The sequence below is a fragment of the Desmodus rotundus genome, chromosome 3, assembly GCF_022682495.2.
Source record: "Desmodus rotundus isolate HL8 chromosome 3, HLdesRot8A.1, whole genome shotgun sequence".
Taxonomy (NCBI): Eukaryota; Metazoa; Chordata; class Mammalia; order Chiroptera; family Phyllostomidae; genus Desmodus; species Desmodus rotundus.
Window position 1 is genome coordinate 154,545,632 of NC_071389.1, and position 121,710 is coordinate 154,667,341.

A 121,710-nucleotide genomic window follows, 5' to 3' on the forward strand; every position below is an offset into this window, starting at 1 on the left:
AGAAAAAATTGCTCCTCTGTTTTAAAGATTCTTCTTCAATAAGAAGAAATCCCTTAGCCTCTCTCTGGCCCAACTCTAGTATCTCATGATACTAATATTTAGGAACTTCTGCTGGCTCACATTGACCAGACGAATGTGTGCCATGAGACAGGTGTGACTCAGCTGCCAGAAGAGGCTGATGTCACCTTAGACATTCCTTCTATACGACAGTGTGCAAAGCTAGGTAGGTAGGTATTCCCACCATCCTCTTCACTGATCACCCTACAATGCAAACTATTGTCCACTTCTGTGCACTTTAAGAAGGATATGGAACAGGCAAGACAGTTTCCTCCAAGGGGTGAGTGAGTGGGTAAGTAAGGGGTCCTGGGTACAGCTACTCAGAAAACTGAGGTTTTTTAGATTAGAAAAGAGAAGTCCAAGGAAGAGCCCCTATCCAGAAATGGCGGCAAACTCATTCCTCAAAACCCCAAAGGTCAGGGCAAAGGATGGGAAGAACATTACAGCTCACTTTCTAATAATTAGCTAGGACCCACAATGGACCACTATGGCATCCATGTTGTGAAAAGCAAAAGAGGTAGAACTGCAGACTTCTAAGATTCCTCCTCATTTCCAGAGTCTAGGATTTCCAAATTTTCCAGCTATCTCAAGCTAATCTTTCATTATGACTATTCTCTCAAATAGGTAAAGATAGGTAGAGGCAAAGGAACAGAGTCTCTCAAAACATGTTTCTTAAACCCTTCCCCCTAATCCTGCCAATAGCAATAACAACAAAAAGTTCTGCTAGGAAAGCCTTTACTAAGGGGATTCTGGTTTCCCTAGAATCCTAGACAACAGGGAAATTTCAAAATCGTTGGCTTATTTCTAGAAATTGGTCCAGTTTCCATCAGAGAGAAGGGAAAAGATTTACAGCCTGACTTAATTTGGGCTGCTATAACAAAACATCATAGACTAGAAGACTTAAAGAAAAAACGTTTGTGCCTCACACTTCTGGTAGCTGGGAAATCTAAGATCAAAGTGCTGGCAGATTTGGCCTGGTAAGAGCCCTCTTCCTAGCTTTCACATGGCCCACTGCCTTCATGCTGTGTCCTCATATGGCTGAGAGAGCAAAATTCCTAGTCTCTTTCTCATCTTATATGACATTAATCCCACAATGGGGGCTATACTTTATGACATCATCTAAACCTAAGTACCTCCCAAAGGCCCCACCATCACATTTGGGGTTGGGTGTTAACATGTGAATTTAGGTTTGGGGGGACACAAACGCTTTGTGCACAGCACAGCACTTAGTATTTTCACCTTAGAACTGGATGGGTTATTTCAGAAGATCCAGAAAGTCCTGGGAATAAAACCATCCTAAAGCTACTGGTCTTAAAGTGAGCAGGAATTTTTCTGTACTCTTTTTATGTTTTCTGTGGGAAAATTGGGACATGTAAATAAGAATAGAAAAAAATTAAAATAACCCATAATGTGAATGCTGAAAATTTTGTTTTTTTGAAAAAGGGTAACTTTTGAGTGCCTTCCAGTTAAGATTGGTGGCATAGGTAAACACGGCTTGCCTCCTTGAATAACCACATCAAAATTACAACTAAACCACAGAATATCCATCAGAAATCAAGTAGAATGGAAGTCTTACAGCTATGGAATTAAAGAAACCACATCTATCCAAACTGGTAGGAGAGGCAGGGATGGGAAATGGGCTGGTTTCACACCCACATGTGGTGGATAAAAATCCAGGAGGGAAAGCTCAGGAGTGAGGAGTCCTAGCCCCACACCAGGCCCCCCCAGCCCAGGATTCCAATGCCAGGAAGAGAAGACCCCGTAACTCCTGCCTGGAAAAACCAGTGGGGATCGAGTCAGTGGAAGAAATTTCTAGAGTCCCAAGCAGATCCCTTTGAAGAACCCACACACGGACTTACTCAGACTCACTTCCTCTGAGCTCCAGCACCAGAGTAGCAGCTTGAAAGGCACCAGTGGCATATGGGGAAAAACTAAAGTGTCTGGCATCAAGGTGAGAGCTGAGGGACAGAAAGGTGAGCAGAGGCCATTGTTTCTTTTCTGAGCCCTACACACACAGAGCCACAAAGCCACAGAGTAGGCAGGCTTGTGCAATATCTGAGACTCTACCACCTGGCTAACACTGTTTGCCCCATCCTGGAGAACCCTAAGACTCCATATCACCTGACTTACAGGCCCACCAAAACTGTTAAACCTTGACTTTTTCATATTAATGGCTGGTCTTGGCTCATGCTTCACAACTTCCTAAATCCTATCAAACAAGCAACAGCCAGCCTCAGTAAGCCCCCAGCCCTGTACCTCTTGCTAAGTGGCCCCAGGCCCAGTACTAGCAGCAACCAGCCTAGATTCACAACTTGGCTTTGCTCAAGAATCTCCAAGCCCAGCACAAGAAGCAGCCATCTCAGATTGCTTTATACCTCAGGCAGGGTGGCCCCAGAAGAATACAGATTGGACTGACTTTGGCCTGAGCCATCTAGGAAACCCCAGAGCCTACACATCCAGTGGACAGCAACAGACCATGTTGAAGAACCACCATGGATAGCAGAGGTTGGTGGTTAAGTGGTCACAGCCAGTCCTTGCAAATGACTGGCCTGGGTAAATTCCTCCCATTAACTTGCCAACAGCAATCGAGGCTCTACTACCAGAGGAGGGTATACTTAGCCCACAACAAGGGTGCACCTTGAGTACCCAGCTTGGGTGATAGGGAAGGCTGTGCCACTGGATAATATAGGACACCTACTACATTAGGCCACGCTGCTAAAACAGGGAGCCATAGCAGCTCTACCCAATACATAGAAACACAGGGATGCTGCCAAAATGAGGAAACAAAGAAATATGGCTCAAATGAAAGAACAGATGAAAACTCCAGAAAAAGAACTAAACAAAATGGAGATAAGCAGTCTATTGGATGCAGAGTTCAAAGTACTGATTATAAGGATGCTCAAGGAACTTAGTGAGGACCTCAACAGCATAAAAAAGATCCGTCAGAAATGAAGGATACACTAGTTAAAATAAAGAACCACTTATAGGGAAACAACAGTAGAGTGGATGAAGCTGAGAATCAAATCAACGATTTGGAAAATAAGGAAGAAGAAAAAACATTCAATCAGAACAACGAGAATACAAATGAATCCAAACAAAACAAGGACAGTGTAAGCAGCCTCTATGACACCTTTAAGAAGTCCAACATTTGCATCATAGAGGGTACCAGGAGAAGAGAAAGAGCAGGATATTAGAAGTCTGTTTGAAAAAAACAGTGAAAGATGGGGATGGCTGGGGTGGGGGGGAGTGGTGGGGGAGAAATGCAGACAACTGTAGTTGAACAAAAATAAAATAATTTTTAAAAGATTTTATTTATCTTTAGAGGGGATGGGAAGGAGAGAGAAAGAGAAACATCAATATATGGTTGCATCTTATGCGCCCCCTGCTGGAAAATGGCCTGCAACCCAGACACGTGCCCTGACTGGGAATCGAACCTCGACCCTTTAGTTCACAGGCCCGCACTCAATCCACTGAGCCACACCAGCCAGGGCAATAATTTTTTTAAAAAGAAATAATAGTGAAAGAAAACTTCCCTAATTTGGTGAAGGAAATAGACATGCAAGTCCAGGAAGCACAGGGAGTCCCAAACCAGATGGATGCAAAGAGGCCCACTCCAAAACACATTGTAGTTAAAATGACAAAGGTTAAAGATAAAGAGAGAACCTTAAAAGCAGCAAGAGAAAAGCAGATCACTACCTACAGGGGAGTTCCTATAAGACTGTCAGCTGATTTCTCAAAAGAAACTTTGCAGGCTAGAAGGCATCGGCAAGAAATATTCAAAGTCACGAAAAGCAGGGACCGACAGCCAAGATTGCTCTACCCAGCAATCATTTAGAATTGAAAGGCAGATAAAGAGCTTCCCAGATAAGAAAAAAACTAAAGGAGTTCATCATCACTAAGCCATTATTATATGAAATGTTTTTTTAATTTTTAAAAAGATTTTATTTATTTATTTTTAGATAGAGGGAAAGGGAGGGAGAAAAAGAGGAAGACAAACATCAATGTGTAGTTGCCTCTCATGCACCCCCACTGGGAACCTGGCCCACAACCCAGGCATGTGCCCTGACTGGAAATTGAACCAGCGACCCTTTGGTTCCCAGGCAGGAATTCAGTCCACTGAGCCACACCAGCCAGGGCAAGCTTTTGAAATAAATGGCTTATCTTTGCTTTAGGCAACCCCCGTCAATTGTTTTTGTGCATCTAGGTTAAGCACAAAAGGTTCTAGGTTCTTTATTTTTTAGTTTTTTAGTTTTGAAAGTAAGTTTATTAAAGCTGGGAACAGTGAAACATGGAAGGGCTTAGGATAGAAGAAGCAATAGGAGAGAGAGCCTAGGTGGGGCTGCTTTGGCTCTGTGGAAAGTGAGAAAAAAGGAGGTCCTTGGGCTAGGTTGAGGGGGTTAGTGCGGGATGGCCTGCCACTGTCCATTACTCCCCTGGTTTCACGTCCCTGGGGTCCCTTAGAGTTTATGAGATGCACAGCTGTGGAGGAAGAAGAGTGGGAAGGGAAAGGCAAGGGTGTGCGCCTGGGAGGGAGAGTCCCCTTGGTTAACATGCCTTTGAAATAAACTGAATCATCCTCAAGAAACCACATAATGCTATTAACTACCTGTAAACCAATCCCACCTTGCTTTCTTTCACCCTCATGCAATCTTCCTTATGTTCCCTTGTTAATTTCAAATGCATAAAAGAAACTGCAGAACTGTCATCAGTTTGGGCTCCAATAAACTCATAAAAATTCTCTACAGGTTTGGATGCTCCTATGCTGACAATGCAGTTCTCTTTATTTATTTTTTTTTTTTTGAGGGAGACATCAATTTGTTCTTCCACTTATTTATGTAGTTATTGGTTGATTCTTTTTTTTAAGAAAAAAGATTTATTTATTTATTTATTTATTTATTTATTTATTTATAGAGTGAGGAAGAGTAAAAGAGGAAGACAAACACCAAGGTGAGAAACACCATTTGGTTGCCTCCCATATGCACTCCTACCAGGGACCAAACCTGAAACCCAGGCATGTACCCTACCTGGGAATCAAACCAGCAACATTTTGCTTTGTGGGATAATGCCCAATCAATTGAGCCACACGGGTCAGGCGGTGGTTGCTTCTTCGTCTTTTTTTTTTTTTTTTTAAGATTTTATTCATTTATCCTTTAAGAGAGGGGAAGGGAGGGAGAAAGAAAGGGAGAGCAACATCCATATGGGAGAGATACATCAATCTGTTGCCTCTCACATGCCCCCACCTGGGGACCTGGCCCGCAACCCAGGAACGTGCCCTGACTGGGAATTGAACTGGTGACCCTTTGGTTTCTAGGCCAGCACTCAATCCACTGAGCCACACCAGCCAGGGCAGGACATTGGTTGATTCTTATATGTGCCCTGACCAGGGATCAAATCCACAACCTTGGGGTATCAGAACAATTCTCTAACCAATTGAACTACCCATCCAGGGCATAATTCTTTGACTTTAGGAGCCAAGATGGAGGAGACATAAAAACGCAAACTAAGTTAAGGCAACTTATAATAAATGTGACAAAAATAGATTGCTTTAGATAAGATAGTGGGGGTGGGGGAGACTCCTCTGAGCAAACATTTAAGTTCAAACCTAAAGAAAACAGGAGCCAGCCAAAAGTGAATTGGGAAGGAGGAGGGGAAGGTAAGAGCTCTTGTAGGCAAAGGAAACAGCAAGTGCAGAGTCCTGAGAAAGGAAAGAGCTTGGCAGGGTCCTCCAGGGACTGACCAAAGGCCAGAGTGAAGAGGATGCCAAGTCGAAGCAGTAGAGAGGGGACAGCTCACAGGCCACAAACTCAAATGCACAAGTAGGCTGACAATGTAAATGGAAACTGGTGAGGTATAAGTGCTTACCCAAGTAACAGGAGCTGTGGAAGTCTAGTACATCCTCCTCCATCTACAGAGCCACATGTCCTTGTTGCCCATGTCTGCCAGATCTTCTATTTAAGAGACAGAAATCTGAGTTCTTAAGGTGTCATCCCCTGATTTTTAAATCTTTGTTCAAATTTGTTAAAAACACTGTGAAACAAACAAAATACAGCATGTCTAATGTAGTCCAAAGGTGATTTTTTAAAGATTTTATTTATTTATTTTTAGAGAAAGGGGAAGGGAAGGAGAAAGAGAGGGAGAGAAACATAAATGTGCAAGAGATATAGTGATCCCCTAACTGGGGACCCAGCCCACAATCCAGGCATGCGCCCTGACTGGGAATTGAACCGGCTTTCAGTTCATTGGCAGGCACTCAATCCACTGAGCCACACCAGCCAGGGCAAAGTGAATTTTTAAGTGCAAGTGGATCACTTTTGAGTGACTTTGAACTCTGACAAGATCTGATTTGTGTTATAATAAGATCATTAAAGCACATAGGCTTGAAATTAAGATCTGAGAAGTGTTAAGCTCAAGACTACCTCTCCCTGACAAGCTGTAAGTTCCTCCAAGCCAGGTTCTTGACCCATTCATGTTTGTTCCTACAACACACTCAAGACCCCAGCCACCTCCTTTTCCTTGCAGCAGAGCCGAGCACCCAGCCAGCTATCTTCTCTTTGAAACTATTTTCTCCTTTCCTGTTGGAGTTCTGTTTACTTCAAGCTTGGCTGCTAAGAGGGAAATCCGTTCTTCAGGTTCTCTCATTATTGTGTTATCACTGAAGACACATATATATGTATGTATGTATGTATGTATGTACGCACGTACAAATACATGCTTTTTATTTCCCAGGTTCTATTGCAAATCACTGGGGAAACAGAAAACAGACCAAAATAATTTGCCCCAAGAAGTTACAAAGGTACAGAATTCAGTTGTTAATTCTCACCCCTGACTCTTGTTCAGACAGTAACTGGGTGCAGCCTAAGGCCTTTAAAATTGGGCTCTTACTCCTTAATAGGAGGCTTTGCAAAACTCAGCCCTTCTTTTCAGTTTTTCTGAACTGCTCCCTACACTTTAGAGGATTTAACTTCACCATGGTGAGACTTTTCAAACAGTAGTTATACCAACATCTCAGGAAGGTAACTTGCATTCCTAAATTATGTGGCCTTGGGCACATGACAACCTCTCATGTTTTCCTAATCTCTAAAATGCTAGTCACAACACGTTCTTCTTAACGGTTATGACATTAAAATAAGACAAAGTGTGTAAACTGAGTGGCACATACATCGGAAAATGTTTGATTCAGCTCCACTCAGCAATGTTCCCCTGTGGGCATTTCCTCACAAAGTTTCGGAAGAATATTTCTGTAGCTCTCTATTCAGTTTTTGGGGGTTTTATTTGTTTTTTTAGTATTTGCTCTAGCACACACTCGGCCAACCACAAAAGCGCCTCGAGTGAAAACTGGCCGCGAAGGAGCGCCCCACCCCATCATCAACACATTTTCAGAAAATGGTGCTATGGGCCTTGGGTTCCTGGGCAGTCATACCTTTCAGAACCCCCACGGAACTCTCACATCCTGCCTGCTCCAAATGGTTCATCTAACTACGGCCAAACTAAAATTTTGGTCGCTATACTATAACGCAGTAATCCTCCCTTCTCAACAGCAGGAGGTAAAGGAGTCGGTTAATTTTAGAAAGAGCATGAAAAATCCCGCCTCCTTTCTCAGGGAAAGCCTATCAGCGTCCCTCTCGCTATGAGCGGCAGCTCTCTAGGAGCCAATGAGTTCTGCCCTCTGAAAGGAACCCGCCCTTCCCTTGTGTTGTCTCTCGGTCTCCAGAAGAAGAGAATGAGGAACGGCGCTTCCTTACAGCCAGTATAGAGGCGGGTGTTTGCGTGGAAACGTGACCTAGGCCCGACCTTAAAGGGGAGGGAGAAGAGGGGGCGGGCAGGGGCCCTTACAGCGAGGCTTGCTGGTGCCTGCCCCTTTAAGGGCGGGGCGTCCGGACGGACAACTGAATCTGAACCTCAGATTACCCCGAGTTTCCGTCGCAGGCTGCGAGGAAAGCCTCTTCGGCTGGGTCCGGGTGTCTGGCGGCGGCGGCTTTATCCCCGCTCGTCCTCCCCGGACCCAGAGACACCCCCGCCTCAGTCATGCTGAGCAGAGTATGGAAGCAGCTGACTACGAAGTGCTATCTGTGCGAGAGCAGCTATTCCACGAGAGGGTCCGCGAATGCATTGTGAGTGCGGGACCGGGGCAGGAACGTTAGGATCAAAGGGAGGAGAAGGACGAGTGTCGTGGGAAAGGTTCAGGTCAGAGTACGACGGCTGGGCTCAGCGCCTTCAGACTCTGCCTGGATCAGGGGCGAGCAACGAAGGGCCCCGGGCCGACGGAAGGACTGGTGCCCCAGCTGGTGAACCACTAGGTCGGATCAGCTGGGTAGCCGCGGTAAACAAAGCCGGTCGGTTTCCGTTCCTCCCCTCTACACGCCCCTCCCCCTCCCCTCCCCCCTCTTCTGTCCCCCACCGTTGTTCTGGGTCCTTCGGTATCTGAGAGTCTGGTGAGTCTGCCCATCTTAGTTCCAGAGGGATGGGTTTGATTAAGAGAGGGCTTATTTGCATTTACTCCCCTCCCCCAACCCCAACCCCAACCGATGTTTGTTGAAGGGGGACTTTGGTGGATCTCCCACTGTGGAAGAAGAAACTCTTGCTGGGATGGATTCTACTAAGTAGAGATGGAGAACAACTAAAGTCCCCCCCACCCCATCACCACCCCTTTATTGGTGTTTGTTAGGAGCCCTGCGAGGCTAGGTTTTTAGCTGGCTATCCAGCCATTTAGGGATTTCCCCTGTACAGTGGTTCCTCTCAGTGCTCTAGAGGGCACCTGGCGTCCTTCCTTATTCCCTCACTGCCACCTAGAGAATTAACTGAACCTGCCACAGCAATGGGATTCCTCAGTTCTGGGCAGTGGGCCCCCAGAGGCGCTTAGGAAGTAGAATCTTCCTCAGGCCTGCTGCGAACTCTTATCTCTCTCCTTTCTCCTCAGTCTTCTGCCTCTGGAGCTCCCCAGGGTAGCCCTCTCTTCCATATACTTAGTGGAAAGGAAAAGAGAAAGGTTTGGAAAAGTAGAAGTGTTACTGAGTGGGCTCATCCTTGGTATTTCTCAGGCTGGGCTCTAGTCTGCCCTGGGCAGCCTCAGATTGGAGGAGGGATAAAGTGAGCCAGACTTAACTGCATCTGTCCTTATCTGTGAGGACTGAAAAGTAGGAAGTATATCAGTCCATGTGTAGAATGCCTTATCTGCTTTCAGGAAGCCTTTCTCGAGTGTCCCTTAGTGAGTAGTCCCACATGGTGAGGTTGGGCATATCATTGAGGCTCGCGCAGGCCTTAAGACAATGTGTGGCCAGAGGCCCACATTCCTAGAGAACAAGGAGAGATGAGACCTTGGACAGAGAAGCAGTCTCCTGGGTGTCTCCCCCATCCTTTAGTCCCTTTAGCTGAGGACATCAGTGCTGGCCAAGGGCAGCCTGAATGCTTCTGGTAGCTCCTCCACCTGGCTCCCATCCCCTACTCTAGAGAATGACCTAACCTCTGCTGGAACTGGGTGGAACTCCAGCCTGACCTTTTGAGCCCTCCTACCTTCCTGGCTATTACGCAAGCCAAGGGCAGAGCACTAGGCTGTAAAAATTCTGCAGTTACTATCTGAGTGGCTCATTCTACTCTGCTTCCCTAATATCAAAAGCTACAGCTTTGTCCTAGACCCATGGCTCTCCTGGGGTCTCTCTGACGTCTTCCCTCTCTGGTTAGCTGTATGCAGATTTTCTGTGGGGACTTTAGGACCCACGAGACTGATCCTGTCCTTGACTACTTCAGATGCAATACTGTCTGTTCTCAAGACTCCCATGGAGCTAAACTGAGCAGTGGCTTCTCCTCTTAGCAATAGCAGCTTACCTGGGGTAGGGTAGGGAGGTGTGCATGTGCAGAGCATCCTGTCCAAGTCCTGCCTTAACTGTCAGTTGGAGGTCCAGTCATCCAGAGGCACAGGACAGGCCTTGAGAAGCCCAGCCCTAGAGTTGGGAAGTTACTTGAGGTAGGAACCAGGGATTGACAGCCTTTAAAGGGCTGATGCTGACTCTAGAGACTTTGTAGATGTTGGGCCCAACTCCTCCTAGTCCTCCTCTTAGGGGCAGAGTGTTAAATGAGGCTCTGGTTTGGCCCAGAGCAGACCTGATCTTTCAGGGCCCCTGAATAAACCTTGTAGAAGTTCTGACTTGATCTAGTGACAGACATGATTCCTACTTATTCTCTCCTGGAGCTTGGGTCAAGGTGGCAGTGGGGGAGGAGGTGAAATGGGGGAGGAGTGAAGTGTCATGACGATGCAGATACCCCTTCTTCCCCTCAAATTTACTCCCATGTCCAGTAATATGCTAGAAGTAATTCCCTCTGGTTCTGTGGCCCGTTTCAGATATGTGTTCTTGTGTATCTTTAGTTTTTTCTGCCCATTTACCAACCAGTGTTTGACCATTGCTATTTTATCCCAGGAATACCCTTGTAGGGGCTGTCCCTTGCTGTTTCCCCAGGAGCATGGGACAGCCCCTGTCTGTGGCTTCTTAGGGGCTCCTGATGCCCTGACTAGAGGAAGTGCCAGGGAGAAAGATGGAACCCCTGGAAATATGGAGACTTTGTGGGGGGAATTGATCCCGTGGAGTTAACAGATAGGCCACTGGGGCTGTGGATGTGCCAGGGGTTAGAAGTTCTCATCCCAGCTCACGCTCTGCCACAGATCTCAACACTTCTGTTTGCGACACTCTACATCCTCTGCCACATTGCCCTGACTCGCTTCAAGAAGCCTGCCGAGTTCACCACAGGTACCCGTGATTTCCCTCCCTTCTGCCTACCCTCTGCCAGTGTTCCTGTTGCCATGGGGCCAGCCTCAGGAGAATGGGCCTGTAGTGCCTGCTGGGAAGGGAAAGGTGGCTGTTCTGGAGCCTGTGCCTCTTCTGTCTCTGTACCTCCACAGGGAGGCACAAAGTGGTATAGTGGAAAGTCTAGATAGAAGTGTCCACAACTGAAAAAGCCACTTGGCAAGTCCTGTGACTTTTCTGACGCTACAAAGGTTCACCCTCTACAAATTGGGCCTAATAATCCCTACACAGTCCATTGTCATTGTGTGGGCCAAGCAAGATAGTTAATATAAAAGCCCTCTGTAAACCTAGAGTGGGCAACTCCAAGGTGAATGTTATCATGGGCACAAGCTCTGTCACCACCTCTCCTAGTGCTCCCAAACCCAGGACTAGAGACCTCTTTGACCACTGGGACCCCAGGACCTGGTGGTGGCAGCCTTTCTCTAGAGCCTAAGTGTGCTCACATTGGAGCTTTCCTTTCTGTAGGCATTGTGTGACTTGTGGGGGGTGGCACACTTGTCCCAGTTCCTAGCCCCAGCCTGTCCAGATTATCCTGTCCTGGCCCTAGCCTTTCCTCCCCTCCAGATAGCTTCATGAGCCCCCACCCAAAAAGGCAACTGCTCAGTGTAATTCTCCTGGGGACTTTTTCTGTGAATCTCCCCTCCTCCCACTCACTGCATTTCTCTTTGCTGCACCCAGCCACTGATGTAACCAACCTCACAGACCAGTTGTTTATGATATGTTGAGCTTACAAAGAGGAACCTGTGATGGGAGACGTCATGGGGAGGGAGGGAGGGAAGTGAGGGAGTTTCTAGCCTGTACTGTCTCCACCTGGGACCGCTGCCACCTTGGCCAGAGAACATGTGGGGTTCATAGCATGAGCTCTCCCAGAGCCTCCTGTCCAGCCCTGCTCCTGTGGGTGAAGGCCCTTCTTTTGGGGGCAGGAAGGCCCACAGCAACACAAATGGTTCCCAGAGCTGCCCATTGATATCCTGCTTCTTCCTCATGCTTTTCTCTCTTATAGTGGACGATGAAGATGCTACAGTCAACAAAATTGCGTAAGTGTTGCTGCCTGAGCACCTGGCACCAGTAGCCTTTAGAAGCTGAGATCTAGTGAGGTTCTGGAGCTGGCGGAGAGAGTGGGGTGTCACAAAGTAAAAAGAGTTTCTGCTTCCACCCCATTTCTGGCTTCTTCCGGCTTTACCCCACCCTGGGGACGCTTGGAAAAGCTGTTCTTCCTGTCTTCCTGGTTAGTCCAGGAGCTTCTGGGATCCACATGGCCAGGAACTGTCAGCTGGGGCCTGAGTCACTGGAAATGGCTTCAGGTTGGCTTCACCTCCCAGCCATTGGGAAGGGAGTAGAGTAGGATGAAGGCTAATGAAAACAGCAGGAGATGGGGAAGGTGGAACCCCCCAAAGGGGAGGCATACTTGATTCTAAGAGGATGGCCCTTATTCCAGGCTGCTATCATTCACTAGCAAATATAAAGAAGAAGTAGAGATGTCCCCTCTGGGTCAACAGATTACAAGAAGGCAACCTTCCCACCTTGATGGACCAAATCAATAAAAGTGTCCCTTCTTTTCAACGGATGAGGCCCAGGACACAGACCTTGGCTATGAAGCTGGGGTTTTGTGTGTGTTTGTTTGTTTTAATATTTTATTTATTTATTTTTAGACAGAGGGGAAGGGGGGGAGAAAGAGAGGGAGAGAAACATCAATGTTTGGTTGCCGCTCGCATGCCCCACATGGGGGAAGCTGGCCCGCAACCCAGACATGTGCCCCAACTGGTAATTGAACCAGCGTCCCTTTGGTTCACAGGTCAGCACTCAATCCATTGAGCCACACCAGCCAGGGCCAGAGCTGGGTTTTAGCTCCCTTTTCCCTCTTTGTCCTATTGCCTTGTGCAGGGCATAGCCATACGGGGTGGCCCTGCTATTATGTGGGCTGAAGAAGGCAAGCTCAGAAATCCATATCTCTGAGCAGAGAAGCCAGGCCCCAAAGGTTGGCATCATGCCTGGTGCACCCTACGGGCATGTGTGGGAGGATCACATTCCTGGGGACAAGTGACCTGGCACGTGACCAGGTTCCCATGAATGCCTGAGATACGCCCATCCCATATGTCAAGGCTTCCCTTAAGGTAAGGGCTGGGATGGAAAGGTAGTGGGTAGAGCCCCAGCTGATGGCTCCTTCCCTTGGTCTGTCACTACTACGGTCAGTTCCAGGAGAAACCACAGGTGCTCACAGGGATGAACAGGGTTTTTGGGCCCAGGGAAGCGAGTGTCTGAGCTAATCAAGGGTACTACCTCTTCTCTGCCCAGGCTCGAGCTCTGCACCTTTACCCTGGCAGTTGCCCTGGGTGCTGTCCTTCTCCTGCCCTTCTCCATCATCAGCAATGAGGTGTTGCTCTCACTGCCTCGGAACTACTACATCCAGTGGCTCAATGGCTCCCTCATCCATGGTATGTGGCTCCTGGTTGCAGCTTGGGGTGATGACAGGGAGCAGAAAGCATCAGGCAGATACATACAGCCTTGGACTCATCAGTCAGAATCACCTTATCCCTGGATCCCTGATCATATGGTCAGTCCCCAGTGGGTTGGGCCCCCTTTCCTGACCACCCTTGCCTTTCTTTTTTTTCTCTAGGCCTCTGGAACCTTGTTTTTCTCTTCTCCAACCTGTCCCTCATCTTCCTCATGCCCTTTGCATACTTTTTCACTGAGTCTGAGGGCTTTGCTGGCTCCAGAAAGGTGAGTGAAGCATACATCAATCAATCCGGGAGGGAAACAGAATTCCACTCAGATGTTTCAAGTAAAGAGATTTTAATGAAGAGACTATTTGCAGAGGTATTTGCAGAGTTGAGGAGACCAAAAACTAGTTTGAGATGCTAATGGCAGCAGGAGGTCAGTACCACTCTAGGCTTGTGGGAACAGAGGGAAGAAATAGCTTCTGGAAGCCACTGATAGTTGATGATGGGGAGGTGCTACCATCCAGCAGAGGAGCGGCTGGTCCTTTCCATTGGGCAAGCTGAACAGGAAGCCCAAGGACAAAGGGCTTGTGTGATGCAGACCTCAGGGGTCAGCCTCCCAGGGCAAGACAAGGATGGGGAAAGGACCCAGGGAGGGGGGTTACAAAAGAAGAATATCCAGGATAAGGAGTGGCCCCAGATTATGGGGTAGGAGGACAGAATGATCTAGCAGAATAAGAGGGAGATGCTTTTTCCTGTCTCCCAAATCCAGTTCTCTGGTTCCCCGAACCAGGCTGCTTTCCCCAGTGTTTCCTTTCTTCCCTGCACTGCCCAGATGTTGGGATTTCTCTCCACTCCACACCTATTGCCTTCTTCCATAGGGTGTCCTGGGCCGAGTCTACGAGACAGTGGTAATGTTGGTGCTCCTCACCCTGCTGGTGTTGGGCATGGTGTGGGTGGCATCAGCCATCGTGGACAACAAGGCCAGCAGGGAGTCCCTCTATGGTGAGAGGGTCTGCTTCCTTCCCCTCCTCCAGGCTGGGTGGCTCTTCATTTGGCTGATGTTCCCCTGCCTGAAACAACTGTATCCCTCTAAGATGGAGAAAGTTGGGATCATGTCAATCGTTAGACTGAAGTTTTGAAATGATGGGCTTCAGGCCAAATCTAACCTGCAGAAATGTTTCATTGGGCCCATGTGACGATATAAAAATATATACGAGTCAGTTGCTGACATGTTACAGTTGGGAGGTTTTACATTGTTGTCCAGATCTCTGGATTTGCTTGACAAGGCAGAGGCTCTGGCTACCCTAGTCCCTGGTAACTGTGGCTGAATAGCCATTGTGCCCTTTAAACATGGCTTAGGCTCTCCGGTTTGCAGTAGTGCCTGCCACTCCCTCTTCTGCTGACACAGGCCAGATTTTCTGATTTGTATTATAAGCCTAACCCCTGTAGGTTTTATGTTGTCCCTGACGCCTGTCAGTCCCAGTAAGCAGGAAAGAGATGGGTTGACAGTACTTCTTTTTTCACCCTCAGACTTCTGGGAGTACTACCTCCCCTACCTCTACTCCTGCATTTCCTTCCTTGGGGTCCTGCTGCTCCTGGGTGAGTGCTCATGGTCTGGGAGAGAATGGGAGAGGTCCTTGGGCCAGAGCCACCAGGGTGGAAAGAAAGGGAATGGAGGGATGGTGGGGGGAATGATGGAGAGAAGGGTCTGGCAGGTGACTGCCTTCTGTCCCCACAGTGTGTACTCCGTTAGGTCTCGCCCGCATGTTCTCGGTTACTGGGAAGCTGCTGGTCAAGCCCCGGGTATGTCGTGCTCCTTGCCCTTTGATCCTTCGAGGTGAGCTTCCTGCAGAGCTGAAGCCAGACGGCCTTGCAGAGGGCCACAGCCTTTGTTGCTCCTGTATCTTTCACCCCCATCATGTGGAGGGGGTTCCCAGACATACAAAGCAGAACACAAGGCAGTCAGGAGGGACGGATAAAGTTGCTGACAGTAGGGTGGTGAATGAGGGGTAGGGGAAGGAATGGGACTCTAGAGCCTCTTACTATGAGTCCCTCCCTTTCCGCTACCCCAGCTGCTAGAAGACCTGGAGGAGCAGCTGTACTGCTCAGCCTTTGAGGAAGCAGCTTTGACTCGCAGGATTTGCAGTGAGTTGCAATTCTTCCTATGTGGGATGGTGGGTATGGCTCGGGTGGAGGCAGCACCATCTACTCTGCCCTCAGATCCCACCTCCTGCTGGCTGCCTTTGGACATGGAGCTACTGCACAGACAGGTCCTGGCTCTACAGACACAGAGGGTCCTGCTGGGTATGTGGATTGGTAGGGATGGGGATACCTGGGTTTTTCCAAGGAGAGTAGCCCTCAGTTCCAGGCCCTTGCCAACCACTTCCCATTCCTTCACAGAGAAGCGGCGGAAGGCTTCAGCCTGGCAGCGGAACTTGGGCTATCCCCTGGCCATGCTGTGCTTGCTGGTATTGACGGTGGGTACACCAGCCTTGGAGGGGAGGGAGTAGTAGGCCTTCTCAAGGAAGAGGGAGGAGATGCAGGGACCTGGTTATCCTCAGTAATAATAGTTGCCTCTCACTGAGTGTCTACTTTGTGTCTTGCCCTGTGTTGAGTTCATCAATCCCCATTTTGTAAATGAAGAAACAGAGAAGTTAAGAAGTTTGCCTAAGGCCACACAGGGCCACTGAGTAGTTACCCAGGTTTGCTCTGGGGTGAAAATAAGGGTTGAAATCCAGTCTGTCCCCCCACTTGTTACAACCTGGACTTGGAAATAAATCTTACCAATCTGGAAGAAGAGATCCATTTTTCTATTTGGCTTTTTTTGCAATCCTTCTACCTGGAGAGGGTGCATTTTATAATACCCTCAAAGGTTCTCTGTTCTAGCACTAGCCATGAGGAGGTCCCATATAGCTACTTGGAAACTGAAAATGTTGGACCAGAGTGTCTTCTTTTAACATTCAACTCTGGATACAGCTGTGGGTTGGGGCAGGGATGGGAATGTGTGACCTTGTCTCACACAGGGCCTGTCTGTGCTCATTGTGGCCATCCACATCCTGGAGCTGCTCATTGATGAGGCTGCCATGCCCCGGGGCATGCAGGTACTGGGCATGCAGGTACTGGGCATCCCTCCCACCATATCTTTTGGGGAGGGCCTGAGAAAGGCTGGGGTGAGGGGCCAGAAACTAAGGCCAGAGGGAAGGCTGGGCGCTGGGTGCTGCTGATCGTGGAGTGCTCCACAGTGACACTGCTTCATCTCTCAGGATGCCTCCCTGGGCCAGGTCTCCTTCTCCAAGCTGGGTTCCTTTGGTGCCGTCATTCAGGTCGTACTCATCTTGTATCCTTCTGGAAACCCACCATTGCTTCTGTGCACTGATTCTATCCCCTTTGGGACTCTGGACAGGGGTGTGGTAGGAATGGGGGGCGGGGCAAGTCTTCACCAACTTGAGGTTCACAAAGAAGGAAAAGACTTGCTTTTGAAAGGAGGGCTGGGGGGAAGGGGTCCTTCCCTTTGAGATGAGGCATTAATCCTTGGGAGCCAGCCAGTTCTTCCCTAACCCCGTGGCAGTTACCTGATGATATCCTCGGTCGTGGGATTCTACAGTTCTCCGCTCTTCTGGAGGCTGCGGCCCAGATGGCATGACACAGCCATGACACAGGTAGCTGGGTGGGAGTAGAGGAAGTATTCTGGGGGCATGCATGGGGCTAGGTACCAGCAGCTCTGCTATCTCACCTCCCCTTTCCTTACTCCTACCCAGATAATCGGGAACTGTGTCTGTCTGCTGGTCCTAAGCTCAGCACTTCCTGTCTTCTCTCGCACCCTGGGTAAGTAGCAAAAGAAGAAAAGGGGAATTGACTTTTTTTGAGTACTTACTGGTGCTAACCAGGCACTTAATACACGTGTTCTCCCTAATCCCCACAGCAGCAACCTTATGAGAAGGTATTGTCCCCATGATACAGATCAAGAAACTGAGTCTCTGAAATGCTTAGGCTGATTTAAGAGTAGGGTTGCTTCAAAGCTCATAATTTTCCATTTGCTACTCTCATAGCCTTCCCCATTTTTTAAAATTTTGTTTAAATTTTAAAGGGAGGAAGAAGAGAGGGAGAGAAACATCAGTGTGTTACCTCTTGTACATGCCCCAGCCAAGAACTGAGCCCGCAACCTAGTTATGTGCCCCGAACAGGAATCAAACCCACAGCCTTTTGCTTTGTGAGATGACGCCCAAACAACTGATCCATACCTGTCAGGGCTCCCCATTTACTGCTGTTTGTTTTAGTGAAAAGGTACCACTTTTCCCGAAATCTTCTTTTGTGCTGGATCACCTAATAAACTTCTCATTGTAAGGATGAGGCACAGAGAAGCTAATTGATTTACCCACTTACACAGCTAGCTTGAGGGAGGGCCAAGTCAGTCTATAATATACCCTTGTCTCCTAAATCCCGATCTGGTGCTTTTTGCACCACCAGAGCATTAAATAACACACTCACTTCTCCCATCTTTATTTATTTATTTATTTATTTATTTAAAAATTGATTTTTAGAGAGAGGGAGAGAGACACAGAAGAAAAACATCAATTTGTAGTCCCACTTATTTATGCATTCATTGGTTGATTTTTTTAAAAAGATTTTATTCATTTATTTTTAGAGGGTAAGGGAGGGAGAAAGAGAGAGACAGAAATATCAATGTGTGGTTGCCTCTCGCGCACCTTCTACTGGGGACCTGGCCCACAACCCAGGTACACACCCTGAGTGGGAATTGAACCAGCAACCTTTTGTCTCGCAGGCCACCACTCAGTCCACTGAGCCACACCAGCCAGGCCTCATTGGTTGATTCTTGTATGGCATAGGTGTTGAACACAAGGCCCATGGGCCAAATCCAGCCCTCCACCTTGTTTTATCTGGCCTGGTACCATGTTTCTACCTGGCAGAAGTGCCAAGCTCCTTGTCCCTAGTTAGGGAGTGGTTACATTTATACAGTCCTAAAATTACATTTGGCCCTTTGAAGGCAATCATGAGGCTGTGGCCTCCGATGAAAATGAGTTGGACACCCCTGTTGTGTGGTATATTGGAGCAGTGCTCTAACCAACTGAACTGTCCAACCAGGGCAACTTCTCCCATCTTTAAAGATATGATCTGGAATTACCTAATAAAAATGTTCTTTAAAAATGTTTTAAAATGTAACTACTTCACTCCAGGGTAGTGTGAGAGTTGCATGCATAGGTAATCCCCCCCACCAACTACATCATCATCCATATATCATACATGATTCAGTATTTCAGTTAGTTCTACTTGGGTATGCTCCCTCTCTTGCACACACCCATGCCCCCTTTCCTCAGGTGTGTACTTTTGCTTGCTTTCTCCTAAGTTCCAAGAGTTCCCATGAACTTTGTAAGCAGGGGAGTGGTGGGCAGCAGCAATTTTTCCCAGCCTAAACCCCTGAACTTGTCTCCAAGGACTCTCCTTTTGCCTTCGTAACTTCCTTTCCTGAGTCCATGCAGTCCAGTGTGGCTCACTTCTGTTACTGTGACTTCCTGTCCTGAGTCTAGATAGCCCAGTCTAGGCTCACTCCTGTTACCCTTCTATCTTAAGCCTTTCCTTTGTGTCACTGTCCCCAGCTTTTTTTTAGATTATATGATGATGTTCTGTATTTTATTTATTGGATTTATTGGGGTGTCACTGGTTAATAAGATTATATAGGTTTCAAGTGTTTAACACATCATCTGTATGCTGTATTGTGTGTTCACCACCCCGTCAAGTCTCCTTCTGTCACTCTTTACCCCCCCACACCCTCTCCTATCTCCCCACATTCCCCATTGTCCTGCCTTAATAGATATACTCTCAAAATAAAAAAAATAGTTCTATTTGGTTTTAAAATCCATACTCTTTCTCCTGTACCATTTATACTTAAACCACGAGGAAATAGTAGTAAACTAGGCTTGTAGGTCCACCAGTTAGATCCTGTAAGTTGGATCCATGTAGGAATTATTTTTAAAGTGGAGGACGGCCCCCAAAATCTTACTTGTGATGATACTATATTATTGTGAAGGGCTCAGTCCCATTATTTTCTCTATATAATTTCATAGTTGAGGAAATTGAGGCACAGATGTTAAAGGAATTGCCCCAGATCACACAGGTTAGTTGGGGTGGAGTTTGGATATGAACCAAAGCAAGCCCATCAGAGTCAGAACTACCAGCCTCCAGACTACTTTACCTACTAAAAAAATACTTGGTGACTCGCTTAAAGGTTCTTAACCCAGGAACAACTGGTGGGCCCAGGGAGCTCCTCAGGACACCTGGAGCCAGAGGGATCCCCATTGGAAAACATGCCAGACTCTTGAAGGGAGGTTGGAGCAAGTCTGGCTGCTAACACTTTTTTCAGCAGCCCTGAACTGCCCTAGACAGCTTAGGGAGGTAGGAATAATTTGATGGAGAGGCCAACCTATCAGTTGCAGTTTTGAGATGTAGCCACCAGGAGGCAGCACAAGCTGGGCTCTGAGCCAGGGAGGGGCTGGAGTGCCCACCTCTCATCCTGGTCTTTGTGCTTCAGGACTCACTCGCTTTGACCTGCTGGGTGATTTTGGACGCTTCAACTGGCTGGGCAATTTCTACATCGTGTTCCTCTACAATGCAACCTTTGCGGGCCTCACCACTCTCTGTCTGGTGAAGACCTTCACCGCAGCTGTGCGGGCAGAGCTGATCCGGGCTTTTGGTGAGAGGGAGTGGGGAGCACAGGTTGGTGGGGTGATTGTGAAGTGGAGCCCTCTAGAACAGTGGTAATTCCAGCAGGGCAAATGGCATGCTCTTTGCTTTGTAACCTCCCTTATCCGTGCATTTCCCAGCCTGGTTGTCATCCCAGAGTCTGGGCGTATGCCCTACTTTTGACTGCCTTCCCCCCCACCTCTTTTCCAGGGCTGGACAGACTGCCATTGCCTGTCTCTGGTTTCCCGAGGGCATCTAGGAAGACCCAGCACCAGTGACCTCCAGTTGGGAGTGGGAGGGAGAAAACTGGACACTGCCATCTGCTGCCCAGGCCTGGAGTGACACCAGGAGTGGGTGGACCTTAGGACCTGGAATCTGAGAGGGGTGGGTGGCAGAGAGGAGCTGAGCACTGTGCACTGTTGCATAATCTGAGCCAGAGTTTGGGACCAGGCACCCCTGCTTTTTCAGATTTAACTATGGGCCTCAGCATGGGGTGGGGCTGGCTAACTGGGTCTGGCTCCTGGTCCCAAATCCGTTTACACATCAATCTGCCTCACAGCTATTCCGGGCCATGCCCGTAGCCATGTTTACATGATTTGATGTGCAATAGGGTGGGGTGGGGACAGGGGAGGGACTGAGCAGGGGCAGACTTGGGAGGTAGATTTCCTCCCTTTGCCTCTGGCCCAGAAGAACCTAAGCACTGTGCTATCCTGGAGGGGCTTTGGACCACCAGAGATATGAGGGAATGGAGAAGAAGAGGCCATAACCATCAGCAATAAAGTTAATCCCAAGGTTTGCTTTGTTGTTGTTTTTTTAAGGGCTTGTCTGTGTCTGTGTGAACATTGTTACTCTCCTCAGTCCGGAGTCTTGTCAGCTGAAAGAAACAGGAGTCCTGTCCACCATCCTTCCCCTCCCCCTCTATCTGCATTCTTAATGTCCTTTGGGGCCTTAAGTCTACTAGCGTTAGGACACGCAATTAGGCAGCCTAGAGCAGGCTGGTCCCCTCCCTGCCTCTTCCTTATGCCCATGGCCTTGTTTCTGTGCCTCGGTTATTGGGGGTAGGTAGGCATCGAATGTAGGGGTAGGATAACCTCCCCTGTACACACATACACCCTCAGCCCTGTCCTCCCTGACTTGACTATTGGGTGTGGAGTAAAAGAAGAAGCTGACTAACAAGGGTTTGTGATCTACCTCAGAGAAAAAACTAACTCCGTCTTTCCAGAGGCTGTCAGTTCCTTAATACTACTCAAGCCCTCTGCTACGTTGGGGCTAGGGACAAAGTTTCTGCTCAGGGTTATACAAATTGTACAACTTTTAGGCCGCCATTCACCTTGTAATCTTATGTATAGTTACTATGACTATTTTCTTGCAAATGGCATGTGTCTTGAGGAAGGGGTGCTTTTTTCCTAATATACACAAACTTGCTATGGAGCTGCATGAGGCGAATATGAAATACCAAAAAAAAAAAAAAAGCGTAGGTGCCATGGATATACGCTGAGCATTTTATTATAGATAGGCCGGGCAATGAACCATGGGTTACATGATAAATAAGTTTGTGCTTAATTGCTTTGTCTAGTAAGGGTGACATAATTCTAACACCAAACCACAATGGATGGCAGTTAATTACTGGTTCTCAAGGAAACGGGTGGGCAGTGTCAGGGCATGAGAGAAGGCTACTTAGAGAAAGTGATTTCTCAAGGGTAGTGATTGATGGGTGAAGTGTCCCAGGCTCAAAGCCTCTGAGATAAAACCTGAGTGTCTGGAAGCAGAGCCCCAGGTGGTCCAGAGAGGTAGAAAGCTAGAAAAGTGGCTAGATGGAAGTTAAAAAGTGATCATTAACAAGTTAGAGACTTAGTACCCACTGCCCTTCAGCAACTTCCAATTGACAAGTTATTCATTTGAAAAAAGAAGTTGGGTGTCTGGCAATGACAAAAGAGCAAATCTTGAAGTCCTAAACCACAGTATAACCGAGCTTCTGGGGGAAGCCCCCAGCAGAAGGCTGCAACGCTACTAAAGAAAATAACCACTGGTACTCACCCCTTCCAGTCCTGGTTACTGCTGAAGAAGAAAGATGGAAAGAACAGAGGTTTGGGGAGGACCACAGACAAGGCAGGCTCTGGTTGTATGTATGCCCGAAGAGCCTGGCTGGCCTTGACAGAAACTGGAACCAATACTTCGTGGGCGGTAGCAGAGAACATGGCCTGCCAGGATAGGCTTTGGGAGAGCAAAGATCAATTCAAGTATCAGAGGAGGGTGGTTTGGTGCCAAGCTTAGAACAGGCAATGGACTGTAAAGCTACTAGAATTTCGTAGGCAGGTAACTGCCTCGTTTCCAAGATGGGACACACTTTAGTCTCAAACTGGACCAGTGGCGACCAGCTAGAGCCCCCGCCCTGGTGGGAGGGGGCGGGCCGGTCCTGAGCAGAGGGCGGGGCCAGGGGCCACTTAAGGCGGAGCCCCAGCGTTGTGGCAGCGCCGGAGCCTGGCGGCAGAGCCAGGCTGAGCTGGCACTCACCCACGACCCCCCTTCCCTGCTATGATGGCCAGTCAGTAGCAGGTTCCAGACCCCCGGGGGGCATGTAGACAGAGTTAGCGGCAGCCAGGTGCGCAGAGCCACAAGAGCTCTAGGGCACTCTGGGGGCAGTTCTGCCTGCTGCGCTCTCCGGTGCTGGGGGAATGTCCAACTGCAGGGCGAGCTGGTGAGGACAAGGACGTTCTCTTTTGGCCAGAGTCCGCTGCATCCATGGCGCTGCTGTCCAGTCTGGTGCCCCTGTGCTGCTTGGCACTTCTGGCACTGCCAACCCAGAGCTGCGGGCCGGGCCGGGGGCCGGTTGGCCGGCGCCGCTACGTGCGCAAGCAGCTTGTGCCGCTGCTCTACAAGCAATTCGTGCCCAGCGTGCCAGAAAGGACCCTGGGCGCCAGTGGGCCGGCGGAGGGGATGATTGCAAGGGGCTCAGAGCGCTTCCGGGACCTGGTGCCCAACTACAATCCCGACATCATCTTCAAGGATGAGGAGAACAGTGGCGCAGACCGCCTGATGACCGAGGTAAGGTGTGTCTCTCCTCACCTGCGCCAAGTTCTCTACTTCCCTATAGCAGCCCAGGAGGGTGAGCTGGCCTTCATCTATAAAGACATTAATCTCAAAGACCTTCCCTCACCCCACCCAAATCAAAACCTCTGCTGGCTGCCTGCACTGAGTGATCGGGAGAGATCCGAACCGGGGGAGAGGGAGGAGGGACTAGTGAGAGTGAGGCTGGGAGAGACTTAGAGGGTGAGGGCGGGGAAAGGGGGATGGCGGCAGGCGAGACGGGAAATGGCTGAGGCGTGGACCGGGGGTCAGCTACCAAGCCAGGCAGGAAGGGCTGGGGTGAGCTGGGGGCCAGGAGCTGGCTAGGCAGCAGACAGAAAGCTATGCCCTTACCCTGGCTTCTGACCTGATTGTGGAAAAGCTCTGTGAGCCAGAGACTGAAGGGGGCTGGGAAAGGGTGGCCAAGAGTCAGGTCACCGGGCCTTACCTGAGCAGGGGCTGGCATGGGGGAGGCATCCTAGAACCAGGGCCAGATTATTCAAGAGTCTAAACAACTGTCTTGGGGTTGGGGGGAGGAGGGGAGCAGTTCTCAATGGGAAGGACAGATGGGCCCACCTAAGAATCAAAGGGTTCTTGTGGCCCTCAAGCTCAGTTTAGCTCAAGGCTTTCCTTGGAATCAAATAACTAAAATAATTAAACTGCCACATATTGAGCACCTGCTGCAGACCAGAACCTAACCAACCTAGGGAGAGGCAAGCAATGCCGTGGGAGAGAAGGGTCACCTCCAGCCAGGAATCTCCACTGTCAGAACTGGAAGGAAATTTGGAGATCACATTCTTTCACCATCACCCCACCCCTCATTTTACAGTGAAAGCTGAGCTCCAGGAGGAAAAGCGATTTAATCAAAGTCGTAAAACTAATTAGTGGCATGGCTGGGACTAGAATTCAGGACTCCTGATTCTAAGTCCTATACACTTTCCATTACACCACCTAATTGTGTATGGAGTGAGGAGGTGGGGGGAGAGGGAGGGGTACGGATTTCCTCTGATTAATTGCCATAGTTTTTCAGGTTACTTTGTTAGGAAAACCTGTCCAGGAGAGAAAGAATCCCTTCTTGTTCCTGCCTTGAAGCCTTCCTCCTACCAGGGATTGGGAAGGGGACACCCCTTCCCTCCTTGGCCATGGAATGTTATGGCCCTTTCCTCTGGCTGCCACCTGCAGCAGAGGGGGCCGAACAAGGGACAGGCCCAGGATGGGCTCTGACAGGCTTGGGAGCCCTTTCCGTCCTGCTTATCTCCCACACCCTGGCTGCAAAAGGCCTGCATTGAGTTGGTTCTGCAAAGGGCTGCTGCCCCCGCAGGTCAAGGCCTCAAGGCCTCCGTAGGGGCCACAACGACAAAAAGTTGGAAGGAGTTACCACTGTTTCTGTCTTTCCCCTCCCCTCCTCTCCAACCCTGCGGAGGTGTAGAAGACCCTGCAAGAAGGGCAGGGGAAAGTGTCCCTCTGGCTGTCAGGAGAAAACCAAGTCGGAGGTGAGAGGTCGGAGGGGGAGAAGAAAAGGAAGCTGTCCTCTTTGCACCTCCTCCCGCGGTGTCCGTGCTATGGTGCGTGCCAAGGTCTCCGGCTCCCAAATTGGAGCGGCCAAGATAACCGTGGTCTCACTCCCCCGGGTGCAGCCTTCCAGCCGAGGCTGCTTTTCCTCCTCTCCACTCCCACCCTGCAGGGGGCCCCCCAGATCCACACAAGGGCAGCTCCGGCTGTTCTCAGGTGCTACTCCCACGCCCCTCTGGGCTGCATCTGGACCAGGGATGGGGAGATGGCGGCTCTCAGGGCTGGCAGAGACCGAGCTGGAACCCGGAGGGCTGGCCGAGCTGGGGGAGGGGACTGGCGGGGCCGGAGCAGAGATGAGGGGCGCGGCTTTCTGCCCTTTCCTCTCCCTGAGCCGGGGTGGCTGAAAAGCGCCTTTGTGGATGGAGCTGCTGAGTCCGCTTCTCCCAGCGCGTCCCCGGCCTCGGCCCGGGATTCTCGCTTGGTTAAGTCATCCCGGAGAATGGCCATTGTACTTCGTGCGGCCCCCGCCACCCCAACCCTTTTCCTAGCAGCAGCCTTGATCCCCGCACAGCTCCGCTAGGTCACCTCTGTGGGGGGCACTCGCACTGTGAAGGGGTTAATGCTAGGGGCCGAAAGGAGGAGGAGGAAGGAAGGAAGGAAGCGATGCCCGGTGCCAGGGAAGGCAACGAAACAAAAGATGAATCAGGCAGAGGGAGGGCAGCCAGGGCTTGCAGCGGGGGGCCAGGCTTGAACAGGGGCTCCTTTTGGGGAGCCAGGCTGCTCAACCACTCCCTGACCAAGCTTCCACCCGCCCTCTCATCTATTGCCCTCTCCCAGGTTGAGCCGATTCCCCAGGACGAGCAGGGGTTAGGGGCGGGCATTAAAAATGGGGAAAGAGCTAGGTATAGGCGCCCCCTCTCAACCTCAGACGTGACCCCACAGTTCTGCCGCGATGCTTTGGGAAGGGAGTGCAGATTGGCGACTACACCTATGCAGACTCTCACTTCCCCAGGGCATTCAAAAGCTAGGAACAAGAGGAGTGGGGATGGGAAAACAGGAGAATCGACCCTCCCATCCAGGTCCCGTTTGCCCCCATAGTGGCGGTGGTGATAGTGAGAAGACTGACCCCTTTATTCCCTGACAGCGTTGCAAAGAGCGGGTGAACGCTCTGGCCATTGCCGTGATGAACATGTGGCCCGGAGTGCGCCTGCGGGTGACCGAGGGCTGGGACGAGGACGGCCACCATGCTCAGGACTCACTCCACTACGAAGGCCGTGCCTTAGACATCACCACGTCCGACCGCGACCGCAATAAGTATGGGTTGCTGGCGCGACTGGCAGTGGAAGCTGGCTTCGACTGGGTCTACTACGAGTCCCGCAACCACGTCCACGTGTCGGTCAAAGCCGGTACAGTAGGGGGTGGGTGGTGAGGTCCACCCAAAGGGGGTCTCTCCGGGAAACAGTCTGCATAGCCCTGTTACAACTCTAGGGGTGACCAAGGTGGGCGTTAGTGTTATAAACCGCCCTTCCACTTCTGCCCAGGCTGGGACCAGATCCGTGGGAAACTGCAGTTGTGCTGGGACTGGTGAGGTCTGCGCTGGGCTTGACCCACATCTTTGAGAATCTGTACTAACATTCTTCATCTGATCCTCTCTATACTTGTTCCCTGCAGATAACTCACTGGCAGTCCGAGCGGGCGGCTGCTTTCCGGGAAATGCCACCGTGCGCCTTCGGAGTGGCGAGCGGAAGGGGCTGCGGGAACTGCATCGCGGAGACTGGGTGCTGGCTGCAGACTCGGCAGGCCGGGTGGTGCCGACGCCGGTGCTGCTTTTCCTGGACCGGGACTTGCAGCGCAGGGCTTCTTTCGTGGCTGTGGAGACCGAGCGGCCCCCGCGCAAACTGTTGCTCACACCCTGGCACCTAGTATTTGCTGCTCGAGGGCCAGCGCCAGCGCCAGGAGACTTTGCACCGGTGTTCGCACGCCGACTGCGTGCGGGGGACTCGGTGCTGGCGCCTGGAGGGGACGCGTTACGGCCGGCGCGCGTGGCCCGCGTGGCTCGAGAGGAAGCTGTGGGCGTGTTCGCGCCTCTCACAGCGCATGGGACTCTGCTGGTGAATGACGTCCTGGCCTCCTGCTACGCGGTTCTGGAGAGTCACCAGTGGGCGCACCGCGCCTTTGCTCCTTTGCGCCTGCTGCACGCGCTGGGGGCGCTGCTTCCCGGAGGGGCTGTCCAGCCGACAGGCATGCATTGGTACTCTCGGTTCCTCTACCGGTTGGCGGAGGAGCTTCTGGGCTGAGCACTGTAGGCATAGAAACCTCGAGGCGCCCGCCCACCCAAACGAGGGCTGGGGGCTGAGATCTAGGGGTGTGGGCTGCGGCTGATGTTGATTGGGAGGGAGGGAGGGATGGGGAGAAAAATGGAGGCTATGTGGGACTGTCTAGTTTAGGGGCAACCTCCAACTGAAGAGGTGGTCCCGGGTCCTGGGTAGGTGGAGTTGATAGTGGGTACTCCTTGACAAAGGCTATTTCACCCTTCTTCCCCAATGCCTCAGCCCTAACCGATTATTTTATTTTATTGTCTATTTATAAATCATAATATAATGATCTGCTTGCCTAGCCTGGCAAGATGAGGGGCTGGGGCACAGCGTTAACCCTGTCTTACACAGTCAGCCAATCTGACGTCTGACATTTTCCTACAGGTGGGCCAATAAAGGGAAAGCTTCTGGGAGATTATCGGAATATATCTCTATCTCCAGGGTGATTTACCTCCAGAGTGGGGAGAAAGGGGACATACCCAGAGTCAATACCTTACATCCTCCTTCCTTCCCTTCTTCCCCAGCAGGTTTTCCTGCCCCGATTCTTCCCCTCAGAGGGGATGCCCTAACTGATCAGCAAGAGACCAAAAAAAGTCGTGCCCTTTTCTAGGGGGCTGGTCCCTTTTCCCAGCCAGAGAGGATAGTATTCTGCACGCACAGTCATAGGAGTATGCCGGCTGTTGCAAGGGCCAGTTGTTCAAGGAGCGAGAGGGCCCATGCACCTCATTTCTCTGTTTATAGGGGCTCCGGTGGGGCTGAGACTATTGTGGGTACTGATACTGAATTCTGCGCCCCACCCCCTTGTTAGCCTGTAAGTCCTGGTCCCTCCCTCAAAGCCATGCATCAGTCTAGCCCCTCCTACTCCTAGCCTGGTGTGGGGTCTGGATGGAACCGAAGTTTGTTTGTTTGTTTGTCTTCTGGGATATCATTGGACCAACTGGTGACCCGTGGGAATTCCTAGTTAAGTCATAACTGATAGTCCCCACACTCTCGGTCAATACAAAGAAGCTGGACAGAAGAAGGCTGGAACCTATTCCTTCTGAAGGGCTGTGAGAGCGGAGAACCGCTTCAGCCCTGGTGTGTGGGTGGAAATAGGCGCTCCAAGCCACGGCATGTGGGTATTACAACCCGAGCGCCCTTCCCAAGCGCCTGTCCTGGTTGCCACTGGCTTCCATCACCGTTTCTCTCTCTCCCCTCTCCCATTATTGCCGGCTCTGCTTCCTTGGCCTGAGTGTTTCTGGAACCTTTGGCTCCCAACACAGCAGATGCCTCGAGTCCAGGCAGGCAGGTGTCCCCAGGTTAGGACTGGAAGGTCTGAGGAGGTTGGACTGCACTGGAAAGGGGAGTGTCTAGGGCGTGCAGTTGGGGGCGGGGGCGGGGAACAGTCGATGTGGGTGGTACCACCCGGAGCCCGCCCTTCCCGGCTGTTTCTCCCCAGCAGCCGGGTCCCTGCTACACACCGCCCTCTGGTGGTCTTTGGTACCAATTCCCTTCTAGACCAAAGGAACGGAAACTATACAATTGACCCTTGAACCAACGCTGGCGTTAGGAGCGCCAACCTCCCGCGCAGTCGGAAATTACCCCTGTACCTGTGGAATGGGTGGACTGGACCCGCGCAAAGGAGCCTTTTTGCAGGAGTCAAGAGATGGTACGTGGGGCTTGGGCTTGTTAAGCTGCCGGGGCTGAGCCACAGGTGTCAGGGGCTGTCGAGAAGCCCACCTGCCTGTCTTTGAGAATGCCCTTCCAAACTGTGGCATTGATGCATCTCTCGTTCCTGATTTAACTCCGTGGCTCCTGGAAGCTGGAGGTATAGCTGTTGCCTGCGCTAGTCCAGATTTTCATGTCCATCCTAGTTGTCCCTTCATCTCCTTCACCCTTGTGACCCTTGAGTTAATATCTGAAGGGGAAAGCATACTTAGGTTTCCAGGTAGTGCTTGAAAAAGGCAATATTTGGAAGTGGCTAAGTTTACCTTTACCTTTAGTGCCCTTCCACCTGCCTTCTCTCAATCCACACCAGGTGCCTATTTTTATCTCAGAAATGCACTTCAAGCTGTCTACTTTTTCTACTTGGTTTTTAAACCTGCCCTTATCACCCTCTATCAGATCCGATACCCTCCAGTCCTGTTACTTCAGGTGATGACTAATCCGATAAGCCAATTAGTCTTTTTATGTTGATGGACTTCTTGTTTTTACTACCCTTCCCAGGAAATGCACATATCTTAACTGCCTGCTGAAAACAAGTTCTTAAGACATAAAACCGAATGGTGCTGATTCCTAGTACTTTAATGTTGGTCAGGGAGATATTTGAGGACAAGGTTTACCTTAGACTACATCCTGTCAGCCCAGGCCTGAGACTCATCTCTCTCACACACCCCTTCCACCCCTTCTTTTCCTTGTCCTCTGGAGGCTCTCCAGCTTCCAAAAAAGTAATAATAGTAATTCATCACCTGCCTGCAAGCAGCAAAGCATATTATCTCCAGGAAGCTGGCCCAGAGGGCATGTTCACTTTGTCACACAACATCTCCAATTGCAATACCTCTTTTCATCAACAAAATAGGCAGTGAGGGTTGGAGGAAGGGCATGGCTTGGAAGTCAGGCCAACCCGGAGGTGATGATACTTCCCTAACAGAGCGGTTGACACGATCAGTAGAAGTGCCTAGTGTGGAGTAGACACTCAGTAAATGTTTGTGCTCTGCGTCCATATTCCACTCCCTTTGCCGCCTCTGATGCCTGTCTGCTTCTCTTCTTATTGCTCCTGTAGAAGCATTATCAATGACTCACAAAATGTTTTGGAGGGAGGGGTTGTTGCCCCTATAATTATTTGATTTCATAACACTCCTTTCTCCAGAAGGCACTGTGTGACACATTTGGGTGTGTTTTAGAACTAAAGTGTAATTAAAAGTACTCTTGTTTTCAGAATTTACAGAGCATTTTATGATAATCCTGGTAAGACCTCTCTGCATACTGGGAAACCATAGTTGAGAATCATTGCTTCAAAGTTCAGGTGACCTTTTCATTGCTCAGAATCCAGACCTTCCCCCCACCCTTCCTTTCTTTAGGCAGGATTTATTGAACATCTCTAGTGTAGCACTGTATAAGGCACTGGAAAACACACAAAACATTAGGGAACAGCTTTCCCTGCAGGAGTAGACCTAAAGGTATGAGCTGGTTAACTACCACCGCAACATTTTTACTTAATCAGGTGAGTTGACTAGGCAGTAAATATATTAGTACAGAGAAAGCCTTGCAGAGAAATAGGATGTTGAAGCATGTGTAGGTGGAGGAGACCAGAAAGGGCATTCCAGGCAGAACCACGTGAGCAAGGACTTGGAATCTGCGATGAAGATGTACAAGCTGGTTAGAGCAGGAGATGGGGAAGTGTAACTACATGTAGCTAATGTTTCCTGATAATTTATGACATGCCATGCCCTGCTCTAACACTTTATATGCATTCTCATTTAATTTTCACAATTACTCCATGAGTTTGTATTACAGATGAGGAAACTGGGGCTAAGAGAGGTTTAAGTCACTTGCCCAAGTTACTGCGGCCAGTAACTGGTAGAATTGGAACAGGAATTACAAGAAATAAGACTGCCTTGATGGATGGGGCTATATCCTATGGGATTTAAACTATTTTTGACTCTTCTTCATTTTCTTTCTTGAGTCCTAATAAGTCCTTGCTTTCTGACAGTTGTTTCTCTCTTATTTTCATTGCCTCTTCTTCTTCCTGCCTGGATGGCTGGTTTCCCTAACTAGAGCTACTTGGCCACCAGTAAGGAAATATGTATACGTAGGTGCAGGTTTCTGGCAGGAAAAACATGCAGACTGGTACACTAACACAGAAAGCATAAGAAGACTCTCAGCTGTTTTTGAATTAAAGAAGAGAGGAGTTGAGCTTTGTTATGGACTGAAGGTATGTGTCCCCCCAAAATTATGTTGAAGCTCTAGTGCCTATGCGGCTGTATTTGCTGATGGGGCCTCAAAGGAAGTAATTAAGGTCAAATGAGGTTATAAGAGTGGGGCCCTGATTTGATAGGATTAATGTCCTTAAAAGAAGAGCTTGCTTTCTCTTTGCATGTACCAAGGAAAGGCCATGCCAGGACAATAGTGGGAAGGTGGCTGTCTGCAGGCCAGGAAGAGCTCTTTCCAGAAACCATGTTGGCTGGAACCTTGATCTCGGACTTTCCTAACCTCCAAAACTGTGAGAAAACAAATGTTTGCTGTCTAAAGCAAACCCAGTCTACGATATTTGGTTATGGCAGCCCTAGCAGACTAATAATACAAGCTTCCAGAAATGTTTAAAGTAAGAAAAGGCCACTGCTAAGACAGGGCCTTTACTTAGTGAGAATAATCAGCTCTTTTTGAACATAATGAGCATTTGTGACCTAGAGCCTCGTTGACATGTTTATTCCTGACTGTGCTTTTGTGGTCCCTGCTATATTGGAGGAAACTTTCTTTTCTGGCTGGGAGACTACTAAGGAAGTTGTCTATGAGAAGAAGGCTATAGCTGGTCAGGGTATTTCCCTGTGGGGGATTTTGTAGCGCATGCAAACCCTCCTCTCCTTGTTATTGTTTCTATGTATGACTCAGTGTAGGTATGTGTGTACAAATGAACCTCTCCCGTGAGAGGGTAAGATGGGGGGCTGTCTTCAATAAAGTTTTACAGTGTGCCACACACTGTGCTGTGCCATGGGGATAGGCAGCGAAGTGAAGCACGGCTCTTACAGTTCATACCTGGTAAGGCAGGCATAGGTCATTAGACAGTTGTTGAGTGTGATGAGAGAGTTGAGAAGTGACATTTAAGCTGAGACCTGGCATATGTGTAAGAGTTGTTCAAGCAGAGGGAACAGCAGTGCAAAAGCCTGGAGTTGGGGAGCAAGAGTAGGTGAATCTGAGCAGCCTCAACAAGTTCAGTATAGCAAGAGGGAGACGGATGCCCTGCAAAGATTTTCAATTTTGTCCTGAGGATGAAAAGCAATTGTAGGATTTAGAGCAGGTAAGGAGCAAAAAAGAAAAATCAAACTTGCATTTTAAAAAGGAAATTGGCATTTGGGCAGGCTTTTGGGGTTGACTTTATCCCTCAGTAAGTCGTTCCTCATCTGAGCATGTGGGTATTGCTAGTTCTGATCACAGTCAGGGAATACCCCATCTTCACACGGAACATGTTATGGGAGCAGATGGTGGGGAGTAGTGCAGGGATATTGGAGCGGGACAGGAGGGGATAGGAACAGAATTCAAGGTGATACCTCCAGCCCTGCCTTTGCTTTTCTCTGAAACCTAAACCACCTCTCAACTTCTCCCTTGGGACCACATAACCTAAAAACACAGTTGTGTGATTTCAAACAAAATGATATCCAAACAGAAGTCCTTGGAACGGGGACTTTTCTTTTCTTCTTCTTCTTCTTCTTTTTTTTTTTTTTTTTTGCTATTCTCTTTTGCTTTCCAATGATTCTTCCAGTGGAGCCTTGACTTAGCTTGGACCTGATGGCCCTAAGCTGAGACAGAGCTGCCACCCTGAGAGCCAGGTCTGGGCTGAACATTGCAGCTGCCCAGGGAACAGCTGGTTAAGCCCTCAGCAGCTGCAGCAGCTGGGATTCCACCCAACATGTGAGCTGAGATTAATCACATTTCCTCCACACACATCCCTTCCTTGTTCTAGTCCTTGGTGGGTCTATAGTATCTTGTAGAATATTTGAGACTAGATATTATGAATCTCTCTGTGAACTAAACTTAAGCCAAAGTCACCCACCTTCCTCTTGGAGGCAGCTGGCCCAAAGCACTTCAGGGACACCACAAGAAGGAGGGTGTGGGTCTCTGTCACACACAGCCTCTTTTCTCTCCTTCTGTCCACCATTTGATAAACAGGCTAGGATAGATTATTCTTTGAAAGGTCTGATTTTCAATAACCATTAGAATCATCTAAAGATGAAGGGGCTTCTTTGATCGGGTGAGGAGGTGGATATCCTTATCTTTGAAAGACTCTATACTAAGGCCTGGAAACGTGGTGGGAGTGTTGCAGGAGGATCAAGCATCATACTAGTGGTTGTCACTTTTAAACTGTGATTGCTTCTCACTTAACTGTAATTTGACAGTTAAGAACAATAGAGCTATATATTCTGTTTGGTGCTTATGCACCAGCTGTGTGACCTTGAGGAAATCACTTTGTGAGATGCCAGAGACTACAATGAGGTGCTTCTAAGAGGTTGGAAATAAGGAGGTGCTCTGAGATTTAAACAAAGCAAGGCAAAATTAATACGCAAAGGTAAAAGGCAGTTCCTCCCAGGTCCAGAGACTTGACTCCCTCTTTTCAAGAATTTTTTATTAAGCCCTGGGAAGTACTAATAGGCATTGTACTATGCTAAGGATTTTTGACATTTTTCTACTGAAACAGGTAGTGATTTAAATGAATTAAATTCATGATGTTTTAGCATAGAAGAGTAGCCTGATCAATTTTGGGTTTTAAAAGGATCCCTCTAGCCCTAGCCGGTGTGGCTCAGTGGGTTGGGCATCATCCTGCAGACTGAAAGGTCATGGATTCAGTTCCTGGTCAGGGCACATGCCTGGGTTGTGGATTTGGTCCCCAGTAGTGGCACGTGCAGGAGGCAACTGATCAATGTTTCTCTCTCACATCAGTGTTTCTCTCCCTCTCTTTCTCCCCCTTCCTTCCCCTTCCCCTGGAATCAATAAAAGAAAAAAAATAAAAAGAGGCCTCTAACTGCTGAGTAGCAAATGGATTAGAGGGAGTTAGTGGGTATGAGGAAAAGAGCAGGCAAACCGGATAATACAGTAGTGCAGATGATGTTGGCTTATATAAAGAGACGGCAGTGGAAATGGAGAGAGAGGAGAGTTTCAGGACATATTTACGTTTGTGGGATGGATAGGATGTGATTGTTGATTGGAGGAAGGAGGAAGTAAAGAGTAAGTAGGAGAAAAAGATTTCTTTCAGCTTTATCTACTTGATATTAATATATCTAAAATGAAAGAGTAGCCCTGGTTGGTGTGGCTCAGTGGATGGAGCACTGGCCTGCAAACCGAAAGGTCTTGGGTTCAATTCCTAGTCAGGGCACATGACTGGGTTGCGGGCCAATGTTTCTGTCCCTCTCTTTCTCTCTCCCTTCCCCTCTTCTGAAAAATAAATAAATAAAATCTTTAAAAAAATAAAATGAAAGAGTAATTGATCAGCCAATATCAATCTATTAATTCCAAATGGAATGTGGCAAAGGGGCAACTCAGTCCATCAGAATTGTTACCATGTTCCCAGAATTTCTTGGGGAGGGAGATGCCCAGTGTGGTCACTGGTGGAGCAGGGGTGGTTTTTCAGGCCTCTGTATGATCCAACGGAAATACCCACAGAGAGAGTCCTTTCCTTTTATCCTGAATTTATGTTTATGGTTGCCTCACCAGAAAAGGTAATGCCCTAGAATCTAGGGCTTAGAGAGAGGATGCAGGCATCCTGGGTGATGGAAGAGAAAGCAATGGATACATTGGCATGGTGGGACCCAGATCAGGTGCTCATGAATTATGCTGAGGTTTCCCGGGCACATGAGAATTTGGAGTTGTTATGAGCCAGTCCAGTTCCAAGTTGGCTACACTGGGTACTCTTCCCAGGATCCTCATTCTCAGTGATGTCCAGGGAGGGAGCCAGACCATCTGTCCTCCTCTGACCATCTCCCTCTAGCCAAACTGAGAATTCACCTTTAACATTTTATTTATTTTTATTTTTAGAGAGAGGGGAAGGTAGGGAGAAACAGAGGGAGAGAACCATTGATTGGTTGTCTTTCGCACAACCTGGCCCACAACCCAGGCATGTGTCCTGGTGGGTATTTGAACCAGCGACCTCTTGGTTCACAGTCCAGTGCTCAGTCTGCTGAGCCACACCAGCCAGGGCGGAAATTCACTTTTAAACTAATAATGATAATTATTATGGTGGCTTCAATGTAGTGAGTACCAACTGTTTCTTAATAGAGTGATAAGGATATCATATACATGGTCTCATTTGCTTTTCACAACAGTTGTGCAAAAATAAGCGCTTGATTCCAGAAGGATTTAAACGGGTCACACATGGGGCTGAGGGCCTGGGTTCCAAGGCTATGTAGTCAGAAACAATGCCTCAAATTACAAAACCAAGACAGTCGGGGCACTTTGGCAACTGCCACTGAACACTAGACACTGCAATTGCAGACCACTGCCCTGCCACTGGAAACTGGAAGGCACTGCCGACTCTGCTGCCACTGTCTGCCCTGGAACTCCACCTTTCTGCTGGTGGCCAGAAAGAATGGCAAACATCTACCTTGTTGTTCTAGCCATTTCATAGAAGAGAAACTGAGGCTCAGAGTGGTTAAATAGCCTGCCTGAGATCACGTAGTGAATAATCCAGGATTTAAAACCAGGTCTGTTTAACTGCCAAGTCCATGTTCTTTCCACTATGTTTTGCTGCCATGAAGCATTTAACTTTTCCAGGCTGTGGTTTCCCAGTCTGGAGCCGTTGTGCTACCTCAGTGATTCTCAAAGTGTAATCCTCAGACTGGCAGCCTCACTATCACCTGGAAACCTGTTTAAATGCAAATTCTTGAGTCTTGCTCAGACCTAGCAAATCAAAAACTTTAATGTAGGGCCCAGCAATCTTTGCACTAACAAGTCCTATAGGTGACTCTGATGCGCCCTGAAGTTTGGAAATAACTGTACCAGATGATCACTAAGATCTCCCAGCTCTAAGAGCTTATAATTCAATTATTTTGTGAGCTGCTGGTTGTGGTCTCTGGATTGAGCAAGATCCCCTGAGAGGAGCTAAGTACTTCCCATTTTCCTAAAATGGGTTGATGTTTATCATATTACATGCTAACGGAAGTCAAGAGGAGGTGTAGGAGTAAGGGGAGAAGTAGACATAGGGAACGTGCAAGAAGGTGCCTGTATGTACATCCTGCTTCTTTTTCTGTGGCACACTTATATCCTTAACTGGCCCATTGACATGTGAACACCTGAGAAGCACCCCAAAATCCACGGTTCAATAAATACAAGGGGGGAAGGGTATAAGGGGACTAAATGGTAATGGAATAAAATAAAATAAAGATTAAATAAAAAATTCATTAATTCAATTATTTCGCCATACTCTCACTTAAAAAGTCCTGTTCTTCTCATGTCCTCTAATTTTTTAAATGAAGTTGCCATCTTTCTTCACTGGATCTCCTTCAATCAGGTCATCAATTCCATAACTTCTACCTGGAGTACCCTTTGTATGAGTCTTCAGCATCCTCTTTGTTACTACCCCCATCTTTCCCCTCATGGTATTGGTTTCCTAGTAGGGCTTGCTGCCTCTGGCCCCACCTCTCTCTGTACATTCTCCACAAGGCCAGCAGTGTGATCCTTACAAAGCCCAGCTCTCCTCATGGCACGGTCCTCCCCGCAACACCACACCAAAAAAACAGCAAAGGTTCCAATGCTTACTGCAGTGCTTTCCAAACCTCGTTATTTCCATGAGGATGTCCATAGTCCCTTTCCACCCACATAATTATTTAATGTTTTTCTCTAATTCAACTAATTTGTCTTACTACCAACTTTAACCTCTTCTAAGCAAGAATATCTATGAACTCATAGTTTTGGCATTATAGCTATTATATTTTTTACCATGCATTAAAATTACATAACAATTTTTAAAAGTTTGTGTGTTACTTAAGTCATGTTATATACCACTAGTGGTATGGGGAATCAAATAAAGGTTAAATTCTTAAAGCTGGCATTCAAAGCCAACCCTGATCTGATCCCAGCCTAATTTCCAGCCTTAATTTTCACACAGCCCACACATAGAGAGTGCTCCGTGCCCAGTGTCCACTTGTTATTCCAGACACACTGTGTTTGCTCTTCCCTTAGTGTTTTGCTTTCTCCCTTAGGGTCTTCTAAGATTTAAGGCCCATCTCAATCATCAATTGCATTGTGAGATCTCCGATCCTTTCAGACAGAATGATCAACTTTTTTCTGTTTCTTTCTTTTCTTTTTTTGAAGAATGTTTCCTTACTCTATGCTTCTAGCTACTTATACTGTAACATGAGACAATATATAATTTTGTCTTCTAATCTTTTATTTGATGATTTTCCTTACTATAACATTCAGAAGTATATCATGCAGAATCCTTGGAGGAAAGAGTTTGCACACCCGAACGGGGAATTGAGGAGAATATAACGAAAGGTCTGTTCATAAAGGCGTGGCCAGGATGGAGGAGTATCTACAAGAGTGGTGAAGTGTTCTGAGTCTGGCCTCAGTGGGCAGCTACTAGAGGTGGTAACTCCTAGGCCTGAAGGGTCAAAGGAAGGGAGAGTTACACAGAGCGCTGTACTGTAGCTGTAGTTGAAGGAGAAGGCCACCCAACAGGGCCTGTGGACTCTAGTTGCCATATGAGTGAGTCCAGGAGAGAGAACGGAATTGCTAATTCAATACACAGAATCATGAGAAATTTGTTGTTTGTTTTAAACCACCAAGTTTATATATATTTTGTTATGCAACAATAAATAACATACATCAACAGGGACGTGACCCATAACTATCTTTCCACCAAAGCTGTGGAAAACCAAGAATACTTGAAGACCTATGGAATGCAACCCATAATTTTGATGCAAAAATAGTAAGAGTAGTAAAAATGTTTTCACCTTTCATAGAGATACTTAAAACAGTTTGTTGGGAGCATTTCATCTTATTTTGTCTCAGTTGTTTGAGACATAACAATATGTAATGCTGTCACTAGAAATTTTATTCCAAGCCCATTTACCTAATGTTAGGATAATTTGCTTCCTTTATTTGATCCTATATTGGTGACCTTTATATATCTATGATCTTTAGGAAGTAACCATTTAGGCATTACTTTTTTAGGTGATTGATATTTAATAAACAAATATCTTTGTCCTGAGATTGTAGAGTGGTTCATTAAACATTTATTCCTAGTCCCCTTTTTTCCCCTTTCCTTCACTATAGAGGGTAGAAAATAAAAATGCTAAAATTTCCAGGCTCCCTTGCTGCTAGAGATGACCACATGATACAGTTTTGTTCAAGATGATAGATGTAGCTGAAAATCTGCTGAGATTTCTTATTTAGTAAGCCACAAGAGTAGAAAGCCCTTTGTGTTAGACCTTTTGCTTTCTTCCTGACTAAAACAAAGAGACTTTGAGGATGATTAATAAAGAGATTATTTACAAAGACGTGGGCAGGGTGTAGAGAAACCACAAGGGGTAGAACAGTACCCCAGGATGAGTATCAGAGAGGCTGTTACCATGATAGGCTTGAGGGGTAAGGAGAGGGAGTTATTAGAAGCAGAACAAAAGAGCTGTGTTGGGGGGGATGTGCCTTGAGAGGTGCTGTGACCTTTAGTGGGGGATGTAGACACTGTCCTCCCTCCATTTGATCTCCTATGAGTGCTCTCCTGTGACTGAACCCCATTGGGATTTAGGGGGCAAGGTCTGCCCCGTGGACACAAATCTGGCTGGAAAAGAGTGGAAAGACAAACAGTGTATAAGGCATCTCTTATGTAACTTTATATCCCTGCTGTGCAACATGTAGTAAGAGTGCCTGGCTCAAAGTAGAAGATGAATAAATTTTTATTGAATTTAATTGAATCCAGTTCTTTGTTCTGTCTTACAATACTTAAAACCCAATCTGGAATCACCACCAACCTCACTCAGACCAGTTACCACAAAAATTGCTAATCTGCAAGGAACTTCCTTTACTCCACAGAAAAAGTATTTTGGGGTTTCTTTGTGAGGCCAGATTAAGAAATGGCTTTTTGAAACAGCTTTCATAAATCTGGACTTTTTAAAGCATCAGATGGTTCTGTAGTTTTACAAAGCCTGTCCTCTGGTATAATTCAATTCTTAAATACCCACTTTGCCAAGGCATTCCAGGAGAAATAACTTCTGTGTGCTACCAGTATGACTCTCGATTTCCACATTTGTAACATAAGAGCTAACCATCATTCAAGTCTCAGGTACCAATGTCACTTTCTCTCAGGCTTTCTAGGATATCACATTAAAAAAAAAGAGGAGTGTCACATCCCAAGTTACCCTCTAGCCCATTAATATCTTGTTTTTCTCATTGTAGTTATAACTTTTTTGTTGTAACTTATTTATGTTTTATTTGTAGATTCTTGGTCTTCTCCCAAAAGAATACTTGCTCTTTGTAGAGCAAAGAACTTGTCTGTGTTGTTCTCTGTTCTTTTCCCAGCACCTGGAAAGGTGCCTGGGACATGGTGGTTGTTTGATAAGTATTTGTTCATGAATGAATGAATAATACCAATTATCAACCTTACGGCTTTTGAGAATATTAAGTGAAATAACAATGAAATGCACCTGTTTTCTTTTCCTCACCTCCTGTATCCAATCCTTCAGCAAGTCAGCTTGACCTCAGCCTCAAAACGTACTTCCAAGAAATCCCAAATTCTTACTTCATTCATGTCTACCACCCTCACCTTTCACGTGACTATAAGTAACAGTATGTAGCTGATCTCTCTGCTTTCCCACTTGCTCTTGTCCCCTTCAAACCCCAATCCATTCTCCATAGTGAGAGAGATTTTAAGAAATACGTTTCAGATCATGGCTTGCTCCAAGTTAAACATCATCAGTAGCTTTCTAGGTACTGGAATTAGCCCAAACTCCTTTTACATGGCCTGGTTCCTGCCATCCTCTTAGGCTTCATTTGCTTTAGGCTAACTGGTCTCTCTCTGTCTCCTAGAATTAAAAAAAATATATTTTCATTTTCATGCCAGAATACTGACACTGAAGGATTCTTCTGTGGGAATCTTGTGCTAGCTGGCCCCTTATTGTCACTCAGACCTGCATTTAAACAGAGCTTCCTTTGAGAGGAAGTATCACTAATGTAAAATGATAATTTCTTGTTTTAAAATTTTTTATTTATTGACTTGAGAGAGAGGAAAGGGGGGGGTTAGGAGAGAAAGATTTGTTGTTCCACTCATTTATGCATTCATTGGTTGATTCTTGTGTGTGCCCTGGCCCGAGATCCAACACAACTTTGGCATTTTCGGACAACGCTCTAATCAACTGAACTACCACACCAGGGCATAAAATGGTCATTTCTATTATGCTGCCTTTTGCACCTAATACTACCTAGTATTTCCTTGTTTATATGTTTGTCTCTTCCCAAATAGGTTTTAAGTTTCATGAATTCAGAGACCTTGTTTCTCATGTTCATCACTCTATTCTCGAAACTGGAGCAACGCCTGGAACATAAAGTATACACGTAGTAACTATTTGTTGAATAAATAAATAAATGTGTTGATGATGATGTTGACAACGAAACCTCAGACGTCCTGGCCACAAATTCTAACAATTTTCCTGAGAATAATAATTGCAGTTCCGAAGTTAGATCCTGGAAGACTATGGAAACATGGCAGTAAAGATCTGGGGGTGAAGGCTGGGAAAAGCGTTGGGAATATATCAGAACTTTGGCCTTTATTTTCCTATCCAAGGACCCCAGAGACCTTGCAAAAGGGAGGCCTAAAATCTTTTGACCAGAAATTCCAGGCCAGCCACAATGGGTATTTTCTATCAACGATTCTCTGCAGCCACTTCTGCTAGGTTGCAAATGCGCAAACACCTCTAGGACCCCGGGTTCCTTTCTGTTTCTTTATGAATGAACCGGCTCCAGTATGCGCACGCGCAGCTTCTGGTTCTCCCGCTACACGTGAGGCCCGCCCTTTCCTCCGGCTGGTGGCCCCACCCTAATCCTTTCCAATAGACCAATGGCAAGAGGCCTGGGGGGCGGAGCCCAGAGCAGCGCGGCACTGTAGTTCCTCTAGAGCGCCGCTCCCTTGCTTTAGTCTTGCTGTGTTGTGATCACGTGGCGAGCTGCGGGCGCGGCGCTTGTTTTGGTTTCTCTAGCTTGCCCTGGCAGCTTGGGGTGAGCGCTTTTTTGTGCCGGTTGCTGCACCTGTCTACACTGTGACCTCCTCTTCTTAGGGCTTTCTCAGCTCACAGTTCTGCAAGCCCTTCGGGGCCGGCTCCTGCCATGCCGCTAGTCCGCTATAGGAAGGTGGTCATCCTCGGGTACCGCTCTGTAGGTGAGTCTCCGCCCTGGGGAGAGCATGGAGGCACCGCCGCTTTGTGGCCAGAGGAGGCGCGCTGTCTCGGGAACGCGACCCGGGAGGAATGGTGGCATCGTTAGGATGGAGATGTAGAACGGGGATTGAAAGGATGTTGGAGGAAAGCCTGGGGTGGTGGTAGTGTGTGGAGGGCTGCAGGAAGCGGGATATGTAACAGTTAATGTGGACTTGGCTGCCGGAACACCGGAGTGGTTTCCAATGTTACTCTGGGCGACAGGGGTGGGGTCCGCGTTTGATGACAGGGCGCGGTCTGTGTTGGGCAAGTCTCAGGTGTCCGGGTGTGGAGCAGACTTGATCCTAGGGAATCTCGTTTCTTTCCTGAGGTGGGTGGATAAAGGCTTCCTCGGGGCTACTGAATGCATTCGGTAGGCAAGGTGCAGAGACCCAGGGCTGAAAGAGAGTGAGGGTAGGTTAAGAGAAAGCATTGCATGGGGCACTCACAAGCTAGGGTTCTAATTTGGGGTCCCCTTTGCTCCGGGGCCACAGCCCAAAAAGACAGAGAGTGTGAATGTGGATAGCTGATTTAGATACAACTTACCACTGCTTCCCACAGGGAAGACATCTTTGGCACATCAATTTGTGGAGGGCGAGTTCTTGGAAGGCTATGATCCTACAGTGGAGAATAGTGAGTGGACTTCTTCCTAGGGATGGGTCAGGGTGGGCTTGGGTGTCCCACACACCTCCATAATGTTGGATTTTCCTGGTGCCAATGAATGATTTAAATAGATATTAAATCTAATCTCTAGCAATCCTGTTCTGAGTGGAGCTGGAGTGTGGATTATACAAGATACTGAGTCCAGGATGATGTAGATGTAGACAATAAGAACCTTAACATTGTCTCTCCAGTTTCCTGGAGAGCTCCCTGGACCTGGTCCATCTATGTCTCTCCCCCAGGGTTAAGAATGTATCAGGGCACATGTCACTAGCCTTATGAGGCACTCACAGTCAAATTTTCTTTTCTTTTCAGCTTACAGCAAGATAGTGACTCTTGGAAAAGATGAGTTTCACCTACACTTGGTGGACACAGCAGGGCAGGTACTAGTTTGGGTTAGGGTATCTAAATGTGACAGTTCAGTCCTGGGGGATGTAGTCTGGTAGCCCCTGTGGCTCATGTGTAAAGTAGTATTAAAAGGAAAGCATTTTAGCATCTAGTAGCATGTAGCACTCATTGGAGCTACTCCATAAATACTTGTTGAATAAAAGTGACTGGAATCGGGAGTGCCCCAGGGAGGGTACCCAGGATGCAGCCCACCAACGTTTGACATCTGAGTGTTATGGATCTAGATATTGGTGTTTCTATTTCTTGTCAGGATGAGTACAGCATTCTTCCCTATTCATTCATCATTGGGGTCCATGGTTATGTGCTTGTGTATTCTGTCACCTCTCTGCATAGGTAAGTGGCCAAAGTTGTAAGTGGGGGACTTGCGAGGATCTGAGGGTTGTCCCAGAATAAAGTTATAGCTCCATTTCTTGTGTTTAAAGCTTCCAAGTCATTGAGAGTCTGTACCAAAAACTACATGAAGGCCATGGGAAAACCCGGTAAGTGGGCCTAGTGCATAGAGACATAGTGTGGACACTACAGCATAGGAAATAACAGAGAGGAATATTGGCTTTAATTAGGGAGCAGGCTGGAACGTAGATCTTGTCTGGTTTGCTGGGGGATTGTCCAACCCTGATGTGAAGAATGTTGGGGTCCATGGGCAGTTGGAAGGGATCCTGTGGTAACTGCTGTTTCCTCACAGGCTGCCGGTGGTGCTAGTGGGAAACAAGGCAGATCTCTCTCCAGACAGGTATGGAAATCTCTGCAGCTCAAGGCAAAGGAAAGTGAGCTGGACTAGAAATCAGGCATGCTCCAGTCCTGGCTCTGCCACTGATTGAACAAGTCATTTCACCTCTTTTTGTTTCTAACTTGAAAGTTAAAACAAGATAACCCTTCTGTTGCAAAAGCTGTAATTTCATATTTCAAGCCTCAGTTCCAGGCTTCTTTGTTTTACTTATAGTTTCTCCTTCCCCAACCCTCCATCTAAACCTTGGAAGTGGGATGGGTTAGAAGAAGTCCAGATTCTGTAAAGATTTTGCAGAGAACATGAAGACATTACTGTCCTCCATCTTCATATCCCAAATTTGCTTCTAGGGAGGTGCAGGCAATTGAAGGGAAGAAGCTGGCGGAGTCCTGGGGTGCATCATTTATGGAGTCATCTGCTCGAGAAAGTCAGGTGCTGGGCCTGAAGATTAGGGAGATGGTGGGGTTGGCAGTATTTTTCTTATGGAATTGCTTGGTGTTGGGGATGGTGGAGGAGTGGAGTATTCACCTCAGAACTGGATGGTATTATTGGCAGTGAACTCACTGACTTTTTTGCCCTGAATCTCTATCCCATGTAGTTGACTCAAGGCATCTTCACCAAAGTCATCCAGGAGATTGCCCGTGTGGAGAATTCCTATGGGCAAGAGCGCCGCTGCAGTCTCATGTGAGCCCTCAGGCATGGTGGAGCTGCCTGGATTCTTTCCCTGGCACTTGCCAGGCTCCAATGGGGGCAGGTTCTCAGGACTTCACGGGTATGGTTGCCAGCTGTGTCCCTGGTCCTCTGGGCACACAGTAGGTACCCTCATGTTTGCACACTTTCCCCAGGCTCCAGCGGCCTGGTTGTCAATGTTTACAAAAGGGGCAAGAATGTCTCATGGGCACTGGCCTCTGTTTTTGCTAAATGAATTCTTATAACCTCCTGGGTTGCGATATGAGTCCTGGGTATTGTTTATTCAGGACCCAGTCTCCTATGTAGGTTTTGGATATTGTCTGGGTGAAGGGAGCTGGGGACTCCAGAAGTGGAGCTGGCTCCCTGGGGTGACAATGTATATATGCAAATAAACTGAGAAATCTTTTTGTTGTTGACTTCTCTGTGTATGGGAAGGGCTCAGGACCACTATCTCCTTTTTCAAGAATTGATAACTATAGTCTTTGGTGGGGAATCAGGGCTAATTTCCTTCCAACTACCTCATTCTGATTCCTTACTCATTCAGAACCATTACCCTAAGACTTACTACTTGCCTTTCCCAGCTTTCGGTTTCCACTGGGTTCTCCCTATACAGGTACCAGTTGGCTGCCACTCCCATCCAAGTTCATAGGCTCTCAAGAGCCCGTTTACTACAGAAACACCACCCTCTAGTGGCCAGCTGCCACATGCTGACCTAGCTTCTCTCCTGGGCCTTGGCATTTGCTGGAACTCAAGAGAGGGTAGGATTTGGGGACGAGGAAGAAAGCCCCCCCCCCCCCATTCCTAATGTTGTAAGAATTGGGAAGGAGTATGACTAAACTGGTGTGAAAATTTCATCTTTCTAAGAGAGTTAAGTAAGAAATAATGCCTCTGGTGTGTATTAATCCCCTGTGCCCCCATGTCGACAGTGCCTTTCATTAAAATAGATTGTTATGCCCTGGCTGGTGTAGCTCAATGGACTGAGCGTGAGCCTGAAAAAAAAAAAATTGTTATTTTTATACCTTTGGTGACCTTTTGATACCTTCTACACCTTTGGAGTTGTGCTCCCTTTTTTTAGGTGTCAAGGCTATAGCTTCTGCCCTTAATGACCCACGACTTCATTAGGAGGATGGATATATTTCAGCTAGGAAGGTTTGGTCCTATATACCTCTAATTTCAGTGCCCCTCCCCCACTCCCCACCTGTCCTAGGGCCTAATTGACCAATGCCTACTGAGGACTTACTTAAATGGTATCCTTCACAGGGAGAAGGGCATAGACTTCTGCCTACTGGGTAGACTAAGGTATTAGTTGGGAAGGATGGATAAAATCTAGGTGTGATTATTAGCTCTGACCTTGCTAGTGCCTGGCTCCAGGCTAGTTGGGCTTACAGTTGAGGATAATGGTTTGTCATGCCAGTTTTCAAAAGTCCTGTCAACTGCTTTTGCATCTCTGATCCAAACTCTAAAGAGAAATAAGGGCTACTGGAAGAAGCATACTGCAAAGAGCAACCTTAGTGGCTTATGAATCTCTAGGGTTGTTATCACCCTTTCTTTGTTACATTAAATTAGGTCTTTTTGCATATCTCAGAATACTCATGACAGGTACCTACCCTCCTGCTGCCATTCCCATGAGGCTTGGTATAGACTTACAAATACCTGAGATTTTCTAGAGGTATATCAAGCAATCTCAAGCCTACTAATAGTAAAAAGAATAGTGGTGAATGATTGAGTTACTCTTCCACTTAGCTGTGGAATCTTGTGTAGTCACCTAACCTGTTTGAGCCTCAGAATCTCATTTATGAAGTGTAGTTAAACCTTCTACATAAGGTTGACGTGAGAATTAAACTGAGGTGATACGTGGAATGTTTAGCAGTTTCTCATACATAATAAACGCTTAAGAAATGGTAGCTATTGTGTTATTGGAGGTCTTTATGGTGACAGCCTGCCTCCCTGCCTTTGGGTGCAGATAGTAGGGAGGGACCTTCCATTTTCCAACCTCTGCCTCTTGATTTATTAATTCCACTACAGCTGGGACAGGTGTGGGGTCACTGCTGGAATTTTTTGCTGAAATAGACCTGAATGGTCCTTGAAGGGCACATGATGTCAGTGTGTGGCTAGCACAGGACATGTCTAGTTCTAACCCCTCCAATGACTCTGGCCAGTAGGGATTTAGAGCTCCTGCGCTGTCCAATATGGAAGCCACCAGTCACACATGGCTATTTAAGTTTAATTCAGTATTAAAATTCAAATATAAAGTTCCTCAGTTGCATCACCTGCATTTCAAATAGCTGCATGTGGCTAAGTTATATTAGATACAGTAGCTACAGTGCATATTAGATATCGTAGCTATAGTGCAATGCCATCATTGCAGAAAATTCTTTTCCATAGCTCTGTAAACCCTTTCCCACAAAACTGGCCCTGCACCTGATTTGCCTGCCTTTCTCCACATCTTCCCTAAAAAAAAAAAAGTGTGTGTGTGTTCTCCTAGAAAAAAAACACGGCTATTGGTTGAATCATGGCTCTACTCACTAGATGTGGTTCGTTGGACAACTGTTACCCATTTTAGCCTTAAATCTTATTATGTGTAATACAGGCATAATTCCACTTAATGCATAACGAGGGTGAGGAATAACTAAGAGTATATAAAGTACCTAGCACATAGTTAATTTGTCTCCTCCTGACCATCCCTTGGGTAGAGCTAAGACAGAAAAGGTATTCTATTCCTCATCCAGACGGGGGGCGGGGGGGGGGTGGAGTTTGCAAGAAGAGTGTTTGGGATCTTGTCTAGAGTAACAGTACTTCAGCCAGGTAGCAACCAGATTCCACGGTAGGGCCCGTTTACCAAAATAGAGGATAGAGGCCCTGAAGATACGAAGATAAAGACTGCGGGTGGGGGCACCCGGGAAAGGAAGGAAAACTACATTTACGTTTTGATCGGGGTTTGTGTGTGTGGTAATTTGGGGGCCAGTTACTGACAGTCCTTTTCCTTCGTGAGGGGGTTTGAAAGTCCGAAGCAACGACTCGTTTCGCTTTTCTTCGGGGCCCGAACGTGGCAAAGAACCCACCCTTTGCAGCGCCAGACGCCGTGCCTCACTTTCTCCATTTGCGGACTCCAGTTCCCAGGATGCAGAGCAGCGGCCAATCTCCTGGCTCTTCTTCCATCCCCCTCCCGGGAAAGATTGCCCCTGGTGAAGTCAAGGGAGTAGTTTCCGTTTCAGGGACCTATAACTCCAAGGGAACGCGATTATAAAGTGGCTGAAGTCCTAGTTTCCTGAGCCAGGCATTGAAGGAGGCAGTTCCAGGACCCGGGGGAAGAGGAGGGGGACTTCATTCCCACGTGTCTGCCCATCGCCGCCCCGGCGCCGTCGGGGTTAACGCGTGGCGGAGGGATCCCGCAGCGTGTGCGTAGAACTGCAAAGTCACAGCCTTTCCTCCGAGAGGGCAATATCCCTCCGCCGCTCCGCTCCAACACAAAATAGGGCCAGCCTTCTCCTTTCTCCCCTTCTCGAGTGGGGTTCCCCAGGCAAAAGGTACCCGCCGGGCCTCGCACCGGAGGTTTCCTGAATCTCCACCAGCGCTGCCGAGATCTCGGGCCAGGAAATAGCCCCTTCGCAGGAACCACCCTACCGGCCGAACAGGAGGCGGAGGGGGGGAGGCGGAGCGGCGCCGCGCTGCACTACTTTCCTCTCCGGTTGCAAATGGCTGCCTCGTTCCCCACTTTCCGCTCAGTTTCCTGACCCCCCGGCGCCGGGAGCTGGGGTTGGGCCATGCACCTCTAGGCCCCCCGCGATCACAACCAGCCGGGGGTCGAGGGGGTGCCGCGGATCAGAGCCGGCCAAGCCGGGGGCGGGGCAGCTCCGGAGGCCAGAGGGGAAGGGAGGCGAGCGCAGGGCCTGGAGCGGCCGGAGGAGAGCGGGCAGAGGGCTCGCACCGCCCGCCCCTTCCTCTTCCTCGCCCACCTACCCTCCTCCCTTCCCCGGGGGGAGCAGAAGGTGGGGGGCTTGAAGCCGCTGAGGGCGAGCGCTCGGGGCCGAGGAGCCCGGCGCTGGGTGTGTGTCAGGTTCAGCCCTGCGGCCCCGCCGTCTCCGCGTCGCCGTAGCTCGCGCGGCCCCGGGGCGCCGGCCCGGGCGGGGAGAGGGGCTCGGCGCTCCTGAGAGGGTCTCACGTTCCATCCGGGCCCGGCGCGGGGCGTCGCGGCATTCCTTCCGGGCTGCTGGGGAGGCGCCTCGACGTTCCATCTGGAGAGCCTCGACGTTCCGCCCGAGCCCGGCGCGGGCGGCTCGGCCCTAGGAGTGAGAGGCCGCCCGACGACGCGGATGCGGAGCCTGCTCGCCCAAGATCAAAGCCACCGGTGCTCTCTTTGTGTCCGCTCGGGATTCACCGCCCTCGGGCTGTCCATGGAAACCTAAACTGTTGGAACCTGAAGCATAGAACCCCTTTGGCTTCTTGCTTTTTTTGGAGGGGAGGGTGGCCACTCCGACCTGGATTTACCGTTCTTGGCCCCCTTAAGCCCCCCCGTGCGGGGGGCGGCTGTGATCGCTCTGGCGGTTGGAGGTCGGGGAGCGGCCCGGGCTCTGGCCATGTTCTCGGATGAGGATTTCTGGATCGCCCTGTGAAGAGGTGAGTGAAGTCCGCCCGGCCAAGGCCCAGAAAGGGTTGGACTGGGGGCATAGCCAGATGGACTATCTTGGCCGCAGCTAGCCTTTAGGTTGGAGAAAGGGGTGCCAGGGTTGAAGAGGGTTCTTTTGGCAGGGTCTGTCAAGGGAACATGAGCCAGTGGCTAGGGCAGAACTGAGGCCTGGTGTCTTGGGGTGTGCCTCTTTAAAGACTGGGGGTTCAGGGAACCACGGGAGTTTGGGAACCTGGCCAGATCGCCTCTCCGCCTGTTTATTTTTGTGTTGGGGGGAGCTCTACTAAAGTAGGACCCAGGCCCTGATGCCAGCACCAATCCCCGTCTGCCGCTTCTCCGTCAGGGTTCCTTGTGGGCCTTGGGAACAGAACAACTTGGGAGGGTGGGTAGGGTGCCACTGCCAGGTGAGACTTACTGCCAGGTTGGACTTTAAGGTTGTTCTTGCCCATTGGGGCACCCAGAGCTGTCTCAGGGAGACTCAAGGAACCCTCCATCCTTCACCAGGCCTTATTTCACTGTGGGCAGGGAAGATGTGAAAACTAACTAATGTGATTAAGGGGGTGGCTGGGGTAGCTCTGGCCTTGCTGTTCAACTTCAAACTACCTCTGCCTGGCAAAGTGACCGCAGCAAGGCCTAGTGCTGTCTTAGCCTGCTTTACCTCCCCTCCTCTCGGGATGGACATAATCTCCAGGGGATTATAGAGGAGGCAGTTGAGATTTGCTCCCTGTGAATGTGGGCTGCAAAAAATGGCTTTTGTCTTCTACTTTTTGTAGGCCTGGTGTGGTGAGCGAGTTGCCCATAAGTCCTTGGCCAATCCTTCAGGCCCCCCCTGACCTCTCCAACCCTTTTTGATCAGGGAATGTTAACCAGCCCTCTGATCCTGTCCCAACCCTACAGAATAGGGTAGCTGGTACCTCTTTGGAGGAGAAAAAACCTGATCAGAGCTGTTTCTGCAGAAGCTAGCGTTTCCAGCTCTGACTGGAGGGGTTGGGGAGAAGGGGTGTGCATGTGAGTGTACGAAGGGTGCAGCTTGAGCCTCAGGTCTCTGGGCACTGGGCTGGGACAGCCCCTCTCACAGCTGTCATGCTGCCCAACAGGGATTTGGCTGCTGTGTTTTGCTCCCTCATTCCACCCCCTGCAACATACATATATGAGCTAGATCTCTTTGAGCCTGGTCTTGAAAAGGAGAAAATAGGGGCTTTGCCCTTGAAAGATTTCTGAGTTGTAACCTCAAGGTGCAAGGGGGCACAGGGGTGGTAGAGTATGGCTAGCTGTCACCCATGCTCTCCTGCCTCTTATGAAGGGCCCCTTCTGTTGTCTGTCCCCAAAGAACTTCCTTAGGAGGAGCCTCTCATTATTAGTTGTGGCTTACCCCTGGATGATTTGGGCACAGTCCAGAGGGTCTACAGGGCCAGTGTGTTGCCATTTGGATTCTTCCTGGAGGGCCAGCCCAAAATGGGGTGGGGATAGGTGTGGTTTGATTCTCAGGTTGGGAACCAGGAAGTCCTGAGTCCTACAGAAGAGCTGTTCACTCAAGAGCCTCCTTCAGCCTTTCACCTCTCCAAGCTTCCATTTCCCCTGTGGCTGGGAAAATGGAGTTAAAGCTTTTGGTCTGGCATAGAGGCATGGAGGAGAGTGTGCTTACCCTGCCTTCTTCCTTGCTGTTTTGGGCTTCTTAGGCTTAGGACTAAGGGGAGCCAGCACAGTTTTACTCCCTAGATCTGTATTTGGGGATCTCTAGTTCCCCAGAGGAAGCCAGGCCAGGCATTAGCCCAGTTTAGAACTAGGGGGAAAAAACCCTTGGTGTATATGGGTGTGTGTGTGGTTTCTGGCTGTGAATGAGGGGACAGGGAACCTGTGGTCTTTATTTGTTTAGATCTGTTCAGGGGCCTGACAGCTGAGACTCAGCACTGGGGTGCAGTGCTAGACTGGGGCTCAGGCTTCTTGGAGTTGCCCCTAGATTCTTTTTGGTACAGCTTGGAGGACATTCTTTTCATTTCTTGATCTCTCATCTTCCATGGCTCCATGAGTGAGGCTCCAACTTTGGAGGATGTTCGTACTGTCTCCCAAGGCTGGATAAAGGTGGTTTCTTTACCTCCTCGAGCTTACCAGTTTGAGAGGGCTCCTTGGGGGAGGGCAGAGGAATTTGTCCCTGTGGCCTTGTGTGAGGCAGTCCTCCTCCCACCCACTGTATTATCACTGTTGCTTTTTATTTCGTGCTGTTTGTGACTCTTTTGGCCTTAACTTTGAGAGCAGAGCAGGTGGAGGATCTTTGGGGGCATACAGTAAGATGCACACACTTGGGAAACTCTGAAGCCTTCTGGGTGTGGTCAAACCTTGAATGAATGAATAGGAAGAGGGGCCTGGCTGGTGCCCTGACCTCCAGCCCCTGCTTCCCATAGGTGGCTTCTAAGGGCCCCTTGAAGTTCCAGAGCAGCTTTTCTGTGGGCCGGCCAGATGACCACCCTGCTTTCCTTTCAGGTGTGATTGTATGGTAGGTTTTAAAAAGAGGTAATATGGGAATGGAGGTAACAGGTGTCAAGTGATACTTCACTTTCCTAATCTAGTAGATTCTGATAGTGTGTGTGCGGGTGGGGAGTAAAATAAAATTTCCTTTCCCGTGCTATGTCACAAGAGGCTCATTACCAATCTCTGAAAATGGAATGTGAGTTCAGGGAAGGAGGACTAATATTGTGGTTCTTAAGTAATTGATTTATTGATCCTGGGCACCTTTGAGGGTTCCCCCTGTCTGATCTGTCCCAGTCACTCAACCCCAAGTGGCTGACAGGGTTATTTGGTAGTAGCTGATTTGAGAAGAGGGGCTTGTCCTTCTTTGCTCAGGTTTGTGTGTGGTCCCTCCAGTTAAGCAAAAGGAGTGGAAAAGGTGAAAGATAAACTTCTCAAATCTTATTTAGACTTCTGTTTTAGGCATTTCCCCCACTCCCTCTTCTCTGGGAACACTGTACTTCTCTTTCTTTGCTTAAGTCTCTACCTTTCTCACTAAGAGCTGCTGACACTTATTCCTTTCCCTTCTGTAGGATCCCTTTTCTCTTCCTCACCTCTATAATTTTTCTTATTCTTTATTTCTCTCTCTTTTGGACTATGCTTAGTTGCCTCTGAGGTTTAGGAAAATATGCCCAAAGGTGTGGATCTCAACCATCTTAGGTATTACTTTAGTGTGTTACATTTGGCTCTAGTATAGGCAGGCATATTTTAGAAGAAGGGACCGTTACCCCCACCCCCATAGTGCGTGTGGAAACCCTGTTTGACGGAAGAGGAAGGAAGTTATTCTGCTCCGCTGTGTCCTGCCCTGTTTAGAACTCCTCCAAGTGGCAGTGTGCTTCCTGAGACTACAACTCCCAGCATGCCTAGCTTCAGGCCTGACTACACATGCTCAGTAACTCTTAAGGCCCACTTCTGTTTAACTACTAGGGATGTCTGGGGAGGAAGGGCAGTTGGTGTTGCTAAGGGTGACGAACTGAGGACTTCAGGCTGGGTGAGATCCTGAGTTCAGTCACTGCAGTGGCCAGGGAGTTGAGCCTGAGCTGGATTTGGATAGGCAGTGGGTAGAAATTGGGGAGTTCCTCACGTTGTGATTGGGATATCGTGGTTAGAAACAGTGGAGGTTGGGAAGATCCATCCATACCTGGGCCTTAGTTTTAGTAATGTGTTATCATCCTCCCAGACTCCAGACTCCCATCTCTGGGAGACGAATTTCAGCTGTACTCAGACTTCTTGGGTTATGATTACCCATGGGTTGACACTGACAGACCTCCAGAATGGTAGCTGACCTGAGACCTGAGGAAAAAGGACAGGGATAGGGCCCATCAGAAGCCCAGAACGCAGACGTGAGGCAAATGGCGGTAACTAGACGTAGACTGGATGTTCTTCTAGTTGGATGCTGTTGCCCTGGGAACTCTTAGATGGGAGTAAGGAAGTGGGAGAAGGGAGGAGATCCTCTGACAATCCGGAGTTGGAGAAGAGGGTCTGTGTTTATCAGGGGAGGAAGTAGGCAATAGGATAAAGGTTAGGGAGAAACACTTTTTTTTGATCTTTAGTACTGGAGTGTGTAGTATGGCTTTGTTCTGATTTCTGTAGTATCTAGATACCATTAGCTGCTTTTCTCCTAGGGTTCTGGGGAAAGTGTTTAGTGGAGAGACTTACTAGTCACATAGATATATTTTTTGGGTCTGACAGGTCTCCCCGAGAGGGCCCTGCCCAGTCGGAGAGAGGGATGGACAGCCAGAAGCCGCCTGGTGAGGATAAAGATTCAGAACCGGCAGGTGAGTAGGGCAGATTCTGGGTTTGCTGGCAGCTTTATGCTGATCTCAGGCAACTTGAGATTTCTGGTCCTGGAAGAAGCACAGGAGCTAAGTCTGCCTAATAGACAGGTAATTGAAGGACTTTATTCTTTGGGACAAAAGTCAAAACACCATCACTGGGATCCACCAAGGGTTTTAGATAATCTCATGGGTCTCATGAGTGGACTAGTTATTAAATAGTGGATGATGGCTGATCAATGCTTCTCTGTTTGTTCATTCAGCTGATGGACTTGCAGCCTCTGAGGAGTCAGGTGCCACTGAGGCAGACCTTCCCAACCCACATGTGGTGGAGGTCTCTGTGCCCAGTTCTGGGGGACCCAGGCTTCAGGAGCCTCCCCAGGACTGCAGGTAACTAGTTTGGGAAAATGAGGATATAAGGGTACGTGAGTATTCGATGTGAGATTCTGGGACTTTCGAGAAGGAATATTTAGGAAAATTCAGTGTTTGGGAAGCACAGATGTGTTAAATCGCGGAGTTGCTGGGTGCCTGTGGGGTTGTCAAGGATCTGGCATGGTGCTGACGCTTGTGTGTCCACAGTGGGGGTCCAGTGCGGCGTTGTGCTCTCTGTAACTGCGGGGAGCCCAGTCTGCATGGGCAGCGGGAGCTACGGCGCTTTGAGTTGCCATTTGACTGGCCCCGGTGTCCAGTGGTGTCCCCTGGGGGGAACCCAGGCCCCAATGAGGCAGCACTGCCCAGTGAGGACCTATCACAGATTGGTTTCCCTGAGGGCCTGACACCTGCCCACCTGGGAGAACCTGGAGGTAAGTGAGGAGAAGTGGGGTAACTGATCTGGGCAGGAAAGAGGGTAGGGGCTAGGTGGTCCAGAGCCAGCGATCACTTTTTAATTAATTCTTTCTGTTTGCCTTTTTTTTTCACCTATACAGGGTCCTGCTGGGCTCACCATTGGTGTGCTGCGTGGTCGGCTGGTGTATGGGGGCAGGAGGGCCCAGAACTATGTGGTGTGGACAAGGCCATCTTCTCAGGGATCTCACAGGTGGGGCTGGAGCCAGGGGGTTGCACAGGCAAAGGGCAGGTTGTGCAGGGCTGGTGGGGTTCCAAGAGTCAGGGTAGAATGAGAAGGATAGTGGACATACTGGGGCAGATCTAGTGGCTGACCTGTTGCTCTGGGGTGAGCTGGCTGGCATTGAGGCTTTGTCTCCACCCCGGCAGCGCTGCTCCCACTGCACCAGGCTTGGTGCCTCCATCCCTTGCCGCTCGCCTGAATGTCCACGGCTTTACCACTTCCCCTGTGCGACTGCCAGCGGTTCCTTCTTATCCATGAAAACACTGCAGCTGCTATGCCCGGAGCACAGCGAGGGTGCCACACATCTGGGTGAGAAGTCCTGCCCTTTGGACATTGGGCAGACGAGGGGCCAAGTATGCCTGGGGATTTGTACTCTGCAGAGCACTTGTCAAAGTCTATAATTTTGTACTGTCTGTCGGGCTCACTAAAATAGGCGTGAACTTTGAGAGTGCAGGGGCTTTGCCTGTCTTGTTAGCATGGTGTCTGCAGTGCCTAGAACAATGAATGCCTAGCATATATTAGGCAGACACTTAGTAACTATTTATTTGTTCATTTTAGTTCATGGAATGCCTGTTACGTGGACAGCACTGTGCTGAGTCCTACAGGGAATCCATAGCTGACCTGTGTTCTCTGTCCCTTCTGATGGCAGAGGAAGCTCGTTGTGCAGTATGCGAGGGGCCAGGGGAATTGTGTGACCTGTTCTTCTGTACCAGCTGTGGGCATCACTATCATGGGGCTTGCCTGGACACTGCTCTGACTGCCCGCAAGCGTGCTGGCTGGCAGTGCCCTGAATGCAAAGTGTGCCAAGCCTGCAGGTAAGAATGGGAGGGCAGGAGGGAAGTCTTGGACAAAGCACAGTTTAGGATTAAAAACAAGGGGAGGGAGGGCCCTTTTATATGCCCTGTCTCTGCAGGAAACCTGGGAATGACTCTAAGATGTTGGTCTGCGAGACATGTGACAAAGGATACCATACCTTCTGCCTAAAGCCACCTATGGAGGAACTGCCTGCTCACTCTTGGAAGTGCAAGGTGAGGGTCCTTGACTCTGCCTTATTCTTCTAATTCTACCTCCTACAACATCTGGAGTTTCCCTGTTGTGACAAGTCCCATGCTTCCCTCCAGTCTCTGCTGTCTGACCAATGCCCGTTTTGCCTTCTCCCCTCTTTTAGGCATGCCGGGTATGCCGGGCCTGTGGGGCAGGCTCAGCAGAGCTGAATCCTAACTCTGAGTGGTTTGAGAATTACTCACTCTGTTACCGCTGTCACAAAGCCCAGGGAGGACAGCCTATCAGTTCTGTTGCTGAGCAGCATCCTGCTGTCTGTTGCAGGTAAGTAGTATGGACCGGAAGAGATTGGGCTGTGGGATCGGAAGTGCTGAGATTGTCAGGGGCCATGTTAAAGCAGGCTGCCTTAAGAGGGGAGCCCTGAGGTGGGCAGTACAATCCATAGCATTCATGCCTAGTCCCAGTGCACTCTCTAGGAGTTGATAGCTGATGAGAGCCACGGTGCGTGCTCCCCTGTACCCTCTGCAGATTCTCACCCCCAGAGCCTGGTGATCCCCCCACTGATGAGCCCGATGCTCTGTACGTTGCATGCCAAGGGCAGCCAAAGGGTGGGCACGTGACCTCTATGCAACCCAAGGAACCGGGGCCCCTGCAATGTGAAGCCAAACCACTAGGTGAGTAGGGTTTGAGGGTTCCTGAAAGTAATCCCCTTGTGTTCTGTGGCAAGAGACAGTTTCTGCTCTGCCCCAGACCCTACACTTTCTATGGAGTGGAGTTGAGCTAGGTAGGAGCATAGTACGTTATGTCTGCAGGGAGAGCAGGGGCCCAACTTGAGCCCCAGTTGGAGGCCCCCCTAAATGAGGAGATGCCACTGCTGCCCCCACCGGAGGAGTCACCCCTGTCCCCACCACCTGAGGAATCACCCACATCCCCACCGCCTGAGGCATCGCGTCTGTCCCCGCCGCCTGAGGAATCACCCCTCTCTCCACCGCCTGAGGAGTCTCCTCTGTCTCCCCCACCTGAATCATCATCACCTTTTTCTCCACTGGAGGAGTCGCCCTTTTCTCCACCAGAGGAGTCACCCCCATCTCCTCCACTTGAGACACCCCTATCCCCACCACCTGAAGCATCACCCCTGTCCCCACCATTTGAGGAGTCTCCCCTGTCACCCCCACCTGAGGAATTGCCCACTTCTCCACCACCTGAAGCATCTCGCCTATCTCCACCACCTGAGGAGTCACCCATGTCCCCTCCACCTGAAGAGTCACCCATGTCTCCACCACCTGAGGCATCGCGTCTGTTCCCACCATTTGAAGAATCACCTCTGTCCCCTCCACCAGAGGAGTCTCCCCTCTCCCCACCACCTGAGGCATCACGCCTTTCCCCACCACCTGAGGACTCACCCATGTCCCCACCACCTGAAGACTCACCTATGTCCCCCCCACCTGAGGTATCACGCCTATCCCTCCTGCCTGAGTTGTCACGCTTGTCCCCTCCGCCTGAGGAATCTCCCCTGTCCCCACCACCTGAGGAGTCTCCCACATCCCCTCCACCTGAGGCTTCACGCCTATCCCCACCACCTGAGGATTCACCCACATCCCCACCACCTGAAGACTCACCTGCTTCCCCACCACCGGAGGACTTGCTTGTGTCTATACCACTGGAGGAGTCCCCCCTGTCACCACTGCCTGAGGAGCCGCACCTGCCCCCTGCACCTGAGGAGCCATGCCTGCCCCCTGCACCCGAGGAGCCGTGTGTGTCCCCCCGGCCAGAGGAACCGCGCCTGTCTCCTGCACCAGAGGAACTGCTTCTGTCGCCCCAGCCTGAGGAGCTGTGCCTATCACCTGCACCTGAGGAGCTGCACCTGTCCCCCCAGCCTGAGGAACCACACCTGTCTCCCATGTCTGAGGAGCCACAACCATCTCCGGTGCCTGAGGAACCATGCCTGAACCCCCAGCCTGAGGAGCTACACCTGTCCCACCAGCCTGAGGAACCACACCTGTCCCCTCGACCTGAAGAGCCCCTTGAGGAGCCAGGCCCGTGCTCTGTACGTGAGGAATTGCCCTTGTTCCTCCCATCTGGGGAACCACCCTTATCCCCCTTGCTTGGAGAGCCAGCCCTGTCTGAGCCTGGGGAACCACCTCTGTCCCTTCTGCCTGAGGAGCTGCCGTTGTCCCCATCTGGGGAGCCATCTTTGTCACCTCAGCTGATGCCACCAGGTAAGGGGATGTTAGTATCCTCTTATTCTGGGGCAGTCCTAATTTTTATGGCACATCTAAGAGCCTCCCTTTTTCTCTTTCCTTCCAGATCCTCTTCCTCCTCCGCTCTCACCCATCATCACAGCTGTGGCTCCACCGGCCCTCTCTCCTTTGGGGGGGTTAGAGTACCCCTTTGGTGCCAAAGGGGACAGTGACCCTGAGTCGCCATTGGCTGCCCCCATCCTAGAGACACCCATTAGCCCTCCACCAGAAGCTAACTGCACTGACCCTGAGCCTGTGCCCCCTATGATCCTTCCCCCATCTCCAGGCTCCCCAATGGGGCTGGCCTCTCCCATCCTGATGGAGCCCCTTCCCTCTCGGTGTTCTCCACTCCTCCAGCATTCCCTGCCTTCCCAGAACTCCCCTCCTTCCCAGTGCTCTCCTGCTCTGCCACTGTCCCTTCCCTCCCCACTGAGTCCCATGGAGAAGGCAGTGGAGGTCTCAGAGGAGGCTGAGCCACCTGAGATGGAGACTGAGAAAGTCTCCGAACCTGAGTGCCCAGCCTTGGAGCCCAGCCCTACTAGTCCTCTCCCCTCTCCCATGGAGAACCTTTCCTGCCCTGCACCCAGCCCTGCCCCAGCCCTGGATGACTTTTCTGGCCTAGGGGAAGACACAGCCCCTCTGGATGGGACTGACACTCCTGATTCCCAGCCAGAGGCTGGGCAGACCCCTGGCAGTTTGGCTAGTGAACCTAAGGGTTCCCCTGTGCTCCTGGACCCCGAGGAGCTGGCTCCTGTGACCCCTATGGAGGTCTATGGCCCAGAATGCAAGCAGACAGGGCAGGGCTCGCCCTGTGAAGAGCAAGAGGAGCCACGTGCACCAGTAGCCCCTACCCCACCTGCTCTCATCAAATCTGACATCGTTAATGAGATCTCCAATCTGAGCCAGGGCGATGCCAGTGCCAGTTTCCCTGGTTCAGAGCCCATGCTGGGCTCTCCTGACCCAGAGGGGGGTGGCTCCTTATCTATGGAGTTGGGGGTGTCTACAGATGTTAGTCCAGCTCGAGATGAAGGCTCCCTTCGGCTCTGTACTGACTCTCTGCCGGAGACTGATGACTCGCTGTTGTGTGATACTGGGACAGCTGTCGGTGGAAGCAAAGCTGAGGGGGACAAGGGGAGGCGGCGCAGCTCCCCAGCTCGTTCCCGCATTAAACAGGTAAGGGGCTATTTAGTCACTGGATGTGGTCGACTTCATGCTAACATCAGAGGTACAGTTCTGTGTCACTAGTACCTTCCCATTTGGCTTATTGAATTCTGGACTCAGAGATCCTCTAGTCCATCCTCTTACTTTATTATGGAGACTATTGATATATAGAGTGGGAAGTGACTTGCTTAGCTTCGTGGTTACTCAGTGATAGAATAAGGACTAGAAACTCAGGTCTTTAACGCCAGTGTTTTTTGTCTTTGTACCACTTGGCCACTTTTTCTGGGAAGAAGATCTTCCTGCCTGTTGCTTTCTGAGAGCTAGCTTTTCCTCTGTCCTCCCTGGGACTCCTGGCCTTTATTACTTGTCATGCTCTGTCCATTAGTCTCTTCTCTTCCCTCCAAGCCTGTGAAGCTAACACACTAACCCTCTACTTATCCCTGTAATCATCCACTTCCCTAATTCAGGGTCGCAGCAGTAGTTTCCCAGGAAGACGCCGGCCACGTGGAGGAGCACATGGAGGACGTGGGAGAGGACGGGCCCGGCTAAAATCAACCACTTCCTCCGTTGAGACTCTGGTAGTAAGGAGAGGCCTCCCATTCCCCAAACATGCTTCAGCTGGTCCCTTCAAGATTAAACACCCTTTACTGCTGTCAGTCCCCTGCACGCTCACCTGCCTGCCTACTAGCCTAGGGCCTATCTGACTCTGCTCCTTCTGTCCACTTGGCTCTCAGGCTTCTCTGAAATCTCTGATGTCGGGCTGAGGCCCAGTTTGGGAGCTGGGGTGTTCTTCTGCTTCTTAGTCTGGCTCCTGGCCTTCATTTAGCCAGGGGTTCACACCTCCTTCCCCCCAACACCAAAGAGGAAGGCAGCTTAGTTGGGGCATATTTAGCTGCCTCACTTTGTATAACTCTCTGCCTATAAGGTTGCTGATATCGATAGCTCTCCCAGCAAGGAGGAAGAAGACGATGATGACGACACCATGCAAAATACTGTGGTTCTCTTCTCCAATACAGACAAGTTTGTCCTAATGCAGGTACCATATGTGACGAGTGTAGTCCGTCCTTATTAGTGAGACCAGGCAGACTGACATTGGGTGTATGTGTTTAGGTGGGTAAAGCAGATGCAGAAAACCAAGGATCTCCTTCTCTACCCAGCTAATTGGAAAACAGTGAATCAGAATCACATTGTTCATTTGTTCATTCATCAAATTTGTCTTGAGTGTCTCTGAGTTTGGTACCGACTTAGGAGCTAGGGATACAGCAGTGAAAAGGCAGGAATGGTTTCTGCCCTGTTGAAGCTTATAGTCTGGGGAGCTTATGTATGTGCTTACCTGAATAATCTCAAAGCTGGTAGAACACTGGCACATATGTTACTCTCTCAGCCTGACCCATCTTTACCCGTCTACTCTTTTCACTTCTTAACTTAACCCACACCAGCCGGTTTCAGTTCACAGTACCTGATCAGATGAGCAAGGCATGCTGGGAAGGGGCAGGGTCCTGTGATGGCTCGCAGTGCGATCCCTGCCTTCGGTTCCCTGACTTCTTCCCTCAGATTAGAGTTGTGGTCAGTTGTCAGGACTGAGTGCAATGAGGAGACCTAGATGGACATTGGAGTTTCTGTATATTTCCCCAGGACATGTGTGTGGTATGTGGTAGCTTTGGCCGGGGAGCTGAGGGCCACCTCCTTGCCTGTTCCCAGTGTTCGCAGTGCTATCACCCATACTGTGTCAACAGCAAGGTGAGTTCACAGCCCTAGAGGCCCGGGCTGTGGAATGGGGACATTTGCTTTTTATTTTAAGCCCCACACTACTCAAAGGGGCCATTGGTGATGGAAGTCATTCATCAGACTCATCTTGGGGAAGAACACTTTGGAAATGGTGGTGGTCTTTATAGTTTCTTGGTGGTAGACCATGATCTGCTGGTATAACTCAGTCCATCATACAAACTTTGAGAACTTTACTGGTAGAAAACACCATAGAGTGGAGATAAAATGTAAAAGGAAAATCATAAGCAAAGGTCTACAAAGAGAAGGCAGTGTTTTTGACCTAAGCATGATCAGTTGGTTTGGTGTTTTCATTATTGTTAACTTAGAACTTGTCCAATGCTAACATTCCCTAACTTGCAGCAGAAGCAGGTTTTAAATGTTCAAGAGAAATGGGGAGAAATACAACCTAATCTCCATGAGCTTGCTGGGGACATGACTAGTAAAAGATTGCCATTCCATTTTCGTAATGAGGCAGTGACCAGGCGAGGCTGTTTTCTGAGTGGCAGAGATCCCTGGGAGCCTAACTGTAGAGTCACTGCAGGGCGTGGCAAAAGTAGGTTTAGAGCTGTTTGTATGGAAAACAGTACAATAATCAAATAATACGAGAATAAACTTTCATGTACTCACAACTATAACCCTACTTTTGCCTCATCCTGTATTTTGGGGGTGAGGGTGCTCTGCGCAGCCTCTCTCTGCTCAAATGGAGGTCTAGCCTGGGTCCTCCAGCCCCACTCATATAAGTCTGCCCTTCCTTTTGCTTCACATCCTGAAAAGTTGTCATCCTCTGCACCAGATCACCAAGGTGATGCTGTTAAAGGGCTGGCGTTGTGTGGAGTGCATCGTGTGTGAGGTGTGCGGCCAGGCCTCAGACCCCTCACGCCTGCTGCTCTGTGATGACTGTGACATTAGCTACCACACGTACTGCCTGGACCCCCCACTACTCACCGTGCCCAAGGGCGGCTGGAAGTGCAAGTGGTAAGGAGACCCAGGATCTTCAGAGGGGCCCTGGGCCTGAGATGTCAGAGTGGATGTGATGTTGAGTGTGTGACAGAGGCTGGATTTAGAAGGCCATCCGGTTGCATGGTTCTTAGCGAGCACCTCTGGATGCTTTGGATAGGTTAGGGGCTGAGGGCCTGTCTTTCTCCTCCCACCAGGTGTGTGTCGTGTATGCAGTGTGGGGCCGCCTCCCCTGGCTTCCACTGTGAATGGCAAAATAGTTACACACACTGCGGGCCTTGTGCCAGCCTGGTGACCTGCCCTGTCTGTCATGCCCCATATGTAGAAGAGGACCTACTGATCCAGTGCCGCCATTGCGAACGGTGAGGGTGCCCCTTTCCCCTTGTTTGGCTTCCTCTTCCCTTGTTTTCAGCTTTGCATTGTCTGGGTTTGTCTCATCACGTGTGCCTTCTCCCAGGTGGATGCATGCCGGCTGCGAGAGCCTCTTCACGGAGGATGATGTGGAGCAGGCAGCTGATGAGGGCTTTGACTGTGTCTCCTGCCAGCCTTATGTGGTAAAGCCTGCTGGTGAGTGCCAGGTGCTGGGGATGGGGAGCAGGAGTCAGGGCTGGGGTGTCCTTCCTTAGAGACAGGGCCTCAAACTGCCTCGGTTTGTCCTTCTCACCACAGCGCCTGTTGCACCTCCAGAGTTGGTGCCCATGAAGGTGAAAGAGCCAGGTGAGTCACAGAATTCTGAGTGCCAAAGCCAGAGGAGAGCTTACTGTCTAGTCTACCTCCAACCCCCTAACTTTATCTCATTTGAAGAGGAGGAAACTTCAGAGCCAGGGAGATTCAGTAGCCTGCCCAAGGTCAGCCAGTAGGTTAGTGGCAAAGTTATGACTACAACCAAGGCCTCAAGTTTCCCAAGCAGAGTTTCTTCCACCAGGAAGTACGGTCTCTGTACTGCCAGGATGTCATCCCCAGAGAGCACAGGGCCTGCTCTGTTTCTCCAGTGAAGGGGCTGGGGCTGTCTCCTTTTCCATTATGATGTAGGCATTGCTTGTGGCATCTGGGACTCTCTGTGCTGGCATTCAGCACATAAGGGCACTCCTAGCCCCAGACAGTTAGAGAATGTATTTAGTGAACCTAGGGTTAATCATGAGCAAAGTCATTCTTCATGCTTCTGCGGCAGCAGCCTCCTAATCCCCCTGGGTCATTGATGGAGAATTGGGCCCTTAGCTAGCCCCCAGTGGTGGCCTGTCTTCTCCACCCCTCAAGCCCAAGGCTGGACTTTGGTCTGTCTCTTTCTCACTGCTTTTGTCCCAGCTGGGCACTTAGGCTGAAACTTGTAGTTCTGGTTTCCCTGGGGTCACATGCTCTTCCCGTTTGCACAGAACCCCAGTACTTTCGCTTCGAGGGTGTGTGGCTGACAGAAACTGGCATGGCTGTCCTGCGTAACCTTACCATGTCACCCCTACACAAGCGGCGCCAGCGGCGAGGACGGCTTGGCCTCCCAGGCGAGCCTGGGCTGGAAGGTTCTGAGCCCTCAGATGCCCTTGGCCCTGATGACAAGAAGGATGGAGACCTGGACACCGATGAGCTGCTCAAGGGTGAAGGTTAGGCTGGAGAATCTCAGGCAGTGACAGAGTAGTGGGAGCATGCCTGTGAGAGCTAGATGTTGGATGGGAGCAGCATTGCCACTCCAAGTCACTCTGAACCACTGTTGGTCTTGTTCAGATGGCCCTGGCAAGGCTCTCTATTCTCGGGTGGCAGGACAACAAAATTAAAAGGGCCCATGCCTGTGCTCTGCCTCCATCTCTTGGCTCTGTTTGAATATGCAGCTGGTGTGGAGCACATGGAGTGTGAAATTAAACTGGAGGGCCCCGTCAGCCCTGACGTGGAGCCTGGCAAGGAGGAGACCGAGGAGAGCAAAAAACGCAAACGCAAACCCTATAGGCCAGGTGAGGCCCTGGGATGGGCAGTGGGGTGGGGAGGGGTTGGTTCACCCAGTCCCCAACGGCTTCTCAGCCTCAGCTCTGCCTCCTCGTAGGCATTGGTGGTTTCATGGTGCGACAGCGGAAATCCCACACACGTGTGAAAAAGGGGCCTGCTGCACAGGCGGAGGTGTTGAGTGGGGATGGGCAGCCCGACGAGGGTGAGACGGGTGAGGGCTCCAGCGGGGCCTGGGAGAAGGTGGGGATCACAGTACCTACAGGGCAGTGCCAGGGAGGCCTGGGGGGATGGCTCACTCCAAGGGCTAAGAGGGTGGTGGGCCCAGTTGGTATTGGGGAAGAGAGTAGGCAGAAAAACATCCTTAGGCCAAGTTGGGAGCAACGTGCTCAGTGTCCCCAGAGAAGCCAATACCTCCCATTCTGTCCCTAGTGATGCCTGCTGACCTGCCGGCAGAGGGCTCTATAGACCAGAGCTTAGCTGATGTGGATGAGAAGAAGAAGCAGCAGAGGCGAGGGCGCAAGAAGAGCAAACTAGAAGATATGTTTCCTGCTTACCTGCAGGTGGGCCTTAGGCTCTGCAGGGTGTGGGACGTGGTGGGGCTGTCTGCCTTGCAAGACATGAAGAAGCCTATTTCTCCCTGCCTTTTCTCACAGGAGGCCTTCTTTGGGAAGGAGCTGCTCGATCTGAGCCGGAAAGCCCTTTTTGCAGTTGGAGTGGGCCGTCCAAGCTTTGCACTAGGAACCCCAAAAGTCAAGGGGGATGGAGGCTCAGATAGGAAGGAGCTCCCCACCTTACAGAAAGGTCAGTCATGTCGGGGGGAGGTGGTCTAAAGGGACCCAACTTTTCTCTGTGCTTAGGAGCTGGTAAGGGAATTTGGTGGGAAGTGAGCTGGTCTCCAGGAATGGCGGGTAGGCCAAGGGCCCTGGCCTGTTGAGCTAGGGACCCATTCTGAATGTCAGATGTAGGGCATTTCTGATTGGAGTGGCAACTATTGCTTGTAGGAGATGATGGTGCAGAGGTTGCAGATGAAGAATCCCGTGGCCCTGAAGGCAAGGCGGATACACCAGGTGAGGGCTGTTGGGGGGACTTGGTCCTAGCTTGGTTTTCCCTCTGTCATCCTGTTCTGCCCCTGAGCACCATCAGGGTTGGAGACTGGAAACTATTCCATGCTATGGTTTGGTTTGGTCAGTGTGGTACCTCCATGCTGGCCTTGATTCATGAGTTTCTCTTGGCCACTGCAGGTCCTGAGGATGGGGGCGTAAAGGCATCCCCAGTGCCCAGTGACCCCGATAAACCAAGCACCCCGGGAGAAGGGATGCTTAGCTCTGACTTAGACAGGATTCCCACAGAAGGTGAGGCTGTGACCTGCACTTTTCATTTATAATGGTCCTCTGTGGGAGAAGGAGAAGGTCCTGCGTGTGGGACTCTCATCTATACAGTGGGGAGTTCTGGGCACCATCCCTGGCCATGATTGTTTGTAGGTGCTCTTTCAAATCCCCAGTCTGCCTAAGCATCATCCTCCATCAATCCCCCACAGAGCTGCCCAAGATGGAATCCAAGGACTTGCAGCAGCTCTTTAAGGATGTTCTGGGTTCTGAACGAGAGCAGCATCTGGGTTGTGGAACCCCTGGCCTAGACGGCAGCCGTACACCGCTGCAGAGGCCCTTTCTTCAAGGTGATATGGGTGGTTTGAAGACTGGTGGGCAGGTATGGCCAGGCTTGCCCCCAGGATGGGCCACCTGCTCCCTTTCTCTGATCCTATGCCTCTTATAGGTGGACTCCCTTTGGGCAATCTCCCCTCCAGCAGCCCAATGGACTCCTACCCGGGCCTCTGCCAGTCCCCATTCTTGGATTCTAGGTTGGTATCTGTGCTTAACCTTTGTGGGCTATCCCCATTGTCCCTTCCCTCCAGTTGGGCCCACGCCAAGGGAGGGAACCTTAGACTCCTGGGTGCTGCTGTAGCAATACGTCTGCCTGCTCCTCTCCGCCTCCTTGTTGGTGGCCCTCCTCTGTTGGGGTAGGGCACTGGTCTGGCTCTTCTGGGCAGTTTGGGGTGGGATGTGGCATCTCTGCCCCCTGTGACTCTTTGCCCCTGCGCCCCAGGGAGCGCGGGGGCTTCTTTAGCCCAGAACCTGGTGAACCAGACAGCCCCTGGACAGGCTCAGGGGGCACTACGCCCTCCACCCCTACTACACCCACCACGGAGGGTGAGGGCGATGGGCTCTCCTATAACCAGCGGAGTCTTCAGCGCTGGGAGAAGGACGAGGAGTTGGGCCAACTCTCCACCATCTCGCCTGTGCTCTATGCCAACATTAACTTTCCCAATCTCAAACAAGATTACCCAGGTACCTGTGGGACAGGGGCATGAGAGACAGCAACCGGTAACATGGTGGGTGCAGGGGACACCTGCCAAGTGTCCTAACGCAATCCCTCTGCCTTCCAGACTGGTCTAGCCGTTGCAAACAAATAATGAAGCTCTGGAGAAAAGTTCCAGCTGCTGACAAAGCCCCTTACCTGGTGAGACAGAAGGAAACCTGGGTCAGCATGGGAACTGAGGGGGGAGCGTGTTTTGGGGAAATTCACTTCAGTTCTTTCCCTTCCCCACTCCTGAAGCAGCTGGGCCAGAAGGGATCAGCTTTTGGGTAGGGAGTGTGAGTGACATGGAGGATGGGAGCTGGGCACGAGACTAGTCCTGAGGCTTTGTCTTCTATCCTTCAGCAAAAGGCCAAAGATAACCGGGCAGCTCACCGCATCAACAAGGTGCAAAAGGTGAGTGGGGCCCCACCAGGCTGCACTGCTGATGCCCCGTGGTGGGCGGCCTCTTTGAGGGTGGGGTGTAGGGCCTGTGCACAGCAGTCTGACTGCTCTGTGCCTGGTCTCCTCCCGTAGCAGGCGGAGAGCCAGATCAGCAAACAGACCAAGGTGGGCGACATGGCCCGTAAGACTGACCGACCGGCCCTACATCTCCGCATTCCCCCCCAGCCAGGGGCACTGGGCAGTCCGCCCCCTGCTGCGGCCCCCACCATTTTCATTGGCAGCCCCACTACCCCCGCCGGCTTGTCTACCTCTGCGGATGGGTTCCTGAAGCCGCCGGCGGGCACGGTGCCCGGCCCCGACTCGCCCGGTGAGCTCTTCCTCAAGCTTCCACCCCAGGTGCCTGCCCAAGTGCCTTCGCAGGACCCCTTTGGACTGGCCCCTGCCTACACTCTGGAGCCCCGCTTCCCCACGGCACCACCCACCTATCCTCCCTTTCCTAGTCCAACTGGGGCCCCCACGCAGCCCCCAACGCTGGGTGCCTCATCTCGTCCTGGGACTGGCCAGCCAGGGGAATTCCATACCACCCCTCCCAGCACTCCCCGACACCAGCCCTCGACACCTGATCCCTTTCTCAAACCCCGTTGCCCCTCACTGGACAACCTGGCTGTGCCTGAGAGCCCTGGGGTAGGGAGTGGCAAGGCTTCCGAGCCCCTGCTGTCACCCCCACCTTTTGGGGAATCTCGGAAAGCCCTGGAGGTAAAGAAGGAAGAGCTTGGGGCATCCTCTCCTAGCTATGGGCCCCCAAATCTGGGCTTTGTTGACTCACCCTCCTCAGGCCCCCACCTGGGCAGCCTGGAGTTAAAGGCACCTGATGTCTTCAAAGCCCCCCTCACCCCTCGGGCATCTCAGGTAGAGCCCCAGAGCCCGGGCTTGGGCCTAAGGCCCCAGGAGCCATCCCCTGCACAGGCTTTGGCCCCTTCTCCCCCTAGCCACTCGGATATCTTCCGCCCTGGCTCCTACCCTGACCCTTATGCTCAACCCCCATTGACCCCTCGGCCTCAACCCCCACCCTCTGAGAGCTGCTGTGCCCTACCCCCTCGATCATTGCCCTCCGACCCTTTCTCCCGAGTGCCCGCCAGTCCCCAGTCCCAGTCCAGCTCCCAGTCCCCATTGACACCCCGTCCTTTGTCTGCTGAGGCTTTCTGCCCATCCCCTGTGACTCCTCGCTTCCAGTCCCCTGACCCTTATTCCCGCCCGCCCTCTCGCCCTCAGTCCCGTGACCCTTTTGCCCCACTCCATAAGCCACCCCGACCCCAGCCCCCTGAAGTTGCCTTTAAGTCTGGGCCTTTAGCCCACACTCCACTGGGGGCTGGGGGCTTCCCAGCAGCCCTGCCCTCAGGGCCGGCAGGTGAGCTCCATGCCAAGGTCCCAAGTGGGCAGCCCCCCAATTTCGCCCGGTCCCCTGGGACGGGTGCATTTGTGGGCACTCCCTCTCCCATGCGTTTTACTTTCCCTCAGGCAGTAGGGGAACCTTCCCTAAAGCCCTCTGTCCCTCAGCCTGGTCTCCCTCCACCCCACGGGATCAACAGCCATTTTGGGCCCAGCCCTACTTTGGGCAAGCCTCAAAGCACAAACTACTCAGTAGCCACAGGAAACTTCCACCCATCGGGTAGCCCCCTGGGACCCAGCACCGGGTCCACAGGAGAGGGCTATGGGCTGTCCCCGCTACGCCCCCCATCAGTTCTACCACCACCCGCACCCGATGGATCCCTCTCCTACCCACCCCACGGAGCCTCACAGCGAATTGGCATCACTTCTCCAGTCGATAAGCGAGAAGACCCAGGGGCTGGAATGGCCAGCTCTTTGGCGGCACCTGAACTTCCAGGTACCCAGGACCCAGGCATCTCCAGCCTTAGTCAGACAGAGCTGGAGAAGCAACGGCAGGTGAGTTGACATTGTGGAGCTGAGCCCCCATATCCCTGCGGTCCCTATGCTCTCCCTTTAATTGGAATGGGACAGACTTAGTCCTCTTCTGTTCTCTGCACAGCGCCAGCGACTACGGGAGCTGCTGATTCGGCAACAGATCCAGCGCAACACCCTGCGGCAGGAGAAGGAAACAGCTGCAGCAGCTGCAGGAGCAGTGGGGGCCCCGGGCAGCTGGGGTGCTGAGCCCAGCAGCCCTGCCTTTGAGCAGCTGAGTCGAGGCCAGACCCCCTTCACTGGGACCCAGGTAGGTAGGGTGGCAACGTGTGATGGGCCCAGGATACTGAAGGTGGCCCCATCTTCATCTACCTCTTTCTCTCCTAGGATAAGAGCAGCCTTGTAGGGCTACCCCCAAGCAAGCTGGGTGGCCCCATCCTAGGGCCAGGGGCTTTCCCCAGTGATGACCGACTCTCCCGGCCACCTCCTCCAGCCACCCCTTCCTCTATGGATGTGAATAGCCGGTGAGGCTCCAGGGGGTCCCCTGGGGGTAAACCAAGGGAACAGACTTCACCACGTTTGTGTACTCTGATAAACCCATCTGTGTAATCCTTCTGTCTCGCTTACTCTTTTTTTCCATTCCTTCCCCTTTGCCACATTAATTCTACCCTTTCCTACTGCCCTAGGCCCATGTTCTAGATCTTCTTTACCTTGATGTCATCTTACTGACTACTGCATATTTTTCCAGGCAACTGGTGGGAGGCTCCCAAGCCTTCTATCAGCGAGCACCCTATCCTGGGTCCCTGCCCTTACAGCAGCAGCAGCAACACCTGTGGCAGCAGCAGCAGCAAGCAACAGCAGCAAACTCCATGAGACTTGCCATGTCTACTCGCTTTCCATCAACTCCTGGCCCCGAACTTGGCCGCCAAGCCCTAGGTTCCCCCTTGGCGGGACTTCCCACCCGCCTGCCTGGCCCTGGTGAGCCAGTGCCTGGTCCAGCTGGCCCTGCCCAGTTCATTGAGTTGCGGCACAATGTACAGAAAGGACTAGGACCTGGGGGGGCTCCATATCCTGGTCAGGGCCCCCCTCAGAGACCCCGTTTTTACCCTGTAAGTGAGGACTCCCACCGACTGGCTCCTGAAGGGCTTCGTGGTCTGGCGATATCGGGCCTTCCCCCACAGAAACCCTCAGCCCCTACTGAACTGAACAATAGCCTCCATCCAGCATCCCACACCAAGGCTCCTACCCTGCCCACTGGCTTGGAGCTTGTCAGCCGGCCCCCCTCAAGCACTGAGCTTGGCCGCCCCCTTCCTCTGGCCTTGGAAGCTGGGAAGTTACCCTGTGAGGAACCTGAGCTGGATGATGACTTTGATGCCCACAAGGCCCTAGAGGATGACGAGGAGCTTGCTCACCTGGGCCTGGGTGTGGATGTGGCCAAGGGAGATGATGAGCTGGGCACCCTGGAAAACCTGGAAACCAACGATCCCCACCTGGATGACCTGCTCAATGGGGATGAGTTTGACCTCCTGGCCTATACTGACCCAGAGTTGGACACCGGGGACAAAAAGGACATCTTCAATGAGCACCTGAGGCTGGTGGAGTCAGCCAATGAAAAGGCTGAGCGGGAGGCCCTGTTGCAGGGGGTGGAGCCAGGGGTCCTGGGCCCAGAGGAGCGCCCTCCGCCTGCTGCTGATGCTTCTGAGCCCCGTCTGGCACCAGTGCTCCCTGAGGTGAAGCCCAAGGTGGAGGAGAGTGGGCGCCACCCTTCCCCTTGCCAGTTCACCATCACCACCCCCAAGGTAGAGCTGAAGCCAGGGCAGAGTGTGATGGGCAGCCGGGACACACGGATGGGCACAGGGCACTTTTCCAGCAGTGGGCACACAGCTGAAAAGAGCCCCTTTGGAGCCACAGGAGGACCACCAGCTCACCTGCTGACCCCTAGCCCACTGAGTGGCCCAGGGGGGTCCTCCCTGCTGGAAAAGTTTGAGATAGAGAGTGGGGCCCTGACCTTGCCCAGTGGACATGCAGCATCTGGGGATGAGCTGGACAAGATGGAGAGCTCACTGGTAGCCAGTGAGTTACCCCTGCTCATTGAGGACCTGTTGGAGCATGAGAAGAAGGAGCTGCAGAAGAAGCAGCAGCTTTCAGCACAGCTGCAACCTGCCCAGCAGCAGCAGCAACAACAGCAGCACTCTCTACTGTCCACACCAGGCCCTGCCGGGGCCATGTCTTTGCCACATGAGGGCTCTTCCAGTTTGGCTGGGCCCCAGCAACAGCTTGCCCTGGGACTTGGAGGCTCCCGACAACCAGGCTTGGCCCAACCACTGGTGCCCACCCAGCCACCAGCTCATGCCCTTCAGCAGCGCCTGGCTCCACCCATGGCCATGGTGTCCAGCCAAGGGCATATGCTAAGTGGGCAGCATGGAGGGCAGGCAGGCTTGGTTCCCCAGCAGGGCCCACAGCCAGTGCTGGCACAGAAGCCTGTGGGTACCATGCCACCCTCCATGTGCATGAAACCCCAGCAGTTGGTGATGCAGCAGCAGCTGGCTAACAGCTTCTTCCCAGATACAGGTAACCTCCACTGGGGGCACTGGTTTAGTAACTCAAGGGTGATCTCTGTCACCAGCAAATGGAGACTAAGGCTGCAGACCTAAGATAATTCATAGTTAAGGGAGATGGGACACAAAGGTTTGACTAGTTAACATACTAGTGGTGTAGGTGGAAGCACTGTAGCCTTTAAGATGAGAGGAGCATTGCCTGGCAAGTAGTAGACATTTGGATGTTTGAGTGAATGAATGAGATGAATGCATGAAGCGTGATTAGCAAAGGCTTTGTAGCTATCATGAGACTGAAAGATTAGGACTTGGATAGACGTGGTACAAGAGAAAGCACTCTAGGTAGGTGAAAAGACTTGAGTACAGTTGACCCTGGAACAACAGGGACCTTATTGGTAGGAAAGCCAGTGGGGTATATTTGGAGAGTAGGTGAAATTGTTAGGCTGGAATAGACTTTGTATAGAGGGAAGTGAGTGGGTACTACCATAATTCTGGAGAGGTAAGAAAGGGGGCCAGATTAAGGATGACCTCAAATTATAAAGTCATTTTTTGAGTAATTACTATTTGTAGTCAGTATGCTGAATGCTTTACATTCATTATCTGATCACAAACTAACTGAACAGGTACTACTATTATCTTTGATTATAGAAAAGGAAACTGAGGTGTGGAGGTTAAGTAACTTGCCCACTATCATACAACTGACAGCTAAGAGTTTGAACTCTGGCCCTCTGATCCTCTTAACTGCTCTACTGCCTCAAAAGACCAGGGCAGGGAGTTTGGTTAGTCCTTTAAAAAGTGGGCAGTCAGTTAAGTTTTCTGAGTGGTGGAGCAATATACAATGTGCATGCTTTTAAAAAGATTGAAGTTTTTGGTGGTTGCTTATTTCTCTTTTTTCACCCAGCGTCCTGGACAGGCAGGTGAGTGGGCTGTAGGTGGTCCATGTCGGACCCATGACAGCCCTGGCATCCAGGGCTTTGCCACAGGGACTGCGTCTTGGGTTCTGGGGCTGCACTAGTTGCTCTAAGAACACTACTTTTGAAGAACGCTTTTTAAGTCATAAAACGTACAGTTAATCCTTGAACAGCGTGAGGTTAGAGGTGCTGACTCACGTAGTCATATCTACATATACAAGGAGGGGCCCCCAAAGAAAGGAATTATCTTTTTGGAGGACAGGTGCCCCAGGCTTCCCCAGCTAGGTGAGCGTTCTAGGAACCCATCTGTATCAGTGTACCAGCTGGGCTTGTTGTGAGAGTCTGTGTTCGGCCTCAGTGAATAATTTTTGAAGGCTCTTCAAATGCTTTATCCCACTTCATGATGGGTGATTTACAAGCGCACCTGCCCACACCCGTGCTGTGTGTTCAGCAGTTTTGACCAAAAACAGCACGACCCCTGTGCCCCACCCTCCCTATTCATGCGATCTCTCCTTGAGCAACTTTGGTTTTTGTTTTCCTGGTTGATAAAAGTCCTCAAAGGGAAACGTTTTGCTGATGTGGAAGAGGTGAAACAAGAAACAGCAGAAGCACTAAAAGGTGTATCAAAATTGACGAGTTCAAAAAGTGTTTTGAGCGGTGGAAAAAAGTCACAATAGGTGTATTACATGAAGTGGAGAGTACTTTGAAGGTGACTGAAGTTTTTAAATGTGAGAATAAATATACAATTTTTAATAAATAAATTCTGAGTATTTTTGGTTCCACACCTCATGACTTGATTCCCCCCAAAACTTAACTGCTAATAGCCTACTGTTGGCCAGAAGCCTTACCAGTTAACATAAACAGTCAATTCACACATACTCTGGACTGTACTCATACAAAGAAAATGTTATTGAGAAAATCATAAAGAAGAAAAGTACATTTTCTTTAGTTATTGAAAAAAATCTGCATATAATTGGACTCCTGTGGCTCGAACCCATGTTGTTCAAGGGTCCGCTGCACTACATTCTTGTCATATGTGATCTCAGCAGCTCCATGGTGTAGGGAGTCATGATCTCTACCAAACAGAGGAGTAAACAGGCTCAAGCAGGTGAAGTAACATTGGTAGATTGGCTTAACAAATATTTACTAGGAACAAGTAAAAACAGGACTACATGTCCTGTGCATAATAGACCTGAGTCACCCAGGCTGCCTGGTTCCTAGTCCACTGGCCTTTCCATCATGCCATGCCATTGTTTTGCTTGGCTTTGTAGAGGTCAAGGTGTTGTAAGGAGTAGCAGGCATAGAATGGAGCATTGACCCCCATATGCCCAGCTCACTTGGTCTTTCCCTCTCCAGATCTGGACAAATTTGCTGCAGAAGATATCATTGATCCCATTGCCAAGGCCAAGATGGTAGCTTTGAAAGGCATCAAGAAGGTAATGGCTCAGGGCAGCATTGGAGTGGCACCTGGTATGAACAGGTAAGACTTGGGTGGCAGTTGGCCCTTTTCTTTCCCAGCCCTTCCCTTCTTCCTGATCTCCTTCCCTATGTTTCCACCTCTTTGCCTTTCAACTTTCCCCATTACCAACACATCCTCTTTGTTTTGGCGAACTCTAGGCAGCAAGTGTCCTTGCTAGCCCAGAGGCTCTCAGGGGGTACCAGCAGTGATTTGCAGAACCATGTGGCAGCTGGGAGTGGCCAGGTAAGTGGTCAGATGGAAGTAAAAACGTGTGTCCCATGCCATCAGGCTACCCTTCTTAGGGGCTGGTATAGAACAATGACCCTTTAGCAGTCTCTGTCATTGCAGGAGCGGAATGCCAGTGATCCATCCCAGGCTCGTCCCAATCCACCCACTTTTGCCCAGGGAGTGATCAGTGAGTATGGGGATGGGGTGGAGCCTATAAGAAAGTGGCGTGGGGCAGGCAAAGGAAGAGGAATTGAGATTACCATTTGTAGGTCCTGACACCCAGCTTTCTTTCCAGATGAGGCTGACCAGCGGCAGTATGAGGAGTGGCTGTTCCATACTCAACAGCTCCTACAGATGCAGCTGAAGGTGCTAGAGGAGCAGATTGGTGTGCACCGCAAGTCCCGGAAAGCTCTGTGTGCCAAGCAGCGTACTGCCAAAAAGGCTGGCCGGGAGTTCCCAGAGGCTGATGCTGAGAAGCTCAAGCTTGTTACAGAGCAGCAGAGCAAGATCCAGAAACAGCTGGATCAGGTGGGGAAAGCAGGCTTCAGCCTAGCAACTAGGGGCCTTGAAGAGGGTTGGCATGTGTGGGCAGGCTCAAGGCTGATATCCCCGACCCTTGCCTGTTAGGTCCGGAAGCAGCAGAAGGAGCACACGAATCTCATGGCAGAATATCGGAATAAGCAGCAGCAACAGCAGCAGCAGCAGCAGCAACAGCAGCAGCAGCAGCAACAACACTCAGCCGTGCTGGCCCTTAGTCCTTCCCAGAGTCCTCGGCTACTCACCAAGCTCCCTGGTCAGCTGCTCCCTGGCCATGCACTACAGCCACCACAGGGGCCCCCCAGTGGGCAAGCTGCAGGTCTTCGCCTGCCCCCAGGGGGCATGGCACTGCCTGGACAGCCTGGTGGGCCCTTCCTCAACACGACCCTGGCCCAACAGCAACAGCAGCAACATTCTGGTGGGGCTGGGGCCCTAGCGGGCCCTTCAGGGGGGTTTTTCCCTGGCAACCTTGCTCTTCGTGGCCTGGGAACCGATGCGAGGCTTTTGCAGGAGAGGCAGCTGCAGCTACAGCAGCAGCGCATGCAGCTTGCCCAGAAACTGCAACAGCAGCAGCAGCAGCAGCAACACCTCCTAGGACAGGTGGCCATCCAGCAGCAACAGCAGCAGGGCGCAGGGGTACAGGCAAACCAGGCTCTGGGTGTCAAGCCCCAGGGGCTTCTGCCTTCCAGCAGCCATCAGGGCCTCTTAGTCCAGCAGTTGTCCCCTCAACCACCTCAGGGCTCCCAGGGCATGCTGGGCCCTGCCCAGGTGGCAGTGTTGCAGCAGCAGCAACAACAGCACCCTGGAGCTTTGGGCCCCCAGGGCCCTCACCGACAGGTGCTTCTGACCCAGTCCCGGGTGCCAAATTCACCTCAGCTGGCACAGCAGAGTCAAGGCCCTATGGGACACCGGCTGGTCACAGCCCAGCAGCAACAGCAGCACCAACAGCAGGGATCCATGGCAGGGCTTTCTCATCTTCAGCAGGGTCTGTTGCCACATAGTGGGCAGCCCAAACTTAGCGGTCAGCCAATGGCCTTACAGCAACAGCAACTACAGCAACAGCTACAGCAGCAGCATCTACAACAGCAGCAGCAGCAGCATCTGCAACAGCTACAACAGCAGCAGCAGCAACAGCTACAGCAGCAGCAACAGCTACAGCAGCAGCAACAGCAGCAGCAGCAGATAGGCCTCTTAAACCCTAGTCGAACTTTACTGTCTCCTCAGCAACAGCAGCCGCAGGTGACAGTTGGTCCTGGAATGCCAGCCAAGCCTCTGCAACACTTTTCTAGCCCTGGAGCCCTGGGCCCAGCCCTCCTCCTTCCAGGCAAGGAGCAAAGCATTGTAGAGACTGCTCTTCCTCCAGAGGCCACTGAAGGGCCCTCCACACATCAGGGAGGGCCAGGAGCAATAGGGACTGTACCTGAGGCAGTGGCTGCTGAACCAGGGGAAGTAAAGCCCTCACTCTCTGGGGACTCACAACTCCTGGTTGTCCAGCCCCAGCCCCAACCCCAGCCCCAGCCCAACTCTGTGCCACTGCAGCCACCTCTGAGGCTCCCAGGACAGCAGCAACAGCAAGTTAACTTACTCCACGCAACAGGTGTGGGAAACCAAGGGCAACCAAACAGTGGATCATCTTCAGAGGCCTCTTCTATGCCACACCTGCTGGCCCAATCCTCTGTTTCCTTAGGGGAGCAGCCTGGGCCCATGACTCAGAACCTTCTGGGCTCCCAACAGCCCCTTGGACTAGAGCGGCCCTTGCAAAATAATTCAGGGCCACAGTCTACCAAACCAGGATCTGTCCCCCAATCTGGGCAGGGCCTTCCTGGGGCTGGAGTCATGCCCACGGTGGGTCAGCTTCGAGCTCAGCTCCAAGGAGTTTTGGCTAAAAACCCACAGTTGCGGCACTTGAGTCCGCAGCAGCAGCAGCAGCTACAGGCACTCCTCATGCAGCGGCAGCTACAGCAGAGTCAGGCAGTACGCCAGACCCCACCGTATCAGGATCCTGGGACCCAGCCCTCTTCCCTCCAGGGCCTCCTAGGCCGACACCCCCAACTTGGAGGCTTCTCTGGATCACAGACAGGTCCCCTCCAGGAGTTAGGGGCAGGGCTTCGACCTCAGGGCCCACCCCGGCTCCCTGCCCCACAAGGAGCCTTATCAACTGGACCAGTCCTCGGTCCTGTCCATCCCACACCTCCACCATCCAGCCCACAAGAGCCAAAGAGACCTTCTTCACAGTTATCATCTCCTAGCTCCCAGCTCCCCTCTGAGGCCCAGCTCCCTCCTACCCAGCCAGGGACCCCAAAACCCCAGGGGCCACCCTTGGAACTGCCTCCTGGGAGGGTCTCACCTGCTGCTGCCCAGCTTGCAGAGACCTTCTTTGGCAAGGGGCTGGGACCTTGGGATCCCTCAGACAACCCAGCAGAAGCCCAGAAGCTGGAGCACAGCAGCCTGGTACCTGGGCATCTGGAGCAGGTGAATGGGCAGGCGGTGCCAGAGCCATCCCATCTCAGCATCAAGCAGGAGCCTCGGGAAGAGCCGTGTGCCCTGGGAACCCAGGTGGTGAAGAGGGAGGCCAACGGGGAACCAATAGGGGCACCAGGTACCAGCAACCACCTTCTGCTGGCAGGCCCCCGCTCAGAAGCTGGGCATCTGCTCTTGCAGAAGCTTCTACGGGCAAAGAATGTGCAACTCGGCACTGGGCGGGGGCCCGAGGGGCTGCGAGCGGAGATCAACGGGCACATTGACAGCAAGTTGGCTGGGCTGGAGCAGAAACTACAGGGTACCCCGAGCAATAAGGAGGTGAGTACTCCAGCTAGCATGGAGCAGGTAGAGTGGGGCCTGGAATGTGGGTCAGAGTGAGCAGCTCTTGGTCAGATAGAAGAGGTGAGAGCTCTGAGGAGGACAGCAGTCTTCACTGTGGCTTTATCTGGCTTAGGATACAGCAGCCAGGAAGCCTTTGACACCGAAGCCCAAGCGGGTACAGAAGGCAAGCGACAGGTTGGTGAGCTCCCGAAAGAAGCTGCGGAAGGAGGACGGGGTCAGGGCCAGCGAGGCCTTGCTGAAACAGCTAAAACAGGTGACCCACAGGAGCCAGTCCCCTGGTCCCAACCCAGGATGGGGGCACCCTGGCCCCCAGCTGTGCAGTGATAGAGATGTATGTGCTGCAGTTTTCCAATCTTGTCATCTTGCCCCTCCTAGGAGCTGTCCCTGCTGCCCCTAACGGAGCCTACCATCACTGCCAATTTTAGCCTCTTTGCTCCCTTTGGCAGTGGCTGCCCAATCAATGGGCAGTGCCAGCTAAGGGGGGCCTTTGGAAGTGGGGTGCTGCCCACTGGCCCTGACTACTATTCCCAGCTGCTTACCAAGGTCAGAAAATGACAATATCTTTTGGGGATAATGAGGCCCTCGGGGAGGTGGGGGTGGGGGTGGAAGACTTGAGGAAGTTGCTGATGTAGTGTGGGGCCAGGAGGTTATGTCAGTCTCCCTATGCCTTCTTGCACACAACACCCCACCCCACCCCCAGAATAACCTGAGTAACCCGCCGACACCACCCTCGTCGCTGCCCCCCACCCCACCCCCATCGGTGCAGCAGAAGATGGTGAATGGCGTCACTCCATCTGAAGAGCTGGGGGAGCACCCCAAGGATACTGCCTCTGCCCGAGATACTGAAGGGACACTGAGGGGTAAGTCAGGAGCAGAGTGGGCCTCTCTAGGAGATTATTGATGGTTGGGGTCCGAGCCCGTCATCGTGCCCTGTCTTACAGTTTGAGATAGAAATGGCTGCATAGTGCCATGTGTCCATCCACGACAGGTCCCTGAGATAGAAGGGGCCTCTTCAGGACTGATTTGTTGGGGACAAGAATGGGCATCTGGAATCTAGAGCCAAGGCAGCAAGGGATGTGCACGAGAGGGAACGTGTTAATGAAACTTTTGTTTATAATGAACAGACAGCATTAGTGGGTATGGAACTACTGTCAGATCTCGATAAAAATCCTGGTTCCTGTGTTCATGTAACCTTGTTACTGTAGCCCAGTAATTTGATTGACTTGTGTGAGCCTGAGTTTCCTCACTGTAAAATAAGTATTGTAATACTCACCTAATGGACTTGTTAGATTTTTTTTTTAAAGACTTTATTTATTTTTAGAGAGAGGGGAGGGAAGGAGAAAGAGAAGGGGAGAAACGTCAATGTGCAAGAGAGAAACATCAGTCTGTTGCTTCTTACATACCCTCAACTGGGGACCTGGCCCGCAACCCAGGCATATGCCCTGATCGGGAATCAAAACGATGACCTTTCGGTTTGCAGAATGGCGCCCAGCCCACTGAGCCACACCAGTCAGTGCAGGAGTTGTTAAAATAGTATAGAGTGTACCTAAAGCCCAGGGCCTGGCACATTGGAAATGCTTAAATGTAGTTTATCTGCTCCAAACTGGTAGATGGGTGGATGTGTAGACAGTGGTCATGATAGCTAAGCTAGATCTTATACTAGTTAGGCCTGCAATGTGGCGGAGCAAACACCATCAGCTCTGGTCACCCTCAGCCTGACTTTTCTTCTCCCTGCCTACCCCTCAGATGCTTCAGAGGTGAAGAGTCTAGACCTGCTGGCCGCCTTGCCTACACCCCCTCACAATCAGACTGAGGATGTCAGGTGGGGATTGGGCTGGAAATGGGGATGAGGAATGAGGGTATGGGCCAGATTGTGTCATTTTTCCTTTGGCCAATGGCAAATTTTAAGTAAGGCTGTATATCTACTATCTCTACATTGTAGGTGGGCGGGCGGGGGGCTTTAGGGGTCTGCAGGGCTATAGCAACAAATGTCTACTTTTGGCCCACAGGATGGAGAGCGATGAGGACAGTGATTCTCCTGACAGCATTGTGCCGGCTTCATCCCCTGAGAGCATCCTGGGGGAGGAGGCACCTCGTTTCCCTCAGTTGGGCTCAGGCCGATGGGAGCAGGAAGACCGGGCTCTCTCCCCTGTCATTCCCATCATTCCTCGGGCCAGCATTCCAGGTAGGGGCTTCCCTGAACACGCACCAGTCTGGGCCGGGTTGTCAGAGCTGGGGCAGAGGGGCAGCTGGGCCTCACCAAGTCCCTCTTTCTTGTTTAGTCTTCCCAGATACCAAACCTTACGGGGCCCTGGACCTGGAGGCCCCTGGGAAACTGCCTGCCACAACTTGGGAAAAGGGCAAAGGAAGTGAGGTGTCAGTCATGCTGACGGTCTCTGCTGCTGCGGCCAAGGTGTGTCCTGGGGATGCCTCAGAGGCCTGGTGGATGCTGATCAGAGGGCGGTCCCTGCAGCTAGTCTGGATAAACACAGTCATTCAGAACTGCGTACTGAGGCTGTGCTGTGTGTGAAAGCCTGGGTGAGAGTGGCTGTGAGATTAGAGTATATGGAGTATGAAGAGTCCTTGCCTTCAGGGGGTTCGCAGTCCTGTGGTAAAGACACAAGTCAACAAGTAAGGAGAATATATAATTCGACAAGACAGCATGTCCCCGTGACATTTGGTGAAATTGTTTTTTTCTTAAATTTGAAGTGTTTTGTTGTCAAATAAAATGGGAAATCCCAGTGAAAAAAAACAAAACAAGGCTCCTTACCACCAGACCCCTCAGTTTCTTTAATTTGCTAATATGTCACAGATCTCTCAGGTTGTGGGTACAGTATGTATCATTTCCTAAACTTAGTTGCCACAGGCCCTTTTTTGTGGAGCTCCTTTTAATGCTCACAGCGATTTGGGCAAGGCCACTATAAAGCAAGCACATGAGAAGAGCTGGGTGGCACAGGGGCTGGACTGACCAGCCACTCGGGGAGTTGTGTTCCAGGTGTCCCTGTCCCCGCCAAGCTGGTGGTAGTGCTCACTGCGCACCCTGCCAACATGGCTCTCCCCTCCCCTTCCCTGCCCTGGCAGAACCTGAATGGCGTGATGGTGGCAGTGGCAGAGCTGCTAAGCATGAAGATCCCCAACTCCTATGAGGTGCTGTTCCCAGAGAGCCCCGCCCGGGCAGGCATTGAGCCTAAGAAGGGGGAAGCTGAGGGCCCTGGTGAGTGTGGCAGGAGAACACCTCGGGACCTAAGGGGAATGATTCTGGCAAGAGGCTCTAACCCCTCCTTCCTGCAGGTGGGAAGGAGAAGGGTCTGGGAAGCAAGAACCCAGAAGCCGGCCCTGACTGGCTGAAGCAGTTCGATGCAGTGTTGCCTGGCTATACTCTCAAGAGCCAGCTAGATATCTTGAACCTCCTGAAACAGGTGGGTTTGGGGGAGAAAAAGGGATATGCCCCTGGGCAGGGCAGAGACAGCAAAGAGGGTTCTGGGAGAGTGGGATGTGGATAGGAGGAGGGAGGGGGTGGTTAAGTGAGGGGCTGGCACTAACCATATAGGGCTTGTGCCTCCTCCCATAGGAGAGCCCTGCCCCAGAGCCACCCACCCAACACAGCTACACCTACAATGTCTCTAACCTGGACGTTCGACAGCTCTCGGCCCCACCTCCTGAAGAACCATCCCCTCCCCCATCCCCCTTGGCACCCTCTCCTGCCAGCCCCCCTGCTGAACCCCTGGTTGAACTCCCAGCTGAGCCCTTGGTTGAGCCACCAGTCCCCTCACCTCTGCCCCTGGCCTCATCCCCTGAATCTGCCCGGCCCAAGCCCCGAGCCCGGCCTCCTGAAGAAGGTGAAGACTCCCGGCCCCCTCGGCTCAAGAAGTGGAAAGGGGTGCGCTGGAAGCGGCTGCGGCTGCTGCTGACCATCCAGAAGGGCAGTGGGCAGCAGGAGGATGAGCGGGAAGTGGCAGAGTTTATGGAACAGTTTGGCACAGCCCTGCGGCCTGACAAGGTGCCTCGGGACATGCGGCGCTGCTGCTTCTGTCACGAGGAGGGTGATGGGGCCACCGATGGGCCTGCACGCTTGCTGAACCTGGACCTGGACCTGTGGGTGCACCTCAACTGTGCACTGTGGTCCACGGAGGTCTATGAGACCCAGGGCGGGGCACTGATGAATGTGGAGGTGGCCCTGCACCGAGGACTGCTAACCAAGTGCTCCTTGTGCCAGCGTACCGGTGCCACCAGCAGCTGCAATCGCATGCGTTGTCCCAACGTCTACCATTTTGCTTGCGCCATCCGCGCCAAGTGCATGTTCTTTAAGGACAAGACTATGCTGTGTCCAATGCATAAGATCAAAGGGCCCTGTGAGCAAGAGCTGAGCTCTTTTGCTGTCTTCCGACGGGTCTACATTGAGCGGGATGAGGTGAAGCAAATTGCTAGCATCATCCAGCGGGGAGAGCGCCTGCACATGTTCCGGGTGGGGGGCCTTGTGTTCCACGCCATTGGACAGCTGCTTCCTCACCAGATGGCCGACTTCCACAGTGCCACTGCCCTTTATCCCGTGGGCTACGAGGCCACACGCATCTACTGGAGCCTCCGCACCAACAACCGCCGGTGCTGCTATCGCTGTTCTATTGGTGAGAACAACGGGCGGCCAGAGTTCGTAATCAAAGTCATTGAGCAGGGCCTGGAGGACCTGGTCTTCATCGACGCCTCTCCTCAGGGTGAGCACTGGGCCCTGGAAATACTAATGTGGAGTTGGGCAAGTTCCTCCTGGAACCACCTTTACGCCATCAGAAAGGGGTCTGTAGGGTCTTTGTGAGTGATCATTCTCCGCCTCAGGTAGGCAAAGGTCTCTTGAAGATCCCCAGAAAAAGTGTCTCAGCCTCTCTTACCTTAAAGTCCCTTGTAATTGAAGAGATTTTTGCCTGTCTACCTTCATTCTGGCTCCTTTTCCTGCCCTCAGTGAAATGAAGGGATACAGTTCTGAGACCGTATCATCTGGCTCTCCCAACCTGATCCTCACCACGCGTTCCCTTTGGTTGCTTTTCTCTGGTCAACGTTCTTTTGGTCTTAGTTTTAGTGTTAGTAATAAAAATAACACTAAGGGCAATTACCTTTTAGTGAACATTTAGAAATGTGCCATAGACTGAGCTAAGTGAGTTATAGAGATTATTTTGTTCACACAGCCCTCTGAGGTAAGTAGTAGTATTATGCCCAGGTTATACATAAAGAACTGAGTCTTAGAGAGTTTTAAATACTTGGCTTAAGGTCCCATGGCGAGTACTAGAACCTGAACCCAAGTCTTCCCAATGCCAAAGCATGTCTGTTCTGGCTCTCCGCAAGGCCCCCGACTTATGCCAGGACTCCTGGGCCTGGTTCATGTTTCTGTGTCACCAGGCACTCCGATGCCCCTCTGAGGTGGGAAGCATGGCTTGTAGAGGGAGAGTGGGACTGAGAGGCCATGAGTGACAGGGAAGTGTGCAGGCTATAGGAAACAACTGTAGCTCCAGATCAAGGTTAGGGCTGGGCTTACTGAGCAGCAGTTCCCTCTGAGGATCCCTCTCTTTCCTTGCCTCTTAGCTGTGTGGAATCGCATCATTGAGCCGGTAGCTGCCATGAGAAAAGAGGCCGACATGCTGCGGCTCTTCCCTGAGTACCTGAAAGGCGAGGAGCTCTTTGGGCTGACGGTGCACGCTGTGCTGCGCATCGCTGAATCAGTAAGAAGGGGCCGGGGGCCAGGTGGGCACTGAGAACTTCGGTCCTGCCCCGAAGGGCTCAGGCTAAGGTGAGCATGACCTGTGCCTACAGCTGCCTGGAGTGGAGAGCTGTCAAAACTATTTATTCCGCTATGGACGCCACCCCCTAATGGAGCTGCCACTCATGATCAACCCCACTGGTTGTGCCCGATCAGAGCCTAAAATCCTCACACACTACAAACGGTGAGCTTGCGGGGCTGGGGCCAAGGGATGTGGGTGTGGGGGTTGGTGGGGACCCTCCGGCCAATTGAGGGTTTCAGGTTACAGATTAGACTTCCCTTGTAGAAACTGGGGGTTCACTCTAGGCCTCCTGATTAGAGCGTATGCAGGCATTACTAGGGTATCCCTTTCCCTCTCCCCCCAACCTGCTTAGGTGTCCTGGGTTGACCTGGGGTCTAGGACAGACTTATCTTGGGCATCCTGGGAATGGCTGGTTCTGGGAGGTTCTGGGTAGACAGTGGTAAGATTGTACGAAGTATATGAGGGAGCCAGTCACCTCCTTCCTCTCCTGTTTTGCTCCCAGGGGGCCTGTGATTCTCCCATGAGTGCTAGGGTCACATTCCCTTTCCCAGACTGAGTTGGTTTCAAAAGTAAATAATTAGAAATATAATAGGAGACTAATAAAACCTTAAATTTGTATAGCACTTTATACTTTTTTTTTCAAAGCGTTTTCACATCCATTATCTCATTTGATCCTCACAACAACCTTATGAGGTAGGTAGGGCAGGTGGTATGATCCCCATTGTACAGCTGAGAAAACCAAGACCCAGAAAGGCTGAGTGACTAGACAAAGGTCACAGCTGGGACCAGAGCCTTACGTGTTGACTTGTGGTTTCCTGTTCCTTCTGTGTGCCACAGTAGCCTAAACCTTGGTCCCCGGGTAGAGGGGAGGCAGAATTCACGGTAGCAGGGCTTTTGTGAAAGCCTTTGGTCGTAGAGCGTCAGACCCTCTCCCCAGTCAGCCCCAGTCCCTGCTGCTCTACAACAGTGGTTTTCAAACTGTGTGTGTTCCAGAAAGCCCTGGAACACACAGACTGAGTGGGCAGGACTTGGCCCTCCTTGTGTGTAACTTCCCCCTTCCTCAAATTGAGTTCACCCGGAAGAGTTTCGTTTTCATCTAGGTTATGCATTGGAGTTCCAATCACATTTTGTTAAAGGAAAAAAAGATTTCTGCTAAGTAAAAAAGAGTTTAAAAATGTTTGAAAACCACTGCTCTGGGATGGGGAAGACTGGCTGGCGCCCTGGGGTGGTGCAAAGGCACGCTGCTGGGCAGCAGTCATTCCCCTGCACTGAGCCGTCCGCGCAAAGCCCAGTGTCACATCGGAGAAGGGGACGGTCTGAAGAAAGGGGAGGGTACCACCTTTCGGCTGCGAACTCAGGGCCAGTTTTAATTCAAGTCCAGTCCAATGTGCTGTAGAGGTAGCCCCATTTTCAGGGCTTCCAGTATGTGCAGGAGGTAGGGTTCAGATGTTTCGGCAAACCGTGAGCTTAAATTCCAGGTCTGGGCTGCTTGGGGAATTCCTCCCAGAGGAGCATGGCCTTGAGTATGGTTTGACAGGAGGGTGGTAGAAGGCGGGGAGATGGGAGAGCGGGCTCAGTGTAGGGGAATTGGTGCCTCCCTTCCCCCCAACCCCCACCCCCCATCCTGGGCTCTCTGTGCCACCCAGAGTGTTGGAAGGGTCCCCGTAGCTAGTTGTTGCCTCACCAAAGCCAAGACTCAGATGCCTCTACTCCATTCCCGAGGCAGCACATGCCCCTCACTTGGCATGCTGCACTTCCTAGGGAGGAGGTGGGTTGTGTGTGCTTGGTCTGAGGGAGAGCTGTCTTGTCATGCACTGTGTCACCTCCCAGGCCCCACACCCTGAACAGCACCAGCATGTCCAAGGCATATCAGAGCACCTTCACAGGCGAGACTAACACCCCGTACAGCAAGCAGTTTGTGCACTCCAAGTCATCTCAGTACCGGCGGCTGCGCACTGAGTGGAAGAACAATGTGTATCTGGCTCGCTCCCGCATCCAGGGCCTGGGCCTCTATGCAGCCAAGGACCTAGAAAAGCACACAATGGTTATTGAGTACATTGGCACCATCATTCGCAATGAGGTGGCCAACCGGCGGGAGAAAATCTATGAGGAGCAGGTATGGGCCGACAGAGGCTGGTGCATGGTCTACACTCACCCAAGGAGCAGGGGGCAGCAGGTGGGAAACTGGGAGGAGGAGGTGAGAGGCAGGAGAAAGGGAAAATAAGAAATGAAAGCCTTTCACTGCTTGAGTCTGCTACCTGATCCCACCACCATACCACGGCCATTCGCTGATGCTCTTGCCCCTTCTGCATCTTTTGCCTTTCCAGAATCGAGGCATCTACATGTTCCGGATAAACAATGAGCATGTGATTGATGCTACATTGACCGGAGGTCCTGCCAGGTGAGGGGAATTAGGAGGATGGATTTCCGGGGCCTGAGGGTGACACACTGGGAGGAAGCCAGAAAGGAACCAAAATCATCCCAACTCAATTACCTGGCATCCCTGACTCTGTCCCACTGCCTAGGTACATTAATCATTCCTGTGCCCCTAACTGTGTGGCGGAAGTTGTGACATTTGACAAGGAGGATAAAATCATCATCATCTCCAGCCGGCGAATCCCCAAAGGAGAAGAGGTGAGAGAAAGCATCCTGAGTGAGTGACAAAGCAGCTCTCTTCTCTCCCATTTCCCAGAGCCAAATTCTGCCCTCAAATTGGTCATCTCTGTCCTTTCCACTTCCTCTGGGGTTCTGGTACTGATTCTGCCCTCTTCTTTTAACAGCTGACCTATGACTATCAGTTTGACTTTGAGGACGATCAGCACAAGATCCCCTGCCACTGTGGAGCCTGGAATTGTCGGAAATGGATGAACTAAAAAGCTTTGAGGCTACCAGGCAGGGGAGTCCCTCCACCCCCAACCTCTTCCCTGAAAGGGATGAGGGGGAAGAGAGGTAGCGGCCAGAGCCAGGACCCAGGGCTGGGGCTGCCGGCTGACCGGAGCCCCTGGAGCAGGAGGCTGGGGCAGAGGGCCCTAGGCCAAGCCCACCCTGGGCACCAGGGACAACCCTCTTCCCCGCCATCGGCCCCCAGGCTGGCATCTCTGCCCCCAGCCCCAGGAGGGGCCAGACAGAAGCAGCCATTGGGCATCTCAGGTTTGAGGGGGATATGGGCCGGGAACTACCCAGAAGCATCTGGGAGGCAGCAGGGAGGGGGGAGGAGGATATGTGGCCGGGCCTCACAGCCCTGCTGCTCCCACCGACCTCTCCGGCCCAACTCAAGGCTGCAAAGAGACTTGACTAAGCTTGACAATCCCAAAGGCCGGGTCCCACACCTGGCCCTGCCTGCCGGGTCCTGCCCCCACCCTCACCCCCATCCCCTTCCTCCTTGATCTGTCTCTGTCTCCCTCTTCTCCTCTGTGTTTCTGTCTCTCTATGGGTTTTGTTTCCTTGTTTTCCACTCTGACAAATGCAACATGAATGGGAAAGAGGTGCCCAGCTGCCCAGGAGGGCAAGCCGGGCAAGCCGGGCAAGGAGACCCCGCACCCACACCTACCTCATTTAAGTGTTGGATTTTTTGCTGTTTTGAAATGTGAGACCCTCTCCAAGCCCCCTACTGCCCCAACCCTCTCCCCCACCTCACTGCCCTCTTCTGAGTGGGTGGAAGGGGGGTAGGAGGAGGAAGAAAAAACAACAACAAAAAATCCATCTTTGTTTTTAATTCTGGGCATGGGATGGCGGTTGAGGCTGATGATGATGAAGATTGGGGATGACTGGCCCCTAGTTGCTCTAGGACTTCCTTCTCCATCTGGACATGGGGGCGGGAGGGATGTGCTAAACCTAGGACCAGGATATCACCCTCCTGTTTTCCCAACCCCATCATGAGCCCATTTGCCCTCCAGCCCCTGAATGGGGCGGGTGGGTGGTAGGGTGAGGGCTATCCCTGAGTGGCATGCCCATACCCAGTGAGGCAGGGTGTGGCCCGGAGCTCCCACTTTCCCTCAGTCACCAAACTGCTGCTGGTCTGGTGGGAAGGGGTGGTGATGTGGGGGTGGGGAGCTTAGTGTCAGCGAGGGGAGGGTGGGGGGTATTTATCTATTTATACATGGGATTGTACATAGTCTTGTGGGGCATGGGGGAGCCGGCTGGAGGTGAGAACCCTCCCCTCTCCCCCGACCCCCGGGGAGAGCAAATGTAAAACTACTAATTTTTGTGCTTTATATATTCTATATAAATATATCTATTTTCTTTTTACAAAACCAGTTTATAAATGGTAGGGGGGCGTGGGGCGGACACATGGAGCTCCCCTTGTGGGGGGGCCCCCTCCATTACCCAACCTACCGCCCTTTTCCTCACCCCCTCCTCCCCACCCCCTGGCTGTGACTGCTGTAAGGTGGGGGTATACAGGCTGGGCAATTCCCACCCCTATTGTATAGTTGGACTATGTTATAACGCACAAAAGTGAGCTGGCCCCAGGGGGAGCCAGAGGGTGATGGGTTCCCTGCCTCCCTTTCCTTTCCCTTTCTGCCCAAGCTTGTGCTGCAGTTGAACCTCTTCCTGGGATAGGGGTAGATCAGGGGGTGGGTGAGGCCCCAGACCCCTGTGTGGTAGGGAGCCATGGGAATGAAGATGAAGCTTATATGCAGTTCTCTCCTAGGGGCTGTGGGCAAAGGGCATTTTGTAATTAATATTTTCAAGAATCAAATGTCTGGAGTGTAAGAATGGGCTTGGTGGTTGGTGGTGGATGGGCGGGCCTGCTGGAGGGGGAGCGTGGTCGCTGTTGTGATTTTAGGTTTGTTTTTGTTTTTTTGAATTCGGGGGGTTGCGGATTGATGGGGGTAGGGAGACTTTTTTTTTTTTTTAAGCTGCTTCCTCAACTGTTTCAAGCTGCAAATGTTTAAGAGAATGACATCCCTCTACCCTCACAGAAACCACTGTAATTAAATCAGACAGTGGGGAGACTGGGTTTCTGCCCCCAAAGCCATTGGATGTTCCTTTTCCAAGAGCAAAATGTCTAGGCTACAGGGAGGGGGAGATTGGCTCCTGTAAGTCAGGCTCTGGTTGAGGCCTGGGCCCTGGGACTGGTAAAGGGGAGGGGGCAGACTTTGTAAGCATATGCTAGGTATCCAATAGTCCTGTAGAATTTAGTGAAGAAACCTTATACACTTTTTAATTTTTATATAAACTAACTCAGACCCAGGCTACAAGGTTGGAATTTTGGTTGTTGGTTTTTTTTTTTTTTTTTTTTAAGTACCCCGCCTGTATAATTGCATCAGAATTCTCTCCTCCCCCCTCCCCCCGTGTTTGTATTTTGGGTTGGTTTACACTTGCACATACTCAATTTTCAGTTTTTCCCCTTTACAGTCTTCTCCCCTCACCTCCAGGACCCTCCCCCTTTTTAAAAAATAAATCGCTGACAAGTGTGAATCCCGTGAAGACTTTATTTTGTGTTGTGTGTATCCTGTACAGCAAGGTTGGTCCTTCGTAACAGCGGATGAAATGATTCCCCTTTTTAAAGCGCCCTCTCTCCCTCCACCCCCAGCGCCCCTGTCCTTGGCATGTTTTGTATCAGCGATCATTCTGAACTGTACATAATTTATGTTGCAAGAGGCAAAGGGCAAGTTTTGGATTTTGCTTCTTCCAAGTTTGTTTTTAAACGACAAATAAAAAAAGAACATTTTAAATAACAAGCGGCTCCGTCCAGTCACCCTCGCCGTCAGCCCACACGTGGGGTCCGAGAGGACCGAGGGAAGGGCGGTTACCAGGCCACTTCGCGCCGGAAAAGCGAACTCCGCGCTTTCCGCCTTTGGCCGGCGTTTGCCCTGACGTAGGCGGAAGTGGCGTCGCGGTACCGGATGTGGGACCAGGCCTCCTCCACTTTCCCGGCGAACTTCCTAAAACGGACGCACCCAAGGGGCGCCTCCCGCGATGGAGACGGTGAGAGGCGCGGGAGGGCGGCGGGGGGCGCTGTGGAGCCCGAGACCCCGTTAGGGACCTGGGAAGCCTGGGCGTGGCGGGCGCTCGTGCCCAGTGAACGAGAAGCTGGGTCCTGCCCTGCCCCTGCCCCTCTGCTCCTGTGCTGGGCTCGCCTCCGGGGACTGGGCCGCGCTGTGCCTGCCTCCGTCTGACGTACTCAGCCCTGCGGGTAGTGACAAGTGACGCCTAGCTCCCTTCTTGGGTCCCGCGCACACCCTGGCGATCTCGAGACTCCCTTCATCGTAGTACCTCAGGCCCCTCAGGTTGTGACTGGGCTTTCCTGGGACCCTCACTTGCAGTTATCACCTGGCCCTGGTTGTCTTAAGTGTGGTCCCTGCGATCCTGGCAGGAGAGACATCCGAAAGACTTTCGTACTGCCTCAGGGTGTCCAGGGAGGTCACATTCCCTTAATAAGACTGAAAAGTGGGGTTTCCCTGGAGGAGGGATCGCTCAGTGGTCGAGGCCTCTGTATCCCCGGGCAGGTCTTCGGTCATGCCCAGCTCTGCGAGTCTAAACAGGGCGTTGGCCTAACTCGTTCTCGGGGAGCAGGCGTTGACCATTGTGGCAGGTCTCTGTCATCCTTCCTGAGGTGCTGCCGACCGCCTGCTCTATGGACCCCCCCTCACTCTCAGGAGACTTTTCTAGCACTCTGGAACCCTTCTCATTCACTTCCCTCTCCAAGAGTTTTTAGCCATATATCCTCTGTCAGGCAGAGTACCGTCATTCTTCCTGTCTTGGTTTTTATCTGCTACTGTAGTTTTGTACAGGCTGCAGGTTCACCTTTCTTTGGGTCAGTTACCTGCCTGGAGTAATTATTGTACCGCATCCTTTCTCTGCCTGCAGAGAGGTCGTGTCCCTCAGATTATAAAGAAGAAAATAGACCAAGGTGGTAAAGCGATTTGCAAGTGGTCACCCAGGCAAGGGAGTCAGTTCTTACAGTGTAAGAGACTTTTGAGCAAGAATAAAAGGCCTGATTCCATAAATTCAAAGTGACACACCAGTTTTTACTCATAAATGTACTATGGTTTACAAAGTACTCTTTATGTAGATTTTCTAGTTTAACCCTCATACTTTATGTACTGGATTAGGTCCTTGGGATAGAAATTGTTTTAAAAAGAAGAAAGATGAAAACCCCTGCTTTGAAAATGTTCAGCCATGCCCTGGCCAGTGTGTCTCGGTTGGAGCATTGTCCCATACACCAAAGGGTTGTGGGTTCAATCCCCAGTCAGGGTGCCTTTGGGAGGCAACCTATCGATGTTTCTCACATCAATTTTTCTCAAATCAATAAATATATAGTTTTTCAAGAAAAGGTAATAGCCTAATTGAAGTAAGGGTGAGGGCGTGCCAGTAACTGCTGTTATTTAGACTGCAACAAATGTTATCATCAAGATGCAAACGAAGGACTGTGGAAGCATAGGGGAGGGAGAAATTACTGTGCAAGCTGAGAAAACAGTGTGAGCAAGGGCATAGAAATTGGGGTGTGTAGAGATTAGTTTGGGATGAACCAGTGGCTTGATGTTGCTAGAGTTTTGGATTTTGGTCACAGTGGGGGAAAAGACTGAGAAAGTAGGCTGAGGTCAGGTTGAAGATATTGCATACCTCGTTAAGTTTGATCCTTGTTTTGCAATAAGGGAACCCGTGAAGATTTATGAGCAAGGCAGTGAGTGCTTTAAGAGTGTTCTTACCAGCTTTCTCTAAATGGATGGATCTACTTCAGAAAGTAGTGAGTTCCTAGTTGCTGGAGATGAAAGTCCCTCCCAAACCTGAGATGCTTGGCAAAATAACTTGATGACGGCATGAAAGAAGAATTAGAGAGATTGAGGGCCAGGAGACCAGTTTAGAGAATGTTGCAGAAGTGAAAGATAAAAGCCTAACTTAAAGCTGTGAAGGGGTAAAGGAGAGACATGAATTTGAGGCATTCCTGACATGCCAGCTTAGCTGACAGATGTTAAGGACAAGTTAGGTCATATCCTGCTCTGTAATTCTAACAGACATGTTGGCACAGCTCATTCTTGGAGGAATCAAGACTATGGTTCTTAAGCACCTAGGAGGAGAGCAGTGCCAAAAACAAAGATGGGAACCACAGCAAGGATAATAGGGTTGGAGGGACAGATGCTGCTCTGTCTTATACTGAAGTGTTCAAGGAGCCTATAACATCTGTGGTTGTGTAGAAACAATTGGAAATGTGAATCCGGAGTTTGAAAGAAATTGTGAGTCTATGTGTCAGATCTAGCCTGTGTCTCTGTACTAATATTTTGAATTTATGTAGTACCATGGTAATTTCTCAGGTCCTCTATGTTACTAAAAGTAGAGGGGAGCCCTGGCCAGGTAGCTTGGTTGGTTAGAATGTTATCCCATACACCAAAAGGTTAAGGGTTCAATCCCTGGTTGGGGCATGTATGGGAGACGACCAATCGATCTCTCTCTCTCTCTCTCTCCCCGCCCCCCTTCGTCCTTCTCTCCTTCCCTCCCTCTCTCCTTCTCTCTTTCTCTCTCTCTAAAAAATCAATAACTGTATTCTTGGGCAAGGATTTAAAAATAAGAAAGAAAGAAAGAAATGTAGAGGTGAATGGACATAATTACCCCCACTCCTGTGTGGAGAGATAGGCAGAAAGATAAAGTCATAATCAGTTGTGTCTCACTCTCTTCTGTAGGTATCTGCGTAACTATTTAGTAGGATGTGTCTCTTTTCTCTCTGTAACTTAGGTCTTTGTTCATATCAGTGTGCATCACTATCATTATCAATTTGAAAGTTAAAAAACAAAATAATATGCAAAACCCCATGTTAGATAGTATGGAGGATACAAAGAAGTGTAAGAGAAATTCCAGGAATTTGTCATCTGTTTGGACAGATAATGAACAAAATAACTGTATTACATTGCAGTATGTGCATATTATATGATGGATACAATAACGTCTACAAGTAACTGTTTCTGTGTCTGTGTACATAGATCTTTGTGAGGCTGTTACATACCATGTGTGTATCTTTCCTGCTGAACAGCCAGCCCTCTCTTCCACTTTTAAGTGATGAGGCTGTTGTTCCGATAGCCATGCCAAAATGCCAGGCCAAGTTGAAGATCTTATGCAGCCCAGAGAGGGAGATTATCCCCCTCCCCCTGCCCCCGCCCTGGCCCATTGGGGCAGGGAAATTTAGGGCTGTCCTGCCAACTTGACCCTACTTACCAGTCCACCTCCCAGGTTCAAGCCAAAGCCTTTAACTTCATATCCCTACAGCAGCTATGTAGGTGAAGTATGACTTTAAGTTAGTTTAGGGATATTACCTAAAGCAAATGGAGCCAAACTGTTGATTCCAATGGATGAAAATTATGACCCCTCCTAGGTTCTTAGATAACAATGAAATTTCCAAATGTTGCCACTTGAGGAAGCATAGAGATGTTTCTGAAAGTGTCTGTGTATTCAAAGCGCTCTCTAATCTCAGATTGTCATGGACAAGGAAACTTGGAAAACCAGCCTCCTCTGGGCTGTGGCAGCCTTCCACTCACAAGGGTGCTGAGAGGACTCAGGTCCCTCATTTCAGAACATTTACGCTGCTCATCCATCCCTTAGTCATTCAAGCTTTCACTCTGACAGTCAGCTGTTGGGACTGTCCCCCAAATGGTAAGATGTACACCTGTGATTCCAGTGCCTACAGTTAGGCTTGGTGAGTGTTTGGAGGAAAGCAGTGTTGTCTCTGGCTTCCATGATTTTATAAAGTAGACCAGTGAGAATCTTGTGGGGCTAGCCTTAAGCTCAGATTCTCTAGTCTTAGCCTTTAAGACCTAAAGTTTCATTGGGCATGGTAGTCTATAAGGACATGAACTTTGGAACCACACAGATCTGTGTTCAAATCCCTGTTCCACCCCTTACCAGCCTTGTGACCTTGAGCAAGTTGCTTAATATTCCTAGAACCTCAGTTTCCTAATCTGTGAAAATAAGGCTAACAATAATATTTACCTCAGGGTTATTATGAAGATTACATGAGATAACATAGCACTTTAAAAGAAGTTGTCATTTACCAGCCCTTCTCCTAATGCTAGACTAAAAAGGATGGAGCCTAGGATAGGCTAAATCTTTGTTTCTCTTGTCTCTCCAGGTCACTTCTTCAGATAGCTCCCCAGCTCTGGAAAATGAGCATCTTCAAGGTAAGTGTACTGAAGAAAGGAAACTGGGTATGAAAGCTATAGCCCAACCCTGATTTCAGCAGTTGTTCCTGAACCTCTCCCAGGGTCCCCCTGGAAAAATCAAAGCTGGGCCAGACAATGTACGAAACCATACAAACCAGGAACAATAGTTTGGCAGGGTCACCCAGGAATAAATCTTGGGCAGGGTAGGGATGACCAATATCTTCAATATTCAAACTGCCTGAGAGAAACTTCGGAGGTACAGGGAAACTTCCACAGTTAACTCTAGGCTGTCTACTGAGGTTTTAGAAGTCCCTGGTATTTTATGAGTAGCCCAGAAATAATGCCACTGGAATTTTGTTATCCAGCAAGCTCACTAAAGCCACTAAATGTACATAAGAAATTATAGAAAGGCCTCGAAAGCCCTTCGAACTAATCTAGAAACAGAGGTACTAAACTCTAAAATCCAGGCAATTCTAGCACCTGCCCAAATACCTGGTTAGAATGAAATGGTCCAACTCCAGGTCATCTAGAAAGAGGCAGAACTTACAGGCACCTCTGGTAAAGGATTTGTCGAGGAATACACTTAAGTCTTCTAAGGACACGTTTATGGCATTAAGAGCACCCACTTTCTCAGAGGACTGAGATATGGGCTGAGATTCTAAGACATATTATTAAGGGTCTTTGAGTTCTCCAGAGAATTTTTTAATGTTCTGTTTTCATTTTGTTGGTATCCAAAAAAGTTATTATAGTGTTGTTTTGAATTGTCTGGATGGCTCTTCATAACTGAGTACTGCCACATGGTATCAGTGCCTGTTTTGTTTCTGGGTACATTTGCATTAACACCGAGGCAGAGGTCCAAAACTCATATTGTCTACATGGACCAAGCAGTGATGGGTGCATATGACTACAGCAACCAGTAGATCTTGTGGCATCTAAAAGGAGCCACCAACTATCCAGTTCTGGTCAATTGTTACTATTCTGGAATTCAAGACCTAGTTTTACCAGATCTTCTGATTTTGAAAAGAAACTAAAAATTTGGATTTGTATGTAAATCTCCAGGTTTTTTTAAATTTGGCACTTGATTTGCTTTTAAAACACTGGGAAAGCCAAATCAAATATGTTTGGAGTCCTGCAGCCTAAAATAGTAGTATTTAACTATCAGTGTAGTGTCTTAAACTGATGTCAAAAGACCTGTTCTTGGGAATCTGGGTTTTCAAACTTGAAAAACAATGGTGAGCTTTTAGTTAAAGATGGTAGATTGAATACATGCATCTACTTTCGTTCCTTCACAAAAAGCCACTAAAACAACCATAGAGGAATTTTTTAAAAAAGGTACAAACCCACCAAGATAGGAACAACAAGCGAGGAGGCAATAACAAGGAGTTTTTGGAAGCTGGAAAGGAGACAGACGAGTAGTAAATGACTTAGCAGACCTGAAAAAACTGAATTATAAACTAGCAGTGGGGAAAGCCAAGAAGCACTGCAGGCATGAGAAGCAGTCAGATCCGGAGACTCCCTTCTTCACTGAGTACAGCTGGGCAACAACCCTTCCCAGCTTTGGCAAACACTGGAGGTCTGGAGAGAGGCTTAGGCCCACCTAAGGACTGAGGTGTTGTACTAAACACAGGAGCATGAAATGAACTATACTCAGTGCAATGAATTATACTCAATGAACTATACCTCAGTCCTTTTCCCGCTTCCTGTTTCCAGAATGCTGACAGAAAAGAGTTCACCCTCCAAGCATGGTCTTGAATGAGTAATCCTTCTCCACAGGATTCCAGAAGCCCTTTGAATAAAAAGCCCCACAAATCTAAGTGTTGAATGTTCCCCATCTAAATGGCCACCGTCAGTAAGGCTCACTTACATACTTAGAGCTTCCAATCAGCTTTAAAGACTCCACCCTTAAAATGATTTGAATCTACCTTTAAACCAAGGATTATCAGACATCTAAATAAAGCTTCTAACATTAAAAGAAGAAAAAGTGATCCAGCCCTGGTCAGATGCCTCAATTTGTTGGAGCATCACTCCCTGTACCAAAACTTCGTGGGTTTGATTCCTGGTCAGGGCACATACCTAGGTTGCAGGTTCAATCCCCAGTCGGTTGGGGTGCATACAGGAGGCAACCAATAGGTGTTGCTCTCTCACGTAGAGGTTTTTGTCTCTCCTCCTCTGCCTCCCTCTCTCTCTAATAAAATCACTTAAAAAGCATATCCTCAGGTGAGGATTCAAAAAGAAAGAAGCCCTGGCTGGTGTAGTTCTGTTGGTTGGGCACTGTCCTACAAAACGAAAGGTCACCAGTTCGATTCCTGGTCAGGGCACATGCTTGGTTTGTGGTCCGTTCCCAGTCAGAGTACATGCAAGAGGCAACCAATCAATGTTGCTCTCTCACACCAATGATTCTCTCCTGCTTTTTCTCCCTCCTAACCCCTCTTTCTAGAATCAATAAAAGAAAAAAATTTTTAAAAGGTGATCCAAACTGCATCCCCCATGAAGAGAAACAAAAACTGACAGGGAAACGTCAACACATAAAGAAGAAAACTTTTAAAATTAACAATATATACTCAGATAAAGAATATATTAACACCATGAAATAAGTATAAGTTACAGTATTTTTTTAAACTTGCAGAAGACAGAAAGGAGCTCTTGGACATTAAAAATATAGCAAAAACTCCCCTGGCGGGTGTGGCTCAGTAGATTGAGTGTCAGTTTACGGACCAAAGGGCACGTACCTGGGTTGTGTTTTTGGCCAGATTGAGCACTGGGCTCCAACTTCATGTTGATCTGAAATGGCCCAACTGGGCCAGGACTTTCTCATCTGAGGGTCTTAGAAGAAGAATTTTAAGAAGCTTAATTACATCTTTATTCAGAAAAGATAAGTAAAAATGTGCTAAATATATGAAAGGAAAAACTTGAGTTAAAGATGAGAAAAAAACCTTTTAGACTAGAATAGGTTAATGAAGGATATTATAGACTTTCTGTTTTAGTCAGCCATCTTTTGTCTAAAGAACCTATAGATATAGTCTTACCTGGAAATGGAGATTGGATGGAATGATTTCCAAGGGGTTTATTCCTAATGGAACAGTAGGAACAAAACAGATAAAATAGAGGGCCTTATAAAAAGTCGTGCTCTAAATATTTGAGCAACTACACCTGTTGTATTTTTTGCCTTTTTTTGATTGTGAGCTTTGCTTGGAGGAAGCTACTAATTATCCCACCCTATGCAGACACCCCAGAATCCAACAATAGCGTGTATACTTCCTTCATGAAGTCTCATCGCTGCTACGACCTGATTCCCACAAGCTCCAAATTGGTTGTGTTTGATACTTCCCTGCAGGTGGGTGAAATCCTTTTTCCTTCCCTCCGTTCCTGGCAGCCTCTGGTTCAAGCCCTCTCATCCTATCTCATCCCTAGGGTAATATCCTCGTCCTTCTATAGGGCTAGTCTCGTGTCTTCCCCAGCATACCCAACCCCTATGCTTTTAAAGTCCTACCTGTGAATTTCCCTTTGTGAATATAATTCTTTTGGCTGCAGGTGAAAAAAGCTTTCTTTGCTTTGGTGACTAATGGTGTAAGAGCTGCCCCTTTGTGGGATAGCAAGAAACAAAGTTTTGTGGGTAAGCAAAGTTTCTGGAACACAGTGTTATTGGCATCTGGTGCTGGGCACAGAGAAAAGCTTTGAGCAGTGCTGAGAGCTCTTGTCTTGGCTTCTAGGCATGCTGACCATCACTGATTTCATCAATATCCTACACCGCTACTATAAATCAGCCTTGGTAAGGAACCTTCGCCCAATGACTAAAACCACTTTCCCTGCTCAAAGCCCCTCGTTCTCATTTCCTTTCTTCTAAGCAAACCACAAGGGGTTTATTATGAAGTAGGGAGATCAGCTCTCAACTTCTGTTGCTTCTGCTTCCAGGTACAGATCTATGAGCTGGAGGAACACAAGATAGAAACTTGGAGAGGTATGCAGAACATTAGGGGGTGTGAAAGGATAAAGGGATGGAGAGTTTCCTGGGAAATGGTTCTCTCCATGGTGGTATTTTGTGAACCTCCTTTTCCCTTCAGAGGTGTACCTGCAGGACTCCTTTAAACCACTTGTCTGCATTTCTCCTAATGCCAGGTGAGTTCCAGCTACCCAATTGTTCAGGAGAGAAAGAGCCTTGCCATCAGCATGCTAAAGGCTAGCCGCCCAAAGATCCAGGGGCAGAAGAGAGCAAAGACATTCCTCCCAAACACAGGCGCGAGCACACTTGCCCCCCTCCCCTCTCCCAGTCACCAGTTTTCCATTTATAAACTCACTCTAAGGAGCTATTTAACCACCCTCAGTCCCAGCACCATGGAACTTATCATTGTCCCCAACCTTCCCACAGCTTGTTTGATGCTGTCTCTTCATTAATCCGAAACAAGATTCATAGGCTGCCAGTTATTGACCCAGAATCGGGCAACACCTTGTACATCCTCACCCATAAGCGCATCCTCAAGTTCCTCAAATTGTTTGTAAGTGCTCCTCAGCCCAGTTTTTACTTCTTTTACTCAGTTGGAAGGGTATCCAAAGGTGGTATGGGGGGCCTTGAAAATCAAGGTGATGGTTCCTTTCTCAGATCACTGAGTTCCCCAAGCCAGAGTTCATGTCCAAGTCCCTGGAAGAGCTCCAGATCGGCACCTATGCCAACATTGCTGTGGTCCGCACTACCACCCCTGTCTACGTGGCTCTGGGTATCTTCGTACAGCACCGAGTCTCTGCCCTGCCTGTGGTGGATGAAAAAGGTAAGAGATTGGGCAGGCGGAGAGGGAGGGCTCCAGGGAAGTCTGGCTGTGGGAAAAGCTGCCCCATCAACTCAGCCAGGAGAATGGTTCTGTGGGCAGGGGGAGTTTTGGATGCTAGATCTCCTTGCTGAGCTGCCTCTGTCCCCCTAGGGCGCGTGGTGGACATCTACTCCAAGTTTGATGTCATTGTGAGTGATTGCGGAGGGGCTGGGAGGTAGGGAAGGGGGTGGCATGTTGAATGTAGAGAGGGAAAAGAAGAGAGTCTCTTCTGGGACCTCAGGGTTTTAAGAAGCTTCCAAGCTTTCAAATCCTATTTGAAAAGAATTGAGTGAGCCGGGCATGGCTTGTGGCTGTAACTGTCAACTGCCCTAAATCACTCTGGGCCTGGGTGGCCGCAGGATTTGGGGGCTGGCTCCCATGCTTCTCTGCAAGCACCTTCCCCTCTCCCCTCAGAATCTGGCAGCAGAAAAGACCTACAACAACCTAGATGTGTCTGTGACCAAAGCCCTGCAACATCGGTCACATTACTTTGAGGGCGTCCTCAAGTGCTACCTGCATGAAACACTGGAGACCATCATCAACAGGCTGGTGGAAGCGGAGGTAGAGGGGCCAGTGACCCGAAAGGGGCTGGGGAGGCAGCCTTGAGATTGGGGGTTTGGCAAGGAGGGTAGGGCTTGAAGGGCTCCCCCTGAAGCCAGCACTAAACACCCCTTTCTTCCTTGCTGCTCTCCACAGGTTCACCGACTTGTAGTGGTGGATGAGAATGATGTGGTCAAGGGGATTGTGTCGCTCTCAGACATCCTGCAGGCCCTGGTGCTCAGAGGCGGAGAAAAGCCCTGATCTAGGGGAAGGGACCAGGCGGCACCAGGGATTGTACCCACTCATTGCCTGCACAACGCTCTGGGAACCACAGGCGAAACCTTGAGAGAATTGGGACCCCCTAAGCTCAGCCAGCTTCCCCGGCTTCTACCTGGGAGCCGGGGAAGGTGTGGAGGAAGGAAGAATGGATTTTTAGCTGTCCCATCCTCACATACACACTTGAGGAAACCTTGCAGCCTAGCCCATCCTCACCCCTGACCTCTTAGACATAGCCCTCATTCTGGGTGAACTGTGGGCTCTCTGCCCCTTGGACAAATTCTGATCTCTAAGAGATCTCAGACCTCACCCAGCCTTTGCCTCTATCTCCTTCCCTGACTCCCTCCACCCTAAGATAATAGCACAACTGTTTATAAAAATATTTTTATTCATCCTATTTCATGCTGTATGGATGAGGCTGAGTCCATTTAGTGACATGTCTTCCCACAATGGAAATGGGGAGGACTGTGGGGAGGAAGGCCTTTGGGTTCCTGTGCTATATTCATGTGAAGGGAGGTGGGGTTAGGTGGAGGAGGATAGTAGCGTGGTTAGCTGAAGTTACTGCTTTTCATGGCAAACCTAATTAAAATGACAGGAACCTCTTCACGGTATTGCAGTGTTTGCTTTTTGTAGTTGACAGACACTCCTGCTCCAGCCTCCCTATTTCATGTGGCTTCTTCAGCTCACTAATGACAACAATAAGAGCACACTTTATAGAGAACTCTGTCAAATACCGTTCTCAGTGCTTTCCATATATTTATTCACTTAATCCTCAGAACAGTAGTAGGTGTTATACCAGTTTTATAAAGTTAAAAGAAACCAAGGCACAGAGAGGCCAAGTAACTAGCCTAAGGCCACACAGCTAGTAAAAAGTAGAGCTAGGATTTGAAGTCAGTCTGGCTCCAGAGCTCATGCTCTTTATCACTATACTAGACCACCTTTCTAAATCCCCGTTCATAGCTGCCCCCCTCCCTATACCCTGCAATCTTCATTACCTCACTTTCCCCTCTGCCTGGACCATAGCCAGGACCCCAGGAAAATTCCGTGATAGTGTTAGGTCTCTAGAGAGCAGTGACTGAGTGTCTCCTTTAGGTAGACTTGACACCAACAGAACGTTGGACTCTTGTGTTTGCATTTTGCTAAATTGGCACTGTTTTTGAACCTACAAATCCCTTGTGATTCTTCCAAAGTGAGAATGAGCTAGACTCTAGCGGGCAGGTGGGGCTGCGGGGAGGAGCAGCAGGACTGCTCACCCTATCAGACCTTCCCCTGTGCTGAAACCATATGGGCCAAATTCTGGGTACCATCTCACCACTGCCTTGCAGGTCTGATACCATTTCCATCTCAGGTACCAAGACCAGAAGCAGTTGAAGAGTAGCACCTTGCCCCCACCTGCACTGTGCCTAAGAACCCTAATGAACCTAGCCATACCATACTGGTCCCTCTACGCCAGGCTTTGTCATGGAATACGGGGAACGCACCAAAGCAGCTTTCAGTGCTACATGATGGCTTTGAAGGAGCCACTGCTTCTGCGTTCACCTCTCCACAGCTCTCGGCACATTCCCAGACTTGAAGGAGGGAGGCATTCTAAGTTATTAGAATTAGGGTATGTTTATCTGTGCGGGGGTGAGTGCGTGGAGGAAAGGACAGATGTCTCCTTGTGTCACATTCCTTCGTGAGGTGGGGTTTGTCTAGGGAGGAGGCAAGGGCTTTAAAAAGCCTTAGGATTCTAGTGGGACCTGGGTGGGAGGAAGCACCTTCGAGCAGAGCCTTCCGTGCAGCCGGTATGTGTAAAGGGGGCTCCATGGGTGGGATAGGGGATGTGTGGGTTCTCTTATGTAAAAGTCCATGTTAGGGAGCAGGAGGCCTGAGTTTGGTTGCTTTGGCTCTCTGTCGGTCTCTGCCCCACCATGACCCTCCTGGGCAAGGCTCTGTACCCAAAGGGCTGCAGGTATGTTAGTGGAAAACAACAAACTGGGGTCTCTTGCTTCTCTCACTCCTCACTAAAACCCAACCAGTCTCAGGGTCTGAGGATGGAGCAGAAGGAAAGACAAGGAACAAAATTTGGGAGCCTCATAGCTTTCTATTCATACCTCTTCCACTCAGAAGAGGCAAATTACCCCTTCTTCCTCAGGAACCATTGCCATACACACTTTCTTCCCCCACCTCCCCACACCCCTCCCCTCCACTGGAGCTGCTGCCATGGTTGCCAGGCATGGTTGCTAAGTCTCTGCATGGAAGGGTTCGCGTGGGCTGTGCTGCCACTAACATTACCATGGTGAATCAGGGGACACCTGGTATAGGCTTGAGGGGCGGGGGGAGGGTCATGTGGATGTAAGCAACAACCCCCCAGGCCAGAGTAAGCCAAAAGGGCGAGCACCACTTCAGGTGGAGGCTGAGCGAGCCGGGCATTGTGGTGGCAGTGGTGGGGGCTCTGCATCAGAAAACGGGGGCCACTTTAATCATCTGTTGCTAGGTTATTGGTTGTGCCAAAGGAGCACACCGTTCCTCCTTCATCCCTTCTGAAAGGGTGCAGATGCGAAAGCACCCTAGTCTGTCCTCCGTAAGGCTAAGCAGATCTGTGTGGGCGTGGAACGGTACGACCCCCAAGTCCTGGCTTCTGGATTGTGGGAGAGCACGCTGTGGGGAGAGGGCTCCATGGGTGCCCAAGGACAAACACCTAGAATGGGAGTGCGGGCAGCTTTCGCGGCCAAAACAGACTCCTGTGTCCTGCTGTACTGGAAACTCTGGGATGCAGTTAACAGTATGGGGGTCGCCCTTTCTGAGCTTGGGGAAGGTAGCTCCCCACACCCAGAGTCGCACAAAGCCTTCATGAAAGCCACCGCCTCCTCCCTCCACCACATGGAAGCTGGTTACTCATCTCCTCTCTGCACCCCAACGCCACTGCCGCTAAAAATAGGCCCCCATCCGTGGTCCAGCCCCTCCTGCATCCCCGTGGTGACCAGCAAGAGTGGCAGGCGGAGACCTTGAGTTCCATTTGCATCACCTCCCTGCCTGAGACACTGAAGTCGGGGGCAGGGAGTCAAGGGCATAGCCCTGGTGGTCAAGCACCCTAACAGAGGGGAACGAAGGGTTAAAATGGCGGGAAGGTTGAAGAAATGGGAATGGGGGAGGGGGGATGCTCAGCTTGGCAAGAAAAAGAAGTTCCCTGCCCACTCGTGCAAGTCCCATCAGGCTTGGGGGACACGCGCAGTGGGACGGGGCGCCCATTCCCCAGTCCCAGGGGGCGGCCCTGCACGGGGGGAGGCAGCAGCGTGGAGCCGTCCGCGCCCTGTCACATGCGCTCACACACACACACACAGGCATACACGTGTGCCCGGGTATATATAGTCCCCAGTCGCCGGGCCCGCCGCTCTGCAGTGGGCGCCGGTTTCCTGGGCTGGGAGGGGGCTTTCGGGGCGGGTGGGAGGGTGGGGGGCCGGGGTGGGGTGGGGCAGGATGCTGGATGGCCATCTGTTCTCCGAGGGGCCCGACAGCCCCCGGGAGCTCCAGGATGAGGAGTCTGGAAGCTGCCTCTGGGTGCAGAAATCCAAGCTGCTGGTGATCCAAGTGAAGACTATTTCCTGTCATTATAGTCGCGGCGCCCCTCCTCGACAGCCCATGGACTTCCAGGCCAGCCACTGGGTCCGCGGGCCGCAGAGCCGCACGTGAGTGAGGGAGGGGTGAGGGGCTCGGCCGGCGGGGCGGGGGCGGACTCCCCGGGCACCAGCCGGCGCCGCCGGCCCCTTCCCGTTCCCACGCGCCCCACCCCCACCCCCGAAAGCTAGGGCCTGCCCTTTCCCGCGTTGTTTGGGGGAAACAGGAGGAGGTGTGAGACAGGGCAGGGGGTGAGATGGGGCAGACGCTGCTAAAGTGTGCGTGGAGAGATGGTGAGGGATCCCGCTTCGACTTCAGCCCCAACAGGCGTGCACGTGTGCACGCACTGACACACACGTCTGCACACGGCTGCCCGAAGTGGTCTGCAGTGCGCCCAGCGCCCCGGGCCTCGGCTCCCTTCCCCCACAAACTGCTCACCAGGGTTCCTGCTCATTGTCCCAGGTGTGGGCCGCGCCCGGGATCCCCTGAGCCGCCTCCCCGCCGTCCCTGGGCCTCCAGGGTGCTGCAGGAGGCGACTAACTGGCGGGCGGGGCCCCCAGCCGAGGCCCGAGCCCGGGAGCAAGAGAAAAGGAAAGCGGCATCGCAGGAGCGGGAGGCCAAGGAGACCGAGAGGAAAAGGCGCAAGGCTGGTGGGGCCCGAAGGAGCCCCCCGGGTCGGCCCCGCCCGGAGCCCCGGAACGCCCCCAGAGTGGCACAGCCCGCAGGGCTCGCAGCTCCGTCGAGGCCCGAGCGCCTGGGGCCGTTGGGGCGACCGCCCCGTCCGTCCGCGCAGCCGCAGAGCGACCCCCGGGTGGCGTGGGCGGGGCCCTGGGGAGGTCGCAGGCCAGGGCCCCCCAGCTACGAGGCTCACCTGCTGCTGAGAGGCGCTGCCGGGGCCGCCCCTCGACGCCGCTGGGACCGGCCGCCACCCTATGTGGCCCCACCGTCGTACGAAGGCCCCCACAGGACGCTGGGAACTAAAAGAGGCCCCGAGCCCTCCCAGGCGCAGGTCTCATCGGTCCCTGCTCCGACTCCAGCCAGGACAGAGGGAGGGAGCACAAAGAAGAGGCTGGATCCTCGGATCTACCGGGACGTCCTTGGGGCTTGGGGTCTCCGGCAGGGGCGGGGTCTCTTGGGGGGATCCCCAGGCTGTGGAATAGCCAGGTCAAGGCTGGAGCCCCGCAACGCCGCCGCAGGGAAGAGCCTGGGCCTGGCTGCTTCTGGCCTGAACAGTGGGAGCCACGGCCACCCCCCAGCCAACGCTGCTGGGAGCCCAGGCAAGGTGACAGCTCCTACGGGGTCTGCAAATGCGGCTCCGAGCCCCCCGCGTCCCGCTCCCAGGTCCAGGCCCCATCTCAAGGGCTCCGGGCAAGGGAAAGAAGGTAGAGAGCAGAGCTGGCTCCCCAAATGCTGGATTCCCTCCCCTAAAAAGCAGCCGCCCCGACATAGCCAGACCCTCCCCAGGCCCTGGGCTCCAGGAGGCACGGGATGGAGAAATTCCCTGGGTCTTAGAGAGGAGGCCGGACACGAATCCTCGGAGGGTTGGAAGGCGACCCGCCGCGCCCACACCCTGCCCCGAAGTTCCCGCGGCCCCGCTGCTGGAGAAGGTGTCTTTGTCATTGACGCCACGTGCGTGGTAATAAGGTCTCAGTACGTTCCGACCCCTCGAACCCAGCGTGTGCAGCTTCTGCCCGCCGGGGTGCCTCGCCTTGCGGGGGATGCCTCCAGCCAGCCGAAGTCCAACAGCAAGGAGGGCGAGGGCACTGCGGCCTCTCCTTCCCCTTGCCAAAAGCTGCTGTTGAGCAGCCGCCTTTCACACCAGCCCTACGGGGGGCTCGGCTTTGAAGCTGAGGGCGGGAAGCCCGTGGACTCCTCATTGGAGGAGCGCGCCTCCCGCATCTTGGGGCTCCCGGTAGGCGAAGTAAACCTTCAGGACGCCCTCACGCAGCCAGGCAGCCTAGAGCACTCAGCCTCAGGCCCAGCGACTTCGGGAGGCGCCAACAGTGCCGAGGGCTCGGGGAAAGTGGCGGCGGTCTCGCGGCTTGCGGGCCGGGGCTGGGCGCGGACCCCCGGGCCCTACGCCGGGGCCCTGCGGGAAGCCGTGTCCCGCATCCGCCGCCACACCGCCCCAGACTCGGACTCAGATGAAGCTGCGGAGCTCAGCGTTCACAGCAGCTCTTCTGATGGAAGCGACACAGAAGCCTCCGGCGCCTCCTGGCGGAATGAGCAAGCTCGGCCCCGGGAAGGCGGGAAGACAGCACAGCTGAGCCACGGTATCCGGGAGATTCTAGGTGTCATCAGCCGGACTGAGGAGGTCCTCTTTGGGGAGAGAGACACTAAGAGGACCCCACAGGGAAATAGGGAGCGGCAGTAAGAGGCCCTTTGTTGAGGACCCTTTGAGGCCCTTTGTGTTCCCCAACCCATACATCCCTGGGCCCAATGGTCCCCTGTCTTCCTCACAGACTTCCTTTTACTCCTTACCTATACAGGTTCCCAACCCCAAATAGAAGCCTCCCAAATGAAAGGAAAGGGAGCATATGCTGATTCGTGATTGTGTTTTTTTTTTAAATTAGGAAAGGTGAGGGTGAACAGTAGACATTAAGGCCTGCTCATTGCAGGTCACTCCAGCAAGGCTTCAGCAGGTGTGGCTGCACAGAGTGTAGAGTTAGGAAGAGAGGCCTGGCCAAGAGCAGGCAGGCGGGCAGGGAGGGTATAGTCATGGGACGGCAACTTCAGGTAGGGCCTCTGGGCAGGAGGGAGAAAGTATTGGAGAGGCTTTGGGCTGAGGTGAACAGGTGACAGAGAAGCCCTTGGCAGAAGACGAAGGGGTCCAGAAAAAGCAGGGAGAAGGTTCACTTTGATGTCACAAGTCTTGGGGTCCAATCCCAACTCTGCCATGTTCACTGGGGCACCTCAGGCAAGTCACTTCCCCTCTGCAATCCTCCCAATATGTAAAAGGAGGGAGTTCTAAGGTCCATCCCTGACGTTTTGAAACTTTTGGGGAAGCTTTTTTCTCATCCTCCCCTTCACAAGCCAAGAAAGAGTCATGAATAGGTGAATAGAGTTGGAGGGTCCCTGGGTGGCTTGGTTGTCACCTACACTCAGGCTTCACAGAAGAGCTGAATAAATTGGCAAGGGCTCCTATCCCAGTCTCTCAGGTTTAGGTGAGGGTTCCCCAAGGCAGGGCAGGATGGTGGCCTTGTCACTGTCCCTGGTCCTTAGTGGTCCAAGCAGGAGAGGGAAGGCTGACAATAAGTCAGCTTGAGGCCTCTTCAGACCTTCCCCTTTGCTCCTCCCCAATGTTTCTTAGCGATGATTTGAATCATTGCCATGATTTCCCACCCAGGTGGTATCACCCATCTGAAAGGACTCTGAGAATTTCTTGCATCTCTGCCTCTTCCAGGAACCGGCCAGGGAAGAAAGAGGGAGGCTGGTCCCCAAAAGCCTGTAGGTGTGGGGTGTGATACTCGCTGTAGCCACTATGGGGCGCGCGCAGGTCGCGGATTTCCCCAGTAGCTAGTCCGCGAGACGCTCCTACCCGGGTACTGCCAGTTAATCGATTGATTACAGCGCAGGAGTCCCCCGCCTTGCCACCTCCAGGCGTGCGAGGTCAGGAGCAGGCCTCTGGCCATCCAGACCTGGAGCGCGCCGAGCCCCTCTCTGTACTTACCCACGCCAAATGGCGTGGGACGCAGACACTGACGTCCTTTTTTTCTCTCTGATCTTGGACACCTCTTCTCTATTTACTAGCCATGTGAACTTGGCCAAATCACTTCACTTCCCTGAGCCTCAGTTTCCTCATCTGTCAAATGGGGGTATATAAACACCTACCTCGCAGGGTTGTTGTGAGGATTTAATGTGATAATGTATGTAAAGCGCCTTGCACAGTGCCTGGCACACAGGAGGCTCTCAATAAATCTAAGCTTCCCTTTGTCCAACCTTGGCATCTTCTTCCTTTCACCGACCCTTTCTCCACAGTGTTCCTCCCCCAGGGCTCCTGGCTCCTTCCTGCTCGGTGGGCGGGCGGTTGTGGGGGGAACTCCTTTCTTAGATGGAAACTCCCTGCCCACTCCTGTGTCCCCCAGTCCGGACTCTCCCTCCCTTGCCCCCCACTCCACCCCCGTTGGCTCTTCCCACTGCCCCGGTGCACTCCCCCCACCCCCATTCCGGGCATGGGCTGACTCAGCCTGGGTAAATTTAGCCGCCAACTCGGCTGGCGCGGGGGCTTCGCCCAGACTCAGTCTCAGAGTCCTGGCCCGGCCCTCCGCTCGGGCTCTGCCCCCACGTCCACCCCCACCGGGTCCGCCAGCTCCAACTCCGGCTCAGCATTTAGATCTCCAGTCCCGCTCTCAAACCGCTTACAGTTTTGGTCTCCAATTATCTCGAGGTCACTCTCCACCAGCCCCGGAGAGACTGAGCAGGATGAGAAGGGGGCTGGGTGGCCTGTGAGGCCCTAGGACTGGATGCTAAGCCCACTGCCTTGCCTCGGTTCATTGGAGGGGGAGGGAGTTCCTCCTTGGGCTTCTAAACCTGAGGGGAGAGGGTCAGAGTCACCCACCCGTCTATCCCAGAACCTGCCTGAAACCCACACTGCCAGGTTTCCAGTTAGCCTCTGGTAGAGGAAATAAAGGAAGTGGGGGTCACCTTGGGCAGAGATCAAAGATTCCTGAGGTCCATCTCCCTCACCTACAATTCTGTCTACCACAGGTTCTAACCATTGAGCATTTTTTACTGAGCACCTGAGAGGAACCAGGAGCTGATCTGGGCTCCAGGAAAGAGACAGTAGGGTCTGTCTGATAATGGGGTGAAGGTAAAACACACAAATAATGGTAATATTGAGCAGTGAGTATTAAGTACTTTAAGGAGTCAAACAAGGGAGACTCAATTTGGGGAAAGTGGTCCCAAGCAGAGGCAACAGTAAAAATAAGAGGCGTGGATGTGAGGGAAATGGTCTAATTTGACTGGAGCTGAGGGTACATTCAGGGGAAGTGTGGGAGATACAGGCAGGATTCAAATCTGAGGCCAGGTTGGCGTGAGCCTGGTACAGCTGAGGAATGTGTGCCTTGGACCTCTGGGCTTGAGAAGAGGAGGGACTTCAGGCCAGAGGAAGATAGAGGAAGATAGAGGAAGGCTGGGGCAGAGGAGTGAGCATCTGCCTGCATTGTGCTACAGCCAGGGCCTCCAGGGCTCTGAAGCTGGCTGGTAGAAGAGGGGAGCTGCATGGTAGAAGAGGTGGAGGGGCTGGTGCTGTGGAGGTGGGCTCTGTTATGCTGCCTGAGCCTCTTTGAGGCTGAACACCCAGGATGCCAGTTTCTAAGAGCTTACCCACACTGCTACCATTGTCAGAGAACTAAGGTGTTCTTGTGTTTAGAAGGAACTCTGGGGCATGGGTTTAAATCTTGCCTCTACCTCATACTAGCTGTGTGACTTTGGCAAGTTACTCAACCTCTCTGTGTTTTGGTGTCTGTTATAAAACTCAGTTATTAATAGTGTTCTTTCATAAGATTGTTGGGAGGATTAAACGATTCAATATGTAAAACACTGAGAACAATGTCTGGTATCTAGTCAGTCATGCATAAGTGTTAAGTCCTGATTATTATTTCTCTCTAGGGCTCCTAGTGTTGGGGGTATGGGAACATGAGGCTAGGGAAGAGAGAAGTAGAGGTAGGAGAAGAAGAGGGAGAGGGAGCAGAGGCCAAATCCAGAGGAGAGGGAATACCTGGGGCAGAGACAAGCCACGTGAATGGGTGAATAACATACTAGGAGTACTGGGGCAGTTAGGGTGTCAGTGTAACCCGCTCCCATCTCCCAGGACTTCCTCCATCTTTGCCCAAGAGTGGAATCAGCGCCAGCTGCTCAGGAACTGGGGAGACGGGGAGAGTGACTGCAGGTCTGGGGGCCAGCCCTTGATGAGCCATATCTCAGACTGGCTCTGCAGGGCCCTGTGGGTGGCAGGCTGGAGGCTCCCTGCTGCGAAAATGACTTCTAAATCTGGCTGTGTCTGCCAGCCAGCCAGCCTCAAGGCCACAACCACCCCCCACCTTGGGACAGCGTCACAGGTCAGGAGTAGGGACAGCAGACGCGGGAGGGCGTGGTCAGGTTGGGGCAGCTGCCCTCGGGTTACCACAGGACCCTACTACCCTCCACACAGATTCTTCCCAGGAAAGCCCTATCTGGTTCCAAATGGGGCCCAGTTAATACGGCTTTCGAGGAGCTAAGCACCTCCTCCCCTTTCAGACTCTCAGGGGAGCCCTGGGATTTCCCTAGGTCACCACAAATTAGTAAAGAAAACAATCAGGCAATAACTTTGGGACTTTGGGGCATTCGAGGCCAGGAGCGTTTGTATGTGTGTGAGGAGGAGAGGACCAGGAGAGATGGTGAATATGAATACATGGGAAGTGTGCAAAGTGTGTCTGTGAGAAGTGAGTCCGATTCACTTGGTTACTCATTTGTTCACTTGCCCATTAAACATGCACACCAGGCCCTAGGTACACACAAGAGATTCAGACACGGTTCCTATCTTCAAGGAGCTCAAAAGCTAGGGTGTGTGTGAGACAGGAGCAGGGGTGTAGAAGAGGAAACGTGAGAGTCGTCACAGTGCAGGCAGTACAAAATAACGCATTAATGAAGGCATTCCAGAGGGTTCAGGGGAGCAAGAAGGAAGGAGCACTCCCAGACTGTGACTTCTGGAGAATGGGAATATACCCAGGGCTCTGGGCAACAAGTTGCTGAGGGTGCGTATGTTAGTAAAGGAAAGCTCAGCCTGAATACTGTCCTGTCCTCTGCATGTCCTGGCATGGCGGGTGGGGGGCATCCCTCCCTAGAAGCCCGTGGTACTACACAGCCTTTTGTGAGTCCTTTTAATCCATCCAGCCTTTTGTTCATCCATTGGTGCATGCATACATGCATCTATCCATCTATCCATCCCATCCATTCATTCATTTATTCATTCATCCACCAACCCATCTGTCATTCATCCATTGATTTATCCATCTCTCCATTCATCCACCCATCCATTTATTCTGCTAACAAGGGCATATGATATGCCTATCTCAGCTCTGCAAGGGATGCTAAGATGAACAAAACCCAGAGGCCGTGTCCTCGGGAAGCTAGAAGCCCAGTAGGAGGAGTAACATACACAGATACCCACCCACGGGACAGCCAGTATGTGCTTTCCCTGCCAAGAAAGTACTGCAGGAGGCAAGGTAACTTTGCTGATGAAAATTAAAAGGGCTTCACGGAGGGAGGAACAATCAAGATGGGTTCCAGGGTGCGGGCAAAGGTAGACAGGTGGGAAAGCACACAACTTTCAAAGGGAACAGAGGCACTGGAGGATGCAGAGGTGCAGAGGAATGGGACCCTGGGATGATATGTGGGACTCAAATCATGAAGTGCCTCTGGAAAACAAGGATATAGCATTTGATCTTGAGTGCAAGGAGTGGAGGGAGAGGTGAGGGGCAGAGAACGTTTGTGCTGTGAAGGTCCTCCTCAGTGGCTATAATATTGTTTCTCTGCTGCTTGATTATGGCCTCCGTTGGTCTTATTACCTTGTGGAATTCTCCAGTGGACCATGAGCTACTTAAGGGTAGTGCCTTTGATTTAGCTCTGTATCCCCTACACGCTGGGCCTGGAGCAGGCTCTCAGCAAATGCTGGCAGAGGAAGGAACAAATGATAAAACTGCCACAGGAACACTAGCACAGCAACTCATCATCAGATATGTACCAGGAAGGATGGCCACTACCTTGTGTGACCCCCATTCCCCCCACCCCTTTAGGAGAGATTACCCTGCTTTCTTTGCCCGGGTCTCTCTAGGAGCTCTTCCAAAAGACACCACAAGGTGGCGCTGTTCCTACTGTAACTCTGAGTTCCGCCAAGGTCTTGACCGTTTCAGCTAGGTGAAGTGCCCTCCAAGAACTGTTCCTGGATGGATGATCTAGACATTTCCTGCCAGCAAGTCCTAAGACAGAGTGAAGAGCCTGTGTGCATCCATGGAAAAGAAGAGCCGGCAGGGCCCAATGCCAGTGCAAGCACCATAGGCCTCATCGATCTATCCATCCATTCATTTGACAGTACCTAACATGTGCCAGGTACAATGTTAGGCTCTTGGAAAAACAAAGTGACTAAGACACAGTCCCTGCCATCAAGGAGCTCACCATGTGGCCCTGACCAAATCTTCCTTTACTAACTGACCCCCCACACACACCTGCTCTCAAGGGCCATTCCCCTTGACATGGGAAACCATCTCCTTGTGAATTTCACTCTTCATTACTGCTCGCCCTCCAAATCCATGTTCCTCCCTAAGATGGCTGCATGGCCACATTAGCGTGACCGCTGGATGATCCTTTCTTGAATGGCTCGTCTTGCCCTTCCCCTAAGCTCGCTTATGAGCCCTTTCCTATTCTTTCTTCCAACCTCCCCATCATACTCATAGCTACTCTGCCAGGTCTGGAAGCTTTAGGGACCTCCCTGAGTACACCTGGTCTGGGTTGGGACCTCTCAATACCCTAGAGATCTGGAGGCTAGAGCGACATGAGGGCTGACCCAGAGAAGGGCCCTATGAGACACTGGCACCACCAGCCCAGAGCTGAAAAGTTGGAGAGTCCAGAAAACCAAAGACCTCCGAAACATGCCCCTCTGGGGCCTGAGGGCTCTGCCAGCCAAACCTGTCCCCTGGCAGGCTGCCTTCTTTTCTCACCGACTTTGGAGAAGCCAGGCCTCTCCCTGACTACACTCCACAGTGGTGGCTGTGGGAGAACTGGTCGGGAGGTGAAGCATTGTGGGACATTGCACACTTTCCCAACATGCTCCAGGGCCCAACTTAGCCCTTGGTGGGTTTGAGAGAGGAGGGAGGGTTGGTGCTGAGAGTGGGAGCCAGGCCCATCGAGGTCCCGGGAGTGAATGCCGCATTGTTGGCCAGGCCAGAGTCACAGATAATTACCTCAATTAGTGACAATGGGAGAGTAATAAATACAGGCTTAGTGTCTCCTACCCCACCAGGGCTCCGAAGATTAATCCAGGCTGACGGGCGGGCCCTGAAAGGCGTGATGGACAATTCATTAAACTCCCCAAATGCCGCACAACCTGGGCGTGAAGGCTGAGTTAGCCCCCTGGGGGCTGCGCCTTTGTCTTGATTGTGTGTCTCCGCCACAGCAGAGCCGGGCAGCCCCCAGAGAGCCGGGAGGTGAGTGGGGCTCCCCAAGCCCGGCCAGGCGGCAGGGGGATTAGGTCTTGGTCCGGCCCTGGTTGCCCTGGCACAGCAGCCCGGCCGGGCTGGAATGTCCGTGGGGGGGAGCAGGCGGAGCGGAGGGGCGGGGCCGACAAGGTGGGGTAAGGGGGGCACACAAAACCAGGGGCAGGAGGAGTTAATTAGACGCCAGCCGAGGAGGGCGAGGGGCCACAATAGGGGCCTCACTTCCGAGGATTAATAGGGAAGACGGAGAGGGAGGGTTTTAGCCCTGGGGAAGGAGAGCTGGAAGCTTCCCAGGGTGGCACTGCCCCTTTTGCCCAGCTTGGCATCTCCTTGGCAAGTGGCTGGGAAGCAGGAGGCTCTGGCAACCTGGGCAGGTGCCCCCCAGCATCCCACAGAGTGGCTCACTCTTCCTAGAATGGTGCTTACGCCGGGAAGAAGATTGGGCAGGGAGGAGAGAAAAGACCCTTTCATTTTTCAGGGAAATAGTGGAAGCAGGAATGTTTAGGGGCCCTGCTCTAAACGCCCTCCATCCCCACCCCTCACTCTGAGGCAGGACCAAGAGCCAGAAGTTTTACCCTTCCTGTGAGGCTGCCGGGCTAGAGCCAAGAAGTCCATACTGGGGGCTGGAGCTGGACACAAGGGAGTGGAGGCTGCTGTGTGCACGCACGTATGAGTGTGCACGCTTGTGCTTGCAGGTGTGCTTATGCACAGGGCCTGGCCTTCAGCAGGTCCTCAGTAAATACTGGATGATGAATGGTTGAATGAATGAATGAGTGAACTTCGGCTTTGCTGAAAGTAAATGAGTGTGAGGAAGAGAAGTGGTGCTGGGCTGCACCATGATTCAAAGTGAGTGGCCTTGGGCCCTTTCATTCTGGGCTCCCAGCCACGGCCCAGGTACCCCACCTCTGAGCAGATAAGCAAATGTCCAGAAAAAATGAATTGCCCATTAAAAGGAGGAAGGGAAAAAAAAAAAGCAGTAGCCTCTTGGAAGCCCCACTTCCTCCCGGGCCCCAGGGAGCAGGGCAGCCCTGACTCCTCCCTGGGAGCCACCCCACCCTACCCCCTCCCAAGGGATGACAAGGGAGAGAGTTGGCGGCAGTTCCCTGGGCATATTTATAACCTGCTGCTCGCTCACCAGCGTCTGCTTTTAGCCCAGACGGGGGAGGGGGCAGAGGGGTGGTCTGTCTCATGCTGGGCGCCCTGGCTGGGTGTGGAAAGAGTGAGTAAGGGTGAGTGGTGGGCAGCTCTGCATGGATATTCCTGCTCACACCACAGCCAAACAGCTTATTTTCTCCTCATTTTGTTATTTTTCTCCCTTTGGCCTGGAAAGGAGGACTGAACCAGCCTGAGGTGGGGGGTGGGGGGTGTGCTCGACCCTGGGGTATTTGCAGCCCCACTGACAGGGTTTTTCCAGGGTGCGTGTGGCAGGGTGTGTGCAGCACCGGCTCTTTGACCCCCTGGGGACTGCACAGGCCTGCCATCTCAGTCCTCTCAGGTTTTCCGCTCCCCTTCCTCCTGGATATTTCAAGACCAGCACTTCCCTTGCTTGCTGAGGTCAACCATGTGTCGGGGTCCCTGGCAGCCTTAGATTGCCCTGGGTGTGTGGCATTTGGCACCTGAAGATCAAAGGTGGGTGGAAGGATAGCTTGGGTGAAGAGGCAGGGCTAAGGCACCGGGCCCTTTCCTGATAGTGCTGCCCTGTGGCATCCCCCTGAGCTGCTCTGGGCCCTGAGACCCCCGTGAGGCCTCTCTCCAGGCACAGCCGCGTTTCTCCCCAGGACTCACCTGCTCAGGTGGGCTCTGCATGAGGACAGCACACATGATCATTACCACAAAATAATGAGCTCCTAGGTAGTGTCCTACAGCCCTTCGCTTGCTTTTTTCCCTTTTATTAATGCCTTTCCCCTTGAGGGCCAGCCCTCACTTTGCACTTCCCTACCTCCCCTTCAAAGTCCCAGCGCCAGGAAGCGAAGGGCGTCCTGCTGAGGACTTGAGTGTGGGAATCAGTCCTTCAACCTCATGTGTGTGCACAGGGTGCTGCATTTCCCTGAGCTTCATCGTAGTTCACTCCCCCCTTATACTGACAACATGTGTCGGTCTGCTTGATGCCCCAGCACCACTGTAAATTCCTCCAAGCAGGCACTGTGGCTGGTACCTCACCGGCGTCCCCAGCATTGGGCGTATGCCTGGCACAGAGGAGGTGCCAGCAAGTGTTCAAATGAACCAAGTTTTCACATACATGACCTCCTCTGAATCTCCTCATCTTCCTGAAGAAGACTACGTACCCATAACCTCCCCTGCTTAATAGACAAGGCAACTGAGGCTGGGAAACAAGAGATTTGTTGAAAAGCTAGTTCAAGCCAGAACAGGATTCACTGCTTTCTCTTGCTCTTCCTCCAGCTCCTATGTGTCAGCTCAGCCCAGAGCCTCCCGCTTCTGGGCCTAAAGCAGGTATACTGATCTAGCTCTCGGGGTCAGGAGTTAGGGGAGAATGGTGGGACCAGCTGCCAACCCTTCTGCTCCCCACCTTGCTGCTTCTCCCTAAATCTGGTCATTGTCCAGCAAGGGCATAAGCCCGGTATCCTACCTCTAGCAGCCTATGCTTTAACTTCTTGCTTTAGGAGCTGGCGGGGTAGGAGGGGCGGGGTCTAAAAGCTCATTGAATTATAGACTGGGCATTCTCCGCAGGCTTTTTTTTTTTTTTTTTTTCTGGAAATCCAATGCATGTCAGGTACCTCCTACCTTGACTCAATAAGGTTTCTATTCCTCCCCCCGGCTGCTCATCAGAGCTGAGCTGGTGCTAGCTTGGCAGATGGAGAGAAAGGCAAAGGGATGGCATTGCAGGGTTGAGCGGCTCCTGGCTCCACTTCTCTACCCCCACACATCCCAAAGGCCAATGGGGTCAGAGTTCACACAGCCAGGGAGAGGTGGGGGGCAGCAACAACAGCAAAGGAGTCCTGGGGAGAGGGGAAAATTCTCCAGTCGGCTGGGATCACTTGTTGCCCTTGGTGGGTAGAGGGCTTCACAGCTCCCCCTGCCTTTCAGGTCCTCCCTTGGGGGGAAGTGTTAGGATTAGGGATAGGTATTAGAGTTTAGGAAGGGGGTGGTGTTTGAAGTTAGGGTTAAGGCTAAGGTTACACTTAGACCTGGGGTCAGGGAGCAGATTAGAGTTAGAGGTAGGTTTAGGACTGTGGGCAGGATTAGTACCCCAACCCTGGTGAATTCGCACACAGAGGTGTCCATGGTGTTAGTAAGATTCCTTGAGGGGCCCTTTATGGGAATGTCTAGCTTCATGGTTTGGTTATGGGCCGCACTTGGGTTTCCTTTTGGTCACGCTGGTTCAAGTCCCCACTGCCCACTGGCCTGACCACGGCTGAAGCAGGTAGGCTTCAGGAACCAGCAGCTTCCCACCAGGGGCAGCAGCACCCTTTCTGGGATTTCTCTCTTTGGTTTCTTTTCAGCACAGCAGTCATAGTTACCACTCAGTTGTAACTATTTTCACACTGACGCTTCCACATAGGAAAGGCAGGCTCAGGGTTTGTTTAGTCCCCATTCAGCAAGGGAAGAAACTGAGGCAGCCATGCACTTGCCCGATATCACACAGCCAGTGGGAGTGTGAATACGAAAAAGAAACTTGCAGGGTCTTTGGGTTTCTGACCCGGTTCCTCTGGAGACCTGGGTCCCCAGTGGCCTTGTTAAAGTCAGCCCAGTGTCAGAATCTAGGGGCCCTCTTGCAGGGTCAGTAAACCAGAACCCAACAATGTATCCCATTTGTTGAAGAGAGGTGTGCTCTGGATTCAAGGAAAATCCACCAAGTCATTGATAAAAATAGATATTTTTATTTTGCAGAGGAAGATACTACATTGGCGGGGGCGAGGGGCCACTAATAGCTACAGTGGAAGGAAATACTGATCCCAGTAGGCAAAGGCATCTTTGAAATATTGAGGAGAGGAAAAGAGGGATCAGAAAAGGCCGGAGGGCAAAAGAACAGAAGAATGGAGAGGGGTTGGGTTGGCGTGGAAGTGGTCTCTGCAAACCAGGCTGGAACCCAGCACAATAAATAGTTTTATTTACAACAACCAAACTCGTGGCTTTACATCCACGTTTCAGTGCAAATTATTTACACACTGATGAGGGGGCAGGACAGGAAAGGGTAGGAGGTGGCCGGGGAGGCATGGCTTGCAGCTGCTCAGTGGCTCCACGACAGAGGCTGGGAGAATGGGGTTATTTCTGCTGGATCCCCCAACCTCATTTTCCACATCACCACAGCTGCAGCTGCCACCTGACCCTGGCACCTCCTGCTTCAGCTGTAGGTGGGGAGGAGAAAGGCTCTGATGCCCCGGTGTGTGTTCAGGGTCCGCACCCTTGGCAGAGGCATGTGGAGACCCGGAGAAAACGGAGTTAAAGAGGGAGGGGGAGAGGCAGGGAGGTCGCCGGCGCGGTGGCACAGTCAGACAACAGAGCCTGCAGCTGACTCGCCGTGGGGGAGGGGACGCATCCTTCTCTCACCTCCTGGCCAAGCAGGGGGCAGTGCAATGGAGTCTCCCGCGGAGAGGGAGGGAGGTAGGTCGGGGCAGGTCCTTCAGGATGGCAAGAGGGTTCCTGCCGCCCCAGGCAAGTGGTTTCAGGAGTCCCCAGGTAGGAGGAGGTGGGAGAAATGATCGAATACGTATGAATCGCGGGCATGTGGCTGGATGGACTGGGTGGGCGCATATCTGGGTCTTAGGTGCTAGCAAATCTGCCTGTGGGGTGGGCTTGAGGAGAATGCTCCCGGGGACGAGTCCGCGCAGCGCCTCACAGACACTCGTGCAGGACGCGCGTGTGCGTGCAGTTGCGGCAGCTGACGTGGCAGCACCAGTGGAAGGTGCAGTTGCAGCGCTCGGTGACGCGCTGCGTGCGTGTGCGGTGGCCCCGGCCGCAGCAGAGCAGCTCACAGCCGTCCAGCGCGGGCGACGAGCTGTTGCAGGCGCGCCCCGCCGTGCCCGCTGTGCCCAGGCGTCCGCTGTATGTGCAGAAGTTGGGCGATTTCTCGAAGTACACGAGGTCATGGGGTGAAGGCGGCTTGTGCGCGGGGTCTTCCGGCTCCAGGCGGAGCAGTTCCGCCCTCGAGGCGCGGTTGCTGCCGCGGTTGCCGTAGAGGACGCGCGAGGCGCCGTCGAAGCGGTCGCGCAGCACGTCGCCCACGGCGCGCAGCGTGGGCAGCCGCATCCAGCACGTGCGCACCGTGCACGAGCCTGACATCCCGTGGCACTTGCACTCCTGGCGCATCTCAGAGAACACAGTCTGGGGGATAGGGAGAAAAAAATGCTGCCCCGGGGTACTGCCAGAACCAGAGCCACCGCTCTAGATACCGCCCCCTCCCGGGCGCCGCCGGCACCTCAGCACAGGGCCAGGCCCAGCCATGCCCAGGGCGAGGGAGGCAGAGCGTGTCCCCTAGAGATTTGGACGTCAAGCCAGAGAGTCCGTCTTGACCTCTCAGCCTTATTGCTTTTTGAATCTGTACGGCGGAGGGGCTGTAGGCAGTAAGTTCTATGGGTTGCAAGACTTCTAAGATCTTTGGTTCTACCTGTCCTCAGCCCCAGGCATCCCTTTGCCCCTTCCATTTTCTGGCTTCCTTCCAAGACTCTCGCTCCCTCAGGACGCCCTCTCCTGGGTCCCTAACCTAAGCCCTGGCCTTATCACCGACCGTTACTCCCCAAACCCGAGGTTAACCCCTGTGCAGATCCCTGCCACTCCGCTTCGGGTGCAGAGCTCCTCAAGCCTGCTGCTCACCGTTCGGCCCGCCTCGTTGTTGTGAAGGTTCATGAGGAAGCGCAGGTCCCGCCCCTTCTCCCCGGAATCCACAAACTCTCGGCCAAAGAGGCGGCCAAAGTCGATGTTGTCGCTGCAGCCCCCCCAGTGCCAATCGGGGCCGCCAGGGCCGCGCCGCCGATAGTCGCATGTGCAGGACTCGATGGAGCCCTCGGAGCAGGAGCGCGCCACCGAATGGGTAACCCCGGCGGAGGTGATGGCGAAGATAAACGCTGTTTCCCGACAGCCTATGGGGGAAGGGATCGGGGACCAGGGATCAGCGAGGGGGCATGGCACCCTCAGTGGGGGGCTTGGGACCCTTGAGTCCCACGCTGTGCCTCCGCCCTTGCAGTCCTGAGAGCCGGGCGCCGGGCTGTGCTGGGAAGCTGGTCTCACAGGGAAAGCACGTGCGTGGGCACGCAACCACGTCCACGCTTGTAATCACGCGTTACTGAGACTCAGCGTGCATTTTGGCTCCTTAGTGGAAGTGGGGCAACCCCAGAAAGAAAAACCTAAGAGACTGGGGCGGAAGAACTCTGCGCAGCCCAAACTCAGCCCGCGTCAGCTAAGACACACTTGCGAGGCTGGAGGCGAGGCGCACGCCTGCGGACGGCAGCTTTCCCGGCAGGCGCCTTGGAGAAGGCCTGGGGGAAAGGGGTGGCCGGCCAGCGTCCGCAACTCAGAACCCCCTTTCTCTTAGGCAGTGGCTCAGAAAAGTTATGCTTTGTGCCCGGGGCACATGGTTTGAAAGCATCTGGTAGACGGAGTTTTGTCCAGATCGTGTGACCCTGCAGGAATCCGGGACAGCTTCCCTGCATTCGCCCACCCATGCCCTGGGGGTGACCCCGCGTTCCCCTGGTCCCGGAAGCGTCGCCTTCCTGGGTACCCACCTCGGTTGACGATCTTGCCGAAGAGGTGGGGCCCCGAAGCCGTGGGGCAGTTCCAGCGGCGGTTCCGGAACTGCCACTTGCACTCTCGCACAGCGCTCTGCAGCCCCCCGCTAACACTGTGCAGGATCCCCGGGTTCTGGCGGATCAGCCGCCGCTGCTTGCGGCTCAGCAGCTGCAGACTGGGCTCCAGCACCAGTTGCAGACTCTTGGAGTCGGTCAGGAGGTTCGTGGAGGAGGCTACGTTCACGATGCCCCTGGTGAGACGCAAAACTCAGGCTCTGGAGGGGGACCTTCACCTTAACCAAAAAGGCCGTGCTCACCCTGCTCTTTCCGGGGCTCTTTGCCTGGAAAGGGCGGCGGGAGATCAATAATAAGGTAACGACTCCGCTCTCCCGGGTTCACTAGGTTGAAAAGACTGGTCGTCCGGACTTTTGTGTGACCAGGAATCCTAGGGGTGCTCTGGGCTCTGGGATCCGGCACCCGACAGGGGAAGCGTGGGGAGCCGGGAGGAGACATGCCCACCTTTGCTCCCAGGGCATGCTTCTGGGCAGCCTGGGGAAGAAGTCCTGGCCTGCAGTCCATGCCCACCTAAGGCACGTAATGCTCTGGAGTCCCACCCTCTTCTCACCTCCTTTCTAATTGCACGCCTGGCCCTTCGCTTCCCGAAGCAAGGAAACCTGTGGTGTGGCTACGCTACCACCGTGAGGCTGGATTCGAGGCTCTAGGAAGAAGGGAGGTGCCAGGTGGGAGTAGGTTCCCTGCCTGGAGTATCGTGGGCTGCGGCGGCCAGACCATTCAGCCCACTTCAGTAAAGCTGGCTTCTCAGTAGCCACTCGGATCCAGAGCGCCTCTCGGTGTCTCGGAAGGAAGTCCGAGCGCTGGAGGGAGCCTGTCTGCGGACGGATCCCAGAGCGTGGGAGCTGGATAGGGCTGGCCCCTGGCTCTGCGCCCCGGGACAAGTGGCGACCCCGCACCAGCTCACTTACCACCATCGGCCACTGCTGTTGGCGGCCAGAGCTGCAGGCAGAGCGGCCAGCGCCAGCAACACCGTAGCGGAAACCCAACCAGGCAGCAGCGCCCAGTGCCCCATGGCCTGCCTGGCCTTGCCCGCTTGTGTTGCAGTTGGGCGGCTTTGGCTGCTGCCCGCGACGGTGGGACGGGATGCGGCGGTGGCGGCAGTGGTGAGAGTCCGCAGTCTGGCTCTAGCAGCCCTGGGGGCGGGCGATGGGCAGCATGGCTCGCGGTCCCAGCTGGTGGGCTGAGGCAGCCACGGCGGGCGGCACCGCCTCTTATACTTGCGGCGCTGGCTGGAGTGGTGATAGGCTGCCCCGCCGGGCCGCACTGTGGCACTAGGGCGCACCGGTCAGGGGTGCAGACAATGGGCAGCGAGCGGGGCCGTGGCTCCCGCCCGTCTGAGCTGAACGCTGACGGGCTGGCCGTCGGGGCTCACCCCCGCCCCCTGCCTGGTGGCTCCCGCCTCCGGGCCTGCACTGGCCGCCGACCCCTCCCCTAAGGGCGCCCTCCCACGCGCGCCCGCCATCCTCACTCGGGTTGGCGTCGGGAGCCCGTCGGGGGCCAGCGTCCGCCAGGGGGCGCAGCGATAATGTGCTCTCTGGATTTTCCGTGAGAACTCTCGGGAGCCCAGCCGCTTTGCCGCCTGCCCTGGGGCTGCCCTGGGGCTGCCCTCTCGACGTCATTCCAAGCCCCGCCGGCGTCTCCTCTCTCCCCCTTCCTGAGTAGATGAAGGAAAGCTGTGGTTCTGGGCAGCGACCCTGGGGAGATGCCTTTCCTCCCAGGAACCCTGATGGCTGGATAAGGAAGGAAAAGGGGGAGCCTGGGGGTGGAGGTGGGGCTGTGGCCAGGGAAATGCCCGCGGTGGGCTGGGGGTGAGCTGACCGAACAGAGCCCGGCCATGAAGAGAAACCTGAGGAACCGGCAGTTTGTGCTTACAGCCGGAAGGTGCACACCAGTGGCCGTGTCTGCGGGGACTGTGTATGTGGGACGATGCAAATGTGAGTGCATGTGAGAATGCACACGGATGTGTTCTGAGTGTGCACTCGTGTGTGTCCTCCCGTCCAGGAACTCCATGTTTTGAGGTGGGATGTTAGGAACTTTCTAAAGAATCTTGGGATTTGGCTCAGGTCAGAAGGGATCGTCAAGTCATCCGGTCACAACCACCACCGTAGATAGCGCCCCGTTTTCTGTGCTGACAAGGGGGTGGCAGTCACCGTCAGGGAGGCCCAGCTGGCTGAGGGGTAGACGATGTCTGGGACTGTGTGTGGAGGTGGCTGGGTGGGTGGATGAGTGTGTGTGGGGGGAGATTACATATGCACATATGTGTCACTCTTGCCCTGTGTGCCTTGTGACACCCTCTGGTGTGTCACTCTGTGGTGTGTGCCAACCTGTACGTGTCACTGGGGGAGAGGGCCAAGCCAGCAACCAAGGTGGTGTCAAGATGAACAAGGCCTGGACTGTCCAAGTGTCTGAGGCCGGGGCTCAGGACGGAAGGGCAATGGAATAGATTCCGGTGTGTGTACGGTGGGGGAGGACCGGGAACAGGGGGGCCTCTGGCTAACCTGAACCCTGAATAGGGAACATGTACCTTGCATGTGTTTGATTCTTTTTGGACTTCTCTGCCAAGTTTCTGTCTTACCCCCAAACTCTGGGTCTCTCCACTCTTACCACGCTAGGAGACCCAGAGCACCTACAACCACCTCCTCTATTGTACACTTTTCTCTTCCTCCGGGGGGCTCTAACTCAGCTTCAAGGCCACCTTGGCCTCCTATTGAAGTGGCTGCTGTTGCCCGTATAGGGCATGGGGGGTGGGGGTGCACTGCCAGCCTGGTTATCCTCCCACACACACAGGCAGCCCCTGGAAGGAGGGAGGACCTCCTCCTTCACATCTCTTTTCCCATTATATAGAGGAATAATTAGAGTGGGTAGCTGCCCAAGGATCACACAGCTGATAAATGAATAAATGATAAAGCCAAGCTAAAACTGACTAAACTCAAAGCCTGTACCCTTTTCACCTGAGCAGCTGCTTGTGACCGTGCAGCAGTAGCAGGCTGGGAGCCCCCCTCAAAATTGGCAGGTTAATAAAAACGATCATTAGGAGCTTCCTGCCTCCCTTTGGGGTCCCCTCTTTTTCGTGTCCCTTGCCTTTAAGATGCTTTCTCACCGAGTAATGCATCCAGGCCTGATTCTAAAGAATTCCAAGTCCCAGAAATGTCCAGGCCTCCCCTCCAAAGCAGGGAAATCACTCTAAGGAATAAATGCTTGATATGTTTAATTAGTCTTCCTGGAGGACTTGCATTTTAAATGAGATGTGTATGAACCCAAATGGGGGTTATTTTTGAAGGGAATGTCCTCCCCAGGCCCTTTGCCCAGTCCCATGTACCTGCTCCCTCTAAGGATTCATCCGTGAGGGACGATGTGTACTGGCCCATCATCTTCCACAGGTATGAAAGCCAGTAGTCTCTGCAGAGGACACCCCACACAGATGGCTCAAGTAAACAGACCAGGGGTCCTGCAGCGCACCTGGGCCATAGACAGATACCTTGGCCTGTTAGGAACCTGGTCACACAGCAGGAGGTGAGCCGTGGGCTTTCCTGGAAGTACTGACTGAGCTCTGCCTCCTGTCCCTTCTGGAAAAAGGTTGGGGACCAGTGAATAGACAATGTACCATGGGCAGCTTGTCCTTTATTGCTTAGAAGTTTCTCCACACTGGGGCCTGGGTCAAGTCTTTTGGCCTGGTGGTTGATGAGGTGGGCCAAAAGAAAGGGAAGCCCTGTCTCTGACCACTGGTGACAAGCAGAGGTGGGAAGAGAGGAAAGAAGTAGTAGGGAAGAGCAGAAGGGCTCCTAGGGCTGGGTCACATTATGTATGACCTGGCCCAAATTTCTATTTAGACCAAATCATCTTTCTGTCCATTGTTCTCTGTTTCTTTCCTGCATTATCATCTTCTCTCTGTACTGGGACCATACCCATCCAGGGTATAAATATGCTGTAATATTTTTCATCTAAAAAACCCCACAACTCCATCTGACACCACACTACCACCCAAGATTGCCCCATTTGTCTGCTTTCTTTTACTACAAAACTCAAGAGTGTTGCTTTAATCACCAGTACCAATTTCTTCTCTTTATCCTCTCTTTCCACCATAGCCACACCTTTGAACCCACTGCTCCTCCTCAAAATCATCCCTGACCTCCGTGTTGCTCTACAGTCTGTTCTCAGGGCTCCTCCCGACCAATCTTCCAGGAAGAGCACGCAGAGTGGAATGCTTCCTCCTTCTTGAAATTTTCTCCAAGTGAAATTTTCTCACTTGTTTTCTGGGACACCATTCCTACCTCCCAGGCTGCTCACCTTCTCAGTCTCCTATCTGGTTCCACCTTTTGTACCCAGTTTCTAGACTAAATAGCGACTGCACCCTACTTCGATCTGGAGCTGCTTCTTAGTCTATACTCACTCTTTTGGTGAACTCTCCAGTCTCATGCTCCCTAGTTTATACCTCTGGCCATCGAACTCTGAACTTGCGTATCTGACACTTGAATAAGCATCTCAGAATGCACATGTCCAAACCGTGAATTCCTGGTTCTTCCCTCACCCTAACCTGCTCTGTCATTAGTCATCCTGTCTCAGTAAATGGCAACTCCATCTTTTAGTTGCTCAGGAAAAGAATTTTAAAGTCATCCTTGAGTCATCTGTTTTCTTATACTGCACCTCAAATCAATCAACAAATCCTGTCCTTCTGTCTTCAAAATATTATGCAGAACCTGCCCTGGCTGGTGTGGCTCGGTGGATTGAGCACCAGTCTGTGAACCAAAGAGTGGCCGGTTCGATTACCAGTCAGGGCATGTGCCTGGGTTGCAGGCCAGGTCCCCAGTTGGGGGCGCCTGAGAGGCAACTGCACATTGATGTTTCTCTCCCTCTTTCTCCTTCTCTTCCCCTAAAAAGAAATTAATTAAATTAAAATATATGCAGAACCTGACCCATTCTTGCCACCCGACTGCTGCAGCACCGGTCACAGCCACCATCACCTCTCTGCTGCTCAACTGCAGTAGCCTCCCAACGGCTTTCCTG

At 51.7% G+C, this 121,710-nt stretch overlaps 7 protein-coding genes across 20 annotated transcripts; 6 read left to right on the top strand and 1 right to left on the bottom strand.

Annotated features, from left to right (window-relative positions):
- The first annotated feature begins 7,782 nt into the window (after positions 1 to 7,782).
- Positions 7,783 to 20,806, top strand: LMBR1L (limb development membrane protein 1 like). 3 transcript variants are annotated; one of them, XM_024575661.4, is made up of 17 exons: positions 7,785 to 8,168; positions 10,712 to 10,796; positions 11,857 to 11,890; positions 13,149 to 13,288; positions 13,471 to 13,574; positions 14,173 to 14,296; positions 14,825 to 14,893; positions 15,033 to 15,097; positions 15,367 to 15,439; positions 15,515 to 15,598; positions 15,695 to 15,771; positions 16,318 to 16,410; positions 16,558 to 16,631; positions 16,863 to 16,953; positions 17,053 to 17,119; positions 19,842 to 20,003; positions 20,204 to 20,806. In XM_024575661.4, exons 1-17 carry the CDS (start codon positions 8,097 to 8,099, stop codon positions 20,269 to 20,271), a joined length of 1,482 nt encoding a protein of 493 aa, XP_024431429.2. In that variant the 5' UTR covers positions 7,785 to 8,096; the 3' UTR covers positions 20,272 to 20,806. The 3 variants fall into 3 exon arrangements, with proteins under 3 accessions (XP_053777511.1, XP_024431429.2, XP_053777512.1); XM_053921537.2 differs by having other exon boundaries at positions 7,787 to 8,168; positions 16,318 to 16,395; XM_053921536.2 differs by having other exon boundaries at positions 7,783 to 8,168; positions 15,367 to 15,598; positions 16,318 to 16,395.
- A 1,637-nt stretch (positions 20,807 to 22,443) lies between these two features.
- On the top strand, positions 22,444 to 27,304 carry DHH (desert hedgehog signaling molecule). Its single transcript, XM_024575732.2, has 3 exons — positions 22,444 to 23,038; positions 25,716 to 25,977; positions 26,243 to 27,304. Exons 1-3 carry the CDS (start codon positions 22,736 to 22,738, stop codon positions 26,866 to 26,868), a joined length of 1,191 nt encoding a protein of 396 aa, XP_024431500.1. The 5' UTR covers positions 22,444 to 22,735; the 3' UTR covers positions 26,869 to 27,304.
- Positions 27,305 to 40,655: 13,351 nt separating this feature from the next.
- RHEBL1 (RHEB like 1) lies at positions 40,656 to 43,864 on the top strand. The gene is made up of 8 exons (XM_024575746.3): positions 40,656 to 40,942; positions 41,538 to 41,609; positions 41,952 to 42,019; positions 42,295 to 42,377; positions 42,467 to 42,523; positions 42,727 to 42,774; positions 43,119 to 43,200; positions 43,367 to 43,864. Exons 1-8 carry the CDS (start codon positions 40,891 to 40,893, stop codon positions 43,454 to 43,456), a joined length of 552 nt encoding a protein of 183 aa, XP_024431514.1. The 5' UTR covers positions 40,656 to 40,890; the 3' UTR covers positions 43,457 to 43,864.
- A 3,019-nt stretch (positions 43,865 to 46,883) lies between these two features.
- Positions 46,884 to 86,869, top strand: KMT2D (lysine methyltransferase 2D). 12 transcript variants are annotated; one of them, XM_053921550.1, is made up of 58 exons: positions 46,885 to 48,075; positions 50,488 to 50,579; positions 52,283 to 52,368; positions 52,629 to 52,755; positions 52,945 to 53,168; positions 53,292 to 53,401; positions 53,578 to 53,740; positions 54,081 to 54,246; positions 54,345 to 54,459; positions 54,600 to 54,757; positions 54,962 to 55,107; positions 55,246 to 56,652; positions 56,741 to 57,846; positions 58,302 to 58,415; positions 58,760 to 58,870; positions 59,470 to 59,574; positions 60,395 to 60,576; positions 60,756 to 60,920; positions 61,016 to 61,125; positions 61,228 to 61,275; positions 61,932 to 62,153; positions 62,379 to 62,498; positions 62,588 to 62,701; positions 62,920 to 63,050; positions 63,144 to 63,291; positions 63,492 to 63,557; positions 63,732 to 63,842; positions 64,028 to 64,165; positions 64,264 to 64,348; positions 64,594 to 64,835; positions 64,934 to 65,007; positions 65,209 to 65,259; positions 65,380 to 65,614; positions 66,989 to 67,191; positions 67,295 to 67,477; positions 67,555 to 67,691; positions 67,916 to 69,738; positions 71,990 to 72,113; positions 72,251 to 72,335; positions 72,426 to 72,507; positions 72,616 to 72,848; positions 72,948 to 75,656; positions 75,793 to 75,933; positions 76,056 to 76,223; positions 76,381 to 76,540; positions 77,427 to 77,502; positions 77,690 to 77,865; positions 77,963 to 78,093; positions 78,762 to 78,894; positions 78,972 to 79,099; positions 79,252 to 80,392; positions 81,252 to 81,388; positions 81,480 to 81,610; positions 82,094 to 82,141; positions 83,279 to 83,564; positions 83,776 to 83,849; positions 83,974 to 84,082; positions 84,229 to 86,869. In XM_053921550.1, the coding sequence occupies exons 1-58, from the start codon at positions 48,046 to 48,048 to the stop codon at positions 84,319 to 84,321; spliced, it is 15,213 nt and encodes a 5,070-aa protein (XP_053777525.1). In that variant the 5' UTR covers positions 46,885 to 48,045; the 3' UTR covers positions 84,322 to 86,869. The 12 variants fall into 12 exon arrangements, with proteins under 12 accessions (XP_053777513.1, XP_053777519.1, XP_053777520.1 ...); XM_053921538.1 differs by having other exon boundaries at positions 46,884 to 48,075; positions 65,380 to 67,191; XM_053921544.1 differs by having other exon boundaries at positions 46,884 to 48,075; positions 65,380 to 67,191; positions 76,447 to 76,540.
- A 387-nt stretch (positions 86,870 to 87,256) lies between these two features.
- On the top strand, positions 87,257 to 97,771 carry PRKAG1 (protein kinase AMP-activated non-catalytic subunit gamma 1). Its single transcript, XM_024575730.3, has 12 exons — positions 87,257 to 87,379; positions 91,512 to 91,560; positions 94,767 to 94,876; positions 95,074 to 95,155; positions 95,253 to 95,311; positions 95,455 to 95,500; positions 95,604 to 95,658; positions 95,909 to 96,035; positions 96,140 to 96,305; positions 96,456 to 96,493; positions 96,759 to 96,905; positions 97,041 to 97,771. The coding sequence occupies exons 1-12, from the start codon at positions 87,371 to 87,373 to the stop codon at positions 97,143 to 97,145; spliced, it is 993 nt and encodes a 330-aa protein (XP_024431498.2). The 5' UTR covers positions 87,257 to 87,370; the 3' UTR covers positions 97,146 to 97,771.
- A 2,848-nt stretch (positions 97,772 to 100,619) lies between these two features.
- On the top strand, positions 100,620 to 104,674 carry DDN (dendrin). Its single transcript, XM_053921551.1, has 2 exons — positions 100,620 to 100,828; positions 101,220 to 104,674. The coding sequence occupies exons 1-2, from the start codon at positions 100,620 to 100,622 to the stop codon at positions 103,129 to 103,131; spliced, it is 2,121 nt and encodes a 706-aa protein (XP_053777526.1). The 3' UTR covers positions 103,132 to 104,674.
- A 9,090-nt stretch (positions 104,675 to 113,764) lies between these two features.
- WNT1 (Wnt family member 1) lies at positions 113,765 to 118,042 on the bottom strand. Its single transcript, XM_024575438.2, has 4 exons — positions 117,615 to 118,042; positions 116,629 to 116,882; positions 115,721 to 115,986; positions 113,765 to 115,231 (listed from the first exon to the last, which is right to left on the bottom strand). Exons 1-4 carry the CDS (start codon positions 117,716 to 117,718, stop codon positions 114,743 to 114,745), a joined length of 1,113 nt encoding a protein of 370 aa, XP_024431206.2. The 5' UTR covers positions 117,719 to 118,042; the 3' UTR covers positions 113,765 to 114,742.
- Positions 118,043 to 121,710: the final 3,668 nt, after the last annotated feature.

What these genes read in the sequence shown, in the direction of transcription:
- DDN (XM_053921551.1), top strand. Translation starts at nt 100,620, where the DNA reads ATGCTGGATGGCCATCTGTTCTCCGAGGGGCCCGACAGCCCCCGGGAG. An exon ending in CGCGGGCCGCAGAGCCGCAC is followed by an intron (nt 100,829 to 101,219) that starts GTGAGTGAGGGA and finishes TCATTGTCCCAG; the next exon opens with GTGTGGGCCGCGCCCGGGAT.
- WNT1 (XM_024575438.2), bottom strand. Translation starts at nt 117,718, where the DNA reads ATGGGGCACTGGGCGCTGCTGCCTGGTTGGGTTTCCGCTACGGTGTTG. An exon ending in AACAGCAGTGGCCGATGGTG is followed by an intron (nt 116,883 to 117,614) that starts GTAAGTGAGCTG and finishes GCGTCTCACCAG; the next exon opens with GGGCATCGTGAACGTAGCCT. An exon ending in CGGCAAGATCGTCAACCGAG is followed by an intron (nt 115,987 to 116,628) that starts GTGGGTACCCAG and finishes CTTCCCCCATAG; the next exon opens with GCTGTCGGGAAACAGCGTTT.
- KMT2D (XM_053921538.1), top strand. Translation starts at nt 48,046, where the DNA reads ATGAGGATTTCTGGATCGCCCTGTGAAGAG. An exon ending in GGCGGCTGGAAGTGCAAGTG is followed by an intron (nt 60,577 to 60,755) that starts GTAAGGAGACCC and finishes TCCTCCCACCAG; the next exon opens with GTGTGTGTCGTGTATGCAGT. An exon ending in CCTCACAACAACCTTATGAG is followed by an intron (nt 82,142 to 83,278) that starts GTAGGTAGGGCA and finishes GTCACCTCCCAG; the next exon opens with GCCCCACACCCTGAACAGCA.
- DHH (XM_024575732.2), top strand. Translation starts at nt 22,736, where the DNA reads ATGGCGCTGCTGTCCAGTCTGGTGCCCCTGTGCTGCTTGGCACTTCTG. An exon ending in CAGACCGCCTGATGACCGAG is followed by an intron (nt 23,039 to 25,715) that starts GTAAGGTGTGTC and finishes ATTCCCTGACAG; the next exon opens with CGTTGCAAAGAGCGGGTGAA. An exon ending in CCACGTGTCGGTCAAAGCCG is followed by an intron (nt 25,978 to 26,242) that starts GTACAGTAGGGG and finishes TGTTCCCTGCAG; the next exon opens with ATAACTCACTGGCAGTCCGA.
- RHEBL1 (XM_024575746.3), top strand. Translation starts at nt 40,891, where the DNA reads ATGCCGCTAGTCCGCTATAGGAAGGTGGTCATCCTCGGGTACCGCTCT. An exon ending in TGATCCTACAGTGGAGAATA is followed by an intron (nt 41,610 to 41,951) that starts GTGAGTGGACTT and finishes TTTTCTTTTCAG; the next exon opens with CTTACAGCAAGATAGTGACT. An exon ending in GAAGGCCATGGGAAAACCCG is followed by an intron (nt 42,524 to 42,726) that starts GTAAGTGGGCCT and finishes GTTTCCTCACAG; the next exon opens with GCTGCCGGTGGTGCTAGTGG.
- LMBR1L (XM_053921536.2), top strand. Translation starts at nt 8,097, where the DNA reads ATGGAAGCAGCTGACTACGAAGTGCTATCTGTGCGAGAGCAGCTATTC. An exon ending in ATTCAGGTCGTACTCATCTT is followed by an intron (nt 16,632 to 16,862) that starts GTATCCTTCTGG and finishes ACCCCGTGGCAG; the next exon opens with TTACCTGATGATATCCTCGG. An exon ending in ATGACACAGCCATGACACAG is followed by an intron (nt 16,954 to 17,052) that starts GTAGCTGGGTGG and finishes ACTCCTACCCAG; the next exon opens with ATAATCGGGAACTGTGTCTG.
- PRKAG1 (XM_024575730.3), top strand. An exon ending in TGTTTGATACTTCCCTGCAG is followed by an intron (nt 94,877 to 95,073) that starts GTGGGTGAAATC and finishes TTTTGGCTGCAG; the next exon opens with GTGAAAAAAGCTTTCTTTGC. An exon ending in GCCTGTGGTGGATGAAAAAG is followed by an intron (nt 96,306 to 96,455) that starts GTAAGAGATTGG and finishes CTGTCCCCCTAG; the next exon opens with GGCGCGTGGTGGACATCTAC.